This window comes from Pyrus communis, chromosome 10, assembly GCF_963583255.1.
Source record: "Pyrus communis chromosome 10, drPyrComm1.1, whole genome shotgun sequence".
Lineage (NCBI taxonomy): Eukaryota > Viridiplantae > Streptophyta > Magnoliopsida > Rosales > Rosaceae > Pyrus > Pyrus communis.
This window is the reverse complement of record NC_084812.1, coordinates 19,685,370-19,799,942: the sequence shown is the minus strand read 5'-3', so window position 1 is coordinate 19,799,942 and position 114,573 is coordinate 19,685,370. Positions and strand designations below refer to the sequence as shown.

General features: G+C 37.9%; 5 protein-coding genes, 1 long non-coding RNA gene, 1 other non-coding gene and 3 pseudogenes across 8 annotated transcripts; 6 read left to right on the top strand and 4 right to left on the bottom strand.

Annotated features, from left to right (window-relative positions):
* Positions 1–10,293: 10,293 nt before the first annotated feature.
* On the top strand, positions 10,294–17,037 carry LOC137747621 (ribose-phosphate pyrophosphokinase 1). Its single transcript, XM_068487762.1, has 9 exons — positions 10,294–10,587; positions 10,742–10,921; positions 12,132–12,380; positions 12,831–12,974; positions 13,372–13,539; positions 14,425–14,494; positions 15,562–15,643; positions 16,198–16,357; positions 16,693–17,037. Exons 1-9 carry the CDS (start codon positions 10,471–10,473, stop codon positions 16,729–16,731), a joined length of 1,209 nt encoding a protein of 402 aa, XP_068343863.1. The 5' UTR covers positions 10,294–10,470; the 3' UTR covers positions 16,732–17,037.
* Positions 17,038–18,912: 1,875 nt separating this feature from the next.
* LOC137747390 (WD-40 repeat-containing protein MSI1) lies at positions 18,913–23,383 on the top strand. Its single transcript, XM_068487495.1, has 6 exons — positions 18,913–19,433; positions 20,021–20,347; positions 20,578–20,730; positions 21,610–21,734; positions 21,840–21,935; positions 22,934–23,383. Exons 1-6 carry the CDS (start codon positions 19,089–19,091, stop codon positions 23,154–23,156), a joined length of 1,269 nt encoding a protein of 422 aa, XP_068343596.1. The 5' UTR covers positions 18,913–19,088; the 3' UTR covers positions 23,157–23,383.
* Positions 23,384–33,458: 10,075 nt separating this feature from the next.
* LOC137747957 (putative germin-like protein 9-2) lies at positions 33,459–34,104 on the top strand (annotated as a pseudogene).
* A 1,952-nt stretch (positions 34,105–36,056) lies between these two features.
* Positions 36,057–38,285, bottom strand: LOC137748716 (uncharacterized). The gene is made up of 4 exons (XM_068488893.1): positions 38,028–38,285; positions 37,351–37,447; positions 36,485–36,539; positions 36,057–36,393 (listed from the first exon to the last, which is right to left on the bottom strand). Exons 1-4 carry the CDS (start codon positions 38,178–38,180, stop codon positions 36,213–36,215), a joined length of 486 nt encoding a protein of 161 aa, XP_068344994.1. The 5' UTR covers positions 38,181–38,285; the 3' UTR covers positions 36,057–36,212.
* A 3,904-nt stretch (positions 38,286–42,189) lies between these two features.
* Positions 42,190–44,302, top strand: LOC137748963 (26S proteasome regulatory subunit 8 homolog B-like; annotated as a pseudogene).
* Positions 44,303–61,480: 17,178 nt separating this feature from the next.
* Positions 61,481–64,723, bottom strand: LOC137748875 (endoglucanase 15-like). Its single transcript, XM_068489063.1, has 7 exons — positions 64,683–64,723; positions 63,750–63,930; positions 62,967–63,380; positions 62,753–62,839; positions 62,494–62,646; positions 62,050–62,331; positions 61,481–61,936 (listed from the first exon to the last, which is right to left on the bottom strand). Exons 1-7 carry the CDS (start codon positions 64,721–64,723, stop codon positions 61,619–61,621), a joined length of 1,476 nt encoding a protein of 491 aa, XP_068345164.1. The 3' UTR covers positions 61,481–61,618.
* Positions 64,724–68,794: 4,071 nt separating this feature from the next.
* Positions 68,795–68,868, top strand: TRNAV-CAC (transfer RNA valine (anticodon CAC)). Its single transcript has one exon. It is a non-coding gene; the product is annotated as a tRNA-Val (tRNA).
* Positions 68,869–68,936: 68 nt separating this feature from the next.
* LOC137748309 (riboflavin biosynthesis protein PYRD, chloroplastic-like) lies at positions 68,937–72,122 on the top strand. Of its 2 annotated transcripts, none has more exons than XM_068488447.1 (4): positions 68,937–69,113; positions 69,618–70,160; positions 70,764–71,062; positions 71,242–72,122. In XM_068488447.1, exons 2-4 carry the CDS (start codon positions 69,792–69,794, stop codon positions 71,849–71,851), a joined length of 1,278 nt encoding a protein of 425 aa, XP_068344548.1. In that variant the 5' UTR covers positions 68,937–69,113; positions 69,618–69,791; the 3' UTR covers positions 71,852–72,122. The 2 variants fall into 2 exon arrangements, with proteins under 2 accessions (XP_068344548.1, XP_068344547.1); XM_068488446.1 differs by having other exon boundaries at positions 69,610–70,160.
* A 1,416-nt stretch (positions 72,123–73,538) lies between these two features.
* Positions 73,539–74,304, bottom strand: LOC137746719 (uncharacterized). Its single transcript, XR_011069901.1, has 4 exons — positions 74,262–74,304; positions 74,081–74,154; positions 73,813–73,953; positions 73,539–73,658 (listed from the first exon to the last, which is right to left on the bottom strand). It is a non-coding gene; the product is annotated as an uncharacterized lncRNA (long non-coding RNA).
* Positions 74,305–91,731: 17,427 nt separating this feature from the next.
* Positions 91,732–94,995, bottom strand: LOC137747955 (uncharacterized; annotated as a pseudogene).
* Positions 94,996–114,573: the final 19,578 nt, after the last annotated feature.

The following is a 114,573-nucleotide window of genomic DNA, read 5'->3' as shown; positions in this document are numbered from 1 at the left end:
ACCCGAATCAATTTCTCCTCCTCCATTGCTGTGAGGGATAAGGAAACTATGACAGGCAACGTCTCATTGTCTCCCAAATAGACATACTTCAAATGATCCGGCAATGGTTTAAGCTCAAGAATGGGTGCCTGAATCACTGAAGGTAACAACTTGTTAGTCGAAACAGGAATTGGACTCGGTTTTGGAGGCTTACCAAAGTGTTGTGGCAATGACTCAAGTGCAGCAACCATCTCGGCCTCATCTTCACTTCTAGGCACGGCAAAACCAGATTTTTGCCCAATTCCTTGTGCAATTGTTGTTTCAAGTGTATCCCTCTCCAAAGAATCGAGAAATTCCTGCGCCAAATCATCAATTATATCAATAGAAAAGCAAGAATGATCGTCCTTAGGAAATTTAATACTTTCAGAAAGATTGAAATCAATGACTTCCCCATCAAATTCCATCGTTAAAGTTCCTTTAAACACATCTATCTTGGTGCGGGCTGTTTTCATGAAGGGCCTCCCTAATAGAATCGGTAATGGGGTGGAATGGGGTGAATCCTCCATGTCAAGCACGTAGAAATCCGCTGGAAAAATCAAGTTATCAACCTGTACCAAAACATCTTCCAAAACACCCTTTGGATATGCATTAGAACGATCGGCTAATTGAATTATCACACCATCATTTTTAAGCTCACCTAAGTTCATAGATGCATAAATAGAGTATGGCATAACATTAATCGAAGCCCCTAAGTCTAACATGCATTGTTCAAACTTAGTATTACCAATAACGCACGGAATTGTAAAACTACCCGGATCTTTGCATTTAGGGGGTAATTTCCTTTGTAACACAGCAGAGACATTTTCACTTACCTGGACCACCTCCTTGTTTGAATTCCTCTTCCTCGTTGTGCAAAGCTCTTTTAAGAACTTGGCATACTTAGGGACTTGCTTGATTGCATCAAGGAGCGGAATGTTAACTTGAACTTTCCTAAAGGTTTCCAAAATGTCCTTTTCACTCTCCTCCTTCTTTGATTGCCTAAACCTGCTAGGAAAGGGCACGTTTAGTGGAATAGAACTTGACAAAGTCGAATTTGGACTTACCTTAGGCATATTGGACGGTTTTGGCACAATAGGGGGCTGCGGCAAAGATTCTTTCACCCTTGCCGTGGCCTTTATTCCTTGTTCCTCCTCTTCTTGCAGCAACACGTCCTCTTCTTGACTTGTTTTGGACGTGCTTGGGGTGGTTTCGACCTCCTTACCACTTCTCAACATGATTGCCTTGGCAGATTCGAATCCTCCCCTTGGATTGACAATGGTTGAGCTAGGGAGCTTGCCTTTGTCTCGGAATTGTCCTACAAATTCCGCAATCTGCCCAATTTGTTTCTCCAAGTGATCCACCCTTTTGTCTTGGTTTTGCATGGCTTTGGTTTGATCCTCTTGCCCCTGAGACAAATTGGTAAGTAATTTAAGAAGTGTTTCATTTCCCAATGACGTACCTTGATTGTTTTGGGCAGGTTGTGCTTGGTTTGGATTGGGGCCGAATGGCTTGGTGTAGAACCCCGGGGGTTGTTGTCTAAAGCCTCCTTGTTGTTGAGGTTGTTGAGGTTCCCTCCATTTGAAGTTTGGATGGTCTCTCCAACCCGGATTGTATGTGTTGGAATATGGATCATTCCTTGGTTGATTTTGGCTTGGAAATCCAATGGCGTTTGCACTCTCCCACCCACCATTCTCAATCAATTGAGGGCACTTTTCCGAAGGATGACCTTGAATAGAACATACGCCACATACAATTGGACTATGGATCTTCATTCCTTCGGCCATCTGAGACACAAGAGAAGTAAGATTAGCTAATTGAGTTTGAAGGTCGGATTGAGAACTTACCTCATTCACTTGTTGCCGTGGGGGGTCCCTTTGCCCAAGTCCTTCATATTGTTGTGCATTTAGAGCACGGTTTGCAATTAGGGTCTTGGCTGCCATAGGAGTTTTGTCCACCAATGCACCTCCCGCCGAAGCATCGAGCATTTGCCTTTCAATGGGAAGAAGGCCCTCATAGAAATATTGAAGGAGAAGCTCCTCCTTCATTTGATGTTGAGGACATGATGCAACAAGGGCTTTAAAACGCTCGTAGTATGCCGGAAAAGATTCTCCTTGACTTTGTTGGATTCCGCTAATTTTCTTCCTCAAGAGAATGACTCTTGAAGTAGGGAAGAACTTCTCCAAGAACGCTCTCTTCATGCTCTCCCAAGAAGTAACGGTCCCGGGTGCCAATTCATAAAGCCAATCTTTAGCCTTTTCCACAAGAGAGAATGGAAAAGCTTTCATCTTCATAATATTCCCATCAACGTTAATGGGTGTCATGCTTGAGCATACAACTTCAAACTCCTTCAAATGCTTGTTTGGATCTTCCATGGACAGCCCATGGTACTTGGGAATATGATGCAGCAAGCTTGACTTCAATTCGAACTCATCGGTCTTGCCAAGGGCCGCCCTTGGGTATTGGATGCACAAGGGTGCGGCATTGGCCAATCCCGAAGCGGAAAGCTCCTTGATTGTTCGGTTGTCCTCTGCCATGTCTTCTTCACCCACTCTTGCCGTGGGTTCCTCTTCTTCAAATTCAGAAACGGACTCGGAACTTTCACTTGATTCGCTAGGTTCTGGGTTCTTTCTCTTTCGTCTCAACTCTCGCTCGAAATCGTCGTCAAAGTCCAAGATATGTTCACGAATCGGATGAGAATTCCGAGTCATAAACTAGTACCTAAAACAAGAAACAAAATAACATAAGAATCTGATCTATTAAGAAAACGAAAATAACAATCCAAAGGATTAGCAAAGTTGCTAATCCCCGGCAACGGCGCCAAAATTTGGTGCGAGATTTATACGCGCATAAATTAAACCCTCTTTTTGTCAATTGTAGTAAGTATGTAAGTAGGGATCGTTCTAGACCGGGGATTAGGAGGGATTGCAAATCACTTGGAAACTGACTCAAAAACGTAAAATAAAGTTTAAAACACTAAACTAGACTCAAAGAATGTAAAACTAAACTTTAAAACACTAAGACAAACCAAAAGACTCAAAACAACACAAACACACTCAAATCTGCCTAAAAACCACTTTCTGGGCAGATTTGAGCACAAACACAAATTTGGACGAAACTAAGTTGTAACTTGACTCAAGACTCTTAAAAACACAAACTAAATGTATTTCTAACTAATCTAACACTTTAAAACACTAAGACAAACCAAAAGACTCAAACATCACCCAAAACACTCAAAACTGCCTTAAAATCACTTTCTGGGCAGTTTTGAGCACTTTGGTGAATCTGGACGAATTTATGTAACAAATTGAATCAAAACACTTATAAACACAAACTAAATTGATTTCTAACTAAATTGGACACTAAAGTAAAGGGGGATTAAGGTTTTGACGAAATTAAATTAAATAAAACAAGTTAATAAACTAGGCAGGTTGTATAAACAGATTTGAGAAATAAGATGATGGATGGATTAGTTAGAGGTCCATTCTCCACACATGATACATTTATATATATGAATCGATTCTCCAATTGTTTTTCATTAACTATGATGCTCAACACCCCAAGTTAACCGTGATGCACTAATTAACTCTCAAATTTTCCTTATGTTATTGAATTGGATGATGCATGCGACAATTCAAATCATTCTCCAATGGTTCTCAACATGAATGCATAGAAGAGATACAATGAGAGATCATTATGCTCTATGAAAATTATAAGTGTTGACGAGGCAATTGTAACTATGAATGCATGATACTTTTGCCAAGAATTCAATTAACGCGGTTGTGACTAGCAACCTTCACTACTCATGTTTATAAACTTGTGACGATTAGGTGAAACTCGTTTATAAACTAGCATCGAGTTTATGCATGAAGACTAAGTATGCATCCCTAATCAACATACAAAAACAAGTTTTTAATAAACATGATAATTGAATTACAATCACAACTTAACAAATCACAATTGGAAGAAATCAATTCATATTTCAAACATGTTCATGGCTTCAAACTTTCCCCTAACTAATTAGGGGTTTAGCCACTCATGATTACAACAAACTTAGAGAGTAATAACAAAGTAAATATTGAAAACAAGAATCGAAGTACACCTAAAAATTCCAACAACTCAATCTTGAATTGTATGAACGTTTAGGCCTCTTCTCCTCTAGTTGCTGCGGCACAAGGGGTTTTGGTGGTTATGGATGATGTAGAATGATGTGTTTAGGGTAGGGATGGATGTAGGGGAAGGCAAGGAGTGTTTTTGGGCAGAAAATATGAAGAATGGTGAAGTATGGTAGTGCTAGAGAGAGGGGAGGAATTTCTGGCGTGAATGAATGTGTATGAGATATGGTTTTCTGAAATGGAAGAGTGTGTTGTTTGTGGCTGCAATGCATGCTTATTTATAGGTGAAATGGGGGGAACATGATGACTAGGAATTAGGTGGAAAGCTGAAATGGTGATGGGAGATGCATGTGGCTGTTTGTGCATGTGATTAAAGGGTGGAAATGCATGTGCTTTGACAGAAATGAAAGGGAATGCACGGTTTTGGTTGATTTCTGGTGGTTGTGAGGTGGAAATCTAGGTGGAAATGCATGTGGATTAAAGCTATGTGAATGATTAAGGTGAATGTGCATGAGTGCATGTGAAATCTGCCAAGATGCATGTGTTATGAAGTGGATTTTCTGCAAAGGCAAGGTGAATGTGCATGTGATTAAATTAAAAGATGGAATGCATGTGAAAGGTTGGAGATTGAATGATTAAAGTGCATGTGGCTGATTTATGAAGGGGAAATGCAAAGGGGAAATCTGGAAATGGGATAGGAGCCACGGCATTGTGTGGTGTTTGTTTGAATGTTTGCAATGATGAAATGGATGGGAGTGGTTTGATGAATGAGTGGATGGAATGATGAAAGAATAAAGGGAATGATGAAAGGGGAACAAGTGCATGTTAGCCACGGCAAGGAATGCATTTTCTGAATGAATGAAGGCAGGTTATGTGGAAGGGCTTGAACAAAGGTAGAAGCATGGCACAAAGGTGAATGGGTGATGTGTGAATGTGGTTGAATGATTAAAGTGTAAATGATTAATGAATGGTTCTTTGTTGATGGTGGAAATCTGAAATGATGAAGTGGAATGTGCATGTGGCTGCAATGATGGTGTTTTGCACGGCAATGATGGAGAAAGAATGTGTGGATACATGGTTGTGTTGGTGATGAATGTGAACTCTTTGTTCTTCATTTTCATTCCTTTGGTCTTCAATTTCGTCCATCTACTTGGCTTTAAGCATATGCAATCCATTCCAATCTCTAATTTGCTCCAAAAGGCTCCGAAAGGCATCCTTTTGCATCCTTAGCCATATGAACCTATAAACACACGAAAATGACTTTAAACACTAAATTAAGTAAGAAAACACAACATAAATGCATAAGAACTAGCTAACTAAGGCGCATAAATATGCTTCTATCAAGGCTACATATCCTAGGAAGAGAATCAAACCACGTGTAGTTCAGATGGTACCTTTATTTATTTAATTTGAAGGTGTCAGTGAGGGGTCCATCTCACGGTTATAGGAATTGGATTTCTCATAGCTCACCCTTGCATCTCTTCACCTTTCGATATGCAGTTTATGTTGAGAGTGGGTTTCTTGGCTGGGCGTCAATCTTCATTGTCGGGATGCTTGTCTAACCTGTCTTTTTCTTTGGGCTCGAGTGAGCATTCTTTCCTTGCTTTGTGTTTGACAAATTTCCAGCAATGCCCTTGATCCAGTAACTCTTCGATATGATCTCTCAACATGCGACATCCCCTGGTACTGTGAACGGTGCTTTTCTAGAACGAGCAGTACTCGTTCTAGTTTTTCTTATCTAGATGCTCTAGGAGCGGCTTTGGGTGCAGACAGAACAATTTGTCCTTTATGTTATAGATGTTGTTGCTGATGGTAGTGTTCAACTTTGGTTTGGACAAGGCCTATTTGTCTCGACGACCTCCTTTGCCAATTTTTGGTGGGGAAGAGGGAGGTGTGTCCCTATCGTTCCTTCTTATGTATGTCCTCTTAGCATAGTCTGATTCGACAGTTGCCCTTCTGGTTTTTTCGTCCTATTTCGTGAAATTGTCTGCAATAGCGAAGCATTTTGCCATAGTGGCATAGTCATACTGTAATGCACCATATTTAAAAATATATATATGATTATACATGTGTGTGTATGTGCGAAGTTTTTTTATGTAATGATTTTATTGGATTTCTATTTATACACTATGTGTACAATAAGTCTCAACGTAAGTTCATTTTGCCACAAAATTATTTCAAAAACTAGCAGTATTATTTCATGTTCATATGTAATTAGAGATATTTTTAATTTGAATTGGAGAAGAATGATTATATGGGATTGGCTTGATATTTTTACCAAATAAGGGTGAGTTTGAAAGTTTGTAATCATTAGGAATTTAGGAGTTAATGATTGGTGATGATTCATCCCCTAAATTTGAAGAGGTGGGATTCTATATCCCTTCGAGTTATGGCGTGACAAATGGTATTAGAGCTTAGGATTAGATATTCTAGGATTGAACTTGTGATGATTACTATGTTTGTCAAATTAGCTTAAATTTTATATTTTATGATTTTGGACTTATAATTCCGTTCTGATTCTTATATAGAGGAAGTGCACTTAGAGTCATTAGTTTAATGACTGGACTAGTAGTTTCTTGTTATCTATATTGTGGGTCTTGGCTTGTATTAGTATGTTACTAGGACAATGAACTAATTATAATTTCAGGCTACTAGGAGGAGGAGTCAGAGCCCATAAAGTAACGGTATAAATATGTGTGTGTATGTGTGCATATTTCTTTTAGAATTTGAGTTTTGTTTCAGAAAAATGTTGGGTTTTTCAATGATGTTCCTTTATTTCAATATACTTGTGTAATGGTTTTGTAAAAATAGTAATTTAACTTTTTATTGTTGTTTAACACTGCAATTGGTTCGCATGAATATATTTTCTCTAGTAAAATTTTGTAAATTTTGATGGTGAAGCAAATTTGGATGTAATTCATTCCTACTCACAAAGAAAACAAAAAAAGAAAAAAAGGCTATTGTGAAGTGAAATTCTCATTCCTACACGAGTTGGTAACGTTGAAAATAATTCTCATTCCTATACAACTACGGATTGTGTGATGAGCTAGTGAAATCTCATTTCTACATGTTTTGGACTATGTGATGAGATACAATTATAAATGACATGTGATGAGAATATAGAAGAAATCCAATTAGTAAGGTGATTGGTGAGTTGCATATCTGATTTATATAACCATCAAGTTTTCTACACTGATTTCATTATTAAGTGATTTTCAGTTAAAGACTAATTTTATTTTCCTCTCAAGTTCACTATAAAGGTGTTCTGTTTATACGCTAGAGTTGGAAGGCATAATATTTGGAGAACTGTAATCCACTTGACATGGAAGAGTAGTCTCCAAGCAACCACTATAACTATATATTTTCTTAATGTTTTTAACTATTACTATAATTTTTGTGATATATTTTTTTATGTCTTTGAGATATGTTTACTTTATTTATACAATGTTTAAGGTTTTACAAATTTCGAGGATGAAATTTATTTTAAGGAGGGTAGATTGTAATACCCAGTATTTTAAAATAAAAAAAAAATTTAGATATGTGTGTGTATGTGCGAAGTCATTTTCATGTAATGATTTTATTGGATTTCTATTTATATGCTATGTGTACAAGAACTTACTTTTGATGTGTAAACTAGTCTCAACATAAGTTCATTTTGCTGCAAAATTATTTCAAAAACTAGCTAGTATTATTTCATGTTCATATGTAATTAGAAATATTTTTAGTTTGAATTGGAGAAGGGTGATTATATGGAATTGGATTGATATTTTTACCAAATAAGGGTGAGATGGCAAGTTTTGTAATCATTAGGAATTTAGGAGTTAATGATTGGTGATGATTCATCCCCCAAATTGGGAAAGGTGGGATTCTATATCCCATAGAGTTAGAGCGTGACACATACTTCCTTTTATTTAGCTTTTGGGAAAGGGGTGAGTGAACATAGAGGCCTTGCTTGAATGCCATGGTGGCCAACCTATCATCTGGCTTTTCAACCTCTGCCAGCTCCACACATAAACGCTTCAAATAGGTTCTGAGGTTTTTTTCTCTAGACTAGGGAGCCATTCTTAACATGGCTTCATGACGTTTGCGCACGTCGCGGTATAATGAGTAAGTGTTGGTGAAGATTTCAGATAGACTTTCAAAGCAATCAATGGACCTAGCTGGCAACTCTAAGTACCATCTCATAGTCGGTCTTTTTAGGGTGGACAAGAACATCTTACACATCCAAACATCATTGTTATTGTATGCCATGGCGTTCTAATAGTCATAATATGATAGTCTAGTCAGAATCTTCGTGAAATGACTTGAACCATGGTTGCAGAAAATTTTCAGGTGGAGGCATGGTTTCGATTGCCATCGAGAGTAGACTTTTGAAGCAAACCATCGGCCTACTAGGGGCACGATGATTACCTTCTCCAACCAGGCCTCTAGGATTTTTCTTGTTCATGAGGCGTTAGTGCTCTTATTTTTTAGAGGATTCGGGCTCGTCGAATCTCAAGCAGTAGGGCTCCAATCTCAATGCCCTTATCGTGTTCACTAGATGAGAGTCTTGCGGGGCTCGAAGCCTATTTGCAGATGCCACATTATCAACCTGTTCGTCGCGTAAGGGGTCTTTGTCAGATCAGTGATGTTTGCTAAAGTTGGGACAACAGACGACACTATAGGTTCTCCTTCAAGGGTTATAGTACTGATATTCCCATAATCAAAAGCAGGGATCTAAGTTTGAGAGGTTGTTCTGCTCGAATTTTCCAAGTTTTTCATACGTTTTTTTTATGTCCACAATATCGGAGTGGCTTTCAGCTCGAGCAGTTACTTAGCTATTTTCCAATTCATCAAAAGAGGTGTTGATCTTCATTAGGGTTTCCCAAATCTGGTCCATGGAATGAGGAGGTTTGTGGACTGGGCCCTCTTTGATCCCAGGTGCAATTGTTATTTCATGTGGATTATCCATCCTTGGAACGATGGACGCATCGGAAAGCGGGTTGTCCCTCCCTAACAGGATTAACGTTGATGTTAACTGAGCTTTCTTCGGCATATATGTTAGTGGTAGGGTGATATGGTCAAGATGAATATGAGTTCGCTTTCAATGAAAACACCAATTGTTGGAACCAAATATGTGCACCACCGAGGATGGTGAAGGCACGAATTCGAATAACCTGCAAAATAGAGAATAATCATGAGCAAGCCTAAGACCGGGGGTGGGGGGGGGGGAGGGGGGGAAGGGGGTGTGTGTGTGCCAGCCAGAAGCTTTCAGACGATCAAGTTAGTAAGCTGTTTTAGACTCAAGCAATGGGTAAGAGAGTTAAAGTATATTGTGTTCCCAGAGACGAACCTTAGATATGTGTATTTATACTATGGAAAGAGACATTTTTAGGATATAATCCTCATTCTAAGCCAAGAGAATCTTAGGGGATATTTAGAAGTAGATATTGCACCTTCTTAGGTGCTATGGTTATTGGGGGTGCATGCCAATTTCTGGATTGGAGGAACTCCAAGACTTATGAAGGATCTGATTGAATCCATATCCATATTAGATCGAGTGTCTTGCGAAACAAGTTTGGTCATACCAGCGGAGTCACTTGGACTTTGCCTAATGCCTTGGAACAAGGTGATGGTGGCACCATTGCTCCGTCTGATCCAGCTCTGCTCGGAGCTGGTGAGTCCATGACTAGACTTTTGAGGTGACGATATTCGAATCGCCTTTACTTTGGCCCTAGAAAATCATGGTCCCACATTTCTGATCATTGAATTCAATAAATAAATAAAAAAGAGCATGATTAAACATAGACGTGTGAAACAATTAAAATGATGTTTTTTTTAAAGGTATGTTTGAAAGTGTTTTTAAAATGACTGATCATTTTCGATAAAAATACTTTTAAAACTAATCTTTACTAAAAATACAAGTGAATCCGAAAAAAGAAACTTAAAGTGCTTCTTACAAAATGCACTTCAAATACTTCTGGAATTGAATAGACTTTCACCAAAAAACGCTTTTAGTCATTTTGGATGCATTTACAAACATGCCCTTGTTGGAAAAACCAAAAGAAAAGTTAAAAAACAAAATTGAAAATAAAGAAATGTTTTCTCAAAAAAGTTCTTTTTTTTTTTTTTTTTTTTTTGGGTCTGGAGTTACTCTAAATGTTTAATGGGTATTGTTTCTTCCTCACATTCCCCTGAACCCATCCCGCCACTCGCAGCAGCAGCATTTGCTGAGAAACAACCAATAAACCTCCCACTCTACTACCACTCCTTCCCATGACGAGCAACTCTCTAAAACCCTAACCCTAACTCTCTCTCTCTCTTTCTCTCTAGAACTGATCGCTACCTCCAACTCCAGGAAATGGCGTCGCTGCTTCACACAGTGTCCCGGTCCCCTCTCGCTTCTCGCAACTCTTTACACACTCGCGCTTACATCCCCAACTTCTCCCGCTCTCGAGTCCCGGTCCCAAACGCCGTCGTAAGCTGCCGTAGCCTTTCTTTGCTTTCATGTTCTGATTTTCTTGGTTCAAGAAATGCTTTAATTCTCGAATATTCTCGCTAATTATTTTCAATTGGAGCGGTATTTCGATAATATGATTTGAAATTTCTTGGTTCTGAATAATGTGTTGTAGAGGTGTAGTGTGGAAGGGCCTCTCAAGTATGCAAATGGAAAGCCGTGCGTTCCACTCTTCAGGAGTGAAGATATGATATCGAATTTTTCAGCCACGAAAACACATTTGGTGAATGAAATTGGCAAGAATGATACCAGGCTCAGGATCTTTTCGGGCACTGCGAACCCCGCGCTTTCTCAGGTTTGGCTTTAGACAAGTTTACCACTTAAGATTGTCTATGCTTGTATTTTTGAATGATAATTTTGTTATTCAATGAAGATTTATTGTATTTTATCATGCTAATGATAAGATTAGGGAAATTAGATACCAAAAGTTTCGTGTGTTATTGTTTGAGTTCTGGACCTTTTGGTTCTGCATAAGAGTTAGTAGGAGGACTTGGTCGAGGTGTTGGGAATCAGGGTTTACTTGTTCTTTTTTATTGTTTCCTGGTGTTTTGCAATTGGAAACTGTCAGATTTACTTGTGGAAAAATGAGGATCAAGAAACCCAAGGAAATTATGCATAGGATCGGACAAACTGATTAGTTATCTATGTACTAATAATTGACTGTTGACGGTTTCACCTGAACATATATAAGTAAATTGTTGGAAGGAGGTATATTGTATGTATTTAGTTTTCTGCTTTATTGGTTTGGCTGTCCGTTTGTTATGGTTGATAGTTAGAATGACAAAGCTAGTGGGAAGAAGGATTTGTGAACATCTACTAGATTATAAATGAGAATTAACAAAATCGAAGAGAGGATACGGTCCCTACATAAAAGTATATTAGCTAGCGTGTCAAGATTTGTATGCAAAAATGCTGTTGGTTATCGATTTTGTCGTTTACTCCTCAACTTACAATATATGTCAAAATGCATCATTATCCTTGTTTAAGTAATGATTTGAATTTCTTTTGTTTCTATAAAATATATAGCTCATGGTGATAGTCATTTGCATTACCCATCTTTTGGTGTTCGTATGTTTGGAAAGATGCATCCTTGTTTAGGAAATAGAAATTTGAAGCAAAAAAAATAATAAAAAAAACAAAAAAAAAATTAAAAAAAAACTTAAATCACAAAAATTCTCTTGGAAATATCTTTCACTGTTGGTAGATTGAGAAACACAATCTCTCGAGAGAATTTTGCCTTAATTATGCCATTTGACTTAACGGAAGGAAAGGAAATTTTTATTTGCTCTCCTTGTCTCTTAAGGAAACATTTCCTGACACACAAGCTAAAAAAATGCTCATATGTTCCAGGAAGTTGACCATTCAAACAAACATCAGAAAGTTTTTCTAATTCAGAAACCTTCTGCTTGGAACAATTTCCCCAAAGCAAGCGTAGCCATAATGTATTGTAAACTTATGAATCATTTAATTGCACGATGGTCTGACCTAATGTTTTTATTTGAAAGGAAATTGCTTGCTACATGGGTCTGGAACTTGGAAGGATTAAGATCAAACGCTTTGCTGATGGAGAGATTTATGTTCAGTTGCAAGAGAGTGTAAGAGGGTGTGATGTATATCTTGTGCAACCCACATGTCCTCCTGCAAACGAAAATCTTATGGAGCTTCTGGTCATGATTGATGCTTGTCGGAGGGCTTCAGCCAAGAATATCACTGCTGTGATTCCATATTTTGGCTATGCCAGGGCTGATAGAAAGGTAACTTCGTATTATGAGCAAGGACTCTTGAAACTTATTATCTTTGGTAAATTTTTACTTTGAGCATCAAAATATAGCTTACTGGTAATAATTGATTCCCATTTGTCGTAGTACAAAAATTCAATTAAATATCTTGATGGAGAGTTATTGCGAATACGCAAGTTAGATTCCTTAAATTGGGGTTTTAGGTTTTAAGAAAGATCAGGTCATCAACATAAAAGTAAGTTTAAGTATTATTTTTGCTTGAATTTTTCCACAAATGGGTTGAGCTACACTATAGAATTATGAATAAGCAGAAGTTTAGAATGCTGAGTTGATAACATATATACAAATGCGTTCTGTGGTAAACTCCACGACGCCGTTATTTTAGTTGAAGGTGATATGTAAGGTTTAACCAATTTTAAGTTTGAATTTGTTTTAATTATTATCTTAAATTGTTTGTTGTTACAGACTCAAGGGCGTGAATCTATTGCAGCCAAACTTGTTGCAAATTTGATTACAGAAGCAGGTGCAGATCGTGTTCTTGCATGCGATCTTCATTCTGGGCAGTCAATGGGATATTTTGATATTGCTGTGGATCATGTATATGGTCAGGTAATACCTGTAATACTTCGCTCCCTTTTGTTTCATAATTCACGGACCCGGGGATGTTGGACTCTTACAAGAATGTTGCTTGGCTACCTGAAATAAAATCTATTTGAATTGACTTATTATTTGTTAAACTGGCTGAAAGAGATATTCCTTTGAACTATAAATATATTTGTGTCTAGAAATCTTTTAAGGAAACAATTTTATAAGGATTTTGATAAAATTCACTTTGCTTGATTTAGCTATTTAAAGTATACATGCTTATTTAGGAATGTACTGGGTTCTTCTCTCAAACTCCTGAGGGGTATAAGATTTTAAATACTGTTGATCACAGAGTTCGAATTGTTGGACATCTCCTATGTGGTTCACCTTCTTTATAACCTTTTTTTTTATGTCCTCATAGCCTGTGATACTTGATTACCTCGCCAGCAAGACTATATGCTCTGATGATTTGGTAGTGGTCTCACCAGATGTTGGGGGTGTTGCTAGAGCTCGTGCATTCGCAAAAAAATTATCTGATGCTCCTTTAGCCATTGTTGATAAAAGACGTCATGGGCACAATGTGGCAGAGGTACTATCTATTCAGATGGGTTTGACGACTATCTGATTTGCCTCCTATGATTGTCTTGTTCCTTTTTTTTTTTTTGAGAAGTCTTGTTCTTTCATTATATTTGAAGCAACACATGAAATTGTTGGAAAGGTAAATTATTGTGAAACTGGAATGCTTTTACATCGTATATCAAGCTTAGATAAACTAGTGCAGACTATGAGGGACCAAGTTAATTTCATGATGTTGCATTTTCGAAAACGGTCTGAAAAAACTATTATTTAACTCTAAAATTAACCGACTTGAAACATCCATTAATGCACAACCTCCACCTCCTGAAAATAACAACACATAATCTTGGAAGTCTGAATCAATTGTTGTACACTTCTTTGAAATCATTTAAAAACTCCCTCCTTACTCAGTTGATACTCCTTGACCTCATCATTCGTAATGGCAGCCTATTTTATCTGTGATATTATTCTCTGGGACAACTTCAGATATCTTATTGTTCTTACTTCTGTTTACCTCTGAGTCCTGACATAGCCAGTGTTGCTACTTCTCTTTGAGAATATGATGACTTGATTGCATTTCTGCCATCTTTATCCGGACAATAAACTCCATTCACCCGAGCTATTACCACTTTTCTCACCCCCTGTGCTTACATTCTGAAAATTATTGTTGAATATGCCCGTATTTTTACCATATTTCTCTTTCAAAACTCTGGATTTCCTAAAAGCCTCTCTTGATTTTTGTGAATGACCCACCTTTCTTTCTTTTCTTCTTCTCTCTCTTCTCTCTCTCTTCTCTAACTTTAATCAAAGGACAGTCATCCACATATGCATAAGTTTTATTTTTGGGTTCCCCATGGAAACATATCTTGGAATTCATTTCTGTATATCTCTTTTGCAGGTGATGAATTTGATTGGTGATGTGAAGGGAAAAGTAGCAGTTATGGTGGATGACATGATTGACACAGCTGGTTAGTTTGTACATGCTCTAATCTGTTTACAAAATCGATCATATAGAGTACCGACAATGATATGACATAATATAGAACACTTAGATATTGATGATGAGCCTAGCTCGTGATGGTAAAGCTATTGTCTGGAGAAATCATAATCATTAAAAAAGGATCTTGCCTATGACGCGAGTATTATGGAAATAGAAATCATCTTAGTAAAATCAGAAATAGGGGGTAACAGGGGCTGACAAGAACTATTACATCTCTCATATGAAAAGAAATGAGAAATATATTTCAACCAATACAAATAATAATAGTATAGGTTTTTTTTGTGGATTGGAACCTGTATCTTTTAACCATAGGAAGCATTGCATTGTACTAGTTCATCTTCATAAATGTAACTATAAGGACATCTAAATGTAGATCAGGATTGGAACAAATTTTCATTTTGACGGAGACTTAATTAATTTGCACAGCATTTAAATTGTATCTTGGAGGCTTGAAGAAGTGGGTTATTCCCCTTTTGATAGTCCTTTATGTCGGTTTAACTTGAAAGTTCATGCCTAAGACTATACAGGGGGTTATCTGACAGTATGGAAATCATCAAACCTTAGAGAGATTCTAAGGGAAGCTATCCCTGTCGCGACCCCTCAATTTTGACTGTATGTGCATTCAACACTTGAGTGGCCCACTTACTAAAACCTTAAGTATGAAATGTGCCTGGGGTCAGCATTGGATAGTTGGTTCTTAGCACTGTTCCAAATCCAGATATTCTTTTACAATTGTGGACATCCACAGCCATTAGTGTAAGAGCTCTTAATTGTGCATAAATGAATACGCAAAAGTCCCTCTCGGTTATACGAAAGTCTAGTTTCACGAAATCACAAGTTTGTTCACACAACTTGTATTTTCAATTTTTAACCATCTTAGCTACAAATGCCACAAACACTATTGATTCACTGTCCTGGTTTTGAATTGATTGATGTTTTCATAGCAGTTTCCTCTGTTATCAACTAGTCTTTGCAGTTATATTCTTAGTTGTTATTCTTGCAACAGAGTATCATTGTTTGGATGTTTGGTTGTAGGGACTATTACGAAAGGTGCTGCCTTACTACATCAAGAGGGTGCCAGGGAAGTCTATGCATGCAGTACGCATGCGGTTTTTAGGTACGTGGAATTTATATGTGCATGAATCTCCACTTTCACTCATTTAGCATGACACAAAGAGCGTTTTAAGCCGGGGTTATGATCTTTAAAACATCCACCGGAGCCAACAATCAATTTTCTTTTTTCCCAATTTTATTCGATACATTTGGCATGATTTGGACAGAGTGGCCTTTAGCATTAATGGTTTGGCTTGCCTAAGACCCGATGATTGCAGGAACACCCTCTGTGGAAATATAGGTGGATTTATCTTGCATTCCTCAGAACCCACGTTAGTGGGAGTTTAATGCACTCGGCCATCTACATCTGTTCAAATATGCATTATGATTAGGTGAAAGGATCCAATAAAAAAATCCGCAGTTTTGATATTTAAATGTCATCTCTAGGTGATTGGCATTTGTGACATTTGAAGGAATGAGTTTTAGGGAGAGCCTTTTATTTGTTCATACGTATTTTCTGCATGAAACTAATGTTGACAGTTGATATTTCTATAGGCCGTGGTCAGTATATGCAACAGCACGCTAGAATATTTACTTTTATCTTTTGTCTTTTTGCAGCCCTCCTGCGATCGAGAGGCTGTCGAGCGGTTTGTTTCAAGAGGTGATCATAACAAATACCATTCCAGTGTCGGAGCAGAATTATTTTCCCCAGCTAACTGTCTTGTCAGTAGCAAATCTTCTGGGCGAGACCATATGGCGTGTTCATGATGACTGCTCTGTGAGTAGCATATATCAATAAAATTTGTTTAATACGATTCTTACAGAAAATTAGTCCATTCTCCCCGGTTACATAAACAAATTCAATCGATTTGTCTGGCGATTGGCCTGTATATAAAAACATGATGAAGTCAGTGGGCAAGGGCAAAAAATGTCATGCGTCTCTGCTTCATGTGTTAAAACCATTTGATTCTTGCTCTGTACTTCCCTTTGAGGTTCTATTACAAATCTTAGTTTCTAGGGAGAATAGGAGTTAAGCGTTTACATAGTTTTTACCATTTAAGTCGGGAAAGCAGTGCTGACTCGCTGAGAGTTTTCGTTTTGAATTTTTGTCAGGGTGGCTATGAACCCTATTCCACCTTGGGCATTGATTGATCAAATTCATGTTGGCGGTGTGCCCTCCCAGCTTCTGTTACTGCCGTATAGCTAGCTACCTTGTCGGAAACAGGATTGTCAATAGAGAAATAAAAGTTTTCCACAGAGAGAGACGCCCTGCTTCATAGATTGTTGTTTTGGAACTTTGTACAACCGAAGGTTGTTGGGAAGATAATCCCGCCTAGGGCTTCACAAATCTCATTTCTCCCCCTTTTGCGGAAAAAATGGTTTGGTTTGTTGTATGATATCATTGTTTTGACCTTGTAAGCTCAAATTTTGTTGAGTAATCAATCACATTGTACTCGCCTTTTTATCTTTTTCATTAATTTCGATTTAGCCCTATGAAATTGCTTGCGAGTCTCACTTTGTCTCTGAAACTCATTTTCACCCGACGTGCCCTCGGAATCATGTTTTTGTGTCAGTCCTACTCTGGCCTTGAAGCAAGCTTCATATTGGGTTGACGATGAAGCATGGATGTCCGATGATGAAGGCCAACCCGAGAAAACGAGGGCTGTGCATCCAACGAGTATCGAGGTTAAGAAACAAAAGAAAGAAAATTTGAGAGCCCGGGAGTCATCTGTGGTGGTTAGCTAGTCAATTATTCTGCTCTCAAGAGACCATCATGAAGAATGATGAATTGAAGCTTCAATTCCTTATTCGTAATAATGAGAGAGCTGAAAAATGATTTGTATTTTCTTACCGTGGTCGCTAAACTAGAAGAATATGAACGTGTTTAGTGCCTGTTTGGTATCCTCTTTTTATCGAATTTTAGTTTTTTAAACCGACAAGTAATAAGTAATTTACTCCTGTTTTTTGAAAACCAAAAGTTGGATCAACAAAAAATACTAAACAAGGCCTTGAGATATCAAATGGTAGGCAAACTGCTTTGCAATTTGTATGTGCATAAGCTTATATCCATTCGAATGAGGTCAACTGTCAAATTTCCCTAACATTCTGATCCTGCAGCATAAGCTTATATCCATGGGAAAATTGGTTAAAAAGTAGGCCGGGAATGGTGGTGGGACAATTCTTTGGTGATGATTTATGAATATATCTACTTTTTAGCAGTTAACTAATGTAATTTATAATGTTTATGTTTTTGTATTGTGTAGAGTTGATTGATTCGAATTTAAGCATCGGTTATCTTACTCTTAATCCTCAACCACAAGTTTCAAGGTAATCTCAAGCTTCTAGTTCACAAGGTTTAATAGTTTCTCATTCATCGGTTTCACTTTTACAAGGTTGAATGGCTTCCAAAGTATCGCCTTCTCAAGCCCGTTCACAAGCTTAAGGTCTCAAGGGCCTCTTAAACCTTCATAGAGTTAGTGTTAAAAAGAAATGGAAAGGTAAATGGTTGAATGATTCAAAGTAGTGACTTAAAACACCAAAACTTTTTTATTGAATTGCATGAACAATTTATTTTTTCGGGTTGTACTAATGCTTATATCAAAAGGCATTTTGACATTGAACTTTGTTTGAACTCTAATTTTTGTATGGTAAACTTAATCTTTTCAATTTGGTTATCCTAACCTAATGCCACGAGGCATTTTGATGTTGAACATTGTTTCACGTTGAATTTCATTATGGTGATGGTGATCATGAATTTTTTTCAATTGAGTTGATTAACGCCATAAAGCATTTGGCTTGCAAATGACTAGGTTTTGAACCTTTTTACTTTGTTTGAATGTTGAATACTTGTATTAATGCTAATTTTTTAAGAGCCTACAAGTGAGGTGCAAGCTAAAATAAAACCGTTTGAAACCGAAACAAAATGGTTTGGTTCCCTTTTGGTTCTCACCCCAAAACCGAAATGAACCAAAATAAAATAAATTTCGATTTCAAACTAAACCATGACCACCCTTAGTAGGGTTTGGTGGTAATCTACCAACCATGATTTTTTTTTTTTCCCTAATGAACAAAGAATATTATCTGTACTAAAGGAAGAGAGTGGACGTAACCTTACAACGTGCTAGCAATAATATGATTCAAATTTTCTTTTACGAGAATCGAATATAAAACCTCTCTATAAGTAAAAATAAATATCACTAGACTGTAGTACTAAATGGTTCCACATTAAAATAGAAAATCAGAAGTACATATTGAAAAGAAAAAAATTATAATGGAAAAGGTATAACCGCGTAAATCCCTTGGACCTTCCCAAACCAAAGACCCGCCAGAAAAGCCCAACATCTCTCACTTCTCCAAAGTTCCAAACACGCTCTCCCCTTTTCACTCAGAGTCCTCAGACCCTACATTTAGGGTTTGTTTCTACCAAATTCCCGCCAAGAACCCACACCTCAGATTCAACAATTTTCTCGAGAAAATCCGAGAATTTCCGAGAAAGTGGAAGGAAGAGCATGGGCAAAGACGACGAAGAAATGAGGGGAGAGATAGAGGAGCGGCTGATAAACGAGGAGTACAAGATATGGAAGAAGAACACACCGTTTTTGTACGATCTGGTCATAACCCATGCCTTAGAATGGCCGTCGCTTACAGTGGAGTGGCTTCCCGACCGAGAAGAGCCTCCGGGGAAGGACTATTCGGTGCAGAAGATGATTTTGGGGACCCACACCTCCGAGAACGAGCCAAATTACCTTATGCTTGCTCAGGTCCAGTTGCCATTGGAGGATGCCGAGAACGATGCTCGCCATTATGACGATGATCGAGCAGAGGTTGGCGGTTTCGGTTGCGCCAATGGAAAGGTAACGCTTGATTTTGTGGTCCAGGTTTAACCATTTTGTGGCTAGGAACATGAATAGTTCGTACTGATTTGTTAAAGATTTCAAATTTGGGGGTTTTGCAATGTGGGCCTGTTTGGGTGCAGAGGAACTGCTAGGAAATACAAGAAATTTCGAATTATTATTTTTTTTGGTATTAAATGTCTATCCTGTATGTTACAAATAAAGAACAATTATTGAACTTTCAGTCAATTTATTTTGTTTTTGGTCATTGTAAGGATTTTATTTTTGGCTAAAGAAGTTTATTAAGAATTAGAGGAAGAACGAAACAGAAAGGAAATTCAGTTTATCCGAGAAAACACACAAGCTTCCTGAATTGTGTTCCAAGTTGGTTCCATAAGGCTGGATGCACTGGTTTGAATTAGAAAAGTACCAATGGCCATTGGTATAGGATAAATGTCCTTAGAGTCCAAGAACCAAAAACGTTATGAGCTGCAGCCCATATGACACTCTAATAACTGAACTGAAACACTGTATATTGGTTTATGCTGTATTTGCAGATATCATATGTCTAAATGGAATCAGATATGTGGTCTTAAATTTTCTTGCAGGTGCAAATAATCCAGCAAATAAATCATGATGGAGAGGTTAATCGGGCTCGATATATGCCTCAGAATCCATTTATTATTGCCACAAAGACTGTTAATGCTGAAGTTTTTGTGTTCGATTATAGCAAACATCCATCGAAGCCTCCATTGGATGGTGCATGCAGTCCTGATTTGAGGCTGAGGGGCCACAGCACTGAAGGATATGGTTTATCGTGGAGTAAGTTCAAGCAGGGTCATTTACTCAGTGGTTCGGATGATGCTCAGATATGCCTGTGGGACATTAATGCGACTGCTAAGAACAAAACTCTTGAAGCTATGCAGATATTTAAGGTATGTCTCCACAGCTATGTGTGCAATTTGATACAGATGATTCTGTGTAGCTGTTGCTATTTTTAAAGTAAAGGCTAAATTTGCACATATACCAGAGTAAGGCTATCTTTAAACATGATGGCAGTAACATGTTGAGTTTGGATGCAATAAGATAGCACTTTATACGATTGCTGCTTCTCTGCATCTTTTATTTAAAATTTTAATGTTGTTTGAAATGGTTCCTGGATTAGGTTCATGAAGGTGTTGTGGAAGATGTAGCATGGCATTTGAGGCATGAATACTTATTTGGTTCTGTTGGTGATGATCAATACCTTCTCATATGGGATCTCCGGACTCCATCAGTTACCAAGCCTGTCCAATCTGTGGTTGCTCATCAGAGTGAGGTGAGTGATGTGAAATTGTGAACATTCTGTCATTGCTACAGATATTTGATGTTTATGCATTTAAGATTTAAATGTCAATCTTGGTACATTCAGGTCTCTTCCATATAATGTTCTAACATTCAAATTGATATGTTTTGATTGCTGTAAATTGGTGCCTTTAGCTAATTTTTTCTATCCAAAGCAAAGTGTTTTTAGCCAGTTGATGAATACTGTATGTTGATAAAATTGAAAAGCTCTCGTGTATTATGTTCAAACATTCAAATTTATATGTTTTGATTGCTGTAAATTGGTGCCCTTAAGCTAATTTTTTTCCGTCACTGATTCAAAGAGTTTTTAGCCAGTTGATGAATAATGTATTTTGGTAATTGAAAAGCCTGATGAAAATCTGTAGATCTTTTGTGGAAACCTGGAAAGGACTGAGACAATGATGGCTATTCAGGAAGGCTAGGGTGGCAGCTTTTATGTATAATTATTGACATTTTGGTAATACTGAAAAGGAAAATTTTGTATTAGTGACATTTCGGCAATATTAGATAGCTTGGTCAATTTGTTACAATGGATTTTTTTTACTTTATTGCAGGGTTGTCGGATACCTAATAGAAACAAAAGCAAGCAATCGTTGTTGAGATAGTTATGATGTTTTTAGGTGTGAGTCATCTTAGCAGGCAAAGTCCTGTGTGATTTTTTTACTTCTAGACTCTAGAGCTGATGAACTTTGTGTAGAGTAATATATCTGTTACAATTTTGCAACATTTTTAAGGCTTTTAGTTTTCTTTATCTAATATTGTAAGTGATGAACGGATTAGTTCTTTGTGATATTATAGCCTTGGAAATTTTGGACAATTTTAAATTAGCTTGTTTATGTAATATTTTTTTCAGGTTAACTGTTTGGCTTTCAATCCCTTCAATGAATGGGTTGTTGCAACTGGATCTACTGACAAAACTGTTAAGCTGTTTGATGTACGCAAAATCAATACTGCACTCCACACCTTTGATTGCCATAAGTAAGGATCCTTACCTGGACCTTATAAAATTGGATGTCCAAAGTTATCTTTTGCTGTAATCAGTCTATAGATCTGATATCAAGTTTTATTTTTGTGGTGTTTCAGGGAGGAGGTTTTCCAAGTCGGTTGGAATCCAAAGAATGAAACTATCTTAGCTTCATGTTGTCTTGGTAGGAGACTCATGGTTTGGGATCTTAGCAGGTATTCCTTAAAGAACCGTGTGTCATATTTTATCTTTGTTTTATAGGGAGTGGCATTCTTCACTCCAACTTGTTCTATTTTAACAGAAATCAATATATTTCGAGTGCCTGTTCTTGTGAAAGCATTTAGGTTATGGCTCTAGAATAGTGGTTTAGTTGGGAAACCAGATATGAGAACTGTGATAGATACATCAGGAAAGTAAGAGTCAGTGGAGCCTAAAGCATCATAAAAATGTAGGGGTCTTAGGCATCAGACCACACGTACGCATCATGCTCTTTATATTTTGATCGTTGAAGTGTATAGCAGGCACATACATCCAAAGCTCGTCCTAAGCTTGTCCAAGCTTGTTGGTTATTCTTGGTCATGAGAATGAACCAAAGAGAGTAGCCAAACTAAGTATTAGTGTGCAGAAAACAAAAGCCCAGAGTTAATGAAGCCAATTGAGGCCTCACATTAGAAGACAGATATATTTGGGTACACAGTATCAAATACATAAATGCAAATTCCACTTGAACATTTCATTGGATCTCACAAGAGATGCTTTGGCAAAATTTTCGACACAAGCCTCAATAAATGGCTTTTGATACAGCAAAGAAACTCTGGAAATAAAATATAAAATGACACTGGCAAAACCAGGGGTATGGTGGACTATCGTCCGAGTTGGAACTTAAAAACATTATATATGTATCTTGGTCAGTACTATTACGCCACCCCTCCCTTTCGTCTTATGTCCCAGGTTTAGTTGCTATACTAGCTTTCATATGAAGATAACGAGGGTATATTTGTCTCTGACGTGCATCTCTTTTAATTTTTGGACTTAATTGATGTATTTGGAGATCTCTCTTTTCATGCTTACTTTTGTCAGTAAAGAAAGAATCTTCGAACATAGGTTGCATAATTATGGTGCCCTACAAACTTTTTTTGATCACTGTGTACTGTATATTATATTTGCATGAAAACAAATCTTAACTTGAATGTTATAACTTCGTTCTCTACAGAATTGATGAAGAGCAGACACCAGAGGATGCAGAAGACGGCCCCCCAGAGTTACTTTTTATTCATGGGGGTCACACCAGTAAAATATCTGATTTTTCGTGGAACCCGTGTGAAGATTGGGTTATTTCTAGCGTGGCTGAAGATAACATACTCCAGATTTGGCAGATGGCAGAGAACATTTACCATGACGAAGATGATTTACCTGAAGAACCGGCAAAGCCTTAGTGTAATTTCCAATACTTAGCCAAATGTAGTCAGTCAAAGCTAATTAGGGAAGGAGGCATGCAGCGCTTTGTTTATTTATGTTCTTGTGTAACTTTCTTCTTTTCTTCCCTTTTCACCATTGCATTTGAGGATTTGTGTGTTGTTTACTGAGTCAGATGAGTAATGTATTTGATCCATGCTTAGTAATTATATGCAGTACTTCGGCGTGGAAGTAATTTTCGAATGAATCTTTGTACTATTTTTTGGTCATAAGATCAGTAGTTCATTAGAAACATCATTTAAAATACACCAGGTCTGCTTATTAGGAGGTAGCTTTCCAGGAAGCACGAAAGTACTTACCTAGTTTGAATAAGCACATTTTTAATCCATTTCCGTCTATTTATTGAACAAGACTGAGCTAGTCCTAAAGCCGAAAGACGAAGGCAGCAACACCAAATGAACAAGGATTGTTTGTTACACAACTTATCCATTTAACCGGCTAGCCTTGCGAACGATTTCCCTTGGTTGCTATCCCCCGCTCTTGAAGGATTGTATTTGATGGAATCGGCTGGGTTTAAAAAGCTTTTGTCCGCTTGAAAGGTTTTTGTTGTTCTTGGTTGTTTCAATCGTTCATTTTTTGGTCGAGCGAGCAAGCTACCTTTCATAACTTTACATCCCCGTCTTTCCGGTAAAGATTTCTCTTCCTTAGCGTTAACATTAAACAATTAAACCTATTCCTAAAGTTGAAGGTCTTTATCCGTATAGATATCTTGAGTTAATAGAGCCAAAAACTTGCTTGCTTAGTGTGTAAAGATTACAGCTTCGGAAGATGCCAGGCATCTGTGAAGCCTCTGCATTGTGGTTAGCTGAAAGTGCTTTTAAGTAAAGGTCAGTGCTTCCAGCATTGCAGCAAATAGGTGTTTGGGTATATTGTCGTATTTTGCTTGTCTTGAACCATATAAGAGGTTGATTTATTTCAGCATTGATTAATTACAGGTGATTAGTTAAAGAACAACGCCCAGTTGTATTGGTAGTGGGCCACTCTGCCCTCTCTCAATCCATGTTCTAGTTAGTTGTCTGCCTGCCAATAATTCTCTAAAACGTGTATAGGCAATATCTATGCAGGCAGACAACTAATTAAAACATGAAATTATCCATGTTCTTGATTTTTTATTAAATGTACCCGTTCATATAATTTTTCAATTTTTTCTAATCTTAAATGTATCTTAAATATACCAATTTGCTATATGTAAAATGTGCCCTTTTTTTTTTATACAAAATGTACCCGTTTTTTTTTATATATAAAATCCATTCAATTTTTCTAATCTATTTTTTAAACTTATATATTTTTAATTTGTTTTTAATCTTAAATGTACCCATTTATATATATATATATATATATATATATATATATATATATATTTTTTTTTTTTTCATTTTTTTTTCAAATCTTAAATCTACCCGTTCTTAAATATATCAATTTGCTATATGTAAAATGTGCCATTTTTTTTATACAAAATGTACCCATTTTTTTAATATAAAATCCATTCAATTTTTTTCTAATATATTTTTTAAACTTACATGGGTACATTCTATTTTGCAGTTTTGATGAACGTACCCATGTTTACACACACACACACACACACACACACAATATATAGGAGAATGGAGAGTATAATTGATCTTCGATCAAAAACTAAAAACCATTAAGGTTTCAGTCAAAGAATATTGGTAGTTAGAGACCGCATTTAAAGTCTCCCTACACAAAATTTTTTAAGAGAAAGTACAGTGCAAAACTTTGCTACTATTGCAGTGATGATATCAATCACATTGGATTCCACCATTGGTGTAGTACAAGCTTATCAACAAGTTGGACAAACAGTAACAGCTGTTAATTTCAATCCAAGCCTTACAACACATTCTAATCAAAGCCTTGCATGTGGCCATAAGACAAAACCCATCACCTAATTCTATTTTACATTCAAATTGAAAACTAGCCCTTGGACCCTTTGGACTTCCTTGTTAATTAATCCAAGATCAAGGGTAGGGATCATTTAGTTCCAACACTCCCCTCTAAATGAATTATGGTCTTGACTCCAAGTAGCCCTCTTAGATACACAAATCTTAATTGAGGTATACCTTGGTGAAAATGTTAGTCATCTGATCCTCAAACTTGCAGTTTAGAAGTTCATTGATGTTCTCTTGCAAGGCTTCTCTGGTGAAATGGAACTTTCTTTTGATATGTTGGGTCTTAAGGTGAAAGATTGAATTCTTAAGTTATTGCAGAGGTGCTGTCACACAAAAGTGGTGTGGCATCCACTTGCATTTCTCCAAAATACTTCAACACATACCTCAACCAAATGGCATTTGATGTTGCTTTTGCAGCACTCATATGTACTGCCTTAGCTGTTGATAGTGCAACATTTTGTTGCTTCACTGATACCTAAGAGAAGATGTCACACCCCGATCCCGATATACGTCTAAGATCGACACATGACGTCATCACATCCCTATTTATCCATCATGTCTTACCTCCAAAACAACCAAAACACAATCAATGATTCAACCATGCAATCATTTTCTTTTATTTCATGGCTGCATCTAACCTTAGTGTTAGATTGCCTACGTACCTTAAGAAGGGATCAAGCCATTCATAGTTCTCTAACATACCTCACGTTATTACAAAGTCTGATAAGAAATCGATCTCATATCAAAGCAAGCCCTAATCACACCAATAGACATCTAACAAAAGCAATAATTCAATTACCATCCAAGTCATCCAATTATGCACACGATCAAGTAACACCCAACAAGAGTAATCAACCAATGATATAAATAATAATATAAGATTCCACGAAGTTTAGTATAATCAAACTCCGTAAATGTCTGTCATATTTCCCCTAACTAGATTCCTAAGCATTGCTCTTAGTCACTAGTACACAGATCCTTCAACATGGCCAATTCCATTTTCACAAATATAAGACATTACTAAATGCATGACATGAACTCCAATTCTAGTCAAAGTACTTGGAATTACTAATTTAACATCTCCCCCCTTCTTTTATCTTCTCTTCCTCCCCTTCCTTTTTTTATCTTCTCTTCCTCCCCCTTCTAGAAGCCTCCCCTTCCCCCCCCCCCCCCTTTTGCTTTACTTTAGTTAACATTTATAATATTATTAGTTTTACTCTTTAAATTTAGAATTACAAGAATACCCTTAACATTTGTGTTTTGTAAAATCTTCGTTCTTGCTCTAATTTCCTCTCCACTTGCGCTCATATCAATGAGAACTACGAACATGTGCTAAGACATGCGTGTCACGAGTTCAATTGTCAACAAAAGTCAACACTTTCTCCTCTAGGAGTATTTTGGACATTTCACAATTTCTAGAAAATAAAATATAGTAACTTATAGACGGGTTGTAATAGAAGATCTCTGAACCAAAAGTAAATGCATACCCTGATGTACTTCTTATATCATTCTCACTTTCTCCCTAGTCATTGTCACAGAATCTCACAAGTATAGCAGCTTCTTCCTTTTCACACTTTATTCGAAGTCAATAGTTCCACATATATACCTTGGAACCCTTTTATCTGTTCCTATATGCACCTTGGTTGGATTATGCATGAACCTTGATAACAAACTAGGAGCAAACATGATGTCTAGCCTAGTTGCTGTCAAGTGGAGTAAACTACCAACTATTTTCCAGTAAAGAGTCTCATCTGCAAGACCAGAACCATCATTTTTGCATAACTTTTATTAGTGATCAATGGTGTAGCAACTGCTTTAAATCCTTTCAGTTCAAAATTGTGAAGCACGGTTTCTACATATTTTTGCTAGTGGATAAAAATTCCACTGGGATTATGAATCACTCTAATTCCAAGAAAGTGATGCAAAAGTCCCAAATCTGTCATTTCAAACTTTCTCATCATATCTTTTCTGAACTCAACAATCATTTCATCATTACTCCCCCTGTGAACACAACATCATCCACATATATAGACACTATAAGTATGTATATCTAAGTTAGTTCCAGGTTTTCTGTAAAATTTGGCTTCACTTGGACTCTGGCCACATTGATTGAAATATGAATTAGTCTCATTGTACCAAGCTTTAGGGGCTTGCTTTGGTCCATATAAAGCTTTCTTCAACTTATAGACTTTCTCTTCTTCATTTGGAACTTCATACCATACTTCTTCTTCTAGTGTTCCATTTAGGAAAACTGACTTCACATCCAACTAATGAAGCTTCCATCCTTTTTGTGCAACAAGTGCAATTAGAGTCCGAATTGTATTAAGTCTTGCCACAGGAGTAAATGTTTCATTAAAGTCTACTCCTAGTTGCTGTAAATAACCCTTGGTAACTAGCCTTGCCTTGTGCTTCTGCACTGTTCCATCAAGATTGAGTTTGGTCTTGTAAACCCATTTCACTCTAACTATTTACTTGTCACTTGGTCTATTCACTATATCTGAAGTCTCATTCTTCTTAACCATTCCAATCTCACTCTCCATTGCTTTATACCATGCAGTGTCCTTCATAGCTTCTTCAAATGTTTCAAGTTCAATCACACAGAATTTGCAGGTGGCATATATGTCATTGAGATTTCTCATCCTCAATGGTGCTGAGCTAGGGGTACTCCCTTGTGATTCTGCACTTTGTGTTGTGGAATGGGGGATTGAACCCTGAGATGTTTGAGGTGGCGTGGATGTGTGTTTTGAATTGGTGATTTAGCTCCAATTTTAGGTGCTGCCAATCTCCTCAATGTTGATGGTGTTGTGACCATTACTTCAGCATTGGTCTCTGAGTTCCAGATGGCTTCTTCATGGAAGATGACGTCCCTTAAGATGTTTATCTTCTAAGTTTTCAAATTGAAATTTTGTAACCTTTTTCACAACTTCCATATCCTATGAAATTACATTTGTTGCTATTTTCATTAACTTTTGTCATATTGGTGAGGGAACTTGTGCATAACAGATTAAACCAAAGACCCTTAAATGTCTTACTCTACCACTAAAAGCTTCAAATGGTGTTTTCTTGTCCAGGGCCCTTAGAGTAGTTCCACCGTGGGTTATTGCCTGATGGACTAGCTCTCAAACAGGGCCAGAGAACCAGAGATGGGAGGTCCAGTGTGTACTGGCGATAAAGCCCGAGCAGGCCAGAAGGAAAGGCCGACAGGAGTTGCCAGCCCAAGAGCCTGAAGGCCATGTGACGTAAGGCTAACATTTGGGTGACGTTAACCATTATTTCTTCTGCATTTCTCGAACTCTTCCGTGTACTATTCAATTTGAGGAGGGAGAGAAAGAGAGTCAAACCTCGTCCTTCAGCATGTGGAGGAGGGTTGTCTTGCCAACATTGTCGAGGCTCAGAAATAGAATCTTGGCCTCCTTCTACCATAACCCGAAGGAGATGAGGACGTTGTAGAACCAGTCAAACAGAAACATAGCGGCAGCAGCAGCAGCTGATTCTTCTTTAGGAGCAGATCGATCGGCGAGGTTGTGAGGGAAGTAGGAAAAAACCCACAAGGAATCGGAGTGGGAGAGATCGAATCGGAGAGGGGGTTTAATAAATGGGTTTGTGGTGATTTGTCGTTTCGGTGAAGACAAGCGAATCCAGTTCAACAGTACAATTAGACGAGCCAGGACTCTGATGCTTTTGCTTACCTATAATATACTATGTAATTTTGGTTGGCTTTTGATTTGTTGTCATCCTTTTTCTCTCCCTTTGCATTTCTGTGAAAACAAAAACTTACCTCCGTCGTCCTTGGAAGCTGCAGAGCTAGACTGCGCGAGGCTGCTCTGGTGCAGGGCGAATCCGAGAGATTGAGAACGAGGGAGCTGGGACTTGAACGATCCAGCTTCACGATACCCCTCTGCACCACACCGTTTCGCGAAGCCATAGACTACAGAAGTGCAACAGAAATTAAGAAAGGCATTCAGGTGTGCTGCTCAGCTATGTGTCGGAAGTGCAGCAAAAGAAAAATGGTAGAAGTTTGGAGAGATAAGAAGAAATTTCCAAAAGGAAAAGATAAATTAATGATAAAATATCAATTTATACAAAGTAAATAATATAATATTAATTATAAAAAAAAAATACTAATATTTTATTACCTATTGCTAGGGCTATTCAGTGTAAGGGTGGAGATGCAAAAGGCAGTTACTATTCATTAAGGGCAATTTCTATTTACTGGGTGGATTAAATAGTGAATAGCCCGATGGGACCTTTGCAATGGTAGAGTTGCTCTTAGATGTCTTTCGTGGGATATTCGATCATATGCCCCCGAAACCTTGAAAATAGAAAACGGTAGCGTGGTTAAGTTCCCTGCACTTAATGGCTAGATCAATGTCATACGCAGCACTAGGAGAGCCATGCTAAAGGCTAACATTGGCTAAAGCCATGTTAAGCCTAGGTTGCTTTTGGTGAAAAATAAAAGTTTACATATAACTTTCATTGATTTTCAGACGTAGCCCATCATATACTTAGCCACTTGATTCTTTCAATTTAATCATATTAAATTATAATATGATTTACAATCCATTTCTTTTTCTTACACCTTTTTTTTTCTCATTGCTTATTCTACATAAATGTTTTAAGTTTGGCTTTGTTAACACATATTTGTTTAACAATGAAAAATTTCTCACTCACCATGAAAATTTTCTTGAGCTAGCTAATATTATGAAAATACAATATCAAGTTTCTTTGTTTACAAAGATTCAAATCTTTTAGCTAGTCCACCCAGAGCTCAGCCTTTGGTACGCAGTGCTTCAGTTTCCTCCAAAATCGCTATTTCCATCACACACCCAACTCGACGCAACTAGACTGTTGTTTCTTCTTAAAGGCTCCTTGGCACTTGGAAGTAGGCTTGGTGGACACGAAAAACAATCTGTATACTCAAAAGATTCAAACTGGAGATCTGTTTATCTTTCCCAGAGTAGCTTCCTTATCAGTATAACTCGATCTTAGTTGCCAGCCATTGCCATTGCAACATTTGGCAGTGCAAGTGCTAAAGCAGTATTGTGTCGTCGGCTGTTTTTGCCACCAGAATCAACAATGCAATCCATCTTTTAAGATAGATGTTGACACTTGACATCGTTAAGAAGATCAAGGCTGCCCTCATCAATCAGTAGCCCATGAATGACAACAGTTTAATAATTTTCTTGTTAGTGAAATTTTGTTTGGTAACTATCTTTTGACTTTTTGTATCCTATTGCTAGTCAGCTGTGTATAGTTCTTAATATTCTTCGCCGGCTTGTGGCATGTATCAATCAAGACAAAGAGAAAAAATTAGAGAAATGACATAGAAAATTTCAGCACACCCACAACAATATGTAGATAGCCTTACAAAAACTGATATATATATATATATATATATATATATATATATATATATATCAGCTCCTAGAGAAAGACTATAAATACCATGCTAGCTGATAAGTGTAGACATCAAATAGAGTGTGAGTGTGTGCCATGTTAGCTGCCATGTTAGCTAAATATAGTTAAGAATTGTTAGTAGTTAGCTGAGTAGTTAAAAGTTAGTTAGAGGTGAGCTGTCTAAGTGTAAAATGCTATATATAGCATATCTTGTAAACATTTACAATTTACGAAACACAATCTGAAAAGTCATAGACACTTCCTTCATTCTTCTCTCTCTCTCTCTCTCTCTCTCTCTCTCCCTCTCTCTCATTCTGCAATTCTTCATACACAGTTCTTCATTTTCTTCATCTGGTTCATAATAGTTAATATGGTATCGAGCCAGCGATTCTGCTGTGGAGTTACCGGGTCGTGTTTTTGATGAAGTTTCGAGGTCGAAATTGGGTTCTTGGGTGGTGTTGATCAGAAGTGCTTTCTGGGTTTCTAGCGGTGGTATTTTCTGAAGGTGTTGTAGTTTGTTTTGGAAATCTCGAACACTTGAGCCAAATGGAATCTTTGTTTCTGGGTTCTTTCTTGAAATTTTTCTCTTTGGCAGTCTATTGCTTGATTTAGCTAGATAAATAGTTGTTAGGCACGAAGCCATTAGTAGCTAAATATTGAGGGCGCAAAGCCATTCTCTGTGAAGATTAGTTGATTGAAATTTGTGGGCATGAAGCCATTTTTGTGAATTTCTTTGAAGAGTTGTTGAAATTTGAGGGCACGAAGCCATTCTCTAAACAGATTAATTGATTGAAATTTGTGGGCACGAAGCTATTTCTGTGAATTTCTTTGAAGAGTTGTTGAAATTTGAGTGCACGAAGCCATTTCTGTGAATTTTTATGAAGATTAGTTCAATTTCTGTGGACATTGTTAGTTGAAATTTGAAGCATTTCTTGATAATTTGTGATTCTTGAAGTATTGAGAAGATATTAGTTTCTTGATAAAACTATAAATCCTGCAAATAGCAATGGCATCTTCTTTTGTCAAAATTAAAGGGCTTTTGGGAATGTTGACAATTAAGTTGAATGACAAGAATTTTTCGAAATGAGTCTTCTAGTTCAAATATATTCTAAAAGGATATAAGTTGTTTGATCATTTTGATGGGTCGACTAAGTGTCCAGCAAAATTTGTGATTAACACTTATCATGGTGTTACAAATGAAAGTTTTGATGAGTATAAAGAATGGGAAGCTGTTGATTTCTTGCTCTCTTGAGTTTGTTGATTGCTACGTTATCTGATGAGTCGATTGAGCATGTTGAGCATGTTTTGGGATCTAGGACTGCTCATGAGGCTTTGACTAACATTCAAGATAGGTATGCTTCCATTTCTAAAGCAAGGGTGAATACGCTAAAGACTGAGTTTCAGACTATATATGCAAAATGGTGGTGACTCTATAGATCAATATTTGTGTAAGCTTAGAAGTATTAAAGAACAGTTAATTGCTGTGGGAGAATTTGTGATTGATAATGATTTCATTGTTGCTGCTCTGTCTGGTTTACCAATGGAATATTCTACAATGATCTTTACAAGAGACACTACTATGTCCTTAAGGGAATTCCGAAAGCAGCTATTATGTGCAGAAATGGAGGCTGAGTCTGTGGTGAATGGCTTGTCTCAGAATTTTTCTGGGATGTATGTGCAAGGGAATGTAGCCTCTACTTCACAATTTACAAAGGCTCAGGGATCTTCAAGTAATTCTGATAAGGTTGCATATAGTACTGGAGGGATTCTTACACGGATTCCAAATGAAGTACCAATCTTTGGAGTGCCAAGTCAGGGAGAATCATCATCTAATCATGTTATGCATCCACCACCACCAATGTCATTTTCTTCAAATCCTCAAGCAGTGTATCCATCACCATTTCCTAGTAGTCAATCCCTATTGTGCAACCTCAACCTCAATTGTACCTTGATTTCTCTAATGTATATGGTTTTGTTGGTAATGGTAACTTTAGATCATGTGGCAATAGTGGGAATTCATCTAGTGAAAGACAAAACGGTGGAAATTGGCAATCATGGTCTGGAAACACTGAAACTAGGCTAAATATCGTTCCTGAATGTCATATATGTTCCAAGAGGGGGCATACTGCTCCAAATTGCCGGAAGAGGTCTACCAATCCGAGTTCAAGTGGATCAATTCTTGAATGTCAAATATGTGGCAAGTGAGGACATAGTGCATTAGATTGTCACCACATAAACAATTTTGCTTATCAAGGTTCTGCACCTGCACCTACACTGATTGCTATGCAAGCTTAAGCTCCAGCCAACTTTCTTCCCAATGATTCTTGGATCATTGACATTGGAGCATCACACCACATGACATCATACCTGAATTCTTTGCAGCAAGTTTCTACATATGAAGGCAATGACAAAATCACAATAGGCAATGGTGAAGGACAAGGTAACCAAGGCTGTAATATACCACGGAAGGAGCAGTGATGGGAGAAGGTTCAAAGAAAAGACTTACAAGTGCAATATGTCTCCACAAAACATCAGATTGTAGATATTATAACTAAAGGTTTACATGGTCTAGCCTTCTTCAGACATTGCTGCAATCTCAGGTTTGGTAAACCTAGCTGAGATTGAGGGGGGATGATAAGTGTAGGCATTAAATAGAGTGTGAGTGTGTGCCATGTCAGCTAAATATAGTTGAGAATTGTTAGTAGTTAGCTGAGTTGTTAAAAGTTAGTTAGAGGTGAGCTGTCTAAGTGTAAAATGTTATATATGGCATATCTTGTAAACATTTACATTTTACGAAACGCAATCTGAAAAGTCACAACCACTTCTTTCATTCCTCTCTCTCTCTCTCTGCAATTCTTCATACACAGCTCTTCATTTTCTTCATCTGATTCATAATAGTTAATACTAGCAAGTCAGCAATCGAAGCACCACAATCTCCATAAACAAAACATTAAACAGATGCACCGGCATTTATATGCTACATTGCAATTGTCTACCGTGGCTATGGCCATGAGATTGGTTCAATTACTGGTCATATTAGTATTTTCCTTGGCCACCTTCAAAACGCCAGTAATAGCAAGTGATCCTGACACTATTTCCGACTTTATAGTCCCACCAGATTACAACGGCACAGTTGATGGGACATTCTTCACTTTCACTGGATTTGGCGGCATCTTCGATCAAGCTCCTCAAACCGTTAAGGCGTCAAAGGCAAGCATTGTTGAGTTCCCCGCTCTTAATGGCCAAAGCGTGTCGTATGCAGTGCTTCAGTTTCCTCCTAACTCGCTATTACCACCTCACACCCACCCGGACGCAACTGGACTGTTGTTTCTTCTTGATGGACACGAAAAACAATCTATATACTCAAAAGCTTCAAACTGGAGATCTGTTTGTTTTTCCCAAAGGCTTAGTCCATTACCTGTACAACTCGGATCCACAGTCGCCAGCCACTGCCATTGCAGCATTCGGAAGTGCAAGTGCTAGAGCAGTTACAGTCCCGCCGTCTGTATTTGGCACGGGAATCGACGATGTGATCCTTGCCAAATCATTTAAGACAGATGTTGGTACCATTGAGAAGATCAAGACTGGCTTCAGTACCCACTAGCTCCTATATAACAAAGTGCGACTGAGCTTAATAATTTGCTTATTATGCAAACTTTTATTTGATAACTTTGTGTTTTGGATTTTGTTGATGTACGGTTTTCCCTGTAATTCTATTTTTTTTTTTTTATTAAAGTACTTTTTTTTAATACATCGATATTTTTACATTAAGGGGAGGGGAAGTTCGGTTAAGTCACACAATGCGCAACCTAATTTGGTATCGAACTCACCATCTACGAGATTCAAACCTAAAACCTCTCACTTTCAAGTAAAGAGAAATACCACCAGACTGTAGTACTGTACGGTCAATATTTCCCTCATTTCCAGTAAGAAATGCTAAGGTGACATCATTTCACTAAGAAATGCAATGGTGACATCATTTCACTATACAGTCATCATAATTAGAATTGTTCATTCTTATCAGCATTTAAAGATCATGTTAAGAAAAATTAAAAACACAAAAGTCATTTTCTACTTTCATTTGGTTATATGGATCTTTAGGACTATTCATTCTTTTTATCATTCATCTATATCTACAACCGTTCATTCTTATTTCGCGGAATGAGATTGTTGCAAATGTAATGAGATTGTTAGAATGTTGGGAATTTGAATCACAGTTTCATCTTCAGAAGGAACCATGAGTCAGTGCTTGTATGCTTCAGAATTACGGCAAGCTTTTGTTTTGTCGAACCCCGAGTTGGGAAGTCAATGTCTTTCATAGCTTTATTTACACTTGGTTGAAGAAGGTTCTGAATTCAAATATTATAGACGACAACTGTAGAATAAAAAAGCTAAAACATACAAACACGTATCTTGCAAGTTGCATCTCATGTTGTTCGTGAAATCGAAGGTTCTAACACACGAATATGCCCTAATATTGCTCATTATCACTGTTAAGTTGAACTTAATTAAGAACTTGTCCAATATTGCAGCTAAGTAAGTATCCATCCTAGTTCCAAAGCCGATTAATGTAGAATCTTTCTTCATGCACACACGTACTTGCTTGTCATATTCCATGCAAAAATTCTCGTTTTCATACGCATGTACGTCCAAAAAACTTTAGACAATTAATTGACTAATTATTAATCAAAATATAGGGAGCATTTTTCCTCACGACCATAATTATGGTGTATGCTCACCATATACTTAATTATCTGTGTCATTTCACCTAACTGTAGTTAACTTTTACATTAGATGTTACATTTCAACTTAAAAAAAAAACAAAAATTAACCAAAGTTAAACGAAAGAACATGTGATAGATAATTAGGGGTGGTGAGCAAAAATGCATTTTGCTATATTTAGCCGTATACTGTTTACAGCTCCGGTAAGCAATATCTATGCCGGCTTGTACGTGGCGGCTATCAGGGCAACTAAAGAAAACAGAAAAAATGACAACACAAGGGCATAACAATACAGGCTGATTATTTAGCTCCTCAAAAGGCAACACAGGCAAGCGTCCAGTTTCCGATTCCCTTTAAGACAAGCGTGGTCGAGTTTCCTTTTCTTAACTACCAGAGTCTATCCAACGCAACGCTTCATTTTCCTCCAAACTCACTATTCCAACCTCACACTCACCCTGGCGCATCTGGATTTATGTTCCTGATGGTTCCTCGGAATTAGGCCTAACCAACACAAAACAATCCATACACTAAGGGCTCGTCTAGAAGTGCTTTTAAAATTACTGAAAACTCTTTTAGAGAAAATGATTTTGGATTTCAAAAAACACTTGGAAGTGTTTCCTAGACACCAGTTATACGCTTCTTTCATGAAGCACTTCAAGTGCTTTTCTTGTGCTTTTACTAAGGATTGGTTACAAAAACATTTTCACTAAAAGCGTTTTTAGTCATTTTAAAAACATCTCCAAACAAGCCCTAAGAAGCTTGAAGCTGTAGAAAGTGTTCTGTTTCCTCCAAGGGATTTGATTCGAGTTGGTCCGCATAAAACAATGTTTACACTAAGAAGCGCTTTTCCATCTGAATTGAATAACAATCTGATTGTGCATTACTGACAGCGGATACGTGATCAAAATTATTGATAGCATTCCTACATTACCCAACCGAATTTTGGTACAACATCGATTCAGTCTGTCAAAACGTATATATATTAACTAGTTACCCTTCGTAGAAATCTGCAGCAGAACAGCGATCTTGCTTGCGTTGAGCCTCATTCTTAATGTCCCTGCTATGAGACGAATTCATCTTCATGAACTGAAATCCCATTATATACCGATACTCACCAGTCCCAAGGCAGCGGGAGCAGTAACCGAGACCACTTCCACCGCAAGTCTTGCACCTGCAAGAGTGGTTGAAGCAGTTTATGGAAGCACATTCAGAACTGGGTAGAACTTGCAGTTTACAATGTATATGAAGTCTTGAAACGTCACCATTTTGGCCATTCTCCTTTGGGGAGCATTTTCATGTCAATAAAATTTGTCCTTCCTAGAAGATAGAAGATAACAGATTATGAGAGACAGAGAAAAGCAAAAATAGTATATAACGATAGAATTTGCAAACAAACATAGGAATCCACACATCTAGCCAAACATTATAAATAGACGAAACAAACCTCCAAACATAAATCTGTAACACAGCGAGAAAACTGGGGTAACAGGACTGGACTCGACAGACATCAGGATTTGACTCATTCATTTTTCAATATAAAATGAATTCAGTATCAGAAGACGGGGGTTAAAATAACGAGTCTCTGGACAAAGCGTATATTTGTTTACTGTATGTTGGCAACCTAACTTCAGAGGATGGTTAACAAATTCGTTAAATAAGAATGTTTATGCGGCTCACATATCAATTGAAGTTAGTTCATTGTCCCCTGATATATGAGATCTTATTAGGTAAAACCATAAGTACATTTTTTTAATTGCTACAGATGAATGAAATCTTAATGTAAAGAAAACAATCTTATTGTATTCAAGGCTTAAACAAAGGAAAGTCAAGAACTCAGCAATAAACTAACATCGATTTCTTGACTTCAGGATTGAAAACTTCAGTGGCATATGCGGATGGTAAAACTTTTGAATCTCAACCATTCTCTTAAAAACCGTCAGATTTCTGTGGGAAAATGATAAATCTAGAAACATCTCTTTAGTCGCTTTTGACTGCACTTCCAGTATAACTTCAATATTTCTGGCAGACTGAACTATATTTGTTGTATGCCTTAGAACTATGGGAAAACAGGCAAACAATAAAAATTTAGAAAATAGTGTGCACATAAGATGGAAAGAAAGAGAGAGACCTCTTCCGCAACAATCATGGCAATTGACCCTTCCACTCCCAGTGCAGACCTCACAAGGAGGATCCGGTTTCTTCCTTACTTCTCTGTGAACATTTGACTGCAACAAACAGCGCGTGATCCAAAAGTTAAACACACAAAGCATGAGAAACACATGCCACATATCCATCCCTTACACTTTAGCAAGAGCTAAACTCAATGTTTTGGAGATAATTGTGATACAATTTCTCGAAAAAACAAATGCCAATACAGGCACTTTAGTGTCTATGATTGGCAGAGTACAAATCACCACTATTTCAGCCCATGTTCCAGAATCCAATGACTTCCAAAACCATGGTTTTGGTTTAATGTCAGATAATGCACAAATTATCCAACTTATGCTCAAAGATTCATCCAATAATCAAAATATTATTATAGAACTATCCAACTAAGATAATAATAATCAACAAAAATACAGACAAAACCCAGCAGAAATTCTGAAATTAATTTCAAAGCAAATATAATTTCACCCAACTAAAAATTTCAACTTTTGAAACAATCCCAATACAGAAAACCCCATTTGGGTTCTAGTGATTCAACATCTAAATATCAATTCTTGTCTTGGTTTACTTTTAATTGACTTCTCTTACTTAATTTCCACCATTTTCTCAGGAATCAAACAAGAGATATGAAGCACTTGCCTCTGCACGGACGACCCAAGAGGGCTTGGAGAGGGAGAGTCGGGGCCGCGTCTCTGGATTCCGCGGCGGAGGAAGAGGCGGAGGAGGAGCACCATTTGATTTTGAGGCTTCGAATCGGACGGCTGGTAGTGAGCTCAGGCTTCTGACTGCCATCTATCACTGCCCTTCGAATCGGAAAAGCGGCCGTGTGGATAGTTCTTTCATTGTTTTCTTTGTCGAGAAAATTGCACAAATCGCAACTTAAATTTTTTAAATTTTGGTTTATTTCCCACAAACTATTTTCTTACAAATAAAATTATCACTCAGAGTCTAACTCGTTGGACAATATTTAACTCCGTAAAACCGTCCACAACTTTGTTGAATTATTTATGAATATTACTTGATGTGTGATCATGTAAATCTAGATAGATTTGGTTTCTAGATTACTTAATGTTCTAGTGATTCTTTTTGTATAGAATTGTATTTATTTGGAAGATAAGTTAATCTGCTTACGTTGGTTTGTTATAAATAAAGGCACTAGTATATGGAGAATCACACAATTCCTAAGTATCCTACAATATTTTCCACTCTATGTATTGCCGCACCTCTCACTCTCAGATTAAATAGGTCATAACACGTTATCAGCAGATTAAATAGGTAACACTTTATTAGTACGCTCCGACGTTGCACTACGAAATCTAATGAGGAATTTCTGATACATACCGGTTCGTATCTTATGAGGAATTTCTAATACATACCAGTTCATGATATCATCATGGCAATCCAGGCACGATCTTAATTGTCGATATTTTCTTGGCCTAATTGCATGAATCTTCATCATAATACATGAAGTCAATTTTACGCTTTTCGAATTATAGATTCTGAATAAATTGCGTTTGCATTATATCCTGAATATTGTCATATTTTTGTAAATTGATATTATGAGAAAAGAACAGAAAAAGCTTTTTCAGTAGAGCAATTCTACCCCTAAAGACTTTGCGCCAGCACCCAACGCATTTATCTACTCAAGTGAGTAGTAATAGACCTCAATAAATAGTAATAGGCCAAAGCATCTCCACCTCTAAAACAAAAAATAGGCTGGTCAATTTTATTAAAATATTATTATTTTTATTATAAAATAATAAAAATTAATTATTTTATTTTTAATTTTTTACTTTAATTTTTTTTTTTTTGGGAAAAAAAAGTGGATCATTGATCTGTAATCGGACGATACAGTTTAAAAGTGAAATTCAAATTTTTTTTACCGTTGGAAATCCAACAGTCTAGAATAACTAGCCGTTGGAAATCCAACGGCAGAAATTGGGCCACGTCGCCCACCTGGGGGAGATGTTAGTGCGCCTGAGCTGCTGGGCCCCGCCTCTGATTTTGTTGTCTGCTACTCGCACACGCGCCATGTGTTACGTGCAACAACACAAATAACCTGGTCCCAAGGTCTGTCAAAAATGGGCTGGTCCGGAAACCAGCTTGGGCTAGGTGCCAGGCAAACACGCGGGCTGGAGTGAATTGACAGGGTACCAGCCTGGTTTTTTTACTGGGTGCTAGGATATTCCACCTCTGGTGGAACTGCTCTTAGGGTTTCAAACCCAACGAGCAGTGGCTAGAAGTCATGCCGCCAAGCAACCCGAGCTGACCCTGTGAGCCACCACTATGGAGCCTTGTTGTTCTAGACTCAAAACCAGACCCCACGACTTTATTTTTTGGCATCGCAACCACCATGCTCGCCTATAGCTGAGGTTTGCCGTGAGAGCCACTGTCCTTGATGACCCATAGTCATCACCACATCGAACTGAACCATTAAGATTTACCAATTTTGATTTTGATTCCGGTTTTAAAGTAGAACTGGACAGAATTGAACCGTATTCACCCTATACTCATCTAAAGGACAGAAAGGGAGAAATGGGCAAGGGAGGGTTGTCGGTGGAGAATGTGGGAAACATTCCTTTTGTGATTTTCAAACATATCAAATTAATTATATTGTTGTCACACTGTCTAACATGGATGGGTCTCCTATAAAATGGTATAGCCAACATCTTTAAAAGAGTTTGCCAGTACCGTGGTCATTTTTTTTATGCAAAGAAATTCATTAAAGCACGAAACCTCTAGTACAACCGTTTCTAATACAATTAAAATTAAAGACAGGAAGAGCAACATCAGGTAAACAGAAATCCCAAAAATGAGAATTCGAGAGGGAGAGACCAAGGTGAGCTAAGGTATCCGCAACAAAGTTTGCCTCCCTGAAAATGTGCTTCCAATCAATATGACTACAAAACCGAGCCAAGACATGAATATCATTGATGATAGAACTAACTCTCCAAGGAACTCCCCAATGACCCTGCACAGCTTCAATGACGATCTTAGAGTCCCTTCCACCGATATTTTAGTGAAACCCTTGCACCTAGCACACTGGAGACCTGCAAACCCATCGCTTCTGCAACCGAAATAATAGTGCCATCAAGATTTAGAGGCCTCACCCTAATCACCTGTGAGTTACTATTTCAGAGCACAAATGCAGCAACGACACGGTTGTTTGAAACTGAGCCATCAAAATTGAGCTTAATCACATCGTGCTGGTCAAGAGGATGCCATTTAACAGAGGAAGAGATAGGCAAAGCCTCCTTGGGATCACACTTCCCATTAGCCCTGAGAAAAGGTAAACAAGCACTACCGGCGATAAAAACACAATGCATGGGAACCGGGGCACACTACTGTGGTCATTTTTGTATCAAATTAATATTTACTTTTATAAAATAAGGATTAATTACTCCGATTTTCACTGAACTTGTAATTGTGTTTCATTTTAATCTCTGATCCATGATTTTATTTTCCTATGTTCCTCATGCTCGCTCTCAAGTCTCAACTGATAGTTTGGTCAATTTCGTTAACTCATCCAATTTGATGTTAAGGAACCAAAACAAAGAATAAAATACAATTTCTAAAGATTGTATTAATGACCACTTAGTACTACGGTCTAATAGTATTTTTCTTCACTTGTAAGTGAGAGGTCTTAAGTTTGATTCTAGCTAAAGACGAATTTGAACCATATTATTGTTAACCCATTGTGAGGCTAAACCCATCCCTCTTTTGTACCCAAAAAAAAAAAAAAAAAAAAAAAAAAAAAAAATTATGTTAATGACTTGGGGATGTGTGCTAAAATTTAGTCATTTGTACTGATAGAATTTAAGGGTTTGTTATGTTTGGCGCCAATTAAAATAAAAAACCGTTTGATGACTTGGGATATAAGTCAAGTCCCAATCGTTTAAGCGTGGCCTATTGGGAATTATACATACAAACTACGGAGGCATCCTATCGGCGTCGAGATCGAGCAGCCATAGCTGCGGAGGACAAAGGAGTAGTAGATGGTGTCAAATCGTACCTTTGCGAACAAATTGCAAGCGTCATACATCGAGGGACCGAAAAGCTTCCCCGTATCAGTCGCCTCTATGCTGAAGCCCACATGCTCAACAATCAAGGTTCCATTTCTTTTTCAAGATTCCATTTCTTTGTCCGAGTTCTGTTTCTAATTCGCACAATCGATTTCTCTCTAGGGTCAATTTACTGGTCTGATTCTTGCTCTATGATCTTGTTTATCGACTGTGGTTCGATCCTTGTACTGATTTATGAGAACGTAGATATTGTTACTGAAATTTGGTAGGGAAAACGTAGATTAAAATCTGTTTTTGGTTAAATTATTCGAAAGCGTTTTGGGTTAACAGTTTGTTTCGACTTTCGAGCAAAATAATCACATACTTCATATGTACTTAAGAGAGCAAGAAACTTATATTGGTTCTATGCTTACCAACCACGTTGTTGGTCAATTCGCGTTTTTGCATGGTTGAAATGCATATGAAATTTGGGGATCTGGTGGTGGTCTTGGATTTTATCAAATATAGCTGATTGATGAGTTACATTGTAAACTGAACAGTGAGATTTCTTAAGCAAGAACTCCAGCTGCAGGAGAAGCCTCCATCTTATGTTGGTGTGTTTATAAGATTAATCGAGAGGAACAAGGCTTTGGTTTTGGTAAGTAGTTGTACATTTTGTTCGTTGCAGATACTTCGGAAGTTATGCATACCAAATTCAGTACTTTTTTTATAGTACCGACTTCTGTTTCTTTTCAATTTCTAGGTTCGCCAAAGAGGAAAATATGTTGTTAATATTGATAGAAATATTGATGTCATAATGCTCAAACCATTAATGAGAGTTGCTCTCCACCCTGAGACCTACGCTCTTCATGTAATACTGCCAAGAAAAGTTGATCCTCTTGTCAACGTTGTGAAAGTTGAAAATGTTCCTGATTCTACTTATGAAATGATTGGTGGTCTGGATAAGCAAATCCAAGAAATAAAAGAGGTTTTATTTTGCACAACCCTACTGTCCGAACTTTTATTTAGTGGCTGGTTGATTTTTTTCTCGTTTAGCTTGGTTTCTGCGGTATTTCTTCTTCACATTCTTAGGCAATTCATATTGATCATCTTTCCAGGTCATTGAACTTCCACTTAAACATCCTGAATTGTTTGAGCGTCTTGGTATAGCAGAACCAAAGGTAGAACTATGTTGCCAAGTTATTTTTGTTCGTTCATTTGCTTAGTAGGCACCAACTGTTACGTTAGTGCCCTGAAACTCACTCTTTCATATATCAGGGCATCCTGCTTTATGGACCACCTGGTACTGGGAAAACAGTGGTGGCTCGGGCTGTGGCTCATCATACAGACTGTACTTTCATAAGGCTTTTTGGTTCCATGTTAGTCCAAAAGTACATTGGGCAAGGTGCTATGATGGTTAAAGTACTTTTTCTCATGGCTAGGTTGGTTTTCATCTCATTTTATGAGGACTATTCTAGATTCCATGATTCCCCGTCTCAACATGTTGCATTTGCTATCTCCTTGTATATTTCCGTTGCTCCATTTCTCGAATTTTACATATGCTTAGGTTTGATGGTGAGACTCTAATTCGTGGAGGGAAAGTCTGAGCTAGAATAAGCTTTCGTGCAATTGTGATGTTGGGTATCAATGGTATTGAAATATAGTCATACTACGGGATGGTCAAAGGCATGCATTTAAATTCGATGCCCTTGGGAACTAAATCTAGAAGAAATAAAGGAACAATAGCTTTTTGGAATGTCCGGGAACTTTTGAATGCAAGTTTTACGTTTAAATGCTGCAAAGATCTTGGTTGTGGATCACTCAATGATGCGACTTCTTTCTAGCCTGTGAAACGAAATGAAATGAAAATTAAATATGGGGGCATACATTTAAGTCTTCTAATCTAATTTCCTCTTATACTTCTGCTCCCCAGTTACTAACTTCATCCTTTAACTTTTTATTTTGTTCAGGCTACATGCTCCATCTATCATTTTTATGGATGAAATTGACAGTATTGGATCTGCTTGTACGGAATCTGGTAGTGGGAAAGGAGACAGTGAGGTGCAGCGGACTATGCTAGAGCTTCTTAACCAACTGGATGGATTTGAGGCAACAAACAGGGTAAAGGTACTTTAGAGAATGTGGATGCATTGATATCGAAACACTATAAGATACGTAAACATTATCGTTTAATTGACCATCATCCTCTTCAAATTGCAACTCGTACAGGTTTTAATGGCCACAAATCGTGTTGATATGCTGGATCCAGCGCTCCTCAGGCCAGGATGAATTGACAGGAAGGTTAAATTTCCAAATGCTAATGAACAGGTACATGAAAGTCCAAATACTGGTGGGATTATTACCTTCAACAGGTTTGTTGATGCATTCATAATTCTAGTTTTAAGCTTGTTCTTTCAATTGATTACTTATATCTCGTCTATGGGTTTCATTCATGCAGTATAACTTAATTATAGTTCTTAGATGAGAGACAAGAAAAAGAAAATGTTAGAAATTTTATTTTAACATACAATACTCATTAATATATATAAAACAAATTGCAGTCTCGGTTGGAAATCTTGGAACATACATGCACGGAAAATGAATTTAATGCGAGGCATTGATTTGAAGAAGGTTGCAGAGAAGATAAATGGTGCATCTAATGCGGAGCTGAAGGTAATAATTTTCTGTTTTTATTGTATCCCATGGATTTCTTAGGAAGTCAGGGTTTGTGTGCACATTTTAAAAAAGCATATGTTGTCCTTCTCCTTGATGCAGTCAGTTTGCACAGAAGCAGGGATGTTTGCTTTGAGGGAGATGAGGATTCATGTGACACAAGAAGATTTTGAGATGGCAGTTGCCAAGGTAATGAAGACGGAGACTAAGAACATGTCGTTGCGGAAGTTACGGAACTAATCATGTTATCATGTGTTCTTTAAGCCAATCTAAGCATGAACAAGATGATGTTTCAAAGGAAGCAGATGTATCTTAGAAGGATATTCGCACACACGTACACAATGGAAGTTACACAAAACTATACCTGCAATTTGAAAGCCTGAATTCTGAAACGAACTGGATGTTAGAACATCCAATCTGTCTATAATTGAAGTTTTAAATTTGAGTTTCCGAGTTGAAGTGTTCCCAACATTTTCGAATCCAAATGTTTATTTTATATTTCAAATTTAAACCTATAACATGTTATAAATTTGGTTGAACAAGAATTAAAATAGAGTGGATTTCAGAATATGAGCGTTTGTGACATGAAAAAAGTAAATGAAAGTGAATTCGTATATAAGCTAAGCTGTTGGGATATCCCAAATGGGTAAAAGATTACGATAAGTCAAGGATTCGATTCCTAATTCAAACAGGAAAATTATACCTTGTAACGATTTCTGGTTAAGCAAAAAGATGGGTAATAATAGAAAAAATATGCTGAAATCCAACCAAGAAAACATTAGAAAGCGAACGGGTGTTAAAGTCGTTAGACTAGTTGGCGAGGGTAGTGTGCTCCCTTGAAGCCGCATTCATTCATATATATCATCAGAGTAGTAGGGTTTTTACAGTCAACATTCTTATCTCAATTGAGGAAAAAAACAAGGAACACAACCTAACATTGTACTAGTCTAATCTAAACCATACAGCACAGTTGCTTCATCCAAGACAAGAATACTGCTTTTCTTTAGTGAGGTTCTTCCAAGACAAACTAACTGTCTTTGCCCCCACGCCACAGTTTTCACCATTTTCGACCACTGTTATAGCCATGTGTGTTATCAGTTTACTATACAAAAGAACTTGGACTTATAACTCCTTCCAGAACGAACAGAACTCCCGAGAAGGCGAAAACAAAGTTGGTTAGTAGATTCTTTTCGTAGTACATGTGATCATATTTCACTACGTTCAAGGTTGGAGTTATAAATTCTTTCGAAGGTCGGCTAGCTTTAAGATTGAATGTTCTTTTTTCTTAAGCTCATATATATATATTATGCAACTGAAGAACCAAGTATCATTTTGTAAACCATGCAAGTCTATAAAAAAGTGAAACAAAATAATTATATGAATAAGAGAGATAAAGCTAACTGAAAAATAATGCAAAGAATTTATCTCATCATCTTGGATAAATAGTGGGTTACAATTGGTAATACATAAAAATATATTGTAAACTTTCTATTTCTCATTAAATTATGTAATGCTAGTATACATCGTTTTATACAGTAGGTATTGGAAGAATAAGCCGTCCTACAACCGTCCTACAGCCGTCCTACAGCCGTCAAGTCGTCCTACAGCCATCCTACCTTGTCCTATCTACACACTAACCGTCCTACAGCCGTCAAGCCGTCCTACCTTGTTCTACCTACACACTAGGACGGCTACCTTGTCCTACCTACACACTTGTATCATGTATATATATCCTTGTAATCTTGTAGAGAAATATAATGAGAAAAAAGCATTCTCTTCCATATTTTTCCACATGGTATCAGAGCCGGAACCTTAACCGGCCTGACTCCATTGTTGTCCCTTCTCTTCTTCTGCACATTCGTTTCGATAATGGCAGAAGATAATCTTTTTGTCTCAGAAGCTGAAAGCTTCACAGCTCCTCGCCCTAGTTTTCCAGAAGCTGAAGTCAACCCAAACCAACGTTTGTGTTCTGTGTTGTTAAATGAGTTTAACTATCTTCCATGGTCCAGATCAATATCTCTTGCCCTTGGAGGAAGATCCAAACTTGGATTCGTCAATGGAAGTATTGAAGCACCTGACGTCGCATCGCCGGAGTATGAAGCATGGCTGTGCAAAGACTAGCTGGTCATGTCGTGGCTCCTCAACTCCATGGATCCTAAGCTGTCTGAAATTTTCAGTTTTTCAGAATCCTCTAGTGCTCTTTGGAAGGCAGTTAAGGACATGTATGGAAATCAAAACAATGTTGCTCGAGTGTTCCAGCTTAAGAGGAATCTTGCAAGTCTTCAACAAGGTGATAAATCCTTTGTTCATCATCTCGGTTGCAAGAAAAACATGTGGAACGAACTAGAAATGTATCGACCACACACTATCGATGCTGCCGTACTGTTAAAAAGGTCCGAGGAAGACAAAATCTTTCATTTGCTTGCAAGTTTGGGTTCTGAATATGAAGATCTTAGAAGCCATATTCTAATGAATCCCGAACTTCCATCATTTGCAAGTGTTTGCACTACTATCTAGCGAGAAGAAGTACGCAGAAAAGTCATGAATGTTGACGTAAAACCTAGTGTGTCTGAGGCTAGAGCTTTTGTGACAAATCACAAGTCATTTGGAGATAAAGTATACAAGGGAAAAAGGCCAGATCTGAAGTGTCTACATTGTAATAATGTTGGACATCTAATAGATCGATGCTGGATATTGCACCCTGAGTTGAAGCCAAGGTTTGAGAACAAGCCTTTAAGAGATCATAAGGGCTCACACGCTAGACCACATACAAACAAGTACCATGCTGCTGCTGCTACATCCATCGGTGGGTCGATGAACTTTACAGCCAATCCGGCTGACTTGTTGAATGAGTTCTCAACCTACCTTCAAACCAGAAAAGGAAGCACAGGTGAAACGTCGACTGGGGAAAGTCAAACTGCTCTTCTTGGATAGTTTGCAGGGTTCTTAGCTGAATCTAGTCATGTACCTCAAGGAGACATTCCAGGTATCATGTGTGCTCTTTCAACTGCTCTAAATGTTAGTCACTCTCATGATTTTTGGATTATAGACTCAGGTGCCACAAATCACATGACAAATCAATATTCTAAGCTATACGATTTTGAAAGCCACACTAAACCATCATTAGTTTCTGTAGCAAATGGTAGAGGTATGCCAGTTCTAAGTAGAGGGAAAGTTAAACTGATCTCAGAAGCTGTTGAGTCCACAGCGTTATATGTTCCATCTTTTCCTTTTCAATTATTGTCCGTAGGAAAGATTACAAACTCTCTAAACTGTCGTGCAATTTTTTCCCCCCACAATGTTGTTTTTCAGGATCTAGCCACCAAGAAGCTGATTGGTGAAGGTCACTACCTAAATGGGCTGTACTATTTTTCAGAGGACCTCAATGTTCCAAAGGGGTTCCAAGTCAGCTCAAACCTAGAACATCGGTTGTGGCATCAACGCCTAGCACATCCCTCAGAATCTGTGTTGTCTACGTTGTTCCCTAGTTTATGCAAATCCTCCCTTGTATGTGAAATTTGTCATTTGTCAAAATCTACTAGACTCCCATTCAATTCTTCCATGTCTAGGACTAGCAAGTTGTTTGAGATGGTACACTCCGATGTTTGGGGACCTGCACCTCTAGAGTCTTTTGATGGTTATAGGTACTACGTTATCTTTGTTGATGATTTCTCAAGAGCCACTTGGTTGTACCTCCTAAAATTCAAAAGTGAAGTTATGGATGCTTTCAAGGATTTTCATAATCTTGTCATGAACCATTTTTCGTCCCAAATCCACATACTAAGGTCTGATAATGGCACTGAATATACATCCAAAAATATGACTAACTATTTGAGCACCCATGGAATTATACATCAAACAAGTTGTGTAGGTACTCCTCAGCAAAATGGAATTGCCGAAAGGAAGAATCGGGACCTACTTGAAAAAACCAGGGCGCTAATGTTGTAAATGAATGTGCCTAAGAGGTTTTGGTCTCAAGGAGTTCTTGCAGCCACCTACCTTATCAACAGACTGCCTAGTCGTGTTCTGGATACAAAATCACCATCTGAGGTTATGCAAAACAAAAAAATTAATCTTTCCCATCTGAGAATCTTTGGATGTACCTGTTATGTTCATATTCAATCCCATCACCGAGACAAGCTTGATCCCAAAGCTGTCAAGTGTGTTTTCATGGGATACTCCTCCACCCAAAAAAGGTATAAATGCTACAATCCGTGCTCCAGGAAGATGTTTGTCTCAAGAGATGTACGGTTTGATAAAAACCAACCATATTTCAACAAATCATCAGATCAAAATCGTCAGGGGGAGCATTTCCTAGATCTCTTCCCATTGCCAAATCCAGTCGAACCAAGTGACTGTGTCCATTCACTACCTCACAACCGGGACTCTCATGCAACTCTTAATGACAACCTGCTTATTGGAGACGACACTGAAGCCTCAGAAGCACAAGTAGTTCCCCATGACCATAACACAACATCTATACAAGAGAGTGGAGCTGAACTTATTGTGATCCCAGCTCAACCCCGCAGGAATCCGACTCGAGATCGACATCCACCATCAAGGCTGCAAGACTATGAAACTTACCATGCCAAGTACCCTATTCACAAGTTTGTAAATTACTCCAAAGTCTCTCACTCTCATGCAGTTTTCCTCAGTAAACTGTCCTATGAAAGTGAACCAAGGAACTTTCAAGAAGCTAATCGTCAAGTTGTGTGGAGGCTAGCCATGGAAGAAGAACTCAAAGCCTTGAATGAAAATAAAACCTGGAGTGTAGTTCAACTTCCCAAAGGCAAGAAGGTGGTAGGCAGTCGATGGGTCTATAAAATCAAGTTTAATTCTGATGGCTCAATTGAACGACACAAGGCAAGATTGGTGGCTCGCGGTTTTACTCAAACTTTTGGAGTGGACTATAAGGAGACATTTGCTCCCGTGGCTAAGATGAGCACAATAAGGGTTTTGTTATCTGTTGCAGTGAACCATGAATGGCCATTGTACCAAATGGATGTAAAAAATGCTTTTTTACATGGAGACCTCGAAGAGGAAGTCTACATGCAACTACCCCCGGGTCATCCACAAGCACAGAATTTAGGTATGGCTTGCAAGCTTCATAAGTCAATCTATGACTTGAAACAATCTCCTCATGCCTGGTATGCCAAACTGAGCTCGGTACTTGAAAATTTTGGGTTCAAGAGAAGTCATGCTGATTCCTCCCTGTTTGTTCGAATAGGATCAGTTGGCAAATTAGTTGTACTAATCTATGTTGATGATATCATCATCACAGGTGATAACATTGATGAGATTCACACTCTTAAACATTCTCTTCAACAACAATTTGCCATTAAAGACTTAGGAGTTTTAAAATACTTCCTTGGGATTGAACTGGCCACTTCCCCCAAGGGACTTTTTTTGAGTCAAAGGAAATATGTGATTGACTTACTTCAAGAAATGAAGATGATGGATTGCAAACCAACTCGTACTCCTCTTGATAGCAAATTGAAGTTGGACTTGACAGGAGAACCTCTCAGTGATATCAGTTACTACCAACGATTGGTGGGTAAGCTTATATATCTCACCATCACCAGACCGGATATAACTTACGCCGTCAGTCTTGTAAGCCAATTCATGCAGGCACCCACTGAAGCTCATTTAAATGTTGTTAAAAGAATTCTCAGATACCTCAAAGGCTCCATTGGTCGGGGAATCGTCATGAAAAACAATGGTCATACTCAAATCATTGCCTACACCGATGTTGACTGGGCAGGGAATGCTATTGATAGAAAATCCACTACTGGCTACTGCACGTTGGTTAGAGGAAACCTCGTGACATGGAAGAGCAAAAAACAAAATGTAATTGCTCGCTCAAGTGCCGAAGCTGAGTATAGAGCCATGGCTTCCACTGCATGTGAACTCATTTGGCTCAAGGGCCTTCTCTCGGACTTGGGGTTCTCAATCAACACACCTATGTCTCTTTTCTGTGACAATCAAGCAGCTATGCATATTGCCTCCAATCCGATGTTCCATGAACGCACCAAACACATTGAAGTTGACTGTCACTACGTTCGGGAACAAGTCCAGTCCAAGGTAATTCAAACCACATTCACTCGAAGCCAAGATCAACTTGCTGATATTTTCACGAAGTCTCTTGCTTCTCCTCAGTTTCAAAGTCTGCTCTCCAAGCTTGGATCAATTAACCTCCTTGATCCAGCTTGAGGGGGAGTATTGGAAGAATAAGTCGTCCTACAACCGTCCTACAGCCGTCCTACAGCCGTCAAGCCGTCCTACAGCCGTCCTACCTTGTCCTATCTACACACTAGCCGTCCTACAGCCGTCAAGCCGTCCTACAGCCGTCCTACCTTGTTCTACCTACACACTAGGACAGCTACCTTGTCCTACCTACACATTTGTATCATGTATATATATCCTTGTAATCTTGTAGAGAAATATAATGAGAAAAAAACATTCTCTTCCATATTTTTCCACAGTAGGGATACAAGAGTCCTATCTCATCTAAACAATTACATTTGAAGTTCAAATTACAATTCAAATATAAACTGATAAATAAGATAATAAAGAATTATCTCCAACTAACTGCCCTTACTAACATTCCCCCGCAAACTTGACTTCGGGGAGGAGAAAAAGTTTGAACACAACGTCTGAAAGCGTGCTTTGGAAAGCCCTTTTGTGAAAATGTCAGCCAACTGTGTGAGATGGAGGGCAGAAACTGAACTTGATGAGTTCCAGACGCAACACGTGTCCGAACGTATGAAATGATAATCCAAACCAATGTGCTTCGTGCGAGAGTGAAAAACTGGATTAGTTGCCATATATGAGCACTTAAGTTGTCACAGTGCATCAAAACTGGAGAACGAAAAGGCACTCAAAGCTCACGTAACAAGCTCATTATCCATATTGTATATGCACATGCAAAAGCAAGAGCCTGATACTCCGCTTCGACACTTGAAAGTGAAACTGTCTTTTGCTTTTTAGCACACCAGGAAATCAAGTTACCTCCCAAAAATATGCAAAACCCAGTGGTAGACCGACGGGTGTCCGGACAACTCGCCCAATCGGCATTCGAATATGCAACAAGATGAAGTGGTGAAAGGGAAGGATTGAACCATAAACCCTTGCCCAGAGTGCCCTTGAGGTATTGTAATATATGTTTCACAACCTCCATATGCTCAGTAGTAGGCGAACCCATGAACTGATAGACAGATTGCACTGCATACGAAATATCCGGCCGAGTGAGCGTTAGGTATTGAAGGGCTCCTACGAGTTGACGATAGAGGGAAGCATCAGGGAGTGGAAAACTTGAATGAACAGAGAGCTACGGTTTGGCAGTCACAAGAGTGGAGCATGGTTTACATTTAAGGGGAAGTGTATTTGTTTTGGGTTAAACAAACGCCAGTAGACAAATATAATACTTCAATACCTAAGAAGTAATGTAACTTGCCCAAGTCTTTAAGTTCAAACTCAAGACCCAACGTCGTTATAAAAGATTTAATCAAACTAGGAGAATTACACGTGAGCACAATATCATCAACGTAGAGAAGAAGCACAAGAATTATAGAACCCCGATGAAATGTGAATATTGAATTGTCGGATCGACTTTGGAGAAACCCGGATTGAATCAAGAAGGAGCTAAGACATTGAAACCAAGCACGTGGGGCTTGCTTAAGTCCATATATTGCCTTTTGAAGTTTACAGACATTATGAGGACGATTCAGATCGACAAAACCAGGCGGTTGAGTCATGTAAACTTCCTCCATTAGCGAACCGTGAAGCAAAGCATTCTTCACATCAAGTTGGTGAAGAGGCCGCCTAAGAGATACGGCAAGACTAAGAATAATACGAATCATCGTCGGTTTTACCACGGGACTAAAAGTCTCGGAAAAATCAACACCAGTTTGCTGATGGAAACCTTTGGCAACGAGACGTGCTTTATGGTGCTCAATCGAACCATCGGAATTGTGCTTTAACTTGAATACCCATTTACAACCAATGGTGTTGGCATAAGGTACAGGAGGAACAAGGGACCATGTCCACAGACGGAGCTGCATAAGGCCCTGGGGAGGCATCCGCCCCCATTCAGTTTTTTGGGTAAGAGGAAAAAAATGTAATATGACAATTAAAAGTTTGAGTTTGGTTCCAAACATTCCACGTTTCCTAACCTAAACCAAACTCAATTGAGAGAGAGGGGGGTGGTGGTGGGGTGTGGGTTTCATACATACATTGAATTCAAATGATCAAGTATCATAAGATTCAACTAATCAAGTATCACAATGACACAACAATTTTACTCCGTAATGTATTTATATGAATTTACTTCATCCATTCGTTAAGGGCATTACAATTTAGAATTTAGCTTTCTAATTTAGAGATTTTTTATTGCACCTTGTTCTCAACAACCTAAAACCCATTATTTTACTTGGTTGTGCTAGGATGCCCCCATTTAAAAAAATCTCTAACCCCGTCCCTAACCATGTCTGTTGTTTAAGTAGGGCGTAAAAGTCATCGACCATGGCTTGCCGCCACGAGGGAGAGCGGGATGCTGGACTGTAACAAGAAGGCTCAGAATCCTCCTCTACCAGAGCCGTAAAAGCTTGAGGAAGGGGGTGGTGAGAGGCAAAATACGACCTGACTTTGGGTTTAAATCTCCCAGATTTGGACCGAGTTTATGGGCCAATAGATAAGGCCAAAACCGATTTAGACGGTAGTGGTTCGGTGGAAGGCAAAGCGGGCTGCACATTACGAAGTATATCACGGAAGGATCAATGGCCAATGGAGCAGCAAGAGAAGCATCTTGTTCAGTACCAAGCTATACCGCAGCTGATGAAGGCAGAGCATCTGAAGATGTAGGTGGTGGGGGCAATGAGAAAGCTCCTGATAACCAAAAAGGCGTCGTATGCACCACAGGAACAAAAACAAATTCTGAGGGTTCCACACACTGAGTGATAGCAAGAGAATCATAGGGAAATACTTCCTCATTAAAAACAACATGGCTAGATAAATAAACTCTCCCACTAGCAGGAAGTAAACAACGATATCCCTTGTATTGCTCACTGTATCCAAGAAAAACACAAGCCAAAGATCTAGATTGTAACTTATTAGTGGTGTAATCACCCTAACATGGAAAAAAGCACATCCAAGAATACAAAGAGCAAGATAATCAGGATCACGCCTAAACAAAGTGTTATATGGAGAAGCCCACTTGAGTACATGTGTAGGCAAATGGTTGATTAAATAAACCGCAGTGGTAAGAGCTTCGGCCCCAAGATTGTATTGAAGCTTTGCAGCAAGTAAAAGAGCGCAACCCATTTCAGTGATATGGCGATGCTTGCGTTCAGCAATAGTGTTTTGCTGCGATGTATGAGGAGAAGAAAACCAATGATGAATCCCTTTTTGCACACACAATTGTTTAAATGATGAATTATTAAACTCCCGACCCCCATCACTTTGAAATTGTTTAATAGTCATAGAAAATTGAGTTTGAACATACGATAAAAAATTACTAAAATGTTTGAACACCTCATATTTGTGACACATGGGAAAAATCCAAGTATAATGCATAAAGTCATTCGTAAATAAAACATAGTATCGAAAACCTAATACAGAAGCTACCGAAGACATCCAAACATCATAATGAATTAAATCAAAATGATACATAGAACAATGTTCTAAAGAATTAAACAACAAGGGATAAGATCTAGCCAACGCGTAACTATTACAAAATTCTTTATTGGAAACAGAAAAAGAGGGCCCTAAAAAATTACTAGACACTAAAATACTAAGAACGAGACGGATGCCCAAGACGATGATTCCACAAGGAGGGCAACGCAAATAGGGAAGCAAAGGCACAGACTTGAGAAGACCTACTCCTAGGTGCACGATCAAGTTTGACAGGATAGAGACCATCCTCACATGGGCCCTAAAACAGAATAACACTAGTTTTTAAATCATGAATGACAAAACCCCAAGGTAAAAACATTAAACTAACCCAATTGTCCCTTGTGAACTTAGAAACAGACAACAAAATTTTACGAATTGCAGGGACATGTAAAACTTGAGATAAACGGAAAATATAGGACCCCGACTCAAAGGAAATATTACCAATGTCCGAAATAGGGAGAGCATCACCATTACCAACAACCACCTGACCATGTTGACCATTCCCAGTAGTAGATGTCATAGAACGAGCATCACTGGTCATATGATGGGTTGCATCAGTATCCGGATACCAATAAGGATTAGTAGAGGAGGCAACATGCATTCTTGCAAAGGCCCAAGATAAGTCATCATCTCCACGAGCAGTTTGAGGGCACTGTATAGCAATATGACCATATTGTTAGCAAGCCCAGCACTGAGGGCCACGAGAATTGGGAGAAGGACCAAGAAGTCCAAGAGCAAGGGAGTTACCACTTTGAGCCCCACGATTGTTACACCCTAAACTAGCGCCACCAATGGCAGGAGCCTGTGCTTGACGACCATTGCCACAGGTCCACGAAACCCACGAGAACCACCATTACCACCAAGGTGTCTAAGAGGTTGCCCACCACCATTATTACAGCCCCTTGAGGGACCATTCCCACCATTACGAGCATAATAGAATGCATGAGGAGCAGATGTGGGAGTTTCAAAAAGAGTTTGTTGTGACTCAAAGAAAAGCAACCGAAAACGCAGATCATTGAACATCGCCACCATTCCCAATATGTCTGCCTTGGTTTCTTTCAAACTATCTGAAACCAATTATCTCTCATTGGAGAGGCAGGTGAAGCCATTTTTAATTGGCCAGAATTTCTGGTGTTTTGTCGATGGATCGTATATGTGCCCTTCTCCGATCATCACTACCACTGCTCCAGTTGCCTCTTCTATTACCTCTGCAGACTCTAATACTTCTACTGTTCTTTCGGCAGTGATCAATACTTCTCCAAACCCTGAGTATCTTGCTTGGTATTAAACTGACCAGACCCTTATGCTTCGAGCCACCCTCACTGAGCCGATTCTTTCTTTGACCGTTGGGCTTGTTGGAAAATCAAATCAAAACAGGTTGTTAATAGTTAAAGCAAGTTGTTAGTTTCTTTCCAGGTTGTTTCCAGCAACTACAAAGATCATTGCTCCCTCCATCTGTTAGCCGAAAGCTGATTACAAGACAGCAGTGTGCTGCCATGTGATGTATTAGCCGAAAGAGTGTTGATTGCAAGCTGGAAAGATAGCTGCATATGTGTGCTAGACTGTCCAAAGTTCCTGCATGTGTTTTAAAGGGTGTAAAGATGTTAAACACCCCATTCATTGCATGTGTTGTTGCATTGTTCTGTTTTGTATAAATAGGCCATCTTGCTAAGCTTTAGAGCATCCCATCCGAATCTCATTTCCCATTCATTTAATTTCAGCTTGTAAGCTATTGAGTTTGTAAACTCTCTTTTCATATATCAAAGTCCAAGTGTTTTTTTTCAAAGCTTGTTGCTTCCCTCATTTCTCTATTTCTTTGTCCAATTTTATTGAGAGTGAAAGTGAGAGGTGTGATAGAGTTTGTAAACTTATCACCCACATATTTTGGTATTGAGTTAGCAAACTTTTTCAATACCAACAATTGGTATCAGAGCCAGAATACCATTCTGGCAGGTGCAGCAGTTATGGCGTCCAACTTAGTGCAACTCCAAGTTCCCACATTGAAGAAAGAAAATTATGAAAGATGGTGCATCCAATTCAAAGCATTGTTTGGATCACAGGAGCTATGGGAGGTTGTCAGTAGTGGGTATGTTGTACCCACTGCCGAGCAAGAAGCCGTATATACTGCGGATCAAAGGAACACTCTCAAGGACTTACGAAAGAAGGACCAGAAGGCGTTATATCTTCTTTATCAAGGATTAGAAGATTCAACGTTCGAGAAGGTTGCAGAAGCAACAACGAGCAAGCAAGTATGGGACACACTCTACAAAGGAGTAGATCGGGTCAAGAAAGTGAGATTACAGTCACTTCGAGCAGATTTTGAAACTGCTCACATGAATGAAGGAGAGAGCATCTCCGACTATCACTCAAGGCTCATTGTGATAGTAAATCAGATGAGGAGAAATGGCGAGAGACTCGATGAAGTACGAGTTGTGGAGAAGATACTCCGGTCACTCACATCTAAGTTTGAGCATATGGTGACTGCCATTGAGGAATCCAAGGATTTGGAGGCGATGAGCGCAGAGGAGCTACTAGGATCCCTCATAGTTCACGAGCAACGCATTCAGAAGAATGCAAGCCCCACAACGCTAGAGCAAGCTTTGGAGTCAAAGTTAAATATTGACAAACCAAATAAAGGTCGTGGGCAGTGGAACTCACGTCGTGGGAGTTCATCCAACCGTAGCCTAGGACGAGCCCGAGGAAGAGGTCGAGGCTATGCACAAAATCTAGGTCAGTCTCAGGAGTGGAGATCTACTCAAGGAAAGGCGCATATCCAGTGTCACAGTTGCAAGCAGTATGGACATTATGCAAATGAATGTTCATATAAAAATGGTGAGCATGTCAACATGGCAGAATCAAGTGGAAATGCTAGTGAAAAACTTACAGTCTTACTAGCACATCATGATATCAGTAGCCAACAAGATGTCTGGTATTTAGACTCTGGTGCAAGCAACCACATGTGTGGAAAGAAAGAGTTTTTTGCCGAACTCAAAGATGGGCCTTATGGATCTGTGAGTCTTGGTGACTCCTCAAAGTTGCCAGTTGAAGGCAAAGGAAAGATCAAAATCATCCAGAAGGATGGTAAAGAAGAATACATCTCCAATACCTATTACATACCAGGTATGAAGAGCAACATTCTTAGCATTGGTCAACTGTTCCAGAAAGGGTACATTATACATATGGAGAACATGATTCTCACTCTCAGGAATGCAAGGAGAAAGCTTATTGCATGTGTTCGAATGTCAAAGAACCGGACGTTTCCGTTGAATTTGAACACAAAGATTGGAAGCTGCAACATCGGTGTAATGGAAGATGAGTCATGGAAATGGCATCTTCGATTTGGCCATCTTCATTTCAATGGCCTAAAGTTGTTGTCAAGTGGAGGAATGGTTCGTGGTCTACCCCAAATTGAAGCCACACGCCAAGTATGTGAAGGTTGTGTGCTTGGCAAGCAAGCACGACTATCGTTCCCTGTTGGTGATACATGGAGAGCAAAGGTACCACTGCAGTTGGTGCACACAGATATATGTGGTCCATTGGATCCCATGTCTTATGGAGGTAATAGGTATTTTATTACCTTCATTGATGATTTCAGTAGAAAGACTTGGGTCTATTTTCTTAAGGAGAAGTCAGCTGCCCTAAAAATTTTCAAGGAGTTCAAGGCACTCACAGAGGCTGAAAGTAACCATAAGCTTGTGGCTGTGAGATCAGATAGAGGTGGAGAGTACACCTCCAATGCTTTCCAAGCATACTGCAAGGAGCAAGGAATTAGGCATCAACTTACTGCTGCCTATACCCCACAGAAAAATGGGATAGCCGAAAGAAAGAATCGAACCATCCTTGACATGACAAGGTCCATGCTTAAGGAGAAGAATTTGCCAAAAGAGTTATGGGCAGAAGCTGTAGCTTGTTCGATTTATTTGTTGAATCGATGTCCAACAAAGAGTGTCAAGAGGATGACACCACTAGAGGCATGGAGTGGATACAAGCCGAATGTTACACACCTAAGAATTTTTGGGTGTGTTGCATATGCTCAAGTTCCAGAAGCCAAGAAGAGGAAACTTGATGATAGAGGTGAGAAGTGTGTGTTTGTGGGCTATAATGAAGAGTCCAAGGCATACAAGCTCTACAACCCACTAACTAGCAAACTAGTGGTTAGTAGAGATGTCATCTTCACTGAGGAAGAGACATGGAAGTGGAACAACAAAGAAGTTAGTAAAGAGAAAATCGTCTCCACTGATTTTGAAGAACCAGAAGTTGTACCACCTATTGAGCAACAGCCTGCTCAAACAATCACAACAACTCCAGTGCACATAATTGCAAGGAGTGGTCCTACATCTAGTGAGGAAAGCAGCTCCTCAACTCCGGTGAGGTTAAGGAGTCTCACAGAAATTTATGGACAAGAAGAAGAAGAAACCAATTTTTTCTGCTTCTATGCAGACCATGAGCCTCTCTCATTCAATGAAGCTGTGGAAAAAGATTGTTGGAAGAAAGCCATGGAAGAAGAGATCCATGCCATCGAGAAGAATGACACTTGGGAGTTAACAAAGCTCTCACCAAATCAGAAGGCTATTGGTGTCAAGTGGGTTTACAAGATCAAACGCATTGCAGATGGAAGTGTGGATCGATACAAATCAAGGCTTGTAGCAAAGGGCTACAAACAGAAGTATGGAGTGGACTATGATGAAGTCTATGCTCCAGTTGCAAGACTTGACACGGTAAGATTACTAATCTCTCTTGCCGCTCAGCATAAATGGAAAATTTATCAATTAGATGTCAAGTCAGCCTTCCTTAATGGAGTTCTTGAGGAAGAAGTGTACGTGGAACAACCAGAAGGCTTCCAAGTACAAGGAAAAGAAGATAAGGTGTATCGTTTGAAGAAAGCTTTGTATGGCCTCAAGCAAGCACCACGAGCTTGGAACTCAAGGATTGACAACTACCTTCACCAAAATGGATTTCAGAAATGTCCATACGAGCATTCAGTTTACATGAAGAACGGTGAAAAAGGGGAGTTCTTAATTATTTGTCTCTATGTAGATGACTTGTTGTTTACAGGAAACAATGAAGCAATGTTCTATGAGTTCAAGCAATCCATGTTCAGTGAATTCGAGATGACTGACAATGGATTAATGTCATACTTTCTTGGCATAGAAGTGAAGCAAGGAAGTGATGGTATCTACATTTCTCAACAAAAGTACATGAGAGATATATTAGAGAAATTCAATATGGACAAGTGCAATATTGTCAACACTCCAGTTGCAACTGGATTGAAGCTGTCCAAGGAAGGAGAAGGTGAGTTTGTAAACTCAACCATGTACAAAATCTTGGTTGGAAGCCTAAGGTACCTTACAATCACAAGACCTGATATAGTTTATGGTGTTGGACTCGTGAGTCGATACATGGAAACACCAAGGGAGTCTCATTGGCTGGCCGCCAAGAGAATTTTGAGGTACATAAGAGGTACTCTAAACTATGGTCTATTTTATAATTTTGGTGAAGATGCAAAATTATTTGGTTATTCAGATAGTGATTGGGGAGGTGACCAAGATGAAAGGAAAAGCACAACTGGCTATGTGTTTTTTCTAGGATCAACAGCTTTCTCATGGACTTCAAAGAAGCAATCAATTGTTACTTTGTCATCGTGTGAAGCCGAGTACGTTGCTGTAGCCTCAACCGTGTGTGAGGCAATTTGGTTAAGAAATCTGTTGAAGTCAGTGTGTCATCCACAAATGGAATCGACTGTGATTCATGTGGATAACATCTCAGCTATCAAGCTTGCTAGGAATCCAGTCCAACATGGAAGGAGCAAGCACATCGATACCAGGTTCCATTTTCTGAGGGACCATGTGAAGCAAAAGACAATCGAACTTATCTATTGTCACACCAAGGAACAAGTGGCTGACATATTCACAAAGCCACTGCCAGTTGAGCCATTCAAGTTGCTACGTGAAATGCTAGGCATAAAGGCGTTTTAATTTGAGGAGGTGTGTTGGAAAATCAAATCAAAACAGGTTGTTAATGGTTAAAGCAAGCTGTTAGTTTCTTTCCAGGTTGTTTCTAGCAACTACAAAGATCATTGCTCCCTCCATCTGTTAGCCGAAAGCTGATTACAAGACAGCAGTGTGCTGCCATGTGATGTATTAGCCGAAAGAGTGTTGATTGCAAGCTGGAAAGATAGCTGCATATGTGTGCTAGACTGTCCAAAGTTCCTGCATGTGTTTTAAAGGGTGTAAAGATGTTAAACACCCCATTCATTGCATGTGTTGTTGCATTGTTTATTAATTTCTGTTTTGTATAAATAGGCCATCTTGCTAAGCTTTAGAGCATCCCATCCGAATCCCATTTCCCATTCATTTAATTTCAGCTTGTAAGCTATTGAGTTTGTAAACTCTCTTTTCATATATCAAAGTCCAAGTGTTTTTTTTCAAAGCTTGTTGCTTCCCTCCTTTCTCTATTTCTTTGTCCAATTTTATTGAGAGTGAAAGTGAGAGGTGTGATAGAGTTTGTAAACTTATCACCCACATATTTTGGTATTGAGTTAGCAAACTTTTTCAATACCAACAGGGCTTTCTACCTCTCGTGAAATTTGGAGCATCTTCGTCAGAATTTTTCACAATAGTCTTGCTAATGCCACTCACTATCAGTTTCAATTGTTTTCACTTCAAAAGGGAAAAAAATCCATCGCAGATTATCTTGGTCAGGCGAAGAACATTGCTGATCAGTTGGCGTCCATTGGACAACCCGTTGCCAATGAAGATTTGCTGCCTTATGTGCTTCGCAGTTTAGGACCGGAGTACAGTGTGATGGTGGCGGTGTTGACTAATTTTCCTCAACCGTGGAAAAAAAAAAATTCAAGGCTCTGATACCATGTAAGCTTTCTGATTCTCATTAACTTTCGTAATGCTGGTATACATCGTTTTATACAGTAGAGATACAAGAGTCCTATCTCATCTAAACAATTACATTTGAAGTTTAAATTACAATTCAAATATAAACTGATAAATAAGATAATAGGGAGAATTATCTCTAACTAACTGCCCTTAATTACTAACATATATGTCTAGTAAACTTCTCGTTTTTCAACCAAAGCTACATGACACAACTCAGGATGACTTTTAATTTACATACCTCCACCGTCGGCTACATGTGTTTGAAATATTTGCAAGCGATTTTGAGAGGGGAATAAAAAAACACATGCAATTGGTCTTTTGTTAGACAAGTAAAAAACGTATATACATGGACAAATGTTTTAAACCCATAAAAAGTCACTATGCATAAGAGAATAAATGGGTATTTTTTTTTTTTCTCTCTGTATCTACATGAGTTCATGATGTGATGGAGAGATATGTCATTAACTTATACTCAATTTGTGACGATAAATAATTGACTGATTGAAAGACAACCAAGGTAGGCAACTTAATACGAAAGTTCTACGTACGTGAAAGGATCCATTCCTCGAAAGGACCGGACGTGAAAATTTTTCATCATCTAGCTCGAGCAGGAATCAAACAAATCAAACGGATACATATAAAAAAAATTGATATGTTATCCATATCCACACATATATGAATGATTTTATGTGAGAAAATTGACTCTCTTTTTCTCAGTTACAACAACTAATCATTGCAAGGAACTCAGTTCTTACAGATAAATGCTCAATACTCAAGTAGGCTTACAAAATTGATCATGATCAAATGCTTTATGGTTCGTCTCATATCTTGCAATTGGCCTTTATCCCCTAAATATAGACTAAAAGTTAATTAGTTTTTACTTTATAGAGTTAAAGTTCAGGACAATGGGACTTTTGTTGGAAACTAGAGAAAATGATAGAACACAACCCTAGACAGTGACCAAGTTCAGGACAATGGATGAAAACTACCAATCAACTCAGGCAAGCCTAGCGAGGACACCTACTAGTGGTGCTGTAGAAACAGTTGCTGGTTCAGCCATTTGGAAGTTCGACCTTGAATCTGAATAGCCATCATTCTCATCCGGGCCACCAACGATTGCTCCATCCAATACATTCGGGTTTGGCGAGGTCTTGTTGAACCACAAGTCGAACCCAGCTTTGCATGAAACAGGAGCTGAATTCTCCTTGATTGAAACAATGGATGCTCCTCTGTGGTGAACTTGCGTCGGATATTTTGTCCCAAATCCAACCATGAAACTCATACCCCCTGGATTGGATCCCAAGATATAGTCCACCTAGTAAATTGAAAAGAGAATAAAGTTTAAGTTTAGAGCATCCTACTTCATCAACAAATATGTTAACCCTAAATAATTGTCCGTCATCTTAAGGATGAAAAAGATATTTATACCTGTGACTGGGCCAAGGCAATAAGATCAGACGGCTTGACAATGCCGCCAGGGCATTGAATGGAGGCATGCTTGGCGTTCAAGTACTCTGAATATGCGGTTGCGACGAATACAGCAGTTGAAGTGTACTGAAGATTGTTCCATGGCAAAAACCATAACAACCCACCAGGCGTCTTCTTCACATTGTTGTTACCTTTTTGAATGCAAGAGCAAATGAATTGCTCAGCTTGGCTCTTGTATTGTCCCCATGCACCTGCAGAGTCTACCTTGCCCTCCAGAACAAGCTGCATATATTTTATCGTCATATTATGAATCCGTACCACATATTTAGACATATTACAGTTTTTCAACAACTATAATTCAATATTGTCTAACAATTAACATAATATATCAAACTATATGATAAATAAATTTACTGCGATACACACACAGAGTTGGTCTAGTACCTTTGCAACAAGGACTTGTACGCCAATAAACTTGTCATCCCAAGCAAACACGGTTCTAGCACCACCAGTATTGCCTGCTTGGCCAAGATTATCCAGGTAGGTTTTATCATCAGTAGCACGAAGAAGCCATGAAGCAGCCCATAATAGCTCATCCTGACGAGAAACACGTACACAATTTTTTAAAATTTTGTCACAAAGATTTAACTGATTAATTAGACTTAATATTTGCATAAACCCCATGTTAAATGTTAATTATTACCTCATATCCACTGCTGGCATAGAATTTTCCTGCTGCTGAAATGCTATTCGAATAAATGCCAGGGTGATTGCGAGCAAACTCGAATAACTGCAAATTTTCATGTATCCTTAGATATTGGTACACCAATTATATATGTGAAAAGTAATAATATGCATAATCTAGTACGAAATTTTTGAACCCAAAAATAGGGTACGAGATCTGGTTAGAGTATTACTTGTTTTGCATGCGTCAAAAGGTCGGATGCATATTTAGGGTTTTTATCCTTGAAAGCAATGGAAGCTGCAGCCAAAGCAGCAGCAGTTTCACCGGCAAGGTCAGATCCTGGGTGTTGCTCATCAATCTTAAAGGTTGTTCGCGGAGTGGTCATGTCTTCGGGTCTCTGCCAGCACTCATGATCTGAATCACCATCACCAACTTCACCATAGAGGACATTCGGCGCAGTGTGTGCTTTGATCAGATAATCCGTTCCCCATTTGATGGCATCCAATGCATTTGACAGCTCATCCTTGGCCTCGAGTTGCTTGGTGAACTCCAATGTACTCCAGGAAAGCATTGTTAATGTGAATGCCATGGGAAATCCAAACTTGACATTGTCACCAGCATCATAATATCCTCCCACAAGATCAACCTGTTATATGTGATCAAGTAGTATATGGAAGATCATGTAGCGCATACGAAAATAATTTCTCTAACATAACATGCTGCAGAATTCTAAATGCTAGCGTTAGTTTTCGAATGTGTACTGTGGATGCTAACAATTGTTAATTGTGATTTTGAAGAAAGTGTGTTTTCGTACACCTGTTTCTACCCATTAACAGGTCTGTTTGCATCTAGGATTTAGTTTGAATAAATCAAATGAGAATTAAGGAGCAAAATAAACAGGCAGGGTATGCAACAGGAGAAGAAGGGCGTGCGCGAATTGTTTTCCCAAAGAAAAATTCTATATATTCAATTGTTCATCATCAAAGGGAGCAAAGTTAAATTTGTGTGAACTTACACCAGCATCACTTCCGTCTTTAAGCCCAGAATCTCCACGCCATTGCACTGTTTGCGTGGAAGGCAATATACCGGAACGTTGAGCCTCGTAAAACAACAAAGCCTTGGTGAGAGCATCAGCATAGTCTATATCACCAAGAACTGCATGTTGAGTAGTCAATAAAAACATAAGAAGGCAAATAAAACCAAATAAATTGGGGGAAGCCATGCTGAATAATCTGGGAGCTAGTAAGTCAAGAAGAATGCAGAAAAACAAAGCCTTGATATGCCTCAAATTGATAGTGAAATTTTTAAATTCGTTGAGGCCATTTTGGGATAGTTATGATTTTGATTTTGTGATACTTTCTGTAATAGAGAAGTCCACGATTGTTAATTAAGGATAGTGTTGATACGATTTAATTTTCCTTGTCAATTAAACTGTAGGAATATCCGACATTACTGTTTCATTTTCCTTCCTTTATTTTTCATTACTATTAATTCAAAACAACTTCTGTTCGGTATTTCGAAAGCTTTCGTTTTCTTTTTCTTTTTTTGCGAAATTTCATGAATATTATGATCAATTTATAGGTTTTTTTCGTTGATATGATTTCTGATTTTTTTTTTTTTTTTCAAAGGTATTTAAGATAGAATTAATTACTAAATAATATCTTATGTTTTTCTAACATCAACTCAATTAAGCAAGAAATCACAGCCACATCCAATCAAGAATCCTACAAGATAATTCCAAGAAATTATTTAATTAATAATACCTATGTGATAATTTTTTTCTCCTCCATCCAACAAATAACACACATTGGCCAACGATACTAACAAATGGCATGGTAAACCCGACACATGTGGTCGGTCTTAGCTCCGATAAATACACATTCTCCATCAAATTTGGTAAGCTTTTGCTACCCAATTAAGCTCTTAAAACTCTCTTTTCAGAGAAACTGACTTAGGCATCAAGTAAAGCTCCAAGTGAAGGCAGGACATAACTATATGTGAACGGCATGCTCGTTCGAAGATCCTTCATAGGACCACATCTCCGTTACCTGGTGATTCCTGACGACCTGAAGATTTTGAGCATGATTCACAAAGGTGCTATAGTGGTTGTTCCTTGGCTTAGAAAGCTCTTAATGTAGGCTATTACTGGTCAACCATGCCTTAAGATGCTAAAGAACTTCTACAAATATGCGACAACTGACAGCGCTTTAAGCCAGTGCCGCACTACCTACCAGTAAACTCTATCCACATACAATCCCTTGAGGCATTCATGCAATTAACGATCGGCCTGGTGGGACCAATGTCGCTTGTTACTAGGGCAGAAACATCCTGATCGTAGCGGCCGACTACTTTACCAAATGGGTTGAAGTTGAACCCATAACTACCACCACCCAGACAGATATAGAAAAATTCATCTGGAAGAACATTAGCTGCCAATTCAGAATATCATACTCTTTTGAAAGAAACAATGATGCAAAGTTCGTAGGCAAAGACTTGGTGAAGTTCTTCCAGAAATATGGCATTAAGCAACACATGTCGACACCAAGATTACCCCAGGGTAATGGGTAGGCCGAGGCATCCAATAAGACTGTCTTAGACTGCCTCAAAAGGTCACTCACAAACAAGAAAGGGAAGCGGCCAGATGAGCTCCCTGTTATTCTATAGGTGTATCCATAACCAAACGACGAGCAACCAACGAAACTCCCTTCTTCCTAACATTCAACTCCAAGGCAATCATCTCCCCCAATGTCATCATGCCAACCATTAATATTATACTGCTAAATCTAAAGCTAAGGAAAAATGAGGTGGCCAACAACCTGGACTTGGTAGAGGAAGAATGGGACAAGGTTGTCACCAAAATCGCAACTTATTAGCAACAATTATTCTCCAGCTATAACTAAAAGGCCAAGATCCAGTAGTTCCAGCCTAGAAACATAGTCTTGAGAAAAACCTTCATTAATGCATGTATAGATGGCTCCAAAAAGATGGATCCCACCTGAGAAGGTCCTTACTAAATCAGCAGAGTAGACAGAAGGATAGTTACATGCTCACCACCATGAATAACAACAAAATTGAGAAGTAGTGGAATGCCTACAATATGAGAACATATTACGTCTAACCTGACCTTCGCTCGTTGAATCCCGTCCAAGTCAAATAAGTTCGAAGTCTTAAGTAGATTGACAAAAAGACCTCGCAAGCCAATAATTTTCCAAGTTGTTTTGCTATTCTACTTTCCAACAAAGTTTGATACATTTCGCCTATTTTCAATGAAGATTTGAGAAGTTATTCATAAATTTGGCTAAAATGCATGTTCAAAAACAACACTCATGTTCTCCTCCGAAAGAGGGCAAGCTACCATTTAACACCCTTCTCAGGGTCTACTTTCCTAGGATAGAGGGTAAGCTGCTTCTTACACCCTTCTTAGGGTACGCGATAGGGTAAACTAATCCCCAACACCCATATGGGTATGCTCTCTAACGTGAGAAGGCAAAACTAATCCCCTAACACTAATTTGGTATGCTCTCCAACACGATATGGTAAACTAGTTTGTCGACACCCTTTTGAGGCATACTCTTCTCTAAGAGAAGGTAAACTATCTTGATATCCACACATGGATGGGTTTTCCTGCCCAGGTGTAACTGGAGCACAACAGTCTGCATTAACACTCTAGGAATTAGCCACAATAGTCTTCAACAAGGCTTAGTTAACTGGCGGTAGGCTTGACAGTGGCGATCGGATGGGTGAACGCATCTTCCTTGATCTGCTTAAACTCTTCCTTTGGAGACAACCCACATTTCTCCTTGCCAAAGGGCTGAACACTCAACGCATTCGCAATACCCAACAAGAATGTCCAAATGACATGCACTTTCTTCATGTTAGACTTGGTCTTGGGAGTTAAGCCAAACTCGAAATCTGCAAATAGAAAAGAACATACTCAGTAACTTAAAGTCAATAGTAGCTTAATAAAAATTCTAAGCAGTTGAAACACGCAGCTCAGGCGAAAAGACAGACTCCCACTCTTCACTTACCTCCAGAGCGTCCTTGACCCATTCATGATCACTCATGCTCTAGGAGTCGAAAAGCTTTTGGCGAGACTTCACTACCCCACGCCATCATTGTCGTCAATCTCAAAAAATACTAGAACTCATTGATGTTCAAGCCTAAATCGAAGAACTTGCTTAAGTTTGAGAATCCCACCCTCACACAAATTGAATTCAGGGAGCATTGCAAGGGCACACCTCATAGGAAAAAGCGCGACACAAGAAAGATCAATCTCATTGTGAAGTAGTCGGGTGAAAGTTGATAGTTCTCTTCCTCACTTTAGCAGCCTCAGTACATGACTTATTATTACTTCCACCTTTCACGCGCTTCACACGAACTCCGAATGGGATTGTGTGCTTATATGTCTCAAGAAAATCCTCGAATAGCTCATCATAACCAATCTTAACTTGAGCAGCCATAAAGTAACTGACTTTACAGTAAGACCCACCCTGACAATACTTAGGCAGAAGATACTCGTCACTTTTACAGCTAGAAGAAGGCATATTGAAAACTTCCTTTGCAAAAACACCAATAAGGTGCTTAGAAGATTGCCAAAGAGATATAAAGAAAATAATAAATAGAGCTAGCACACTAGGACGCAGCCTAGCGTGCCACCCCTTAGCCTAGAACCACAAGAACCTAATGACTAAGTGCTTAGGCCTCACGAGCCATCTCTCTCTCCAGTTGGCCTGTAGGCCCACTCATGTAGAAGCTCATCGCCCTGCACTCGGCTATTCTTCTCTCTCTAAATCCAACCTAGCGAAGCAGGCCCATTGGCCCACCTCCTCCAAGCACCTCGGCTTCACCTGAGCTGACCCAAGTCTGCATTGCAATACCTTGCATGTTGTCATCCTAACATGGCTCATCTACAACAAAAATAAAAAAGAAGAGGAAAAGTTTTATTTTTTCTTACCTTTGGTGCAGCTACGATGAAGAAGACAACGACGATCAACTCTTTTGTCTTATCCACTTAACTTGGGATTTCTACCCTCTTGCCCTTTCTTGCATGCAACAAAGTAGGTGTGGGGGTATTTGATTCGAAAAATCCTGGAGTTGACACGTGGACTTTCACCAACTAATAACAAGAATGGCCTTATTAAATTTGCGAGACCCACATTTATTCCATTGGCAGTTAAACTCTCTTGAAGACTTGAGCATCTGACAACAGCCTCATCAAGCTCTTCTACCCATGTCAAGGAGAAATTTCAAAGGTATTAAAGATAGGATTAATTGATAAATCTTATCTTTATATTTTTTCGAATTGAAGACCAATTCAATCAAGCAAGGAATCATAAACACATCTAATAAAAAATATTACAAGATAATCCCAATAAGGTATTTAATTAATAATATCTTTGGGATAATCATTTCTCCTCCATCCAACAGATGACACACCTTGGCCAACCGGACGACACATGACATGGAAAACCTACATATGTACGCAACCCTAACTCCTATAAATACCCCATTCCTACTAAATTTTGGTAAGTTTTTGCTATGCAATTAAGCTATAAACCTCTCTCTTTTTCAGAAAACTAACTTAGGCATCGGAGTTCTATTGGCTAACCCTCTCCCCCACACCTTGAGTTTGTGGCTTTGGTCTTTAATCAGAAGTGTTTATTTAGTTTGTAGGTAGAAATTCGTCAAGACCGAAGACTGTGCATTTTTACTACTGCAACTTTCCACTTCAATATACATATAACCTTTCTTTACGCCTTCCCTCAGCCCTGGCCATGATAATTCCAATATTCATGTTTAAGTAAACACAAAAAAAACTCATAAAATCAAATATTCCAATATTCATGTTTTAGTAACCGCATGTAATCCAATATTCTAATGGATAGGGTGTTTGAGTTTCTACTCATATGTATTGGGTTTAAAACTCCCCCTCCCAAATTTATTAAAAAAAATAAAATAAAATAAAAAACCATATAAAATTCTTATATTGTTAAAACAATCTTGGCATAGAAATTACTAACAAGACGTTATTACAGTTAACTGAAGCACCATCAGCAAGTTGTCTGGGTGGTGTAGTCGGTTATCACGCTAGTCTCACACACTAGAGGTCCCCGGTTCGAACCCGGGCTCAGACACTTTTTAACTTCACATTTTTACCAGTTTCCTACTGCCAACAGTATCCTTTCAATCCCAATATTTTTTTTTTTTGGGTTCAGTCTCCCGATCAAACGCTGGCTGCCAACAATTTCTTCCACTTTTTGCTTGATTTTTACATTTCTTCCACTTTTTTCCTGATTTTTACATTTTCAAGGGAAAGATTGACAAGAATTTGCACCCATTTCAATTCCTCGTAGAAACTGGTTTTCCCACAGCCACAAAGGTAAACGATTTGCTTTCTTTGTTAAACAACTCTTGACTTCAATTGGTTCAAGTTTTTGTAACACTGATTGTACTTGGGTTCTGGGTTTCAAACGTATATATGGGACTAGATTTAAGCTCGTGTCTTTCATTTTTTCTATATTGTATGCATCTCCAGTCTCCAGATTCAGTTATTTTGAAGTAGACCGATGGCGTTAGCGTGTTAAATGGTTATTTATCAGGGGAGGGAAATCGGTGGGAATCGAACCTGCATCAGGTGCTTGGGCATGATTTCTCGAGGAAAAGGGGAAAAATGGGTTTAGTTTATCGTTGGGTTTAGAGGAATTGTGGTTGTGCTGATGGGGATTTAGATTACAAGTTAAAATATCTGTTATCAGAAGATAATATACGCACAAGTGATCTCACAGTAAGAGATTGAGGCGATAGAACTCCATATGGCCGCTGTTTATCTGCGTTTCTAGTCTCTCTCTTTAGTTCTTGATTCATTTGCTTTGCAGAAACACAGTTTCTAAGAAACTGAAACAACGGAAAATCTGTGCTGCTCAGTTCTTACAGTGAATAAGTTGGCCTTAAAGAGCGGGAACAACCCGAGGCTCAGTCAGGGAGTTGCACTCATTTCAACAAATCTGGCTGAAGTTGCAAAACTCTGATCGGAGGTTTACATTTACAAACAAAAGAAATGCAAGTTCAAAAACTTTCACTCCCAAGTTACACCCTAAGTCCACCCAATGGCTCACTATCTCAGCAACTTTCCACCAAGCTTTTGAGGTTGAATCCAAGTCCCAAATCGGGTTTTTGCAGTTCCTTCAAAAGGGTGTCGAAATCACCAACTGGTTTAAGAACCCATGGTAAGTTTGTTGGGGTCACGTGTGGAGTGGCACAACAAGAGGATACAGATGATGGGTTCTACATGAGGAGGTGTGTGGAGCTTGCAAGAACGGCTATCGGGTGCACCAGCCCCAATCCTATGGTGGGTTGTGTTATTGTCAAGGATGGCAAGGTTGTTGGTGAAGGCTTTCACCCAAAAGCTGGCCAGCCGCATGCTGAGGTAAACTTCTTTTCCTCAGTTTTAGTTCTCCTTCTCAATGCATGGATACCGGTTTGAGTAATGAGGTGGTCAAAATTATCGGTCACTTTGCTCTTTGTTTGGTTGCTTACAACTTAAAAGTTAAAATATTTTGGAAAGATCACTAAAAATAAATAGAGGAAGGGAAAGTATATACCTGCACACTGATTCTTTCAACTTTTTATTTTTTGGATAGCATGGTCCTGTTCTTTCTGGGGTTATCTCTCTCTTGTTTTTGTTAAATTTCCAATTATATTTTCTTCACCACTGTGGAGCATTTAGCTGAAAATGTTCGTATGGGGATAGCAATCCGGATTCTGGAATTCTCTTCCTATTTCAGCTCTTGCTATAGGTGCATCAGACGTTCTAAAAGTTTTGTGCTTATAAAGTTTTTAAATTATTAGTTTAGTAATAGTGGGGTCTATCTGTGTCCGTGCGTTTGCAGAGAGCAAGAGAGATCGGTTAGAAGTTGAAAGAATGGAAGGATAGGTGGATACTACATGCTGTCTAAGTGTTTTATCTTTTGACATGAGCTTTATAAGTAGCTGTTAATGAAAATTTATACCCGGAAGTTAAATGTTACAGGTCTTTGCTCTGAGAGATGCTGGGGATTTGGCTGAGAATGCAACAGCATATGTGAGCTTGGAACCATGTAATCATTATGGGAGAACTCCACCATGCAGTGAAGCACTAATCAAAGCCAAAGTGAAAAGAGTGGTGGTCGGAATGGTGGATCCGAATCCAATTGTAGCATCAAGGGGATTGGATAGATTAAGAGATGCAGGAATTGATGTTGCTACGTGCGTAGAGGAAGAATTATGCAGGAGGCTAAATGAGGCGTATATCCATCGTATGCTAACGGGGAATCCTTTCGTCACTATCAGGTAAATTTATTCTGTTTACAGTAGTCAATAGCAAGAGAAAATCAATGGACATAAAAATGAGTGGAAATGATACCTTATTTGAGCTGTGATGTCTTTGAGTGTTGTGCTGTGTAACCAAAAGAATTTTTTTTATTTGCTTGCTTGGTACTGTGAAGTTGAGACTTTCCTCTTGTTTGCAGATACTCGATCTCAGTCAATGGACGCTTTCTGGATCAGCTTGGGGAAGGAGCTGCCACGTCTGGTGGTTACTATTCGCAATTGTTACAGGAATATGATGCAGTTATTCTTTCTCCTTCCTCAATAATGGAGAACGTCTCTATTCCCGCATCCAAAGAAGCTGGAGCCAATCAACCACTTCGGATTATAATAGCTAGGAATATTAGTTCTCCAATCAAAATCTCTGCTCTCAAAGTGGAACCCACAGATAAGCTAATAGTCTTTGCAGACAAGGAGACATCGGTAGAACTAGAGAGAGTTCAAACAGGTATCGAAACAGTGGTGTTTGATCAAATAAGCTTAAATGCTATTTTGGAATACTGTAACTCTCAAGGAATGTGTAGTGTTTTGTTCGACTTAAAGGGAAATGTTAGTGATTTTGAAGAGTTTCTCCAAGATGGTATTGAGCAGAATTTGCTGCAAAAAATTGTGGTAGAAGTATTGCCACTGTGGGATGAAAATGATGTCCGAAACTTTCCTGTTGCATTGAAGGATCTGGGCAAAAGACTGAAAGTGGAGAATTTGCAGCCTAAGATTTCCAATGAGAGTGTTGTGCTTGAGGGATATCTGTAATGTCAGTGACTAGAACACAGATTTAACATGATCATTTTCGTGCCGATGCTGGAGAGAAATACAAGGATTTTACAATATTCGGGAAGAGGGTACGGACGGAGGCCAAGTTCGTTTGCGATCTCCAGTCTCTAGAGCGTAGAGAGTTGCTATTTTTCGTTATGTTGTTTACCTGCATATTGAGGGCTGCCATAGCCAAGAATGAAGGGAAATGGTTTTGTAAGTTTGTATCGGAATCCATGTGTTAAAATGATTAATAAGCCCAAATTTACTACCTAAATTGTCCCTCGGTAGCCAATTCAATATGTAGATCTATCTTTACACTCGTTTAGAAAATAAAAACTCAAAATCAATATTGTACAACTCATCCAATTACATTTCACCCGTGAATGTTCTGCAACTTTTTCAATCTGAAATCTGTTGGAACAAGAGAGCAGTCAAAATGAATTATGTTAATTTTTCTACGCAAAAGATGGGTATTCATTGTGCTCGATTCTGTTTCATGTCCTCCGTTAGATCCAAGTACTCTAATTCTTTTCTTAGAGTCTCTTCCAAAGTTTTCTTAAGTCTTCCTCTACCCCTTCGGCCCTGGACCTCTGTCCCGTAGTCACATCTTCTAACCGGAGCGTGAGTAGGAGGATCTAAAACTTCAAAATCATCATCATACCTAAAAAAAGACCTTGTTTTTCCCTGAAAGCGTCTTAACCCATAATTTGTTGAGAAGTGAATGTTGTCTGCCACCATATTGTTTCAATCAAACTACCATATTAGTTTGCTATTTTGTCTGTTGCCTTATCGTTAAATTGTTACTCTAGTTTTTTTCACTTGCTTTCCTCTTTCCTTACCATTCTTTTCACTTCTATTGTGTTTGAAGAATGAAGCTACATTATATAATTTAAAGAATTTTGTAGAATTGCAAGTTAAAGAAACTTTTGGAGACAAAAAAGATATCATCTGGTTTGCCTTATAAAATTTGCCTTCTAAATTGTAGTTTGGGCACACAGACTTAGTATATCGCTTGTATAAAAACAAAATGAATCGAGCTCAGAATCCTTGTCAGTTGAGTTGCAAACCCCTTGCACTCCACTTTTATATTGCATTAGTATGCTACTTTTAGTTTAGAATTATGCCAGGTTCAGTCACTCGCGCATTGGTGATTGTGATCTCTTGATACAAAAGGGTCCCTGTTGCATTCAAGACTCTGAGGGAAAGAATAAAAATGAAGAATTTTCTGTTGAAAGAATGCCTCAGAGAGAGAGAGAGAGAGAGAGTGATATTTCTAAATATACAACTTTCAACCTCATACATCAGCAGCATAGTACAGTCACCAACCAAAACTGGACGAACAGGATGGAAAATTTACAATCCATCATCTATCTGACCTGAGCCTGAGAGCATCCCCTTAACTCGCTGTTAAACTTAATATCCTTGTTCGATACATTTAAGATGCCCGACTGCTGTTCAACTTGCTCGATAAGAAGTTTCATCAGCACAACATTCGATAGGGTTTTGCGCGATCCAACCATTATCAATTTTTTTCTACAAAAGCAAACCAAAATAAAAATAAAAAAACAAAAACATGTTACTAAGTTTGGTCACTCCGAAAACATAGAAAATCTGGAAATTCAGATTGGAACATGATCTTCGACATTATAATAGAGTGAGAAGGCCAAACCAAAGTGATTCTTACCTTGGCACGAGTGAGCGCCACATTAATCCTATGCCAGTCTCGGAGCAGCGAGGAGGAGCAATTCGTTGGATTTTCCGTTGACCTAACAAAGGACACTAGTATACAATCCTTGTCTCTTCCCTGGATAGAAAAGAAGGCATTGCAAATCAGATAATAGAGGAATCATGACAACCGAAAACAGATATAACAACGTCATCCTTCTGCTTTCAAAGAAACAAATAGTTAGATAAAGAAAACAATAACATCAGCGTAGAAAGTGAACCTTCAACCGGACCTGGTATTTGTCAATGGTATGTATCTCGACAGAGGTCAGGCGGTTGAGGGCAAGCCGGATGATATCTGCCTGGGAGTTACATGGGGTAATGACACCGATATCTTCCCCCTGTATTCCACTCTTGACTAGTCCCTCCACAACCTATAGGCAAAATGAGAATTTTATATAGCTAAAACAAGCTACTTCAACGGTTTGCAACAGATCAGAAACATATTTTCTTGGGGAAAAAAGGATGATGGCGTTATATATGTTCAAGCGAATATCTAACCTGTACAATTATGTTAGCTTCTGTCGGGTTACTCACAATCTTGTGATCCTTTTCCTCAAAAGCAGGTAAAGAATCTACATTGCAAAAAGTGATTATACTGAACAACCAAGTGACAAACAAACCAACGCTGCTTATATAGAAGAAAAGATTATGGAAAACAAATAAAAGTACTTCAGTGAACCTGTATTAATAAATATAACTGGCTTGCTTGGGTTTATAACCTGCAACAAAGTTTTAAAACACATGAAAATTGCATCAAAGTTTGAAGAAAACGACAATTTCATTGCACTAGTTTTCAAAACACCATAAAATGTGAAACAATTCACTTGAACCTAATCTGTGACAAAATCATATCGTCATGAATTAAACCAAATTGGAAATCATATTTCCCTAAGCACAGTCTAAGTCTTAAACATGCTAACAGGTTGTAATGAACATCAAGTCATAATTCTTTTACATGATATTCAATAGTTTAACAAACTAGGCCAATAAAAACCACTCTCTAACACCTTAAGGGATGTCCTCTTTGCTCCAAGGCCGCCACATGCATAAGAATGACAAAAAGTTAGAATAGATTTAAACTCAGATTCAGGGACACACCTTCTAATCAATTGATCAGGGCAATATTTCCACAAATAAGGATCATCCCACTCGTAGTATTTGGCGGTTTTGACAAGCTTATCTTTCTGAGCACGTGTAAAATCATCCGGAATCTTTTTGGCAACCTTGTAATTGATAATATCTGCATACCAAGGGTCAGTAACCTTTAATGAAAACAATTGCTCATCTGGAAAACTCTCACGTAAAGGGATGAGATCTTCCTCTGTGTTTGAGTGCACAAGTCTGCTAAGATGATATGCGACAACATTCTCACTCCCTTTCTTATCCTTGATCTCCAAGTCAAACTCTTAAAGCAGAAGTATCCATCGAATGAGTCGCGGTTTTGCATCTTTTTTTGAGAGTAAATAGTTCAAAGCTGCATGGTCAAAAAACACAATAACTTTAGTTCCAATCAGATAAGATCTAAATTTTTCTAAAGCAAATACAACAACTAGAAGCTCCTTCTCTGTTGTTAAATAATTCAACTGTGCATCATTGAGTGTTCGTGATGCATAATAGATGACATGTGGCACTTTGTTGACACGGTGTCCTAGAACTGCACCAACAACATAGTCGGAAGCATCGCACATTAACTCAAAAGGTAAACTCCAATTTGGTGGCATGATCACAGGAGTAGTGGATAACAACTCCTTAAGTTTGTTGAATGCTACCACACACTCTTCATTCATATCAAATGTTACATCCTTTTGAAGCAAACGGCACAAGGATCTAGAAATCATTGAGAAGTCCTTCATAAACCTACAATAGAAACTTGCATGTCCAAGAAAAGAATGAACCTCCTTGACAGTAGTAGGAAGAGGTAAAGAACTAACAAGTTCTACCTTAGATTTATCAACTTCAATTCCATTTTCAGATATGATATGCCCTAGAACTAATCCATGCGAAACCATGAAATGACATTTTTCTCAATTTAAACCAGATAAATTTCTTGACAACGTTTTAAAACTAGGGACAAATTATGTAGACATGTATGATAGGAGCATATTTATGCGACTTAAATGGCTTGTTCTCGTACATTTACGTTATGTTTCTTTAGTTATTTTAGTACTTTAAGCTATTTTCGTGTGTTTGTAGGTCCAAAGGGCTAAAGGAGCAAAAAGATGCATTTTGGAGACTTTTGGAGCACTTTTGGGCTAAGGACGGATAGCTTATGCTTGAAGCCAAAGTGTTGGACGAAATTGAAGACCTAATTGGAGCCAAAGTGTTGGAACCTTGTTCTCTTTAGTTTTAGGACATTTAAACCTTTCCTAATCCCAATCATGCCATGCATAACACACATCCATTCTAACACATTGTCATTGCACATGCATTTCCTTCATTAGTTAACCCACATGCACTTATCACTTATCATCACCACATATCATATCACTTAATCACTTATCACTTATCATCACCACTTAACCACTTATCATATCATAACCACATATCATATCACTTATCACTTATCACTTAACATAACATCCACCTACTTCACCTACAACATCCACTTCACCTACAACATCCACCTACTTCACCTACAACATCCACCTACTTCACCTACAAATGACATAGCCATATGTTCCCTCCACTACTCCTATAAATACCCTTGCATTCATTCATTCATGGACATCTCATTTCACAACACAACACCCCTCAAACACTTCCATTATTCCCTAACCGTGAGTCCCCCTTCCACCATTCCTCATCCATTTCCATAATTCCCCAAACCTCACCTTAGACCTTGTGCTACAACAACGAGGAAGATAAGAGGGCCTAAACGTTCATACAATTCAAGTTTGAGTTGTTGGAATGTTTAGGTGTTTCTTTGATTTCAAAGTTTAAATTCAATTCTCTTTGTTTTGTACGTATGAGGAATGGAAGAGAAGAATGCCTAAACGTTCATACAATTCAAGTTTGAGTTGTTGGAATGTTTAGGTGTTTCTTTGATTTCAAAGTAATGAGGAACTAATCCCCCTTTAGCTAGGGGGTGATTTGAAACTATGTTTATATTTGCAATATGAATTGATTACTTTTGGTTGGAATTTCATAAGTTGTGGATTCAATTCGTTTAACTGTTTGATTGATAACTTATTTATGTATGTTCATTGAGATTGCAAGCTTAATTTTCATGCATGAATATGACGCTAGAATATAAGTGAGTTTCACCTAATCGTTATGAACTTATATTCACAAGTAGTGGAGGTTGCTTATAAACAATCGCGTTAAACGAATTCTTGGCATAAGTTTCATGCGTATTCCATAGTAACGAATGCCTCGTCAACACTTCTAATTTTCATTGAACTTAATGATCTTTGTTGAATGTCTCTATCATGCGTATTCCATAGTTAGGGACTTTGATTAAGAATAATTTGGTTGTAATGCGTATTCCATTCAATCCAATGAATTTAGGGAAATCTGAAAGTTAATTTAAGCGGACCTAATTAACTTGGAGCATTGAGTTTCATAATTTATCGAAAGACCAACTGAGAATCAATCTTGTATGCAAGTATAACATGTGTGGAGAAGAACCCCTTAGCTAGCCTTCATTCCATTTATTCCATCATCCATATTCACATTTACATTCTGCTTAGTTTATTAACTTGTTTTGTTATTTCAATTTTCGTCAAATCAAAACTCTTCCCCCCTTTTTCCTTATTGTTCAATTTAGTTTATGTTTTAAAGCATTTTGAGTCTTTGGTTTGTCTTAGTGATTTAAAGTTTAGTTTTGCATTCTTTGAGTCTAGTATAGTGTTTTAAACTTTATTTTACGTTTTTGAGTCAAATCCAAGTGATTAACAATCCCTCCTAATCCCCGGTCCAGAACGATCCCTACTTATACATATACTACAATTGATAAAAAGAGGGTTTAATTTGTGTGCGTATAAATCACGCATCAAATTTTGGCGCCGTTGCCGGGGATTAGCAGCTTTGCTAATCCCTTGGTTCTTTTCTTTTTTTTTGGTTTAGTTGTTTTCGTTTTAGTTTCTAACTTAATGTTGGTTTCTTTGTTTGTTGTTACTTTTGATATTTGATTTAGTTCTCTTTCTTTGATTTTAGGTACTAGAGAAGTAAGATATGGATTTTGCTAGCATTCAAGCTCAATTGGCAAATCTTACTTCTAAATTGTCGCCGTATGCCGAAAGGACCACAATGCAGAGTGTCCCTACATTTGGTGCTTCATATAGGCAAGGATTTCAAGCCAATCAATGTCCACAAAGAGATTGGAGGGATCATTCAAACTCTATATGGTGGGAAGATCAACAAGTTCAACGTGAAGCATATTGGCAACCATATGAGGAGTTCTATTCAAGACCTATGCAGCCACCACAACTTCATATGCAATATGCTCAATTAAATTCAAGTTCGCCAATAGATTATAATCAAATTCTTAATGAAATAAATTCTTTGGCGCAGGGGTCACAAAATCAAGCCAAGGAGGCTCAACAAGAAGCATATTGGCAACCATATGAGGAGTTCAATACAACACCTATGCAGCCACCACAACCTCCCCCACAACAATTCCAATCAAGTTCAAGTATGTCCATGGATAATGATAAAAATTTTCAATTACTAACCTCTTTGGCGCAGGAGTCACAAAATCAAGCCAAGGAGTTGGGTAAATTGGACGAGCAATTTGGGCAGATTATGGAGTTCATGAAACAAATTCAAGAGCAAAGTGAACTCTCCAACTCAACTATTGAAAACTCGAAGGAAGATTTTGAAATCCATAATGCTATCACTTTGGGAAGTGCTATGGAGGTTGGAGCTGACCTAAAAATGTCCAAACATAACCTAGAAGTGGATGAAGAGCTGCTAATTGAGGAGGAGGAAGAAGACATGCACACGGCAAGGGTAGAACAACCCTTGCCGCAGCCCCCTAAGCCCTCTAAACCACCCACCACCAGTAAGGACGTCCCAATTCCATGTTATTCTGATGTTATTCCACCCAATGTCCCTTTTCCTAGCAGGTTTTTGATTCCCAACCAAGAAGAGAGTAAAAAGGACATCGTGGAAGCCTTCCCAAAGGTGCAAAATGCTATTCAAATTCTTGGTGCAACACAGCAAGTTTTAGATGGTGTTGAATTCTTCAAAGGACTTTGTACACCAAGAAGAATGATTCAAGAGAAGGTAGTGGCTGGAGAAGATGTAGAAGGCATCAAAGAGGACATATTTGAAACCACAATTCCCAAGGAAGTTGGATTTTATGACACGGGACAAGTCATAACTTTCGAAGGGGTGTTTATTCTGGAGTTCATTTTGGAGCACACAGGTAAGCCGCCTCCCCGAATTTCAATTTTCTTTTATACTAACATGTGGTTAATGATCCAGGCACCCACTTTAGAATTTGAACCAATGCCGGTTCACTTCAAGTATCACCTTCCATTCAAGGACCAATTCCATGCCGTTTGATTTTATTTATAAAAAAAAAAAAAAAAAAAAAAAAAAAAAAAAACATGGCAGAATGATGGAGCTTCACAAAGGGCGTTTACTTGAAGCCCCACTACTGGGCAAAACTCTAGAAGCAGGAGGCATAGATGCGGAAGGCATCGGAGCAGAAGGCATCGAGGCGGAAGGCATCGGGGCGGAAGGTATCGGAGCGGGAGGCATCAAAGAAGAGGCCTCAATACTTGGCCAAACGCTGGATGAGCCCGGAAAAATGTGCCTCTGGAAGTAAGCCGCAAGCCTTTGACGGTCACTTTGCATCCGACCATTGGATTCTTGTAGCTCATCAAGCTTCCTCTTCATACCCGTCGAATAGTTGTTGGCAAGCACGTGCAAACTTCTATTCTCGTACTTAAGCAGTTTGATCTCCTGCTTGAGACTTTCCACCTCTGCCATCAAAGATTCCACCTGACGGGAGCGGGCAAGCAGGCGTTGGCCCATGTTGGACACAGAACTCGCACACTGAACACTAAGTGCGAGGGATTCTTGAACGGCCAACTCATCGGACCGTCCTGACAGCAGCCTACTATCTTTTGGAGTAAGGAGGTTCCTAGCTACTATTGTAGCTGTTGTGGCGTCCTGCATCACAGAGTCTTCACCTGAAAGAGGACCGTTAGAAGATAAGAAAGAAGGGCGCCATACGTTACCTTGACGCGGCGCGGCCGTATCACTGCTGAGACTCAATTCTAAGCTAAGGTTCGATGGGTTTGCCATTTTTCAAAAGTATTCAAAGAGATGGGGTGGATGGAGTTAATTCTCAAAGGGCCGGAGTCGATTTTCAAGAATGGGAATTCTTCAGAGTGTGTTTGTTGTGGTGATCGATAGCTCTATAAGAAGCCAAGGCGACGCGTCCACCAATTCGAAAAGCCGGAATTTCCGGCGTAATTTAGGCGACGCGTTCTCTGCTTTTCAGAAGACGCGTTCAACTTTGTCAAAAGGAGCCGCATCTGCACTACCACGTGTCGTTCAGAAAACGAAGGGGCGTCGTTCAGAAATCGAAGGGGCGCCTGCTCAGAAATCGAAGAGGCGTATTCAAAGATCGAAGAGGCGCCACTATTTCAAAAAGCCGGATTTGCGGGATCAAAACGTTTGTCGACAAGGGTAAAAAGTACCACCACTTGATATTATCTCTATATATGTCGACCTTCGTCTTTTATGGCAGGGCAAACCTGAAGAAAATGCCCAACTCTCCCTCACCTCTGAGGGCGCACTCCCAGCAAAGCCTTTCGAAATACTCAATTCTTTCTTCTTCCCCAAAGATGATACCAGATGCCTGGAGTACATATGACCCAGGAGGAAACGGCGGATTGAAGCATGTGCTGATTCATTCACCGTTTCTTCAAAGCAAAGGTATCTCATATCATCAAGGTCAAAAGCAAAAATATCTCATATCATGCTCTTTCCCTGTCTTTTTCTTTGTCCTTGTTCTTACTTGTATGGCAAAGTAAAAGAAGCAATCAGCCGGCACTTGGAGTCAGTCTACCGATCTGGAGCCAACTGCCCGGAATCTATTCCTGATTGCTTACCTAGCGTTGCTCTCGAGTAGTCATCTTCAACGGTTGATACACTTCCAGAGAAGGGACCACTCCTGCAAAGATTGAACAAAGAAACAGATAACAGGAGGAAGCTCAGACCTTCGGGGGAGACCCTAAAAGGAATCCTGCTGCCCAGTTCAAGAGTAGCACAAAGGAAAATCAACGATGGGCGGAAACCAGTTCAAGAGTAAGCCTGTGGAATCACAAAGATCAAAGCCTCAATGCAATCACCAAGGAGAAGAGGGAATTTACACTCCATAACCAGATTTGCGTCCCTAAACTCTTCTCTTTGTTAATTACATTCTGCCATGTTTAGTATGTTTAAATGTTTTTTGTGTGTTTACTTATGTTTTGTGTGAACCATATGCTTAAAACATTGAGGACAATGTTTGATTTAAGTGTGGGGGGGGGTAACTAAGTTTATTTAATGCAAATTCGTGGGATTTTATCACCCATAACTTCAAATGTTGTTCCTTGCTGTTTTAAGGTGTTTTTAAGTTGTTTTAGAGTGTTTTAGTGTGTTTTGTTTTATAACTCCGAAAATCACATAAAAATTTGAAAAACTTGTTTTAAAAACCCTAAAAAGAGTGTTTTGAGTCGTTTTTGTGTGTTTGTGTCTTAGGGTACCTTCCAACACAATGATAAGGATTTGGTTTATAATTGCATGACGGTTAGAAAGAGTTATAAACATAGAGAAAAGTTTGATTTACTCTTGGTATATGCTTGGTTATGGTTATAATGTATGACTTCACATGCAATCATAAAAGAAAAAAATTCGTTTTTGTAACATGCTTGAAGGAAGGAACTCAAACAAACGCTACAACCCTGAGAGACTTGAGCCTATAACGTTCTTTGGAGAGTATAATCTGTGATTTCTTGTTTTCTAAAGTCGTTGCATGATCTCATTATTCTTTGCTTGGTTACTACTTAGAAGGCGTTTCATCATATAGTTCCAAATGCTAGAACTCATGCCCATTTCATTCAAAGCATGTTATTGATTTGCATAACACATATTCAAGAAGAAGTTGTGTAGTGACCACCACCATAGCCAAATAGCCTTACTTCCCATACTTCGTATATGTTGTAAGTTTTAACCCCGTTGAGCCTCGTTTTGCCTTTATTCCTTGTTTACCCACATCACCCCTTACCTAGCTTAGAGTAGGACTTTCCTATACCCTTGTTCTTAAAGTTTAGTGAGCATGACTTAAATGAATTCCTTTTGAGTTACATTATGCAAGAAAATGAGTGTGGGGGAGTAAAAGTTTGTTCTTACGTTTATATGTATGTTTTGAGATTCAAAAGAAAAAGAAGAAAAGAAAAAAAAAAAAAAAAAAAAAGAGGAGTGAAAATAAGTAAGAATGAACTCACGAGCGTTGATGGTTGAAGAAAGGGTCCAAAAAGTTGAATATGGCCCTAAGTTTTGTGTGATTTTCCCTTGGGTGTTCAAAGTTGACTTCTGCGTTCTTAAGGGAATTCTAAGTGTCTAATTCAATACTTTGCTCACTATTGCTTTAAGAATGTTTGTTTATCCTTCACCTTTCATTGTTAGCCAATACCCTAGCCCCGTTACTACCCTTTGACTTCTATATTGAGTGTTATGTATTTCAATTGTGGAGTTTGAACTTGGTATGAGCTTATGGTGTCACTGGTTCTCGCGTCTAAGTAGTAGCATTCCATTCATGAGATCATATCTAAACATGCTTATTAACTCCAGAAAATGCTTTCCTTATTATAACATATGTGAGTGTTCGTCTACATGTTTACATCAATCTTCTCACATATACCTAGTGTAGGGTGTGTAGTCAGAAAATCTGTGTGAAAAACGAGAGTACATCTAGTAAGAAATTGAGGGAATTCTCTAAAAGCATGTTACTACATTTGAAATGTGTTTTAATTGCTTAATTGTGAACTAGTATGTGGTGACTATGATTAAGAATGTACTTAAGTGTAAAGATGGCTCAAATCTGTGAGAATAATGATTTTTAACTTGTCATGTGCATTGGAAGTCCCTGATACGATTGTTGGAAGGTGTAGGTTGTGTTTTGTTCTTTTTGTTTTGTTTTTCTGTTTTGCTCGAGGACTAGCAAAAGCTAAGTGTGGGGGTATTTGATAGGAGCATATTTATGCGACTTAAATGGCTTGTTCTCGTACATTTACGTTATGTTTCTTTAGTTATTTTAGTACTTTAAGCTATTTTCGTGTGTTTGTAGGTCCAAAGGGCTAAAGGAGCAAAAAGATGCATTTTGGAGACTTTTGGAGCACTTTTGGGCTAAGGACGGATAGCTTATGCTTGAAGCCAAAGTGTTGGACGAAATTGAAGACCTAATTGGAGCCAAAGTGTTGGAACCTTGTTCTCTTTAGTTTTAGGACATTTAAACCTTTCCTAATCCCAATCATGCCATGCATAACACACATCCATTCTAACACATTGTCATTGCACATGCATTTCCTTCATTAGTTAACCCACATGCACTTATCACTTATCATCACCACATATCATATCACTTAATCACTTATCACTTATCATCACCACTTAACCACTTATCATATCATAACCACATATCATATCACTTATCACTTATCACTTAACATAACATCCACCTACTTCACCTACAACATCCACCCACTTCACCTACAACATCCACCTACTTCACCTACAACATCCACCTACTTCACCTACAACATCCACTTCACCTACAACATCCACCTACTTCACCTACAACATCCACCTACTTCACCTACAAATGACATAGCCATATGTTCCCTCCACTACTCCTATAAATACCCTTGCATTCATTCATTCATGGACATCTCATTTCATACACAACACACCACAAACACATCCCTTTCTCTCTTAGCCGTGAGTCTCCCTTAGAATCCAAACTCCATCTCTCCATTTCACACACCACAACTAACACAAACACTTCCCCTTAGAATCCAAAACCGTGAGTCCCCATTCCACCATTCCTCATCCATTTCCATAATTCCCCAAACCTCACCTTAGACCTTGTGCTACAACAACGAGGAAGAGAAGAGGGCCTAAACGTTCATACAATTCACGTTTGAGTTGTTGGAATGTTTACGCGTTTCTTTGATTTCAATGTTTAAATTCAATTCTCTTTGTTTTGTAATATGAGGAATGGAAGAGAAGAGTGCCTAAACGTTCATACAATTCAAGTTTGAGTTGTTGGAATGTTTAGGTGTTTCTTTGATTTCAAAGTTATGAGGAACTAAACCCTTTTTGGCTAGGGGTGATTTCAATACCATGATTATTTATGTGATATGAATTGATGAATTCCGGTTATGAACTCTTGATTCGTGAATGCAATTGGCTTAACTATTTGATGATTAACTTATTTGTGTTTGTTGATTGAGGGTCGACACTTAATTAGCATGCATGAATATGTGGCTAAAGTTTAAGAAGGTTTCACATAATCGTTACTAACTTATACTTGAAAGTAGTGAAGGTCGCTTGTCACGATCGCGTTAAGTTTAATTCTTAGCATGAGTAACATGATGTCATAGTTGCAAATGCTTTGTCAATGCTTATGGTTTTCATTATTCTTAATGATCTTCGATTGTATCTCTATTATGATGACATGTAGGGAACTTTTGAGAATGTTTTGGGTTGTCGAATGATGCCATCCAATCCAATAATATAAGGAAAATCTGAGGGTTAACTAGTGATGTCACGGTTAATTTGGGGCATTATCGTTCATAATTCAATGAAGGAATAACTGGAAATTGATTCATATGCATAAATATCATGTGTAGAGAAAGAACCCTTAGCTAGCTTCCCATCCATTCATTTCCGTCAAATCCATATTTACAATTGGTTTTGTTTCCAAGTATTCATTTTAGTTTAAATTCGTCCAAATCCAATTCCCCCCTATTTCGTTGAAGTCTTAGTCTTAATCTTTCTTATTTTTAGTTTTGCTTTCTTCGAGCATTAAATAGTGTTTTATATTGTGTTTTTATGTTTTTAAGTCAATTTAGAAGGTTTTAGCAAGCCCTCCTAATCCCCGGTCTAGAACGATCCCTCACTTATCCATTCTACTACAATTGTCAAACGAGGGTTTAATTTGTGCGCGTATAAATCTCGCATCAATGTATCAAAAGAATCACCATAAACTGAAAAATCATCCATGAACACTTCAATTATTTTCTCAATCATATCAGAAAAAATACTTACCATACACCTTTGAAATGTGGCGAGGGCGTTGCAAAGTCCAAACGGCATCCTTCGATATGTAAATGTGCCAAATGGACATGTGAAAGTCGTCTTTTCTTGATCCTCCGGAGCAACTGCAATCTGATTATATCCAGAATATCCATCAAGAAATCAATAATGAGAATGATCAGCTAACTTTTCTAACATTTGATCAATGAATGGAATTGGAAAGTGATCCTTGCCTGTGGTGCTGTTTATCTTTTGATAGTCTGTACACACTCTCCAACTATTATGCACACGTGTAGGCACTAGCTCACTAGCTTCATTCTTAACAATTGTGACTCCGGATTGCTTCGGAATTACTTGAACAGGGCTCACCCACTTGCTGTTCGAGATAGGATATATGATGCCAACATCAAGAAGCTTGATAACCTCTTTCTTGACAACCTCCATCATGAGTGGGTTCAAACGGCGTTGAGCTTCCCTTGTCGGTTTTACACCTTCCTCCAGCAGAATCCTATGTATACATGTAGCTGGATTTATACCTTTGATATTTGCAATGCTCCAAGCTATGGTAGTTTTGTGATCCTTCAGTACCCGGATCAGTTTCTCCCCCTCTTCTGCTATGAGTTGTGACGATATGATGACCGGTAATGTTTCATCCTCTCCCAAAAATGCATACTTTAAATGTTCAGGAATTGGTTTAAGCTCCAATTTGGGTGCCTGAATCACAGAAGGAAGAATTTTTTCGTCAGAAGTAGGAAGAGAAATAAAATAGGAAGAAGACTTACCATGAATTGATGAAAGAGACTCAAGGGCTGCCACTATCTAGATCAATTCTTCTTCAATGTGTTCAGAATAATTAAGTTTTCCATGTGTAATGCTATGCACTAACGCCTTCTCTAAATTGTCTTGTCCCACACCTTCATTAAAACAATCCTGCACAAGGTAGTCAAACGCATCAATAGACAAACAAGATTCAAAATCACTAGGGTACCTCATAGCATTGAAGATTTTGAACTTGACGCTTTCTACATCAATTTCCATGGCCGTTCTAAGGAATGGTCTTCCCAATATAAGAGGAAATGCAGTAGGCATAGGGTCATGTTCCATCTCAAGAACAAAAAAGTCAGCGAGAAAAATAAGTTCATTCACTTGCACAAGTACATCCTCCAATAGGCCTTTGGGATATCTATTTGAACGATCTGCCAACTGGATTACTACCTTTGTTTCCTTCAAGTCTCCAAGGTTTAGTGATTCATACACTGAATATGGCATCAGATTGATGGATGCCCCCAAATCACACAATGCTCTCCCAAACTCTTTCCTTCCAATTACACATGGAATGGTAAAGCTACTGGCATCCTTCAACTTCGATGGTAGCTTTCTCTGCAAAACAGCTGATACTTCCTCGCTTAATGCCACAGTTTCTTGATCATTGAATCTCCTCTTGTTCGTACAAAGCTCTTTAAGGAACTTTGCATACTTGGGCACTTGTTTTATGGCATCTAAAAGAGGTAAGTTCACTTGGACTTTTCGGAAAGTATCCAAGATTTCCTTATCAGTTTGCTCTTTCTTAGACTTCATAAACCTACGAGGAAAAGAAATAGGGACACATGAGTTAAATGAATTTTGAACTTCTTTACTTACCTTATTAGAATCTTTTTTGTTCAATTCTGTATCTTTTCTAGTCCTCTTTTGCATCCTTGGCTGCTCAAAAACTTCTTTTCCACTCCTTAAAGTCATAACATTCATCTGCTCCACATTTGGATTCACCACGGTTTGGCTAGGCAACCTTCCTGGTTGATGTTGTTGCCCCATCAAACTTGCTAACTGACTCATTTGGCACTCAAGATTTTCAATTGCTTTGTCTGTTTTCTGTTGATGAGATTGAGTAGAGTTAGCTAAAGAAGCAATTAAATCCTCAAGAGACTTACTTGGAGCTTGTTGTTGTTGAGGCTGAAATTAGGTCTGCGGTCTTGCTTGAAAAAAGCCAGGTGGACGGTTATAGTTATTGGGAACATATTGTTGTTTGTTGTCTTGATTGTTCCACTTTAAGTGAAGATCAGTCAAGTTAGCTAATTGTAATTCAATACTAGAGTTAGCACTTACCTCGTTAACTTTCTTAAGAGGTAGCTCATCTCTCCCTCCAAATTGTCGTGTGTTGCCAGCAATGTTCTTTAATAATGCCTTAGCATTTGTTGGTGTCTTGTCCATGAATGCTCCTCCACTTGCTGCATCAAGCATTACACGATCAGTACCACACAATCCTTCATAAAAATACTACATTAAAAGATGCTCTGAAATTTGATGATTAGGACAAGATGCAACCAAATGTGTGAATCGCTCATAGTAATCTCCAAAGGGCTCTCCATGTTGTTGTCGGATTGCACATATGTCTTTCCTTATGCTTGCAGCTTTTATGGCCGAAAAATATTTCTCCAAGAATGCTTGGTTCAACTGGTTCCATGTGTTCATTGATCCCGAATGTAAATTGTAAAGCCACTCATTTGCCTTAGCTTCTAATGTAAATGGGAATGCCCTCAACTTGACTTACTCCTCATCCACATTGGCTGGTCTCATTCCCGAGCATACCACATGAAACTCCATGAGATGCTTGTTGGCATCCTCTGTTGAGAAGCCATGGAACTTAGGCAAGTAGTGAATCATGCCAGACTTAAGCTCAAATCCTCCTTCTGCATTTGGATACGTGATGCACAATGGTTGTTGATCCGTATTTGGCGTTGCTAACTCCCTCAAAGTACAATCATCAGCCATGCCTTCTTGTGGTTCTTCCTCTTCTTCTGAACTCAAATGTGGTGGAGAAGATGGTGGTAAAGACACTGATGCACGCTTCTGCTTGATTGTTCCTTGAAGCTTTCGAAGTGTTTGTTCAACCTCAGGATCGTAGGAAGCTAGATCAATGCTTTTGGACCTTCGAGTATGCATATCCTACGAAGAATACCTGAAATAAAAACAAAAACAAAAAAAAAAACACTAATTAGACAAGAAAAGAAAACAATAAAAAAATAAGTAATTAGAAATAACAATCCCCGGCGACATGGCGCCAAAAATTTGATAGAATTAAATGCACACCACAAAGTAGCACACAAATGTCCTATTGATTTTCCTTATTAACACTAAGATTTGTCAATTGTAGCATATGAAAATAAGGGTCTTTCCCGCAAAAGATTGTTTTATCTAACTACTTAAAATGTCACAAAAACTGTGTTGTTGTCCCTACTGACCAGCCATCGAAAAATAATTATTAGACCGACTTACACTTATATAAAGTCTACGAAATTTTATATGAAGACACTAGACACATAGAGCTACACTCACACAAATTTTTGGGATTTTTGGAGTTGATTTTCTATTTAAATTAAATCAAACAAAAACAGATTTTAAGTAGTTCGCAAATTAAGAAAAACGAGTTAAGGGAATTGTTATCCACCACCAAATAATCATGCAAACATGTTATGTTTCATTCAAATTCCTTTCATTTTCAGATGAAGATGCTCAAGTTAGCTCAATGTTAGAACTCAACCTATTACTCTTTCTTATGTAGTATGTTAAGAGAATGGCATTTTCAATTTAACTTAGTCCCTAACATGCAATCTAGAATGGTGTGTTCATAGATTTAACAAGTAGAAATCATTAAGAACGAAAAGAGTTTGAGTCATCATAAAGCATCGTAAGTACTAGCGTTGTCTTACTTATCCTAGAAATTGATTCACATGTTAATCGCAATTAACAAGTACTACTCTAGAACATATGTAGGTCCTCATTCGACAAGGGCAGGCACACACATATTCATAGCATTAGAATCCTAGATATGCTTACTAAGTATGCATCCATAGAAAACACATAAAGAATTCATCAATGAGACAAGTAGTGAACCAATTGTCATCCATTCATAAAAGTAATTCAAACGAAATGTCATAACAAACTTGCAATCATATTCGGGGCTTCAAAACAACCCCTAACTACTAAAAATTAGTTACACATAATTCTCAAATTAAACCAAAAGAAAGACATGAGTTTGAGAAGATAAAACCGAAAGAAGAGAATGCCAAGATTTCCTCCTTCCTTTCCTTTCTTCCCCAACGCAGCAGCCTTGCCTTTTTTTCCTTGCTTTCCTTCCTTTTTTCCACCTTTTTTCCACTCTTTGCCGCTGCAACCTGCAACCCTTTTCTTCTTTTCTGCTGCCATAGTTTTTTTTTCATAACTCACCCCACTAACAGGCATTTAGTGATGACAAGAAGTGAGAGAAAATGCTAAAACAACTGCAACTCTTTGGGCAGCCTTTATGCCCATTACTCCCACTTAATTTTCCATTTCCTCTGATATTTGAATAGGTGTCAGCTGGCTTGTTCTTGGCTGCATCAGTTTTGGCTGCTAGTTTTATTGGATTTATTGCTTTCAATGCTTTCTTGTCAGTTACAAACTGCTCAGCCTCTTGAGAACCTTTCAGTGTTAAAACGGCCATAACTTCTTCTAGAAAAATGATATTAACAATCCGCGAAATGCTCTAGAAAATAGACATCCGTAGCTTTCTAAATATAAGGCTCATTCTCTAATTCATTCTGAACTATCCGCAACTTGCTTCCAAAGTCAGCTGACCTGCACAGGCAGTTTTGACGAATTTGTTACCTAAAATTCCACTTGTGTTATTTTTCTTTTCTTTACTTGACAAATCCTACAAAACACAAAAACAAAGTAAATAGCTCAAAAATATAAGGAACTAACTAAGAAAAGACAAGTGAATTTGATGTAAAATTTATATAAATATGAGCTTATCATAAGGATTTTAATTGTGTAGTGGTATAAATAAGGCTTTTTAGCCATTAGGGTTTTGAAAGAGAAGAGGGGGAAGAACGCATTAGTTTTGGAGAACTTTGCTAGGTTTTGACGATTTGTATTTCAAGATGTTTTATATCCTTGTTTTTAATAATATTTTATTTTATAATTGTTCATAACTTATTTTCATTTGCTAGGGCGAGGCCAGGAGCCTTAGCAAGAATATGTAGTTTCTTTTCAATTTGCTTATGATTTTATGAATGCAAGTTTTGAATTATTAATCACTAGTTTATACTGTCTAATTGTCTTAATGCTTAGCTAACATTATGATGTTTAGAAAAGTAATGTGATGCAATTTGGTTGGAGATTGGTCTTGAAATTGAAGAAGGCTTCCTGTGGTTAATATGTGCAAGTTTACTTAAGATGAATACCACATCTTAAGGGTTATATGGTTTTTCAAAAGGTTTCATAAAACTTAATGAGTCATGCATGTTTAAATTTTATCTAAATACCACAGACGGATTGGATGTTTGATATACGTTCTATGTTAGTGTCCAAGTAGGCATATATTAGGAAAACCTAACCTTCAAATATGCATGTGTAATTCATAAGTAATCGGAAGAACTACATAGGATTGTTGAGGTGACGACGAAACCCTAATGCTTAAATTGATTTTCAAAACTATTTTCTTTTGTTTTCTTTGCTTTGCAGATTTGTTTAATTATTTTAATTAAATTCGTTTTTATTATTTTTAATCATAAAATCAACATTTTCTAAATTGTTGTAAATACTTAATTAAGATTTGATTTTACATAAATTATTCCTTCAATCCCTGGAGAACGATCTTACTTGAGCTGCTATACTACGATTACCTTGTACTCTTACAGGTATTTTATGTGTTTCTATCAGCATCTAATTGCAATGCTGTAGCAACAACTTCATGAACATTTGCAGGACTCAATAATTTCACATCATACTTCAGCTCTCATTTTAAACCCCCCAGAGAACAACTCTTCAGTAATATTGGGCGAATCTCAGTAGTACGGGTAGCTACTCGATGAAATTCAAAGATATAGTCCTTAAGAGCACCTGATTGACGAAAACACCATCTTCGAACTCAGAGGGTCCACATTCACAGCAAAATGCCTTAGTGAACTCCTCCCAGCAAAGAGTTGAGTGTAAGCAATCAACCCAACAAAACCATTGTAATGCATCCCCATTAAGGTGAAATGAGACTGTCAACACCTTCTGTTGATCAGCGATGTTGTAGTAAGCAAAGAATTGCTCTACCTTGTAGATCTAAGCAATCAGATTTTCACCTGAAAACAAAACGGGGAAACTCAATACAAAGTTGCCAAGGAGGACGAGCATTACCCCCAGTTTTTGCAAGTTCACGCCAATGATGGCGAAGAGGCTCTACCTTTTGAGGATCGGCTGCATCACCCAGAGTCGGTTGTGGAGTTGGATTTGGGTTTGAAAAAGAACCAGCACCGTGATTATTAGTACATGACGGAAAATACACCGCCAGCTTGGCGTTAAGTGTATCAAAAAAAGAGGTTTGGAGATTCCCAACAGAGGATTCGAGCACAGCAACACGAGCATCTATGTCTACAAAACGGGTGGTGGTAGAATGGCATGGCATGCAAGGAGGGAAACTAGGACCGGAAAACAATGGCGGACATGGATGAAGGAGGAAGAAGGCAAAAGCCAATTGGATTTCTATTAAAATATAAGAAAACTAATGAAAAGGGCTTGAAAACTTTGAGTTTTAACAATAACGACAAAATAAAGGGTAAGGTGAATAGTACCAGAATTGACCTTTTAGTGTAAAAATATGGTTTTTTTTGTTAAAATGAACAGTACCGGAAGCTTTTCTTTAAAATTCCCTTAAAATATTCTTATGACCGTTAAGGAGTGTAGTGATTCCCTTATAAGCGGACCAGCTAATGGGCCATTTAACAATTGGGCCACAACTTACAAGAAGTCAAAATAAACCAATTACAATTTTAAACCCAATTACATATTAAAAGCCTTATAAACTATGTGATTGATGAATCACAGACGAAAACATCATGGACCGCAACAGAGCGGAGTGGCTGCCATACAAAGTCCCCTACCTTAGCTATGTTTTGTAGACTTTGAAAAGTGAAAGTTTTCCAGAACGGGAATCTTTTGATATGTTGGTTCGGAAGCATCCTCTCACGCAGTAAGCAAAAGAGAAGATGCCCCAAAACTAGAGCTAGATTTGCCTTACTTTGCTTCATTCCCGTTCTTCATATCCTCGTTACATACAAGGGTAGCTGGATTAGGAGGAATAACCATCAGAGAAAGGACTCAACTCTTCAACCTTTTTCTTTTTCAAGTTGAAATGAAGCTAGGTTGGAAGCCCGACCTAAGTGAAAGATTTAACCACAAACTTCGCAGAAAAATAACCAGTACGAAAATTCAATATAAAAAGGTGATCGTATCAGTGACTTACACAACTAGAAGCAATTTGATCCGCAGATAATCTCTCTATCATCATAACATATACGATGTTCATGCTACTATAATTCACATTTGGCATACGCTTTACCAGATCCAATAATTAGAAACAAGGCCTGCTAAGTGACCAATTTATTACCGTGACGCAGGTTTTCTCTAATGCTAACCATGACTGCAGCAACAAAATCACTTCTACATGTTTATGCATCCCAACAAAATCAAGCAGGCTTTTGATTAGAGTGCATTGAACGATATTATGTAGAGGACAGTACTTGATTTGTTAACAATATAGCCAATTCAAAAGTGCAAACACGCTGACAAAGTGAAAGTAGTACCAGAGAAATGCAGAATAATATACACCAACACTATCTCGCTCTGAAGACTGGTTCTGCATCAGCAGTTGGTTGTGTTCTTCTAGTGTATTTGAGAAGCAAACCTTCTGCAGAAAGTCCCGGCACATTCAAGTCCCTAAGAAGTAGATTCAGAAAAGGAAAATGTAAATTACTTTTGATCAAAATCTCTATAACAAGAATACACCCGAAAAAAAAGAAAAAGGACAATCACAAGAATATACAAACTAACCTGATAAAGGGCTCTAGATCCTTCCATTCCCATTTTGGACACTCTTGAGAAAGGATGGAGAATTGTTCTGCAGGATTGTAGGGTAGAGATGAAAAACTGAAGGCTCGAATCCATGTCTCAGCTCCAAGCCTCTCTATCAAAACTTCACCTTCCAATATGTCAAACCTAGCTGCCATCCCTTCGGGAACCTTGCGGACCTATTCCTCCATGAACTTCTTCATCTTCCTCTTCCCATGTCTCAAGATTTCTCTTGCAAAATGCACACATACCTTCCTCTCATCCAACTTCCAGACACGACTTGTGGTCGCACCTTCAGTCACCTTACTACCAAAAACATGCAAGCAGTGGCCTGCAAGTTTGCGAGGAAAGCCATCTGATTCCAACATATTGACACATCATCTTGATTAAGCAAAGGCAAGGCCCAGTTATTCAACACTGAATTGTGCAAAAGCATCCTTAAAATTGTGCCCATGTACTTCTCATCCACAATTCTCCAGTATCCATTTATCTCCACAGCTGAAAGAGCCTGCAACCCAGTCCTTAATTCGTAATCACTGGCTTGAACCTTCTCGATAAGATCATTCTATCCATACAGTCCTGTATTTGTTCTCTCCATCTCCTCTAAATCCACGATTTCTACGTCCTCATCAGATCAGTAAGGATTTTGGAAAACTAGCAACCTTAGCTTGTCAAGTTGCAACTTCAACAAGCTCCATGTTACCAGTTGCAACCTTAATGACAGAAGCAACAGATTGTGGGTCATGATAGTTCTCATCGCAACACTTTGGGCATTCAAAAGTAGTATATTGACTGCATGGGGGTATGAGAAAAACAGAATTTGAAGTTCCAACGGACTTCATTGCATAAGTTTTTGACTCTATGCAGAGGACTACATCTTCATCAGGCTGTCCTCTAACAGTTACTCTAGAAATGAAAAACAGAAGAAAAGAAATTGCAAGTAAGTAACAAAAAATAACACTCTATTGACCCCAGAACAAAGGCTCCAGAAAGTAGTTTTAACTTATCCCTCACCTTTCGTGCAGTGTGGACCAAAAAGCGGGTGATATGTAATAGGAATTGACGAGTTGGGTTGGAGACTTAGTACTGCTTCAGCACCAGTGCAGCCTGGAGATGAAACTGCAAGTAAGTAACAAAAAATAACACTCTATTGACCCCAGAACAAAGGCTCCAGAAAGTAGTTTTAACTTATCCCTCACCTTTCATGCAGTGTGGACCAAAAAGCGGGTGATATGTAATAGGAATTGACGAGTTGGGTTGGAGACTTAGTACTGCTTCAGCACCAGTGCAGCCTGGAGATGGTGGATCCATAGCTTTCTCCATACACACACACAGAGACAGATTGTGAAGGGAAAAATGAGACATCTACATCAAAGTCCGAACTTCCACTAAAAAATATCAAAAGTTGAAAGCCAAGATGATGAATAACCCTCGTCGTTTATTGCCTTGAGTTGTATTTTCTGGACTGGAGTTGCCTAAAATTAAAGTGTAAGAAAATGTTATAGATTTTGGATTTATCAGTGTCAAATTAAAAAATACGAGCAAAGAAGCTACAGAAACCACCATAGTTAAGTATAGTAATTCTTTAGTAGCCCAGATGGGTAAACAATCATATCATAGAAACTTGCTAATAAACAATACAATGAATCACAACCATTGATACAACTCACAAATGTAATCTGTAATGTTCACTCTAAATACACTAAAAAATTCTGCTCTTTATATAGAAATCAAATTTGTCAATGTTCTGGAATTGTAACAATTAATTATGCAATCTAAACTTGCCAACTAATTAAAAATCGCAGATTAGGCAAGGGAAATTGCAACAATCAACCAATTCGGTAACAGGATTTAACCCGCTTGAAACTGTTTACCAATCAACACCAGAAACCCCACAATTATGCTTCTGGATAGATGCTGCAAATCACCAACATTTTACGGTTCTCATATCCCAAAAACCCAAAAGGCTAATTCCGATCCTTTTTCCGTTCTATCGTTTTCCTGCATTTTCTCAGCAACCAAACACTGTCTAACGGCATTCCAAAAATTACACAAAAACAATTTGACATTTCTCAAGTTGCACAATCCCAATTTTGCCCAAATGAGAAATCAGATGAATTTTCGATAGAAAATGACGAAACAGAGAGAGATACTTACATGCTAGAACGGCAAAGATGATGGTCCAAGGTTTTTGCAGGGGAAACGACGCCGTATTGTGATTCTCTGACTCGCCAGGGTTTCGAAGTGTGAGGAGTGAGGAAGGTGTGCACAGAGAGACTTCCAGTTCCTAGAGGTTTATGGAGCGCTTGATTTCCTCAATTTTTATCTTTTACCCGCCAAAATCAGCGACGACGTCGTTTCGGTTACCCCAACAGAAAAATGGTTAACCAGGCTGGGCTTGGCCCGGTACAGTCCTCTTGGCCCATTCTTCTTTTTCTTGTTTTATTTTTCTTCACCTTGTTAATATTTCCGTCTTTTATTTTGTTAATTTACATTTTTTTTTCATTTGGCACGAAAATTTACTGGTAAATATTTATGCATGAACATGACATTAGCATTAGCCAGAAACATTGAGTCCTATTAGTCTCTTCGTTCTCCTTGAAACGACATATTATAAATTTAAATCGGACACTAACAACTATTAGGGACTCTAAAATACTCTCAGAGACTTAAAACAATCCTTACAAATGATGGTACAATCTTATTTTTGAAACTCACATTTGAGTTGTTTTGATGAGGATCCTTACTGATAATGCAAATGACACAACGGTTACTCCTGTTATGTATGGAAGGTAATAGTGTCTTATATTGGAAACTAAGCCACGTATAAGAGAAACTAAGCAATGATTACAAGCTTTAAAAACTATACTTGAGCAAGGTCATACATGATACATCCGTAAAGTTACCTTCAACTAGCAATTTTAGATGAAGCCTTGGGTTGTTACATTCCACTAATTTATAAAATAAAATAAAATAAAAAACAAAAGGGCAATGTAATTAGTTTTTGCAAAACTGCCGACATCCCCCCACTACCACCGGATTAATATTGAAATGGGATTAAAAAGGGTTGAGAAGCAAGTAGTTGAGGGTAGCTTTCATGGAAGTGAAGATTGAAACGAAGCCCATCTGCCTTGCCTTTAACAACTGCCCCCTTCAAAACCTCTATCAACTGTCCTCATGTTCTACGGATGGTCGATACGTTCCCGCATCAACAAATTCACAATTTTAATTACAACTATTTGGTTGTGACAAAGTGGCAATCGAAAAAAGGAAGATGATGAATTGTTTACAAAGATGTCATTTTTTAATTATTATATTATTATAATTAAGGAGATGTGAGAGTGCTAAGTGGTTACAGAGCAACAATCTAAAAAAAGAAAGTCATGAATTGCTTATATAAATTTTCTTTTTAATAATAAATATAATTATTATTAAAAAGATGTGAGAGCAATTGAAACTTTTACATTAATTTAGACACATGAATAGAAACTCGATATTCTACCTACTTGGCCGAGAACATCGGCCGGGTTAATAACCACCAAAAACATAGCTTATAATAACAAGGATAATTACGGACTTTTATAAATTAAAAAAAGCTAGGATTATTTTAGCTTTTGTAATTGATTAGTCTTTGACTCTTGGATGACTTGTTCCAATTAACTAGTACGACCTTCCTGTTTGGATGTTCTTCTCATCTTTTTCTATTTTGTGCGGTCACGGTTAAGTCACGTTAATATTTTATATTAATTTTTTTATAGAGATAATAAGACAAAAAACAATAGGAATATAAAATGTTGACATGACTTAACCGTGACCGCACAAATAGGAGGGATGGAAAGGGCACCCAAACAAGAGGACAGACAATCTGCCTCCATTTTATATTAGAGTATCAAAGTTGGTATTAATTCTTTTGGAGGGTAGGTTCTTGCTTGATTCGTGTTAAAGGTGAATTTGAATCATATTATTACTAACCTATTATGAGGCTTAGCTCACTCATCTACTTTCTTGGTGTAGATAATATCATTTGTTCAAAAGGAAGAAGTTAATACTATCACTCTTTGTATTTGGACAATTTCACTTCTTCACATAGCCAAAAACTTTTCCTTTTTTTTGTGTCATTTAAAGAAGTGAAATTGTTAAAATATACTCCCAAAAAATTATATATACACACACAAATCTTGACTTGTGACTGGAACCAAAATATATCTAACTTACTTGTTAATAAAATTCTTTTTATTAACTAAAAAGAGTTAAAGAACAAATTAATCCTATCACCAAAACTAAAAAAATAATTAAAATAAAAAATCTAGGCAATATAGTAAAATGAACACAAAATAAATTTTTTTTTCCCTAACCTCACAGCTAAATAACCATTCAATTGCTCCTATTTTTCTTTTCCAAATAAAATAACCAAAAGCTTCAACAACGATTATATATTTTCTTCCTATGTAAGTTTTGTTTTCAAGATTTTAATAAACATGTTCACGTGTAGATGCAGAAATATCATTACTGCTAAAATAAGTACGGGAATAAATATGTAAATAAACCACTCCACCTCCACGTGTAGTAAATGCTATGTAAAATCGCTGTCGCATAGTTATTAGGTAGAAGGAGGATTTTTTGGGGGATGACTTAACTATTACTTCACAAATCGGCAGATGTATGTCTGATATATTTGGGCTGGCGGTGGAGAAAAAACGAAATGAAACGGTTCCTAAAGGTTTCATAATTTTCAAATTTTTATTGTTGTTGTGCAGGTATGGAATTTACGGATATGCATGGTGTGGGAAAGGGGCTTTAAATGGACCGATGAAGAATATTGCCAACTACAAACTAGGTTTTAATGGTCATTTAGTATTACGGTCTAATGATATTCCTCTTTACTTGTAAATGAGAGATTTTAGGTTCGATTTTCACCAAAGGCGAATTTGAATTACATTATTGCTAAATCATTGTATGGTTAAGCCCACTCCCTTTCTTTTATTGTAGATACTGTCGTTTGTTTAAAAAAAAAAAAAAAAAGGCTTTAATGAATCGACTGAAATTAGAAAGAGCAAATCCTTGTACTTTGAAGTAAGTAGACTTAAATCTAATCGGAAGAGGATCCTCTCCGTATCCATTTTGTAGGCCATTCATCGTATATCATGCGTCCAGTTTTAGTCAGATACTATTCGTGTCTAATTTTAAATAAATAAAAAGTCAAAGAGTTTCTAACCATACAATATACGATGAATGGCTAAGATGTGGGGATCCTTAGGATCCCTACAAAGTGAATCCAAATGGAATCCAATTCCAGTTTCATCATTATTATGAATTTGTTTGAAAGTGATTTACAATTGACAAAGAGAGGGAGAAAACAGAGGCCACAAGAACAAACAACCAAAAAGTGATGAAAAGGAGATGTCGATGAAAACTAGGCAACAAAAAAGTCATCATAGACATATAGATAAAACACCACCATCACCACTAAGGTCTCTATTCTGATTAAAACATTCTCTCAAATCAATTGCACAAAATATAATCTTAAAAAAAAAAAAAACCTTAAGCTATCATACGTCCAAATCCTTCCCAAACAAAAAAATCATCTAAAGGAAAGGTGCACAGTTTGCAACCAAAATTTTTTTACATTGTTACTCGGAATTTTTCTATTGACTGATTAATTTATTTTAAAAAGGCCCTAACTCATGGGGTTTGAATTGAGATTGGTTTAGTGTGTAGTCTAGAGGTAAATAGATGTGTAAAAAGTCTAAAATACGAAGCCATAAAGTGTAGTGATGTGGAAAATGTATAGATTTAAACCTAAAAGTGCCTAAATATAAGAGTGCGCTGGTGAGCGGGAATGAACCCATTTCACACGTGATGTCAGAGCATAAGTACAATATAGTAAGATAGGGTGAGAATTATATCATCAAAGGTAATCATCTATACCAAGATTTGCCAAGAATCCTCGTCGACATGTAAGCTCATCGATAAAATCCAGAGGGGTGAAAAATAAGGGTGAGTGGGCCTAAAAATAAAGTTTTGTAAAAACCTTTTTGAAAACATAATAACCCCTCGCTGTAAAACAAGTATAGTTTCCAAAATATACATACTATGTATAGTTAGAAAATACTTAGTGTAGCATGCAATATCTCAAAAATTCATTACGGCACAATATCTCGTAAATAAGCGCATGATGATCAAAATCACAAAATCTCGCATAAGAAAACATATTTTATCGAGTGCTCATCGACACATGCTTATACACGAGTTCATGCAGAGGTATTCTGACATGAACAAGATTGGGTGTAACAATGATATACGTTTTAGTACTACAATCACGTGAAGACTAGCGCTATGCGCAGAACATACGAGTCGGAGTTGCCTATGGTAACCTGTACGACAATACTGGCACCCACAATGGATCCAAAGTTAGCATATGGTGCGATGTGCACATACACATGAAAGAATGGGCCTGGCCCGGGCGAGTACCAACACCGGTTCAACAAACGATGAGTAGATAACATCAATATAGTCATGCCATAGTAATTTGATAATACTAGTCAACATAATGATAATAAATAAGATATTACTTATGGCTGTAATTAAAACCCCATAAAAGTACGCATACCTGTGCATCCCGTAGGATTATTTCATCATTTCCCAACAATAAGGCATTTCTTATAAACATAAGTTTAATCATGGCAATCACGTAGAGAATTTATTAATAATTGTATATATGGAAACTAACCAATATATATATTAAAGAAAAGACCCACTCACAGATTATGTTGTCGGATTGAACCCGCTTCATAGCATCGAGAGTCCTTGCAATTTGGTTTGCCTAGAAACAAAACCATTTATGTAAATACGTAACGTACTAATGTATAAACATGTTTTCATACAAAGTACGACTAATAAAGAAACTATTTTAAAATGGTCAAATTTCGAAAAACGGAGAGCGGATTCAGGTCTGGCATGTCGAGAAACCTAAGGAGGGATCTTGGGCTCCTCGCGTAACCACGTGCAGCCCACGTGCCCGCAAGTACAGGTCTATTCGCCTTCCTCGCGAGGCCATAAATTTGTTGGTTTTCTTCCTAACTTCAAAGACTGATTTCTAACTCAATACTTAACCAAATTTGATGATTCAAAAGCCAACTAGAAGCTAGGAATGTGGGAAGAGGTTTATTAATTCGACCAATCATGGCCAGAGTTGAACGGGGAAATGGCCTAAAAGTGGCATGATGGTCACGGCCAAATTTTCCAGAAATCTGGAAATTTCTTCCCAACTTTCATAGCTAATTTCTAGTTTGATACTTAATCAAAATTGATGATTCAAAAGCCATTTTGAAGTTACAAATGTAGAGAAGAGATTCATACCCTTAGGAAGCCCAATGGAGATCGGAGTTGGCCGAAAAAATTGCTAGAAAATGGCCAACCGACCATGGATTGGAAATTTCCAGAATGAACAGTGACCTTCCTTTATGTTTTCCGATGGTACTGTGCAGCGTGGGGAGGTAGTTTTCAAGGTGTTTTTCTCCTATTTCTAGGTCCAATGGCTCACAAGGATTACATGGGATGATGGTGGGGGTGTTGCCTTGCTATGGTTGCAGGTGTAGAGATGTGTGTGTGTGTGTGTGTGTCTAGGCAAAAAAGGAAGAGAGGGAGAAAAGGTGAGTGAGAGTGAAAGAAGAAGAAGAAAATAGAGATAGAGAGTGAAAGAGAGATCACGAGATAGAAAAGGACCCCCCAGAAAAATGGGGAATCTTGCCACATGTCAGCACAGGAATGGTCCGAAGTGGAAAATATATCTACTTGAAAAATTACCAAAATTGCCTTTGCGTTTCGAATTCCGTAAAATCTTCGTTTTAGCTCTAAATTCGGATCCACCTGCGCCTATGCATTTGTATCATTGTTTACACGCACTTACACTAAAAGAATAAGTCGTACGTCTCTCTAACGATGGTCAATGGAATTGCCTCTGAGGGCATTTTTGTCAATTCACTCCTTTAAAATTATACAAAAACGTAAAATTAGGGATGGGTTGTCACAATCTACCCATCTAAAAAAATTTCGTCCCAAAATTTTTAAATCATTTGTTAGACAAAAGTTGTGAAAAGATAGCAGAAAAATAAAAATGTGAAGAAGGTATCAAGTTAGAGCGGTTGCATAAAAGAGAATGCCATTCCGTCGCGATCGAATTGCAATGATTGCTCTTTCATGCCTCCAAACTCGTACTTTCCTTCTCCTTTAGTACAATACCAAAATATAATAGTTTAATTAAAACATAGGGTTAAAAATATATATATATATATATATATACATAACGTTAGAATACGTATATGTAATAACGTAGAAATAGTTGTACTGAAATCATAACTGAGCATAGAAAAATTTTACCTACCTACTCATCGCGTCACGTACTACGAAGGTAAGTGTGTAGTATCCTTGGGTAGAGCCCAAACAATAAATAAATAACTAAAAATGCTAACGTAGATGGACCTACTTGTCTACTTGCTTAACGAACCTAACGAATAAGTTATTGATATTACGGTCTGCAGCTCGCAATACTGATATAGCACACAAATTAACTATATAGTAAACTCGATTCTTCAATATACCTGTTTGTAAAATTATTGTGGCAATCATGTACTATGTATAAGATATCTATACAGCGTCTCACACGATGCCATACCCAAAACTAAAAAATTGTAACCGTAGTTACACATAACTCTAACATGGACCAATGTCAGTCATAATCATACTAAAACTGTAGAACAAATAAATGCAACATGTCCACCAAGGTCTAGATAATTCGTTCAAACTAATTGTTAGTCTGGGGTGAAATGCGGTACTAGCATAAAGTTAGTACACATGGCCTTCAAGATGACTGTCAAAGACTTGGAAGTGAAACACGTATCATGGTGAGATACAATAGTGACAAACATACTATATAGCCAAACAATATAGTTCATGATAGGAACATATTTATGCTACTTAGTTATGTTGTTTCCTTGCATTTAATTAGCTAATTACTACTTATTATAGTGTTTTAAGCTATTTTCGTGTGTTTGTAGGTCTAATGACAAAGTTGGCAAGAAAAGGCAATTTTGAGCCTTTTAGAGCAGTTTTGGGCATTTATTGGATAGCTTATGAGTGGAGCAAGGTGGATGGACGAATTTGAAGACCAAAGGTTTCTAGGAATGTGCTAAAGAGTTGGAGAAGCAAAATTGGAAGTTTTGAAGATAAGGAATCAGCTACAATGAAGGAACCTTATCCTATCTATCCAAAACATTATCCAAACAAACCTTATCTTATCCTATCTTATCTTATCCAAATCAGTTTGTGCCTTAATTTCAGCTATTTAGAAGGGATAAGTAAGCATTTAAATACATAAATATCTGGTTCTAGAAGCCCTAATCCATCTCCTAAAAGGGTGCCGCATGTTTTCCCTTCTAGAAGACCTTATCCCTTATTGGCCATATATATCCCTTTCCCTTGGTGGTTTTGGAGTTGTAATTCTTGTTCTATACCTATGCCGTGTGTCCTTGTCCCTTTAGGTCCAGAAATCTATCTAAACATATTCTTTCTAGAAGCTTGATTTTTGGCTGTACCTTTCTAGCTTAATTCCCTTTGGTTTCTGGTTGTTTTAACCCATTCCACTTAGGTTTTCTTTGTAGAATCCTTTCCCTACTCCCTTTCCTTGCCGTGCTAACTTGTATATGTGCTTCTTATACGCCAATTTCAATGGAACACACCCTATATTCAGAGAAATTGAGAGTGAGTGTCACAGGTCCCTTGGAGAAGTCTTGGAGATTTGTGTGTGCTTGCAAGGAAGGAAGAAGAAGAAGGATTCTTGGCCGTGTTTTGCATTCCAGGAGGTTCGAAATCTTCCATTGGAGTTACTGGGACGTACCTGGTTCTTTCTATCTTTAGATTTGTTTCAATGTTGGTTTGAATGTTGTTTTCAGTTTTAAGAGGCATGTGGAACTAATTTCTTTATAGTTGGAGGTGAATTCGAAGCCATGATTATATGTTTTATATGAATTGATTACATCCAGTTATTATTTCTTGAGTCTTGAATGTGATTTGCTTATCTAAGTAATTAAAACTTGTTTATGTATGTTGATTGAGGATCGATACTTGGTTTGCATGCATGAATTTGATGCTAGAATATAAGGGAATTTCACGTAATAGTTATTTGCTTATATTCACAAGTAATGGAAGTCATTAGTCATGATTGTGTTAAGTGAATCCTTGGCAGGAGTCTCATGCGTTTCATAGTGATGAATGCCTTGTCAATGCTTATGATTTTCATAAAACTTAATGACTTTTGATATGTTTCTCTATCATGCGTTTCATATAGAGAACTTGAGAAAGATAATTTGATGCTAATGTGTATTCATTCAAATTCAATGAAATAAGGAAAATCTGATGGTTGGTTGTGCGATGCAATTAACTTGGGGTGTTGTCATTCAAAGTTTAAAGAAATAATAACTGGGAATTGGTTTGTAAGCATATATCATGTGTGAAGAATGACCCTCTAACTAGCCTTTCACCCTTTAATTCACCTTAATTTGAAGTCTTTTAAGTTGTTTTGCAATCTGTTAAGTTTAGGTTTAAATTCGTCCAAATAAACCTCCCTTTACATTGAGTTGTGTCCTTTAGTTAGAACTAGTTTAAATCTGTCTTCATTGTTTATTTTGAGTCTAAGTTAGTTAAATTTCGTCTAAGTATCCCCATAGAGTCAGTTTTGTGTCTATTTGATAGTACTGAGTTGTTTAGAGTCAGTTTAGCTTGTTTTGAGTCTGTTGTGTCTAGTTTAGTGTTTTTAGAGTCTAGTTTGTGTTTCTAAGTTTAGTTAAGTCTAGATTAGCATCCCTAGTTAATCCCCAGCCTAGAACGATCCTTACTTACATATATACTACAATTGTCACAAATAGGGTTTAATTTGTGTGTCAAGTTAATTTTCACATCAGTTCACAACGCCTTAGAGAGTAGTTTCAAATTGAATTTCTCTTGAATTTGGAGAAAATTATGTCTAGAAGACTAAAAGAACAATTAAGAATTTGAGAGTCAAAACAAATGCATCAAATCTAAAATACAAGGTATTTGGATTAAATGTATTACATCTTATTACAATGGTAGCTTCTAGAAGATTCGATCACCAATGGTCAAATTCGTTCAGCAAAGTATTTGTTGGGTGATTGAAGTCCTAATGGTCAAAACTAAAGATTAAATATCTGAGCGATCTTCCTTAACGATTTATATGCTTCAAATTAATGCGAAGTGCAGTAGGTTAGACATGTACTCAAGGTTGATTGGAATGCCTTCCAGCACCAAAAGGTGAATATGAATCACAGTCAGAGTAGATGATGATTGAAACACCAAAAAATCCAATAAATTCAAGAATGAGCAATTTTACTAGATGGTCTACACGTAGTCCATCTGGACCAACCGAAGGCAAGTTGACTTGTCAAGTTGATCAATAATCAGTGAAACATAATCATAACTCCACATGTACATGGTAGTTCATATAGGGAGCTTATGGTGATATTTCCCTATCTTCATTGGATACAGGAAGTGATTATAACCACTCAAACGATTTCTTGATGATTCAAAAATAACGTCAAATCGATGCTTGTTAACTCCAGCTGGAATGGGATGGGAAAGGCTAGAAATGTTCAAGGGTAGATATATCTTTTGCTATGGTAAACAGTAATTACATTTGCACAACCGAGGTGATACACGATAGTGCAATCGTAGACGTTGATTTGGTGTTTCCATCACCACTGTCAAAATCTAGTTCCTTTCACTTAAAGATGTATTTGAGAAGTCTAGGGTTGACAAAGATTTTGGACACGTTTCTCCACAGAGAAGTGTCGTCCGATTTTCGAATGAAGATGATAACTGTTGACTTTAGGTCATGAATAAGATGGTTCATCTCGTACAGGTTCGACCGATGGAACATAAGCGATACTCCACCATGTTGCATTAGTACGCAACCAAATCATTCAAAGGATACGTCATCTTGAATATTGAACTTATCGATTTTATCGAAAAGTGCATGAACAAGGGTAGGAAATAGACAACACCTCAATTGTCGCAACTTTAATCATATCCCACGTCTCAGCTAAACTGATATTTCCTCGGCCAATATAGAAGGAAAAACACCACCTCAGAAAGTCACTAATAAACTGCCGATAAAACCAACAAGGCCAAAGATATGGCATATTTCACTACGATTTGTGGAATATGAAGTTTTCTACATTTGCAACCTTTTTGGAAATTAACAAGAATGTCGTCTGCTGAGATTACATCTCCCAAGAAAAGTACCAACTAAACGAAGGTAATATTTGAGAAATTTGGTGTGAAGCTAATTGTCGGTGTATGGAGAATGGATTTTGCTGTTGGAGTAGGTAAGAAAGTCATCAACAAGGCTACTACAAACTCGTCAGGTTATGGAAGAAAACTTGGGTTCTAAAAGTTGGTTGAAGAGACCATTAACTCAAAGTAGGGGCCAACAATTTTAATTGTCACTCGATTCGCTTGCTAAAATCTAGGTACGATCCTAAGGTTCGGTCTTTCGCCTTCGCAAATAGGTTGAGGTTCCCTAGATAAAGTGTTTGGTTGGGTAAATTCCTAATAGATAAACTTTGGTAACTAGGTTTTCTCAATAATGTAGGACTTGTTCAAAAAGATGCAACGAAAATTGGTGTAGTATGAGAAAGTGGATTGATAATGTACTTCACCATTTGGTGATATCCCAGGTAAAATTTTGAGAAATGACGCTAGGGATATACGTCCTCGAAACGTACCATACTACTTCCTTTCACTACGCCACGTGCTAAGAGGTCTTCACAGCTTTCTCGACACTCAAATTGCTCTTACAACAGAAATTAACTCGCGCTTCAATTCTAATGTTTGTTGGTGGAAGTAACTAAAGGATGAATGGTTGAGAATGTTCTGGTTACCTAGATGGGTAAAATAATTAACACAACTGTGAGTTTATTGTCCTCCTAAAAGGCTTGCTCCTAAGTTTCCACGATTTAAATTTCTTTGGCTCCGTTAATCACTGTTAATCAGTCTATTAGTTGCGCTGCTAATTAACGTATATATGATAGTTTTGATATTGTTCGTTACCCTAAAACTATGAACCGGCGTTCTGGCATAAAGGTATCACTCCCAGATACTAGTACCTGCGTCCGGTATCAAAAATCATACCGCCTGAATATTGGTTGACAACTTTTGGATATTGGACAATATCGTCAATTAGTAGCACCACCGTAGGCTGATTACAGGTTAGAGTTCGCTCGGGTGGATGGTTTCGGATGATTGGTAAGGAATTGGTCCTAGGAGGTGGTTTCATTAATTCTAGGGAAAATACTTACTAGGATTTCTATTGACCGTAGGTATAACAACCCATACTTTAGAGCCTATACTCATCGAAATTATGAGTACAACACCAAAAGAAATTTTGGGAACTAGTATTGGTTGAGATGCCCTAAGGCTAGAAAAAGGAATTTGTTAATAATCTACTTTACAACAGACTTAAACGGAAGTCGATCTTCGTCTTGAAGATCCGGAATGATCACTGGTGTGTTTGAAAAGATTAATGTTATCGGGGACCAAAAGTGGTTATCTCCCATATGATTTTCCATCGAGTGCTACCACTTTAGCAGTAAGTTGTTGCTTAAGATATTACTAACGGATACTGCCAAGGAATCATAACTATTTCTGGTTTCCTATCTCGAAAAGGTTAATAATGATGGCGTGAGAATAATGATGGGATTGATCGGTAAATCTCTAGTGGTACACAACTATCGATACATTAGCCATGTTTCAGGGCCATCAACTTGTCTCAAATCGGGAATTTTCCTTGGTAGCAAGGTTCTCCGTTTAAAGTCTACAAGCATCTGCCAAATTGATGTTCTAGAATATCGATAAGTCGTATAAGTCGCTCAAAAATTAGAAAAAGTTAACACATTTTTCGTCCTCGACAAGGTGGCAATATTGGAAGATTAGGTTTAAGAACCGAGAATGCTTACATCACGTGTGTGATGAATGCAATACTGCCCAAACTTATGCTCTGATACCAAACTGACACACCCTGACCCTGGATGTCCACTTGGACTCCGAATTGAGCTATACCGGCTGACACCCAGAGGGTGACGAAACCATAAAGTGTAGTGATGTGGAAAATGTGAATAAATTTAAACCTAAAAGTGCCTAAATATTAAAGTACATTGGTGAGTGGGAATGAACCCATTTCACATGTAATGTTAGAGCATAAGTACAGTACAGTAAGATAGGGTGAGAATTATACCATCAAAGGTAATCATCTATACCAAGATTTGCCAAGAATCCTCGCTGACATGTAAGCTCAGCAATAGAACCTGAAGGGGCAAAAAACAAGGCAAAAACTGGAACATTTATGAATACTCTTATAACCACTAAATACCTTGGTGGTGATGTGAAATAGCACATTCTCTCAATTGTTGATGCAGCTGCAAAGCTTAATGCACTTAACATCAAAATATATGACCCTTTTCTAGTGCACCTTGCCCCTAATTCCTTACCTCCCAAGTACTCTCAATTGGAGAGTACTTATATAGCTCATAAAGAAAAATGGGACCTGAACGAGTTGATTATTATCTATGTGCATGGAGAGCAAAATATTCGACAAGATAAGGGAAAGAAACAAGTCAATGCAGTGGAGAGTGTCAATCCTCCCAATGCGAAAGACAACCCTCCATAGAAAAACAACAAAAGGTCTGCAAGAAAAGTCAATAAGGGCAATAACCACCTGGGAATTCATAAGGGTGTTAGAATGAAATGTTTCTTCTGCAAGAAGATAGGACATCAGAAAAAGGAAAGCACTAAGTATAAACGCTGGAAGGAAAACAAAGAGAGTAAGAAAAACAAAGGTATGGTGCATAAAATTTCAGTTTGTTTTGAATCGAACTTGGTTGAGATATCTTATGATACTTAGTGGCTTGATACTGGTGCTACAATTCATATGAAAAACTCATTGCAGGGGTACATTAGTAAAAAGGTACCGAACAAGGATGAGGTATCAATGTTCGTCGGCAATGGAGCTAGAGTTGCAATGGAGTTCATTGGAGTAGTTAGGCTTGAATTATTTTCCGGTTTTTTGCTAGATTTGGTTGATGTTGCTTATATACCTTCCATGAGAAGGAACTTAGTCTCAATTAGTAGGCTTGTTAAATCAAAGTTCAAATTTGATATTAATGAGAATGGTTTTTCAATATTTCGAAGTTCCAATTTAATTGGTGGAGTATTGGTTGGTGACATGTTCAAGCTTAACTGCATTATACCAACAAGTGTGGTTAACACAATAGGGCACAAACGAGCATTGATAAACGACACCTTATCCAAGTTATGGACAAGAGATTAGGGCATATTTCAAAAGAAAAAATGCAAAGATTAACTAGGGAATAAATTCTGCCATCACTGAACTATGGTGATTTTGAAATTTATACTAACTGCAATAAGGGAAAATTGATAAACAAGAAGAAGAAGGGTTCAAATAGAAGTACAAAGTTGCTAGAACTGATCCACACAAACATCTGTGGACCTTTTCCAACACAAACACACGACGACTACAAGTATTTCATTACATTCACAGATGACTTTTCTAGGTTTGGGTATGTATACTTGTTGGTTGAAAAGTCTAGTGTCTTTGCTGCTTTCAAAATTTATAAAGCAGAAGTGGTGAATCAATTAGACTACAAAATCATGGTAGCAAGGTCTGATAGAGGTGGAGAGAATTATGGAAAGTTCAGTGAATCTGGAAGACAGCTTGGTCCTTTTGCATTGTTTCTACAAGACCATGGAATTGTTACTCAATACACCAATCCAAGCACCCTTGACCAAAATGGAGTTAGTGAAAGAAGAAATAGAACCTTGATCGAGATGGTGAGAAGTATAATGAGTAATTCAAAACTGCCTACCTTTCTTTAGGGATAAGCAATAAAAATTGCAAACTACTTGTTAAATAGGGTCCCTAGCAAGTCTGTTCCCAAGACACCATTCAAGTTGTGGACTAACATAAAACCAATGCTAAATCATTTGAGAATTTGGGGATGCACTGCAGAAGCCAGAGCATACAATCAAATGGAGAAGAAGCTGGACCTTAGAATAATCACATGTTTCTTTGTAAGGTATCTAGAAAGAACCAAGGGTTACAAGTTTTATTGTCCCAATCATACTTCAAGATTCATTGAAACTGGGAGAGCAAAGTTCATTGAAGAAGCTAATGATTCGAAGAAGCTAATGATAATGAGTGGGAAAAGAATCTTGATTGGAATGAAGATGCCAAAGCAATACAAGAAGAAAACATAGGTGATGCTATAATAGATGAAGTTGTTGTACCAATTCCAGTGCAAAGTGATTGAGTTGCAGAACCAACACAAGTTGTTCAACAAGAAGAGATGATTGTAATAGAACATGTGCAATTGAAGAATGCACCAACCATTCAAGAAGAGAACCTTGAGCCTATGCACATGGAAACCAGAAGATCTACTCGTACAAGAAAGCCTGCAATCTCAAATGATTTCCTTGTGTATTTGCAAGAGGCTGAGTTCAGTAAAGAAGAAGATCCATTAAACTTCAGGAAGGTAATTAAGAGTCTCAATAATGCACATTGCCAAGAAACTATAAAATCAGAATTGGACTCCATGAATAAAAACAAAGTGTGGGAGTTGGTTGAGCTGCCACAATGATGCAAACCAATAAGTTGCAAGTGGGTTTATAAGACTAAGAGAAACTTTAAGGGTGATATCGAGAGACACAAAGCTAGACTTGTAGCTAAGGTATATACTCAGCAAGAAAGAGTTGATTACAATGAAACCTTCTCCCCTGTCTCTACAAAATACTCTTTTAGAGGAATCATGGCACTAGTAGCTCACTTCGATCTACTCTTGCATCACATGGATGTTAAGACTGCATTCTTGAATGGAAACCTTGAGATGAGGAAGAGATCTACATAAAGTAACCAGAGGGTTTCATTCAAGAAGGGAAAGAGAATTTGGTCTGTAAACTTAACAAATCCATTTATGGATTGAAACAGGCCTCGAGACAATGGTATTTGAAGTTTGATGAGGTTGTTTCACCACACGGTTTCGAAAAGAGCCCTAGTGATGAGTGTGTTTACATGAAAATGAATGGAAACTATTTTATTTTTCTCATCCTTTACGTAGATGACATATTGTTAGCATGCAATAATGCATCACTGCTAAGTGACACCAAGAGATTTTTGTCTAACTGTTTTGAGATGAAGGATATGGGAGAAGCATCTTGTGTTCTTGGTATTCAGATCACAAGGGATCGAAGTAAAAGACTACTTGGTTTATCAAGAAAGCATACATTGAAAAGGTCCTCAAAAGGTTCAACATGGAAGACTCGAATGGCTGTTATGTTACCATGATAAAGGGAGACAAGCTTAGTAAGGATCAGTGCCCTAAGATTGATTTTAAGACGAAAGAAATGGCTAGTAAGCCTTATGTTTCTCTCGTTGGGAGTCTCATGTATCCATATGAATGTAGACCTGATATTGCATATGCTATTAGCATATTGGGAAGTTTTCAGTCTAATCATGGCAATGCACACTGGATAGCTGCCAAGAAAGTTTTGAGATACTTGTAGAGAATAAAAGAATATCAGCTAGTATACAAGAGGGATTCAAAACTTAAACTAGTAGGTTATAGTGACTCAGACTTTGCAGGCTGCCTTGATTCACTTAAGTTAACTTCAAGTTATATATTCACATTGGCAAATGGGGCAATGTTATGGAAGAGTGTGAAACAAGATACTGTTGCCATTCCACTATGTAAGCTGAGTTCGTAGCTTGTTATGAAGCTACATCACATGCTATATGGCTGAGAAATTTCATCATCAGTCTTGAGATTATGAATTTAATTGCAAAGCCTGTTCAAATTTGGTGTGATAAAAAGTTGTGTTCTTTTATTCTAAGAATAATAAAAGGTCTCCAGGAACTAAGCATTTGAACACCAAATATGCATTGACAAGGAAGAAAGTGAAGCCTGGAGAGATCAAGGTTGATTACATTGACACTCATGCAATGCTTGCTGATCCACTCACTAAGGTATTACCAAATGCAGTTTTTCACAAACATGCAGTCAGTATGGGAGTGACTGCAACCCTAGATTTGTTGAACTAGTGGGAGTAGTGATAGTATATAGCATAGTTATGCATATTGGTTATTATCGTGATAGTAAGTAGTAATTTTGGTTTTATGTTTAGCCAGTTGCTGCACTTGGTTGAATTGAATGTTTAATAAAGGGATACTACTTAATTCATACATTGTTTCAATATAGTTCTAAATTCTTATTTTCTGTTGGAAATAAAGGTTGTTGAAGGATCATAAGCAACTGATATATTACAGTGAGAATGTAGCAACAAAAGGTTATTAGCTGCAATTAGTACTGCGGAGATATTGATTGCCATATGTACTGAATTTTTCACAAAAAATATATGTAAGCTATTCTTATAGCTTGAAAGTTTCATAGGAAGCATTAAGCAGTCATAAATAAGACTGATTAAGGGTTTAGTTATAAGTTATAACTTAGACTCCAAGTAAAGGTATATAACTCGGTTATAATTGGAGAATAAAGGCTCTTGATACTATCCTATTTGGATTGAGATTTGGTAGATTATATCCTTGTACAATAAGGAATCCTAGCGTATGATTATGGGAATGTATGCTAGGGTTGAAGTAGTATAAATACCAAGCGAAGGTCCTTGCATACACCACTGATACACATACTTGCAGAACTCCTCATAGGTTCGAGTAATACAGTGGTGGTGAGTGTGCAGAAGACCAACCTTCAAAGTCTAGGGTGTTCGAGGAAAGCTTGCTGCAATTGTAGTCCTTGCTGTGCTAGGAAGATGACTTCTCAAGGTTAGTTCTATGGTGTTTTAATGGTACATAAAGATATCATGTTTAACAGTCTAGGCAGATGCCTAAGCAGGTCTTGGCACCATTTCTTAATTTTTATACACTTAAAAGACTAATCGAGGCAGTGACCAGTTGCCTAACGCCTAATTGGGGCCTAAGTACAGCTAGGCGAAGATTTTTAAAAACAGTGACCCCAACCCCCAACCTTGACTCCGACCCGACCCTGACCCCAACCTTGACCCCAACCCTAACCCCAACTCCAGCCTCAACTAACTATCACCGGTGGAGTTGTGAGTCTTGTTTTGACTATTATATGTAGTCATCCACTCATCCATATTCATGTATTTGCAATGAGGCCACCTACATGTTTTTATTTTATTATTATTATTATTTGTATTTGCTAGATTTGTCAAATAACAATTAATTGTATCCCACTACCACTAGTTGATATCAATCTTGTTAATTTCTAAGCACTCTCATTTTCTAGTTACTTTGAACTAGAAGGGTAGGTTACGCTAGTAATTCAATGACCTAACTATAATGTGAAATTTAGCTCAGTACTTTTGTTTTAAGTGCTTTATCATATTTATAATTATTTATTTATTTATTGGTTTTTTTTTTTTGTTTTTTTTTTTTGTTTTTTTTTTGTTTTTTTGTTTTGTTTTGGGTTGGGGGGGGGGGGGTGAATTCACATTTTGGGGATATTGTTAAGACAGAACCAATGAAACATATAAAGGACAAGGGGAATTCACATTTCGAGGAAATTGTTCAGACATAACCAATGAACCACAGAAAGGACTGATGTGATATAAAATAGCACACAAACTTAAACCCTTTTTATGTAGTTGTAGTATGAATAAGTAGGGATTGTTATAGGCCGGGGATTAGAAGGGATGCTAATCTCTCAATTTTAAACTATAAAACACTAAACTAGACCCAAAAACAGAAAACTAGACTCTAATGACTCAAGACAAACTAGAATGACTCAAAACAGCACAAAACAAGCAAATTGACTCAAAACAGAAACTAGGGGTGGTTTTGGACGAATTCTAACTTAACTTTGACTCAAAATACTAAAAGAAACATATTCAGACAGGTTCTAACTAAATAAACATGAAATATAAAAAGGGGGATTGGTTTTGACGAATTTAAATCTTAAACAAACAAGTTACAGAAACAAAGTAAATTGATACGAATTTGGGAAGAATTGATGGGTGATAGGCTAGCTACATGGTCATTCTCCACACATGACACATATGCATACAGATTGATTTCCAATTATTATACCAACAAACCATGAATGGCAATGCCCCAAATTAATTGTGAACTGCACAAATTAACTCTCAGATTTTCCTAATTTCATTGAATTGGACTCAGCGACGCAATCAAATTATTCTAATCAAGTTCCCTATATGAATAGCATGATAGAGATACATATCAAAGATCATTAAGTTCTATGAAAATCATAAGCATTGACAAAGCATTCGTAACTATGAAAAGCATGATACTCTTACCATGGATTTACTTAACACAATCATGATTAGTGACTTCCACTACTTATAAATATAAGTTCATAACGATTAGGTGAAATTCCTTTATATTTTAGCATCAAATTTATGCATGCAAATTAAGTATGCATCCTTAATCAACATACAAGAATAAGTTATAAATCAAATAGATAAGTAAATCACATTCATGTTTTACGCACATATATGTTCATGGCTTTGAATTCTCCTCTAGCCAAAACGAGTTTAGCTCCTCATGTTCATAATTAAACAAGTATAATTAAATTTAAACATTGAAAACAAAAGATTGAATACACCTAGAAACGCTCCAACAATCCAAAAAGTCTTGAATGGCAGGTACGACTACAAGCTATCATCTCCTTCCTTGTAAAGTTGCGACACAAAGGTGTTTGTCTCTGAAATTGGGTTATTGTGTGTGATGGATGGGTGAGAGTGAATTGTCTTGAGAGATGGATAAGTGGTTGTGTATTGTGATGAGAGATGGATGATTCGTCTTCCCTTTTGGTGCAGCAGAAAAAAACATAAAAATAAAGGGAAAGGGCACGGCATTAATTAATATTTTTTTTTTTTGCAAAGATTTGCACTCCAAATCCACAAGGAAAAAGGCTAATTAAAATCAGAATCCAAGAGGGAAAGGGAAAGAAAAGGTGCGGCAGGATCCTAGAAGGAAAGAGAAAGGGAGTGCACGGTAAGGAAAGGTTCTTCTAGAAGGAATAGGTGTGGCACCCTTGCAGAATTAGGATTAAGCCTTCTAGAAACATATATTTAAGTGTCCTAATATAATTAGGGATCCCCCTAACAGCTGGAACTAAAGTAGTGTAGGATTAGGATTGGCTAAGACAAAATAAGATATTTTGGCTAATGTTCCTTCTTTCTTTGTTAAGCTCCATATCTTCTTTGTCTTGAATTAATTCTTCCATCTCTTTAGCATATTCTTAGCCCTTCTTAAACTTCATATTCGTCCATCCACCTTGCTCCATGCATGTGCTATCCATTCCAAGCCCAAAACTGCTCTAAAATGCTCTAAATTGTCTTTTCTTGCCACTTTAGCCAATTGAATCTACAAACACACGAAAATAACTTAAATCACTATAATAAATAAAAAATAACTTCACTAAATGCAAGAAAATTGGCTAACAAAGTCTTATAAATATGCTCCTATCAAGGACAAGATGCTAGAGTGCGTATGTCCACGGTCCTCATCTCTCTGATCATATCACGTGAGAAGTAGCTCAAACTGCAGACTCCAATAAGACCAAATCAATGTGGGCAGCAGAAAAGCAGGTGGGAGAAGTAAAGAGAAGGGAGGCCCGGAGGGCTTAAATGGTCCTCCCAAGATCATGGACCTCAACTTGTACGTATACTATGTTTTAAAAGCAATACACATGCATTAACACGAAAATGCATTTTTAAAT

Coding starts and splice junctions, on each gene's coding strand:
- LOC137747621 (XM_068487762.1), top strand. CDS start 10,471: ATGGCGTCGCTGCTTCACACAGTGTCCCGGTCCCCTCTCGCTTCTCGC. Junction 12,975..13,371: donor TGGATCATGTATATGGTCAG/GTAATACCTGTA, acceptor ATGTCCTCATAG/CCTGTGATACTTGATTACCT. Junction 13,540..14,424: donor ATGGGCACAATGTGGCAGAG/GTACTATCTATT, acceptor TCTCTTTTGCAG/GTGATGAATTTGATTGGTGA.
- LOC137747390 (XM_068487495.1), top strand. CDS start 19,089: ATGGGCAAAGACGACGAAGAAATGAGGGGAGAGATAGAGGAGCGGCTG. Junction 19,434..20,020: donor TCGGTTGCGCCAATGGAAAG/GTAACGCTTGAT, acceptor ATTTTCTTGCAG/GTGCAAATAATCCAGCAAAT. Junction 21,735..21,839: donor CACACCTTTGATTGCCATAA/GTAAGGATCCTT, acceptor GTGGTGTTTCAG/GGAGGAGGTTTTCCAAGTCG.
- LOC137748716 (XM_068488893.1), bottom strand. CDS start 38,180: ATGGCAGTCAGAAGCCTGAGCTCACTACCAGCCGTCCGATTCGAAGCC. Junction 37,448..38,027: donor CTTGGGTCGTCCGTGCAGAG/GCAAGTGCTTCA, acceptor TGTTTGTTGCAG/TCAAATGTTCACAGAGAAGT. Junction 36,394..36,484: donor AAAGGAGAATGGCCAAAATG/GTGACGTTTCAA, acceptor CCACTCTTGCAG/GTGCAAGACTTGCGGTGGAA.
- LOC137748875 (XM_068489063.1), bottom strand. CDS start 64,723: ATGTCCTGCCTTCACTTGGAGCTTTACTTGATGCCTAAGTC. Junction 63,381..63,749: donor AAGACGGAAGTGATGCTGGT/GTAAGTTCACAC, acceptor CACATATAACAG/GTTGATCTTGTGGGAGGATA. Junction 62,332..62,493: donor TACAAGTCCTTGTTGCAAAG/GTACTAGACCAA, acceptor AAATATATGCAG/CTTGTTCTGGAGGGCAAGGT.
- LOC137748309 (XM_068488447.1), top strand. CDS start 69,792: ATGCAAGTTCAAAAACTTTCACTCCCAAGTTACACCCTAAGTCCACCC. Junction 70,161..70,763: donor CTGGCCAGCCGCATGCTGAG/GTAAACTTCTTT, acceptor TAAATGTTACAG/GTCTTTGCTCTGAGAGATGC. Junction 71,063..71,241: donor AATCCTTTCGTCACTATCAG/GTAAATTTATTC, acceptor TCTTGTTTGCAG/ATACTCGATCTCAGTCAATG.